Genomic DNA, 132,519 nt, shown 5'->3' on the forward strand with positions numbered 1-132,519 from the left:
CCCCAGGAGAAGAGCAACGGAACGGTTTTTTGTTGTGCTTCGGGTGTTCCTGATACCCCCACCACCTGTATTGTTTCCGAAGAGAGTGGTTGACGAGATCTTATGGCAGAATACGTGCATCCTGTATCTACCAAAAATTGGTGGGTCACTCCCTCCACCTCACACATGATAGTTGGTTCGGTGTGGAGTGGAAAATGTTGACCCCCATTCTCGTTCAGTGGTGGTGGGCAGCTTCAGGGCCATGGGGCATATTCATCTGACATGCCCTGGAAAAGAGGAGGTGGTTGCTGATTTGGGTCTGGGTTTGGGTGATTATATGCAGGTTGAGGGCCCGCACGTGGTTGGTACATCTGTGGCCGGACTCCTCCACGTCCTCTTGGGTTGGTTTGTCGTGCCCGATTGGTCATCCAGTAATGTTGGGTCGGTGTCAATGGGTATGGGCACTGACGTGCCATATGTCCAGTTTGTTTACAATTGTAGCAGTTCATTGGTCGTGCTTGACCTGTCCCCCAGGGTGATGGGTATCGTGGTTGTTGTCCCCATGTTGAAGGATAGTCTTGTTGTGTTGGTTGATAGTATGGTGGGATGTCCATGGGTAATGGCTGATCCAGGAGTTGTGATGGTAGGTTAGGTCCCTGTGGGGTTGACATGGGGGGTTGTTGTTGCTGTATCATTTGTGAAACCGTTTTTTCAATGATTTGTGAGATGTCTGGTTGATCTTCAGCCACCATCTGTTTCTTGGGTTTTTCTCCTTTCTGGGCCTCTTTCAATTGTAGTTTCAAAAGTTGTACCTGTAGGGACTGGACTTGTGTTTCAGCCCCTCCCTTATCCTTATTGTATTGGGTGATGTGGTGATGCACATGGGAATTGAACTGAGCCTGGGGAAGTGCCATTAACCCCACCGTGGCCCTAAGTTTAGTTCGGACCTCAATTGGGGCACCGCTCACCACCATCTCCTTCCACATGCTGACCGTGGTGCCAGTATGGTCATATGGTTCTTCATGAACAGTTCTCCATGTGGTCTTCGCTCTGTCGAGATAGGCTGCCGGTTGTTCCCCTGGATTGATGGTGAATGATGAAAGGGTTGCATGGTTTCGTTCTGTGGGATATGCCCTTCTCAACACTGCCCACAATTCCGCTCGGAAGTCTTCCTGGGCCAGTGCAGCCGGGGCTGTGGCAAGATCTGCCTCTCTTATCAGAACACTCATGGTGGTATGGTCTGTTGCTCTAGCCAGAAGGGCCCTCATGTCACCTAGACAGAGCCGTAGGCCTGATGTCAGTGTTTGCAGTTGAAGGAGCCATGCAGAGGCACCCCCATGCAGACTGGGTAATTGTCCCATCAAAGTGGTAAGGTCTGTTATTTTCCAGGGTTGGTATTCTTCATGCCCTCCGTCCGGAGTGGGCCTCAACGGCATCTGCATCTCCTTTCCACCATATTGGAGATCCCAGTCTGCCCTGGACGAGACACCCCTGCTGTTCTGTTCCCTGAGACGTACGGACTGTCTGATAGGTTCGACCAAATCTGTCACCTTCCCCAACATTACCCCTTTTATATGGTACGAGCCCTCTCCACGTTCAGCATCTTCTATCATAGATCTGGCCAGTGCCAGTGACTCCCTGAGGTCTCGCTCCACCTCCTCTTCATCTTGTCCTGTTTTATTCTCACCTACATCGTCCTTGTTGTGGTTCCTTCTTAATGAGGCCCCAGAGGAACATTGTCCTGGTGACGACCATGACCCTTCAGAGACTATTTGACTATCCCCCTGTGTTCTGTTTCTGAACCAGTCTGGGTTTGGAGTGGAAGAAAACTGAATCAGCTCTCTGTCTTCTCTCTTCAAAGGGCCTGGTTGAGACCCATTACCCCCCTCTTGTGGGTTGTTTAGTAGAGACCCACCATGTCCCTGTAGTGAGGCGGGGTTCGAACCACCCCCACGTCCCTGTGTGTGCGCTCTGTCCCTCTCCTTCCTTTCTCGATGATCAGGCCTCTCTTCACACACAAGTTGCCCTTCTTGGATCCCTAAAGTCATGCTTCCTTTTAGGTGTCCTTCATGCACCACAAACACTGGTGCCTGTACCACAGCAGGGGTCAAAAAAGGGTTTTGAGGGAGGTGGCTGAATGGATTTTGAGAATAGGGAGGTGGTGTTATTTTCTCTCCCTGTGGCAGTTCCGGGTATAGTTGGGTGGGGGCCGATGGGGTTGCTATGGTGGTAGGTGGGGCATCATTATTGTTGGGCCTGCCTTCTTTGGTGTCAGTTGGGGCTTCAGTGGCCACCCCCATCATATCAGGTTTCCTGTACGGGAGTGCTCTTCTAATTTCTTCAATTGCCCAAATTCCTATTTTCAGCTCAGCCTCTGCTCTTTCCCTATGCTTTGTTCCTTCCTTTTTGAATAAGTGGTTCTTATTCCTTTCAACTTCACGTTCTATCCCTTCTTTCACTACTTCCTCTAATTCCTTCTCCATAGTGAGGAGTTGCCCTTTTGATGGGGCCACCCCACTGAGGTATCCTGCTTGGGTCCATTTTAGCCTCACACCTTCCCAAACCTTCTTAACTTCCTTATACTGCATCTTTCCCCCTGATCTATCTTTCATTCTCTGATCTAAGTATTCATTGAATTTGTGTTTGGGGACGGTGGTCGTGGCCATTTTGTCGTTAAGCTATGTCTGGCTCTATGCTATTTTGGTGCACTTAGCCCATCACTGGCCAAAACTAACAATGTATCTCTGGTGCTGACACAGTCTTATCTCTGGTGTCTGTCTCCCCCTTGTGTACAAAGAATGTTATTGCTTTATGTTTGGCGAATTAATTAAATACTTTCCCAAAGTATTTCGGCAATATCCTTTTGGAACACTCTACTAGTATTATCTAGCGCTTCTATTTTAAATATAATAATAATTTTAGGAACTATTTTCAAACAGTTATTATTCGTTTTCACTTTTTCAATTATTTAAATACTTTGCCAAAACATTTCAGAAATGTCCTTTCGTGACATTATATTAGTATATTCAAGCGTTTATAGAATAAATATTTAATTAATTCTAGGACTCATTTTTCTCAAAAACTAATTAAAAAACTGAAAACTCAAAAACTAACTTAATTAAATAAATACTTTCCCAAAGTATTTCAAACGTGTCCTTTTAGGACAATATATGGTGTATCCTAGTGCTTCTAGAATAATTATCAAATTAATTCTAACCCTTAAGGATTTACCAACAGCACCAGAGGGAAAAACCAGGTCAATTTATCAGCAGAAAAATAGCTGCTTCACAGCAGCTCCCACCATCTGACTCGGCGGTCACTTAAACACAGCCTCAACCTAGCATATGGCTAAATAGTAGCAATCGGTCTCGTGGAACGTTCAATCACTCACATTAATTTGGAGAGTTTCAGGTTTAATACCATTACTCCTATTTCAAGCTTAGATTTATCACCGATGCTCCTAGTTGAAGAATATTTCGACTAGTCCCAGATTACTAATGCAACTTGAATCCCAATACGCCAAGCTTAGATTTATCACCGATGCTTCTAGTGGGGTGCCATTTCCACTAACCCCAGATTACTAATACGACTTGAACAGGCTACATTACATTTCAACACTTTGAGTTTCAAGTTTAATACCATTACTCCTATTTCAAGCTTAGGTTTATCACCGATGCTCCTAGTGGGGTGCCATGTCCACTAGCCCCAGATTACTAATTCGACTTGAACGGCGTCAAGCTTAGGTTTATCCCCGATACTCCTAGTTGAAGAATAATTCAACTAGTTCCAGATTACTAATGCAACTTGAATCGCGTCAAGCTTAGATTTATCCCCGATACTCCTAGTTGAAGAATAATTCAACTAGTTCCAGATTACTAATTCGACTTGATTTTATACTTCGCAAATATCTTTACACAATGCCTTAGATTCTAAACAATTCCACATAAATTTAGCAACAATTCACACTCACCTCAGTACTTCTGATCATTGAATTTAGATATTGGCTATAATACAATATGCAGATTTTGATTAAACCGGCTCTGCTTACCTTAATATTTTCGAGCTCTTTGATCAGTTTCCTGGGTGAGTTGAATCGCCGACGTCTCCCTCGAGCGGGTCACCTCTCCTTCTTGAATCTTTCTCCCTCTCGTCTCCTGTCCGATGAATTTTCTATTGGGCCGAATTCAAATATGTTTTGACCATCCTCTGCTTACCAAGTCTGTTGATAATTCGTTTTACTTGAGACAGGAGACCAAGTGGAGACATAGGACGAGGTGGATAATTGTATAATAAGGCCGTTTTATTCAAGTGTAAAGATATTAGGCAAAGCGTGCAGCACGGCTCTTTCTGTCTGATTTGTATGAAATCGTCCGGAAGAGAGAGCGCTCTACACAGTACACACAGATTATATAGACAACTAGTAAAGTAGGTTGATCTGAAGTCTGGCCTTCCGATTGGTCGATCTGGGTCGTGGGTATTCCTGTTCGGCCTGATGTCGACGTTCCATTGGTTCCTGAGATTGTTCGTTGTCTGGAGCTCCAACCCTGAGTTGTGAGTGTCTGAGTGATTGTCATGGGGGAGGGAAGTTGTGGGTGTCGTGCATGTGTCCAATGAGTCCAGCATATGTCCAATAGAAAGAGGGAGTGTGTATATTGTGTCAACCATAGCTATTGTTGAGAAGTTGTTAAAACAAGTTACCAATATCTAATACAATTCCTTACAGCGACCTGACCAAATTCACATAAATGTGTGTTATAGATCTGTAATTCTCATCGAAATCAAGTCTAAGAAGCGATAGATTTCTACGCTTCCCATTCGGAAGTTGCCCTCTTTTACTTTCGGTTTTGGACACGAGCTGAAAAGACATTATTTTTGGTTCTGGAAAATATATTTCACAACCGGTATAGATGGTACAATTGTACACTATCCTTGCTTGTTATGTCACATAAACTGAAATTAGGCGATCTATTAGAATTTTAGCAACCAGGAAAATTGTGGAGCGATATCTGCATTGTGCATCTTAAATACAATATAGCTGACTGCAAATCACCAATGGGGAAGGCCCATAATTGAACAATGACCCCTATTGATAGTATACTATGCTTTTGTTGAAACAAAATATTAAAACACATTTAAAATAAGACTTAAAAAAAAAAAGAAATACTGCTATGCTAACAGTAATACTCAGACTTGTTGTGTATCAGCTACAGTCTGTGGTGGCAATTCCAGGCCACCTGGAGGCGAAATAACAACTGGTTAGAAATCACATTGGGTGGATTCCTGCAATGCCAAACACCACTTCTGCATTATAGATCGAGGAAATCTGAGACACCAGAGTAGTGCCTCTTCTCGTGACGTTTTCTGTCGCCATCTTGGGAGAAGCGTTGCCCACAGACAGAGCATTGGTATTGTTTCTCTCCAGTGTGAACTAGACTGTGTCTCTTCAATGACTCTTTTCGAAAGAATCTTTTCCCACAGTCTCCGCACTGATGATTTCTCTCTCCAGTATGAACCCTCCTCACGTGTCTCACCATGCCATCTATGCGAGTAAATGTCTTTCCACATTCCAAACAAGGATAGGTTGCTCTTTCTCCAGAGGTATGTGTTAATATATGTGTTTTGTACGATTTTGTATATGCAAAACTCTTCCCACACTCAGTGCAGTGATATGGTTTCTCTCCCGTGTGTACTCGCATGTGTATTTTAAAGTTGTGAATTTCCTTCCCACATATTGTGCAGAGAAATTTTTCTCTTTTTCTCAAATGTGTTCTCCTGTGTCTTTCAAAAAGTCCCTTGTATAAGAACTGCTTGTCACAGTCAGGACAGTGGAGGATCTCTCTGTGTACTAAAAAGTGTGCTTTCCAGTTAACCAGGTCTGAAAACCTTTCATCACACTTTGAACAGCGGTAACTTTTCTTGTGTGTTAACTGATGTTTTTCAAGCTGTTCCAATCGGACAAAGCTTTTCACACAGTCAGAGCAGTGGAAATTACGTTCCTCCTTCATGTGTGTTTTTTGGTGTGACTTAACATGATCTAATCGCGCAAAACTTTTGTCACAGTCAGGGCAGTCGTAAGGCTTCTCTCCTGTATGTGTTCGCTGATGTCTTATAAGACGATTCTCTAGTCTGAAGCTCTTACCACAGTCGGAGCAGATGTATGGCTTCTCTACAGTTCTGAAACTCTTGGTCCAGTTATCAGAAGTACCTTCAGGATCCTCTTCATTCTCCTGCGTTGTTTGGGGTTGTTGCAGTTTTTCTGAGTGTTGATTCTTTCGAACTGAACTTCTGTAAGTGGAGTCTTTGCCTGGCTGTGACTGGACCATTTTCCCCCCTGGTGCACTAGCTCGCATTTTACTCTTCTGCCTGCCTCTGCTGGCTGTTCTCTGCTGTGTGTGCAAACAGTCAACATTCATTTTAGTTTGATGGTTCAGCGTGACATGTTCCTCTTTAATATGTATTTTTTGGTGTAATTTAAGATTATCTAATCGAGCAAAACTTCTCTCACAATCAGGGCAGTGGTGAGGCTTCACTCCTGTATGTATTTCTTGGTGTAATTTAAGTTTATCTAATCTAGCGAAAGTTCTGTCACAAACAGGGCAGTGGTGAGGCTTCTCTCCTGTATGTGTTCGCTGGTGTCTTATAAGATCCCTCACTTTTCTAAAGCTCTTACCGCAGTCAAAGCAGTAGTGAGGCTTCTCTCCTCCAGGACCGAAACTCTCAATCCAATCATCAGAGTCATCAGTATCTAGGGGCTCCTCTTCCTTCTCATGCATTGTTTTGCTATGTGATGGTGTTCTCTTTCCGGGAGCTCTAGCTCGTATTTTACTCGGCTGCCTTTTACTCTCTCTGACTTTGCTGAATGTTCTCTGCTGTGTGAGCACACGATCTACATTGGATGCACTGCTGGTAGCTTTGAAGGTATTCTCCAGCTGGTGTTTTTCAAGCTTCTCCAATAGGACAAAGCTTTTCACACAGTCAGAGGAGTGAAAAATATGTTTGTCTTTTGCATGTATTTTTTGGTGTGACTTAAGCTTATCTAAACGAGTAAAACCTCTGTTGCAATCAGGGCAGTGGTGAGACTTCACTCCTATATGCATTTCTTGGTGGATCTTTAGCTTATCTAATCGAGCAAAACTTCTGTCGCAATCAGGGCAGTGGTGAGGCTTCTCTCCAGTATGTGTTCGCTGATGTAATTTAAGCTTATCTAATCGAGCAAAACTTCTGTCGCAATCAGGGCAGTGGTGAGGCTTCTCTCCAGTATGCGTTCGCTTGTGTCTTATAAGATCCCTCACTTTTTGAAAGCTCCTACTGCAGTAAGCGCAGTAGTGACGCTTTTCTCCTCCAGGACTGAAGCCATCAGTGTCATCAGTATCTAGGGGATCTTCTGCATTCTCCTGTGTTGTTTGGGGTTGTTGTGGTCTTTCTGAGTTTTGATTCTTCTTCTCTGATTGGCACTGGACATTGGCTGGGCATTGATGCTTTCTATATGAAAGCACATGGCTTTCATTTTCTCTGCTGCTGGCAGCTTTGAAGTTATTCTCCGGCAGGTCCTGTTGCTTTTTCACAATTTCAGTTTGACGAATGCGTGTGACAGCTTTATCCAGTGTTAGTTTTGGGTCCATTTGTAATAGCTTGGACAGTCTTCTGTCAAGTAAGCCTGCGACTAGTCGGTCTCTTATCATCTCACTGAGCAGAGCTCCATAACCACAATGTTCTGACAAACAATGAAGTGCCGTGATAAAATCATCAGCTGTCTCTCCTGCTTCCTGTTGTCTTTGGTTGAATTTAGTTCGTTCTAATATTACATTCCTCCTAACTGCCAAATGTCCATCTTGCTGTTCATTATTAGAACTGTGGAAGTGTTCCTGCTCAATCAGGTTGTCATCTTGCAGGTCTTCTGAGGTGTCCATCTCCTCTTCCTGGAAATACATTTAAAATAGCATAATTACTAGTAGGCCTATCATCTCTGTTCTCTAAAACATTCATTTTGTGATAGATAATATAGTCTACTTTTCGATACGGTTAAAGTCCAAATTAGGATAGCATTCAATAAATAGCTAAACAAATAACTTAGGTCTATACATTTTTACAGTAGCAGCTAGTTCTAATCATTTGAAATACCTAGCAGTATCAACATGATAATGTATTGTTTTTCATTAGGTCTAGAGATCACCATAGCATAGGCTACCCAGTAGGCAGATGACATGATAAATACGTCTTTTTCCTGGTTGAAATCTGTTCAGGACGCATTTTTTATGACATCTTTTCGACGTCATGAAAAATACTTCCTATTTGGGTTGAAATCTGATTGATCTACTGACCAGTTATCTAAAGCATGAAACACACTGAGAATCTCACTGCCGATAGATATTTATCACTGAGGGAGGCCTTCTCTTGCAAGAACAAAAGCAGTACCTGCTGCGTGCCAACCCGGTAGCGACAAACCTATCGTTTCTACTCGTAGAATCGCAATAATTGTCAGTGGCCAACAACTTGACTTTAACCCAATCAGACAGCATGAACCCCCACTTGGGGGACCAACAGGAGTGACAACAAAAAGGAAAGAAAAATAGGAAATTGTCTCCGTACATCCACAGACGAGCCAGTCACACTTCAAATGCAATGGGATGGTAGCTAGCTAAGTGCACAGACACCATTGAATACTTACTGCTTATTACACATCAAATCTCCTATTCGTGGTCAGTATCTTTCAAGCCCAGAGCAGACTTGTTTAGAAAGAACAGTGTGTTAGAAAGAATAGAGTTGTCCGACTCTCTGATGCAGCGGTCCAGTAGGTGCTGAGTAGAATGAGCTGCTTATCAGCTAGCTAGCCAACTTTACATACTATAGAAAACCAAAGCCTTCGTTGACACGAGAGTTCACAGAGCAGACTGTTAATTACAAACAAAACAGCGAAAGCACGGTCGTCGTGGGAAAGAGCAATCGTTAAAAACATTTGTAAACAACTGGTTGCAGTTTAGAGCCAACCTGGATATTAAGGAGATCCTGAAGGAAATCTACGAGTATCAACAGCTTTATGCTATGGAGGAACAACATACTCCATTGTGGAAAGATCCGGCTACCTCACAAACACTGGACAGAGGAACTCTGGCTAGAAGGTCAGAATCCTGGAGTCGCCTCTTCACTGTTGACGTTGAGACTGGTGTTTTGCGGGTACTACTTAATGAAGCTGCCAGTTGAGAACTTGTGACTAGACACTAATATACTAGACACTAATATACTTGTCCTCTTGCTCAGTTGTGCACAGTGGCCTCCCACTCCTCTTTCTATTCTGGTTAGAGCGCTGTTCTGTGAAGGGAGTAGTACACAGCGTTGTACGAGATCTTCAGTTCCTTGCATCTCATGCTACCACTAGAGTGAGAGCACCGCCAGCATTCAAAAGTGACCAAAACATCAGCCAGGAAGCATAGGAACTGAGAAGTGGTCTGTGGTCATAACCTGCAGAATTACTCCTTTATTGGAGGTGTCTTGCTAATTGCCTATAATTTCCACCTTTTGTCTATTCCATTTGCACAACAGCATGTGAAATTTATTGTCAATCAGTGTTGCTTCCTAAGTGGACAGTTTGATTTCACAGAAGTGTGATTGACTTGGAGATACATTGTGTTGTTTAAGTGTTCCCTTTATTTTTTTGAGCAGTGTATTAATTTTCACAAAGTCTGCTGCCTCAGTGTCAATAGATATTTTTGTCAGATGTTACTATGGAATACTGAAGTATAATTACAAGCATTTCATATGTGTCAAAAGGCCTTTATTGACAATTACATGAAGTTGATGCAAAGAGTCAATATTTGCAGTGTTGACCCTTCTTTTTCAAGACTTCTGCAATCCGCCCTGGCATGCTGTCAATTAACTTCTGGGCCACATCCTGACTGATGGCAGCCCATTCTTCCATAATCATTGCTTGGAGTTTGTCAGAATTTGTGGGGTTTTGTTTGTCCACCTGCCTCTTGAGGATTGACCACAAATTCAATGGGATTAAGGTCTGGGGAGTTTCCCGGCCATGGACCCAAAATATCGATGTTTTGTTCCCCGAGCCACTTAGTTATCACCTTATGGCAAGGTGCTCCATCATGCTGGAAAAGGCATTGTTTGTCACCAAACTGTTCCTGGATGGTTGGGAGAAGTTGCTCTCGGAACATGTTTTGGTACCATTCTTTATTCATGGCTGTGTTCTTAGGCAAAATTGTGAGTCAGCCCACTCCCTTGGCTGAGAAGCAACCCCACACATGAATGGTCTTAGGATGCTTTACTGTTGGCATGACACAGGACTGATGGTAGCGCTCACCTTGTCTTCTCCGGACAAGCTTTTTTCCAGATGCCCCAAACAATTGGAAAGGGGATTCATCAGAGAAAATGACTTTACCCCAGTCCTCAGCAGTCCAATCCCTGTACCTTTTGCAGAATATCAGTCTGTCCCTGATGTTTTTCCTGGAGAGAAGTGGCTTCTTTGCTGCCCTTCTTGACACCAGGCCATCCTCCAAAATGCTTCGCCTCACACCTGCCTGCTGCCATTCTTGAGCAAGCTCTGTACTGGTGGTGCCCCGATCCCGCAGCTGAATCAACTTTAGGAGACGGTCCTGGTGCTTGCTGGACTTCCTTGGGCGCCCTGAAGCCTTCTTCACAACAATTGAACCGCTCTCCTTGAAGTTCTTGATGATCCGATAAATGGTTGATTTAGGTGCAATCTTACTGGCAGCATTATCCTTGCCTGTGAAGCCCTTTTTGTGCAAAGCAATGGTGACGGCATGTGTTTCCTTGCAGGTAACAATGGTTGACAGAGGAAGAACAAAGATTCCAAGCACCACCCTCCTTTTGATGCTTCCAGTCTGTTATTCGAACTGAATCAGCATGACAGAGTGATCTCCAGCCTTGTCCTCGTCAACACTCACACCTGTGTTAACGAGAGAATCACTGACATGATGTCAGCTGGTCCTTTTGTGGCAGGGCTGAAATGCAGTGGAAATGTTTTTGGGGGATTCAGTTCATTTGCATGACAAAGAGGGACTTTGCAATTAATTGCAAGTCCTCTGATCACTCTTCATAACATTCCGGAGTATATACAAATTGCCATCATGCAAACTGAGGCAGCAGACTTTGTGAAAATTAATATGTGTGTCATTCTCAAAACTTTTGGCCACGACTGTAGTTGGTAAGAAAATGTGAGCAGTTGAGACATGACATAGACAACGAGACAGGTTTAGTAGATTCTGCCAGTTAAAGATATGTATTACTGTTCTGTCGTGTCCTGCATGCCCACATTATGCCAATCGTTCATTTATTTGAATCTCTTTTTATGCTTACAGTAAGTGTGGAGGTTGATGTGTTGCAGGCACTCTGGAAAGTCCTAAAATATGCCCCTGACCTCCGTGGTGGAGTATGATGCAAAGTTGCGATTTATTTCTCACTAAGCTATAATAGCCACAAACTTTTTTAACTGAACTCCGCAAAAAAAGAACGTCCCTTTTTCAGGACCCTGTCTTTCAAAGATATTTGGATTTTTACGAATTAACTTCACAGATCTTCATTGTAAAGGGTTTAAACACTGTTTCCCATGCTTGTTTAATGAACCATAAACAATTAATGACCATGCACCTGTGGAACGGTCGTTAAGACACTGACAGCTTACAGACAGTAGGCAATTAAGGTCACAGTTATGAAAACTTAGAACAGTAAAAGAGGCCTTTCTACTGACTCTGAAAAACACCAAAAGAAAGATGCCCAGGGTCCCTGCTCATCTGTGTGAACGTGCCTTAGGCATGCTGCAAGGAGGCATGAGGACTGCAGATGTGGCCAGGGCAATAAATTGCAATGTCCGTACTGTAAGATGCCTAAGACAGCGCTACAGGGAGACAGGACGGACAGCTGATCGTCCTCTCAGTGGCAGACCACTTGTAACAACACCTGCGGGACAGGTACAGGATGGCAACAACTGCCCGAGTTACACCAGGAACGCACAATCCCTCCATCAGTGCTCAGACTGAGGGCTTCTAGGCCTGTTGTAAGGCAGGTCCTCACCAGACATCACCGGCAACAACGGCGCCTATGGGCACAAACCCACTGTCGCTGGACCAGACAGGACTGGCAAAAAGTGCTCTTTACTGCCGAGTCGCGGTTTTGTCTCACCAGGGGTGATGGTCGGATTTGTGTTTATCGTCGAAGGAATGAGCGTTACACCGAGGCCTGTAATCTGGAGCGGGATTGATTTGGAGGTGGAGGGTCCGTCATGGTCTGGGGCAGTGTGTCACAGCATCATCAGACTGAGCTTGTTGTCATTGCAGGCAATCTCAACGCTGTGCGTTACAGGGAAGACATCCTCCTCCCTCACGTGGTACCCTTCCTGCAGGCTCATCCTGACATGACCCTCCAGCATGACAATGTCACCAGCCATACTGCTCGTTCTGTGCATGATTTCCTGCAAGACAGGAATGTCAGTCTTCTGCCATGGCCAGCAAAGAGCCCGGATCTCAATCCCATTAAGCACATCTGGTACCTATTGGATCGGAGAGTGAGGGCTAGGGCCATTCCCCCCAGAAATGTCCGGGAACTTGCAGGTGCCTTGGTGGAAGAGTAGGGTAACATCTCACAGCAAGAACTGGCACATCTGGTGCAGTCCATGAGGTGGAGATGCACTGCAGTACTTAATGCAGCTGGTGGCCACACCAGATACTGACTGTTACTTTTGACCCCCCCATTGTTTAGGGACACATTATTCAATTTCTGTTAGTCACATGTCTGTGGAACTTGTTCACTTTATGTCTCAGTTGTTGAATCTTGTTATGTTCATACAAATATTTACACTAGAGGTCGACCGATTAAATCGGAATGGCCGACTAATTAGGGCTGATTTCAAGTTTTCATAATCGGTAATCTGCATTTTTGGACGCCGATTATATTGCAATCAACGAGGAGACTGCGTGGCAGGCTGACCATCTGTTACGTGAGTGCAGGCAGCGAGGAGCCAAGGTAAGTTGCTAGCTAGCATTAAACTTATCTTATAAAAAACAATAAATCTTAACATAATCACTAGTTAACTACACATGGTTGATGATATTACTAGTTTATCTAGCTTGTCCTGCGTTGCATATAATCAATGTGGTGCCTGAAATTGGGTCACTTCTCTTGCGTTCGTTGTAAGCAGAGTCAGGGTATATGCAGCAGTTTGGGCCGCCTGGATTGTTGCGAACTGTGTGAAGAACATTTCTTCCTAAGAAAGACCGTAATTAATTTGCCGGAATTTTACATAATTATGACATAACATTGACTGTTGTGCAATGTAAGAGCAATATTTAGACTTAGGGTTGCCACCCGTTCGATAAAATACGGAACGGTTCTGTATTTCACTGAAAGAATAAACGTTTTGTTTTCGAAATGATAGTTTCCGGATTTGACCATATTAATGACCTAAGGCTCGTATTTCTGTGTGTTTATTATATTATAATTATGATTTGATAGAGCAGTCTGACTGAGCGGTGGTAGGCAGCAGCCGGCTCGTAAGCATTCATTCATAGAGCACTTTCCTGCGTTTGCCAGCAGCCCTTCGCAATGCTTGAAGCACAGCGCTGTTTATGACTTCAAGCCTATCAACTACCGAGATTAGGCTGGCAATACTAAAGTGCCTATAAGAACATTCAATAGTCAAAGGTATATGAAATACAAATGGTATAGAGAGAAATAGTCCTATAATAACAACAACCTAAAACTTCTTAACTGGGAATATTGAAGACTCATGTTAAAAGGAACCGCCAGCTTTCATATGTTCTCATGTTCTGAGCAAGGAACTTAAACGTTAGCTTTCTTATGTATTATATTAAGTTCAAATATAGTGTTCATTGTTCATTCAGTATTGTTGTAATTGTCATTATTACACATACATATATACACACAAATCAGCCGATTAATCGGTATTGGCTTTTTCTGGTCCTCCAATAAAATCGGTATCGTATTATTTAACCTTTATTTAACCAGGTAGGCTAGTTCAGAACAAGTTCTCATTTACAACTGCGATCTGGCCAAGATAAAGCACAGCAGTTCGACACATACAACAACAGAGTTACACATGAAATAAACAAACATGCAGTAAATAATACAATAGAAAAAATAAAAATAAAAGTCTATATACAGTGAGTGCAAATGAGGTAAGATAAGGGAGGTAAGGCAATAAATAGGCCATGGTGGCAAAGTAATTACAATATAGCAATTAAACACTGGAATGGTAGATGTGCAGAAGATGAATGTGCAAGTAGAGATACTGGGGTGCCAAGGAGCAAGATAAATTAATAAATACAGTATGGGGATGAGGTAGTTGGAAGGGCTATTTACAGATGGGCTATGTACAGGTGCAGTGATCTGTGATCTGCTCTGACAGCTGGTGCTTAAAGCTAGCGAGGGAGATATGAGTCTCCAGCTTCTGTGATTTTTGCAGTGCGTTCCAGTCATTAGCAGCAGAAAACTGGAAGGAAAGGCGGCCGAAGGAGGAATAGGCTTTGGGGGTGACCAGTGAGATATACCTGCTGGAGCACGTGCTACGGGTGGGTGCTGCTATGGTGACCAGTGAGCTGAGATAAGGCAGGGCTTTACCTAGCAGAGACATGTAGATGACCTGGAGCCAGTGGGTTTGGCGACGGGTATGAAGCGAGGGCCAGCCAACGAGAGCGTACAGGTCGCAGTGGTGCGTAGTATATGGGGCTTTGGTGACAAAACGGATGGCACTATGATAGACTGCATCCAATTTGTTGAGTAGAGTGTTGGAGGTTATTTTATAAATGACATCGCTGAAGTCGAGGATCGGTAGGATGGTCAGATTTACGAGGGTATATTTGGCAGCATGAGTGAAGGATGCTTTTTTGCGGAATAGGAAGCCGATTCTAGAGTTAATTTTGGATTGGAGATGCTTAATGTGAGCCTGGAAGGAGAGTTTACAGTCTAACCAGACACCTAGGTATTTGTAGTTGTCCACATATTCTAAGTCAGAACCGTCCAGAGTAGTGATGCTGGACGGGCGGGCAGGTGCGGGCAGTGATCGGTTGAAGAGCATGCATTTAGTTTTACTTGCATTTAAGAGCAGTTGGAGGCCACGGAAGGAGAGTTGTATGGCATTGAAGCTCATCTGGAGGTTAGTTAACACAGTGTCCAAAGAAGGGCCAGAAGTATGCAGAATGGTGTCGTCAACGTAGAGGTGGATCAGAGAATCACCAGCAGCAAGAGCGACATCCTTGATGTATACAGAGAAGAGTCGGCCCGAGAATTGAACACTGTGGCACCCCCATAGAGACTGCCAGAGGTCCGGACAACAGGCCCTCCGATTTTAAACACTGAACTGAGAAGTAGTTGGTGAACCAGGCGAGGCAATCATTTGAGAAACCAAGGCTGTTGAGTCTGCCAATAAGAATGTGGTGATTGACTCGAAAGCCTTGGCCAGGTCGATGAATACGGCTGCACAGTAATGTCTCTTATCGATGGCGTTTATGATATCGTTTAGGACCTTGAGCGTGGCTGAGGTGCACCCATGACCAGCTCTGAAACCAGATTGCATAGTGGAGAAAGTACGGTGGGATTCGAAATGGTTGGTAATCTGTTTGTTAACTTGGCTTTCGAAGACCTTAGAAAGGCAGGGTTGGATAGATATTGGTCTGTAGCAGCATTATGAAACAATTACTGTACGCAGATATGCAAAAAAATAGATTTGTTTTTTCCATTTCTTGATCTATTTGAAATGTAAGAATATGTTGCAGAATTAAAAACTTGAATTGGTGCCTATGGAAACAAATACAAATATAATTTACAATCCAACTTTCACTATCCAACTTTCTCCACTGAAATACTTTTTACAGTATGTAATAAACTGTAGTCAAGTGGTCATTACCAGGTTATGATGGTCTTAAATATGACCAGTACATAATATAGTGGACAGAATTATGACCAAATGGTCCTATGGTGGTCAGTAAAATACGTCATACCCTGGTCAGTAAAAAGGCGTAACAAAAATACACATTCAAACAGTGACATCTTTTCAACCAGGTTTTGCCCACTGGGTAGTGATCTAGGTTAGAGAAGGTTAATTGACAGGAGAAGTATCTTTACCTGTGGATAGTCTGACTTCGTCTCCTTGTGTTTAATGAAGCCAGACAGCCAGGACAGTGTGGTGAGTATTTGTGTTTGTATTCCTGATGCTGCATCCCCACTCTTCCCCTTAATTTTCCTCCTCAGTCTGACATATCTGTCTCTCAATTTCTTCCATTTCGTCCTGCAAATCTGTTCTTCTACTCTCAGAGTTTGGGCTATCTCCTTCCAGCTGTTACTGGTTATTGTGAAGTCTTTATAGTCTTTCAATGAGGTGTTGTACAAATTGTTGTACCTTCTGACCTCTTCAATTAGCTTTTCCTCGAAACTTGCGTCGTCTTGCATCTTGCTTGTCTTAGTGTCATCAGTATAATGGGGCTCATCTTCATCTTGGTTCTCATGCATTGTTTGGTTCAGTCCTTCCTTCTCAAGTTCCGCCATTTTCTCTGATGTGTTATATATCCGAACAGAAAGAGTGCGGATAAAACCAGAGGCTGCAAACCAACGAAGTCTGGTGTGCTATTCTATAAACAACATTTTTGTCTGCTTCTGCAGGTAGCAATTGAAGCTTTGGTTAGATTTGATTCAAAGAAAATAAAAATCCTATCATCATCTCACACGATCCAAGGCTTGTTGTTGCTACTGCATATCTATCCTACTGTCTACGGTATGCTATTCCCCTCTCCACACCAGACGCAGTGTGGTCAGGTTTAGAAAGAACTAGACAAACACAGCAACCTAAACTACCGATTGATAACGAATCTAGCTAACTATTTTCTGCAATCATTGGCACTTGAGAGTTGGCATTTTACATGATCCGATATGCAAATCACATGCACGGCGAAATGTCGTAAAATGCATGCAGACGTTTCACTTTACTTCTCAATGCAGAGTATGGAAAGTCCAAAGGGCCAATAAGTGGGGTCATCACTAGTTACCACAGCCACAAAGTAAAAATGTCTAAACCCCGCCTATTTAAAACATTTATATTTTTAAAATCTGATTTTAAACCTAACCTTAACCGTAACCACACTCTTAACCTTTTGTCTAACCTTAAATTAGCACCAAAAAGTTGTTTTGTTTATCTGATTTTTTACTCTGGACACTTTTGACTTTGTGGCTGTGGTAACTAGTGGCAACCCAAAAAGTGTGCAGAAGAGAAAACTAGGGAGGCCGACCCCAGTTGATAAACCTGGTTGAAAAGACCTCAGTATGATGTATTTTTATGAAGTCTTATTCTGGTCGCAAACTGGTTGAAAAGTATATTATTTTTATTATTATTTTTTTTTTACGACCACCATAATTGTGACCTATCTTACCAGCTGGTCATAATTCTGACCACTATATTATGTGCTATATTATGTAGCCTACTGGTCATAGTTAAGACCTCATCATAACCTGGTAATGACCACCTGACTACAGCTGATTATCAACATTCTTAGAAAAAAGGGTTCTTTGGCTGTCCCCATTAGAGAACCCTTTTTGGTTCCAGGGTGAAGGCTTTTTGGTTCCACATACAACCCTTTTGTGTTCCATGTAGAACCATCTGTGGAAAGGGTTCTACCTGGGACCAAAAAGGGTTCTTCAAAGGTTTCTCCTATGGGGACAGCCGAATAACCCATTTAGGGTCTAGATGACACCTTTTTTTCTACGAGTGTACTGTAAAAAGTATTGCAGAGGATAAAGTTGGATATTGAAAACATTGTTCATTAAATTTATATTTGTTTCCATAACCACCATAATCTGCAACATATTCTTACATTTAAAATAGATCAAGCAATGGCAAAAACAAATCTATGTCACAGTTTTTTGCACATGTGCAGTAATTGTTTCATAATTCACCCACAGACATTACATGCATAGAAATACTGGAACACAGTATATAACGGCCCATTGTTTCAGTTGATTAATAGGAGTGGTGTGATGGGGTAGATCGTCATCAAGGACCTCTGAGCACAGAAAGTGAACTGGAGCGTAGAGTCATGTGACTCTCTTGAAGAGTCATGTGATGGGTCAGATCTGTAGTGAAGATAATCATTTTGTGGAATAGACACTGGCTGGAATGCGGTTTTAACCAATCAGCATTCAGGATTAGAACCACCCGTTGTATAAAAAAGGGCATCTAACACCGGATCCGGAAGTTCGAATTTCGTCGCTAGCTAGAGTAAAATAAATAGTGCTTCGTCCCGTTTTGCTTGGTAAACTAATGTGGCTCCTCAAGCCACCTAATGGATATACACTACACAAGGCGGATTTCCTCTCTGGGCGTAACGCAAGAGTCCGCTGCCCCCCTAAACGACTCCACCCACGAACATGCACGCACGTAAACCGTGTAACCACATATAGAGATGTCTTCAAAAAAGAGCAACTTGCTCATACTTTGCATCCTTTTCCACCACTATGGCAGGGGCATATTTGAGGACTTTCCAGAGGGCCCGCAACACACCAACCTCCTGAGTTTTCATGACAATTACTGTCAGCATAGAAAATAAATTAACTATTGGCATAATGTGGGCATGCCGGACACAACAGAACAGTAACTCACAGTAAAATATTTAAGTCAGAATCTACTAGTGTTGGGCGATTAACCGAAATTTCGTTTTGTTTTATTATTAAACAACTAATTAACCGATGACGCTTCAATTACTTGAATTGCATTTCGTTTGTTTTGTGTATGTGAGCCTAACGCACTGTTTCTCTAATCATTCAAGTCAGAAATCAAGTCAGGATCTGTGGGACGCAGAGTTGTAGTTTTTATTAAGAAAATATTCAACCTTGTTTAACTCAAACGTGGTAAATAACTACAATGACCATAATCAATTTTGATATCTGTTTAGAACATCTTTCCTTGATGTTCTTCTCCAAACATGCCGCTGCTTTACTTACAAATGTAAAACAAGATTGCAAGAGAACAGGGACTACCACAGCAGTCAAATCTTTTCTTAGTTTTTTTGTGTACATTTTGAGAAACAGTCTTTGTTTTCCAGCTGTTTTGTTGTGTAGACTACCTGCGCTCTGTCCCAACTGCTGTATGGAATGTTGACCGATGCACTCCAGCAAGAAGGCTGCCTGCATGCAGATATCTATTACTGCTAGTGAGGCAAAGACTCCAATCTAAATTACTGCACACATTGTTAATTGCTGAAAAGCTTTTTGGGAAAATATATAATAGTACTATTTTCAGGGTCAAATTCAGGTGCAACTAATTATTTGTGGAAATTCTTACACAGGGACTCAAAGTCAATCTTAAATGAATCCTTGTTTATTTGTCAGCACACTGGAGAGGTTCCAACTAACTCAATGCACCATAGTACACATGTTAATCAGGAGCTCTCCCTGGGCAGTCCCAGCAGTTGTCTTATATATGGCTCTACACAGACAAGTTATATTTGCATGATTTAGCATAATTAATTAATCATTGCTGTTTTGTTTCATTCATGTGACCGACCAATAGTGGTTCATAACATGTGACAGACTAACACCTCACGAGGCTTCTCTCTAAACGGAGACATCTTTTGTTTGTTCTCAAAACAAGGTCTGGGTGTACTGCCAAATTGCAGTTACTGATAAGAGGATTTGTTCAGTCAACCACTTGAAATTGGTTGAACACAGAAATTGGTTTCTAGAACAGCACATAAATAGAACACAGAAATTAGTTAAGAAAAGCACAAACATTAAAATTCCCATTACAATAGGGTTTTGTAAATCTTACGCAAGACGACACAAGTTTGGAGGAAAAGGTAATTGAAGAGGTCAGAAGGTACAACAATAGGGTTTTGTAAATCCTAATAATCTGTTAACATTTTAGTTAACAGATTATTAGATTATGTCAGTGTTTAGGTAGGTTCCCACTTCCTGCAATGCCAAACACCACTTCTGCATTATAGATCGAGGAAATCTGAGACACCAGAGTAGTGCCTCTTCTCGTGGTGTTTTCTGTCGCCATCTTGGGAGAAGCGTTGCCCACAGACAGAGCATTGGTATGGTTTCTCTCCAGTGTGAACTAGCATGTGTACCTTAAGTTTCTCTTTTCGAAAGAATCGTTTCCCACAGTATCTACACTGATGATTTCTCTCTCCAGTATGAACCCTCCTCACGTGCATCACCATGCCATCTTTGCGAGTAAATGTCTTTCCGCATTCCAAACAAGGATAGGTTGCTCTTTCTCCAGAGGTATGTGTTAGTATGTGTCTTTGGTACGATTTTATGTATGGAAAACTCTTCCCACACTCAGTGCAGTGATACGGTGTCTCTCCAGTGTGTACTCGCATGTGTATTTTGATGTTGCGATACTCCTTCCCACATATTGTGCAGAGAAATGTTTCTATTTTACTCAAATGTGTTCTCCTGTGTCTTTCAAAAAGTCCCTTGTACAAGAACTGCTTGTCACAGTCAGGACAGTGGAGGATCTCTCTGTGTACTAAAAAGTGTGCTTTCCAGTCAACCAGGTCTGAAAACCTTTCCTCACACTTTGAACAGCTGTAACTTTTCTTGTGTGTTAGCTGATGTTTTTCAAGCTGCTCCAATAGGACAAAGCTTTTCACACAGTCAGAGCAGTGGAAATTACGTTCCTCCTTCATGTGTGTTTTTTGGTGTAATTTAAGATTATCTAATCGAGCAAAACTTTTGTCACAGTCAGGGCAGTCGTAAGGCTTCTCTCCTGTATGTGTTCGCTGATGTCTTATAAGACGATTCTCTTGTTTGAAGCTCTTACCACAGTCGGAGCAAACGTAGGGCTTCTCTACAGTTCTGAAACTCTCAGTCCAGTCATCAGGAGTATCTTCAGGATCCTCTTCATTCTCCTGCGTTGTTTGGGGTTGTTGTCCTTTAACTAAGTGTTGATTCTTCCTAACAGAACTTTTGCAAGGCGAGTCTTCGCCTGCCTGTGACTGGACCATTTTCCCCCCTGGTGCACTAGCTTGAATTTTACTCTTCTGCCTGCCTCTGCTGGCTGTTCTCTGCGGTGTGTGCACACGGTCTACATTCAGTTCAGCCTGTTCGATCCGTGTGACATGTTCCTCTTTCATATGTCTTTTTGTGTGTAATTTAGGCTTATCTAATTGAGCAAAACTTTTGTCACAAACAGGGTAGTGGTGAGGCTTCTCTCCAGTATGTGATCGCTGGTGTCTTATAAGATCCCTCACTTTTCTAAAGCTCTTACTGCAGTCGGGGCAGTAGTGTGGCTTCTCTCCTCCAGGACTGAAACCCTCGATCCAATCATCAGAGTCATCAGTATCTAGGGGCTCCTCTTCCTTTTCCTGCATTGTTTTGCTGTGTGTTGGTGTTCTCTTTCCTGGAGCTCTAGCTCGTATTTTACTCCTAACTAGAAAATGTCCATCTTGCTGCTCATTATTAGAACTGTGGAAGTGTTCCTGCTTGATCAGGTTGTCATCTTGCAGGTCTTCTGGCATGTCCATCTCCTCTGCCTGGAAATAGATTTAAAATAGCATAATTACTAGTGTGCCTTCCGTCTCTGTTCTCTAAAACATTAGTTTTGTAATACATAATATAGTCTACTTTTCAATACATTTAAAGTCCAAATTAGAATAGATAGCATACAATAAATACCTAAACAAATAACTTACATTTGTACAGTAGTAGCTAGGTCTAATCATTTGAAATACCTAGCAGTGTCAACATGATAATGATGATTTGTTTGTCATTAGGCCTAGAGATCACCATAGGCTAGTGATCTAGGCAAGAGAAGGTTAATTGACAGTAGTAGTCTTTACCTTCGTCTCCTTGTGTTTAATGAAGCCAGACAGCCAGGACAGTGTGGTGAGTATTTGTGGTTGTATTTCTGATGCTGCATCACCACTCTTCCCCTTCATTTTCCTCCTCAGTCGAACATATCTGTCTCTCAAGTTCTTCCATTTCGTCCTGCAAATCTGTTCTTCTACTCTGAGAGTTTTGGCTATCTCCTTCCAGCTGTTGTTGGTCATGGTGAAGTCTTTATAGTCTTTCAATGAGGTGTTGTACAAATTGTTGTACCTTCTGACCTCCTCAATTACCTTTTCCTCCAAACTTGCGTCGTCTTGCGTCTTGCTTGGCTTAGCGTCATAAGTATATTGAGGCTCCTCGTCATCTTGGTTCTCCTGCATTGTTTGGGGCAGTCCTTCGTCCTTCTCAAAGTCCGCCATTTTCCTTGATGTGCGTTTTGTATCTGATCAGAGGGGGTGTGGGTAAAACCACAAGCTGCAAACGAAGTCTGCTGTGCTATTTTATACACAACAGCTGTCTACTTTTTCTTGTAACAATTTAAGCTTTTGGTTAGATTTGATTCGTAGTGAAACAAAATAAAAAGCCCATCATCTCACACGATCCTTGTTGTTGCTACTGCATATATATCCCACTGGCTGGTTAGGTAGTCCTCTCTCCACACCAGACGCAGCGTGATGAGGTTTAGAAAGAACAAGACAAACACAGAAAGCTAAACTACCGATTGAAAACGAATCTAGACGACTAGAACGGATATACAAATCACATGCATGTTGAAACGTCAAAATGCCACTTCTTCGGGATTGTGTTAGCAGATCGCATCCAATTTAAGATGCATACACCGCCACCTACTGTACTGGAGTTTGAGGCCATTCACGGCCTACCTACATTAAATAATTTGTGATATGGTCCTATACAATTTGGGGAGAGTAAAAATTACTCTGCCAACTCTTTTTGTTGTTGTTGTATTACCCTACCAACGGCCTGGGAGGACAGAACACTACCACTCAACACCCCCTGCAACTGGTCTGCAGTAAAACCTCGCAATCCCAAGTATTTATCTGCCGCTGCCACCACAACCTCTATTTTCTGGGACTTTCGAGCCATTTCTGCAGTACAATTGACAACCATAGCTACTGTATGAATGACAATAAACCTACCTTACTGAAGCACATATTCTTTCCGTCACTCTCTATTAGTCTATGACCACTCACAGGAATCCTCTCAGGATCCCATTATAGTGAATGGGGAAATGGTCAATATTCGTGTTTTTGTTTTTTTTAAGATAATCATGGTACCAACAATTGCTTCTATTACACAAGATGCAACGTTATGTCCTTGAACCGATTATTTTAATATCGCATATTACAGAATAAGTTATAAAGATCATTTAGTTGCTCCACCAGCTTGCAGTATCCCGTCGGCCATCATCTTGAAATACTGGTTGTGTCCGAATACCGTACTTACCGTACTTGGAAGTGAAATAACATTTTTAAAAAGCCCATGCCTGTGACTTTCCCCACAGTCCGGTTAGGGTGATTTCTCTTGGCTTCCTGGTTTCCACCAATCAGAGTGCCCGAATGCACATTTGGACTCTGACCCCTCCCACTCCAGGACAGAGTGGCCAAAGATTTTTATAACTAAACCAATATGGATCACAGTCCGTCGTTTCAAACAGAACAAATTAGTCATAGCGGGCAGAACAGGCATGGAGAAGGGCAAAGCCAAGCACAATCCTATTTGCGCGTTCTAGCATTCATGTGCATATTTCTGTTAGGGAACGCCTACTCTGAAGTGTGCGTGTGCAATAACTCAATTTGCCTTTGCACTCCTAAACACAGCAATTTTTTTAAACTTTGGCAAAGGGTAAAGTCTACAAAACGTAATACACTCTGTTCGTAACATATTTTATTTTGGGAACATAAAATTGTATTGAGATCAAATGTTTAATCGATTCGAAAATTAACATTATGTCGGCCAAAATCCATCTCGTTCAATCTTCTCCCACTGCTGGCTACTGGGCTTCCTCTCACTACCATATTTGGTAGTGAGTGGAAACCCAAGCAGATGCTTCACATTTATACATCCAGTGAAATATCGGTCTGTGGAGTGGCTATTTTTTTTTTTTTTAACTAGGCAAGTCAGTTAAGAACAAATTCTTATTTACAATGACGGTTTACCAAAAAGGCAAAAGGCCTCCTGTGGGGATGGGGGCTGGGATTAAAAATTTAAATTAATTAAAATATAGGACAAAACACACATCATGAGAAGAGAGTAGAGTCGCAAAGGGTCGGAAACTTTTGCCGTAATTTTCCAATGGGAAATTAAGCCCGGGAATTTGGGGAATTTTGCTTAAATTCATCAAAAAAGTTAGCTTATAACAGTGAACCTTTTTTGTGGGATATACATAAGGTAATTCAAGGGTATTGTGGCATATTTTGGTTAAACTATCCCCAATTCAATGGAATTGCAACCCTCTGCATGCACAGTGCATTCCTCCATCACATGTAGAGCTGATTCTCAAGATCTTGCACACTAATGAGACACAACACACACATTAAAGCACCCAACAGGCTGACCAATACAAGGGTTGAAAAATTGGGGGCCATCCAGGCAAATTTGAAGCTTTTTGAGCCTGACAACGAGCCATCCTCAAAAAGGTTGGAAAGTGACAGTGAAGATGAGGCCTCAGAGTCTGATGTTCAAGAGGTGGACATTGAGGAGGTCCAGGGAGAAGACATGGAAGCCTGAGAGGAAGACAACCAAAGCTTTAGTTTCTAGACTATCATTTTACAGACATATGTTGAAAACGTTTTTGGGAGATGCGATGGATCATTGAGGATCATTCAATATTTTCTTTCTTTTGTTGTTCAGTGAAATCATCCCATGTGAAGAGTCAAATCATTTAATTAAAGTTCATAACTAAATAGTTTCTTAAAAATTTCTATTGGAAGGATTTAATAATTTACAATTGTGTCTACGTGTAAAGGTAAAAGGTTTATGTTTCTGTCTCCATATGATATGGTAAATATATCCAATGCAAAAAAACATTTACATTTTAATGACATTATTTTGCATATATTCCCCTTAATTCCCACAGAAAGTTTCCACCTCTGAATACTCCCCAAAATGTGCAACCCTAGAAGAGACAACACAACACTACATAATGAGAGACCTAAGACGACAACATAGCAATGCAGCAACACATGACAACACAGCATGGTAGCAACACAACATGGTAGCAGCACAAAACAGGGTACAAACATTGTGCTGTTGTCTGTGCCCAACAAAGTGCAAGGTAGACAACAATACATCACTCAAAGCAGCCACAATTATCAGTAAGAGTGTCCATGATTGAGTCTTTGAATGAAGAGATTGAGATGAAAGTGTCCAGTTTGAGTGTTTGTTGCAGCTCGTTCCAGTCGCTAGCTGCAGCAAACTGAAAAGACGAGCAACCCAGGGATGTGTGTGCTTTGGGGACCTTTAACAGAATGTGACTGGCAGAACGGGTGTTGTATGTAGAGGAGCTGCAGTAGATATCTCAGATAAGGTTTTATAAATAAGCAACCACCAGTGGCTCTTGCAACGGGTATACAGAGATGAGCAGTTTACAGAAGAGTATAGAGTGCAGTGATGTGTCCTATAAGTAGCAAATCTGATGGCCGAATGGTAAAGAACATCTAGAGCACCCTTACCTGCCGATCTATAAATTACGTCTCCATAATCTAGCATGGGTAGGATGGTCATCTGAATCGTTGTCGGCAGATGAAGACGCAAGTTTGGATGCCGGTAGGGTTATCAGTGTGTTTGAGGAAGATTGTTTGTGCATCCAATAAGTGAGTTGTGGGGTTTATTGTATAGAGAGGGTTAATGCTATGTTATGGTGATTGACTGAAAGCAATTAATTCAGGCCTAATTCGGTGGAGGCTGCTGAGGGGAGGACGGCTCTTAATGTCTGCAAAGGAGAAAATGGAATGGCATCGAACACATGGAAACCGTAGCTGTGTTCGAATACTCATACTAACTGCACTAACCATACTATTTGTGACGTGAATTGAGTATATAGTATGCTTATTGGTCATAGTTAGTATGCCAAAAGTTCCCGGATGTCGTACTAAATACGCCAAAATACATATTCATTGCTTTATCTAATTATGAAAAATGTTAAGAAAATGTTGAGCAATGTAATAAAGTAATGACTTTTCAAATAAGTTACATTACACATTATGTTGCCTGACAATGTTAGCTACGCTATCCTTACGAACCGCATAGGATTACAGCTGTATGTACCGGTATATTAGCTAGCTACCTAACGTTAGTTGGCTACTAATACATCAAACTTGCCAGGCAGTATATTAACTATCTAACTAACCACCCAACGTTTATTGACTTGATTATTGCCATTATTCTTCGCTAAGTAGTATAGTCGTTATGCGTGTCGATGGACATTGTTCATTCTGGCTATCTACTCTGATTCTTAAAATGTTAGCTCGTCATTTGTTATGCTAACAAGCAAGCAAGAGGTTGCATAGCAACTGCATCAACTTCCGGTATACAGACAAAGTTCTAGTACACTCAACTGAAACGATACCGTTTGTTTACAGTATACTAAAATAAACTAATAGTATATAGTATGTAGTATATATTCATTACGTATGCAGTATGTTAGTATGGGTATTCAAACACAGCTCGTGTGTTTGATTTATTTTATACCATTCCACTGATTCCACTCCAGCCATTACAAAAAGCCTGTCCTCCCCAATTAAGGTGCCACCAACCTCCTGTGTAATTACATTGTTACATTTGTAGCTGTATAGTACTGCTGCAGCTTATGTACATTTCAGATACTCCATGTCGTTTATAAGTGCTTGTATTTCATTGATTGCATGTGTTTTGCATTAGATGTTATTGTTTAGAGTTGGTCAATTCCTATAGCCTGTACGCGCACTTTACCACTGCGTTTTCATAGATCACGCTAGTGTTAAGTCATGACCAGAGACTCTAGAACTTTCAGACTGTCCTCAGCGCTCCCGCTGCACAGTATAATCTATTACTCTGTGGCACCAGACACGGATCAGAGCTCCACCAGAGTGCCATACATCTCGCCTGTCTAAGTAATTAGTTCTCTCGCTCTCTGCGAGATGTTTATGCATGTGTGCTGTTATGTGAATATCCCTGTAAAGATGCTATGCCATTCTTTCCTGTGTAGATATTCCTATTGCATAGCTTACAACATTATTTGTTCTTACCTTTCAGAACCACAAGTCCATCCTATGCACAAAAATACTTATATGGTGTGTGTGCGCAACTGTGTGGTGGTGACCAAGGTAAAATAAACATTGGATATGCAAATCACATGCATGTTGATATGTCATAAAGTGCTGGCAGACGTTTTCACTTTGTCTGAATGCCGACTATAGAAAGTCCAAAAGTGTCCTTGGCTCCCGCCTGCCTTCATTGCCGTTAACAGAATTGCAGGAAAACTGTGCCCAACAGGCTGGGGCGAAGTACAGTGCACCGGTCGCCCATGCATCTCAGCTAGCTTGCTAGCGGCATGCTGTGTACCGGAGTTCTGCTTGCTAGCTAGCGACACCGGTAGACGGTGTCCTTCGCTCCCGCCTGCCCTCACCGTCGTTAACAGAACAGGTGGAGGCGAAGGACACTGTCCAACGGTCGTACCCGCCTCCCGCTAGCACAACAAGTGGGTGGCTGGGGCGACACGTGTACTAACTAGCTTGATAGTTAGCTAGCACACGGCATCGCCCCTGCCTCCCACCTGCTGTGTACTGAAGTCCTCCTTATGACAAGCTGGCTAAGCTAGCACAGTGTCCTTTGCTCCAGCCTGCCGAACATCTGCCCTCGCGGTCGTTAACAGAACTAGAAGAAAAAGGTGCACGACTGGCGAGGGGCGAAGGACACTGTCTACCGGTGTATTGTTAGCTGGCTACCTTTGTCGCCCCCTCCCCTTCTTCTGTGGGGTTTATCGGCGGCTGGCATCCAACGTTATTGTGCATTAATGCCATCTACTGTACTGGAGCGCCCCGGCCTCCCGTAACTTAAAAATGTACCAATAGAAGTATAAAGAGGGGTTCGAACGCCCCGAATTGCAGGCCGCAATTGCACCCTGCTCACGAAGTTCAAGGCCGACGGCATTACTGCAGGCTGTTTCCAGAAAACAGTATCCGCCATTATAGTGAATGGGAAAATGGTAATCATGGTACCAAAATTGCTTATATTATATCAGACATAATGTTATGTCCTTGAACAGATTCTTTTAAAATCACACAAAAGAAATTGAGGATAATTTAGTTGCTACCACCAGCCTGCAGTACCCTGGTCGGCCTTCCAGTGAAAATACTGGAAGTGTCCGAATAACCGTACTTGCGTTCTAAATAGTAAGCATTTTGTGTATGCGAGAAAAAAGCTTTATAGTATGTCAAATTTAGAAAATTCTTTGCATACCCAATACCATAGTTAGTTCGGCTTTTCAAAACAGACACTAGATGCAGTAGATGTTCATTAAAGAGCGACTGCCTTTAAACAGCAATGAATCCTTTGAAAACGGTCTGTGTGGCATCCATAGTCAGAAACAGTTATTCTACTGTCAAAATTGACTACAAAGTGTAACTAAGATAGTTTTGGTCATGAAGTCAGTCTGGTCTAAAACGGAGTTTGGAACATCCGTGCATCACAACGGGTACCTGAAGGTTGGGTTTTGATTTGAGGATGTCTATTTGCCCATTAACATGGTGTGAATAGCTGCAGTGATTGCTCTCTAACCAATAGTATAGACAGGGAGACAGACCTGCCAAGCAGTTTTCATAAGACAACTCATCGCGCATTTAACTTGAGAAATACTGCACCAAACACCTTAGTTAGATGGAAAATTGAGCAAATAAACATCCTCTGCAAAAATGTTCAAATGAATTACAGATTTCTGGAGTTAACTTCGATTCATTCTGGGGATTTTGAGGAAGTGAAATAAGCTTCTGCGTCTACAGTGTCTCATGGGAGACAAACATGATCCAAACGTGGAATCAGTCAGGAAACGCACATCCAAGACTAAAATCAAAATGTTCTAATGCACAACAGAAAAACACGTGCCAATCGGCGTGTTCAGTGGCTCCTTAATAAAAACATACAAAATGTGAACATTATGGTGGAAATTACAAGCTTATGTTATAATACTTTTATTGCATCAAATGGTTGTTTTATGCAACAGAATAGAGGGTTCTTATAACTATTGTGTCTGTGTGAACTGAAAGTGGGCCTCTGGGAGATAACACTGACAGGAGATTTACGATGTCTTTGGGGATAACGCATTACAGAGCATGAGTTAATGTTTCTGTTCTATACGGTACCAGGGAGACATGGCTCCAGTATGGAGTTGTGGCCAGACACTGGTCTCTACACAATGCTGTAAACTCTGAATTATTTTTCATACAAATCTTAACCTTGTGAACCATTCCATACATCTGTTGTGTCATGTAAACTGAAGGAGGATGGACTTTGCTATAAAATGCTGTGGCTCGAACCAACTCATTGAGTTCTCAGTGATCATCTCCAGGGGTAATTACCGACCAGCTCCATTACTGCACTAATTAAATAATAAAGTTTGATTGTTTTGAAGAAATCTAAAAGTCCCTCCTTTTGATTACAATAATTCCACCACAACATCTACCCCATCTAGTGTCCGTTTAAAAGTCTAACGATGGTATTGGGTTGCCTGACGACACCCTGAATTCAGCAAATTTCAGACAAATGTATAAACTCACTGAAGGTTGTAGCTGTGAACCTTTCATTGACTTGTTTTTAAACTAGCTTATGGCCCACTTGATAATCAAAACAATATAAACATTAATACAATATGAACTAACTGAACCACCAATGGGGAATTACCAACGTTCAACAATGACTGCTATTGGTAGTATACTGTAATATGCTTTTGTTGAAACAAAATATTCAAATACCTTTTAAAAAATATATATATATTTTTTTTTAAACAAGGGTCGGAACTGAAATTATTTTCCAATCATTTCGTTCTAAACATGACTTTTTCTTTCTCCACTGTTCCGACCAATTGAATAAGTCAATCCATAATTTTTATTAAACAGCTCTGCCTATTTTCTGAATTACACTTGTTTTGTCATCAGTAGGCTACAGTAACCTATGCTTCAGAGGGGAGGGGCAGGTATCCAAAACACACTTACTGGCAAAGACTTCCAACTGGCAGGCAGACGCTGGAATACGTTTCTGAGTGACAGAGTGAGGGCTTTGCATATGCGCTTTGTCTACGATTTTTGTGGGACTGGAAAACTTTAAATAATGTTATTAACCGGTTCCCATGCTTTTTAAATAATGGTTCTGTTCCGGAACAGTATAGATCACTTTAGATTTCGGTTAGTGTTACTCAAATAATGTAGTTATTTTCCATATTTTAAGTCCGGTTCCCTGAACCGGTTACAACCCTTGATTTAAAATAACCAACTTTTGAAAACAAATACTGCTATGAAGACAGTAATATATCAGCAACAGACTGTCTTGTGAGTCTCTTCAATAATCTGTTGTGACAATTCCAGGCCACCAACATTGTAGTTAACAGATTATTAGATTATCAAGTCACTGACAGTCATTAGGTAGTTTCCCACTTCCTGCAATGCCAAACACATTTTACATGACATTTTAGTCATTTAGCACTCTTATTCAAGGCGATTTACAGGAGCAATAAGTGCCTAACTCAAGGGCACCGACAGATTCTTCACCTAGTAAGTTTGGGGATTTGAAGCAGCAACCTTTCGGTTACTGGCCCAATGCTCTTAACCACTAGGCTACTGTACCTCCACCACTTCTGCATTATAAATCGAGGAAATTAGAGACACCAGAGTAGTGCCTCTTCTCGTGGCGTTTTCTGTCTCCATCTTGGGAGAAGGGTCGACCACAGATAGAGCATTGGTATGGTTTCTCTCCAGTGTGAACTAGCATGTGTCTCTTCAGTGTCTCTTTTCGAAAGAATCTCTTTCCACAGTCTCTGCACTGATGATTTCTCTCTCCAGTATGAATCCTCCTCACGTGTCTCAACATGCCATCTCTGCGAGTAAAACACTTTCCACATTTCAAACAAGGATAGGTTGCTCTTTCTCCAGAGGTATGTGTTAGTATGTGTCTTTGGTATGATTTTGTATATGGAAAACTCTTCCCACACTCAGTGCAGTGATACGGTGTCTCTCCAGTGTGTATTCGCATGTGTATTTTCATGTTGCGACACTCCTTCCCGCAAATTGTGCAGAGAAATTGTTTTCTTTCGCTCAAATGTATTCTGTGTCTTTCAAAACTTTTCTTGTGTGTTAGCTGATGTCTTTCAAGCTGCTTCAGTCGGACAAAGCTTTTCACACAGTCAGAGCAGTGGAAATTACATTCCTCCTTCATATGTGTTTTTTGGTGTAATTTAAGATTATCTAATCGAGCAAAACTTTTGTCACAGTCAGGGCAGTCGTAAGGCTTCTCTCCTGTATGTGTTCGTTGATGTCTTATAAGACGATTCGCTTGTTTGAAGCTCTTACCACAGTCGGAGCAGATGTATGGCTTCTCTACAGTACTGAAACTCTCGGTCCAGTCATCAGAAGTATCTTCAGGATCCTCTTCATTCTCCTGCATTGTTTTGGGTTGTCGCAGTTTTTCTGAGTGTTGAGTCTTTCTAGTTAAACTTTTGCAGGACAATTCTTTTCCTGGCTGTGACTGGACTATTTTTCCTGGTGTTTCTGCACGCATTTTACTCTTCTGCCTGCCTCTGCTGGCAGTTCTTTGCTGTGTGTGCACACGGTCTACCTTCAGTTTAGTTTCTTCTGTCTGTGTGACATGTTTCTCTTTCATATGCATTTTTTTGTGTAATTTAAGCTTATCTAATCGAGCAAAACTTCTGTCGCAAACAGGGCAGTGGTGAGGCTTCTCTCCAGTATGTGATCTCTGGTGTCTTATAAGATCCCTCACTTTTCTAAAGCTCTTACTGCAGTCGGAGCAGTAGTGTGGCTTCTCTCCTCCAGGACTGAAACCCTCGATCCACTCATCAGAGTCATCAGTATCTAGGGGCTCCTCTCCATTCTCCTGCGTTGTTTGAGGTTGTGGTCTTTCTGAGTTTTGCTTCTTCTCTGATTGGCACTGGGTATTGGCTGGGCATTGCTGTTTGCTATGTGAAAGCACAACGTCTACATTTGCTGTACTGCTGGCAACTTTGAAGTTATTCTCCGGCAGGTCCTGTTGCTTTTTCACAAGTTCAGTTTGACGAATGCGTGTGACAGCTTTATCCAGTGTTAGTTTTGGGTCCATTTGTAATTGCTTGGACAATCTTCTGTCACGTAAGCCCATGACTAGTCTGTCTCTTATCATCTCACTGAGCAGAGCTCCATAACCACAATGTTCTGACAAACAATGAAGTGCAGTGATAAAATCATCAGCTGTCTCTCCTGCTTCTTGTTGTCTTTGGTTGAATTTAGTTCGTTCTAATATTACATTCCTCCTAACTAGAAAATGTCCATCTTGCTGTTCATTATTAGAACTGTGGAAGTGTTCCTGCTTGATCAGATTGTCATCTTGCAGGTCTTCTGAGGTGTCCATCTCCTCTGCCTGGAAAAACATTTAAAATTGCATAATTACTAGTAGGCCTATCATCTCTGTTCTCTCAAACAACATTAATTTTGCAATACATAAAATAGCCTACTTTGATACAGTTAAAGTCCAAATTAGAATAGATAGCATATACAATAAATAGCTAAACAAATAACGTAGGTTATTTTACAGTAGTAGCTAGGTCTAATAATTTGAAATACCTAGCAGTATCAACATGATAATGATGATTTCTTTGTCATTAGGCCTAGAGATCACCATAGACTAGTGATCTAGGATAGAGAAGGTTCATTGACAGTATAAGTTGACAAACGTATTTTCACAACAAAAAAAATAGAAATCTATAAATCAAAGCAAGTTGTAGGGCTCATTCAGTAGTTTTTATATCATTAAGTAGAATCATATTGAATTATCATTTATATTCCTAAAACATAAGTTGAAATTGACACGGTTGCCGCTTCCGGTTGTCATCAATTTTAGATTTATAGCCCAGTGTCAAAACACCGGTTATAAACGTCCAAAATCATCATCAATACATGCAGAAATAAGTTGTGATATCTTGAAGACCAAACATAACAATAACTCCCTCCACATACGTGTCACACTTGTGTTCAGATTACTTATATTTTGCTGGCTTCGATGCAACCAAGAGTTTTGACATTGTGCACCCTCTTGGTTGCTAATATTTTGATAAATTAATACCTTATAAAACGGCACACAACATTTACCAAGCGGCCACTCTAAACTGGAATTGATTAGCTTGTTCTACTGTAATCAATAGCATGCGTATTCTAGCCAAGGCTCATCTTCTATAACTACTGCTGTAAACACCTTATCTATTCATATACTTTCCATTATGTCTTTACACCATCGTATACAGACACACTGAGGGTACAAAATATTAGGAACACCTTCCTAATATTGAGTTGCATGCACTTCTGCCCTCAGAACAGCCTCAATTCGTTGGGGCATGGACTCCACAAGTTGTCAAAAGCTTTCTACAGGGATGCTGGCCTGTGTTGACTCCAATGCTTCTCACAGTTGTGTCAAGTTGGCTGGTTGTGGATCTCTACTCCGAATAGCTCGTTCCATCTCATCCCACAGATGCTCAATTGGATTGAGATCTGATGACCGGGCAGGCCATTGCAGTAAGCTTGATTCACTTGTGTTCGTGGAACCATTCCTGGACAATCCTAGCCTTGTGGCATTATCCCGCAAATTTTTTTTTGCCACAGATGGATACAATGCTTCCATGAAGGGATGCACCTGAATGGCAATGATGTTCAGATATCCTGTGGCCCTATTTTCTATCAAGGGTCCCAATGTTCTTTACTGAAAGAAGTGGAACTAAGGTTGTCGGCTACCATACCCCATTCGTGTCAACGTACAACGAGTTGTGCATTCTTTTATGGGTCTTTGGGCAATGTTGTACTGGACTGCCAGTTGACTAACTGTAGCCTGTCGGTTGCTCTGCATAATCCGTGTCAGCCTCCTTTGTCCTCTCATCAATTACCCGTTTTTGACCACTGGCCTGTCATTGGCTGGATGTCCTTTGGAAGGTGAGTCATTCTTGATACACACAGTAAACTGTTAAGTGTGAAAAACCCAGCAGTGTTGCAGTTCTTGACACACTCAAACCGGTGCGCCGTGTTATAGCCCTATTCGGACGGTTATTATTAGAGATGTTGGTTTTGTAATTATTATCCAAGCATGTGTATTATTCCAGAGGACGATTCACACAGGATTAGTTTTTCCAAACTGCCCCTTGTAATTCTTCATTTTTTCAAATTTAATTGACTCATGACGGAAGCCTGGAGGTTTTCATCGTAGGCGTGAAAATATTTCAATGTCATGTCTTGACGATAATAGGCTACACTTTTTATGGATGAGAAGTGTGCATGTCATGATTTTTAAAATGTATTTAACTAGGCAAGTCAGTTAAGAACAAATTATTATTTACAATGACGGCCTAACAAAAGGCAAAAGGCCTCCTGCAGGGACAGGGGCTGGGATTAAAAATAAATATATATATATATATATATATATAAATATAGGACAAAACACACATGACAAAAGAGAACACAACACTACATAAAGAGACATAAGGAAACATAGCAAGGCAGCTACACATGACAACACAGCATGGTAGCAACAACATGGTAACAGCACAAAACATGGTACAAACATTATTGGGCACAGACAACAGCACAAAGGGCAAGAAGGTAGAGACAACAATATATCCCGCAAAACAGCCACAACTGTCAGTAAGTGTCCATGTTTGAGTCTTTGAATGAAGAGATTGAGATAAAACTGTCCAGTTTGAGTGTTTGTTGCAGCTCATTCCAGTGACTACCTCAAGCCCTAAACCCTCAGAGGTAGTAATCACACCTGTGGGGAGAGGGGCATTCTTCTTACAAACCACATGACCTTTGTTTTGGAGGTGTTCAGAACAAGGTTAAGGGTAGAGAAAGCTTGTTGGACACTAAGAAAGCTTTGTTGTAGAGCATTTAACACAAAATCCAGAGAGGGGCCAGCTGAGTATAAGACTATAATCTGCATATAAATGCATGAGAGAGCTTCCTACTGCCTGAGCTATGTTGTTGATGTAAATTGAGAAGATCATGGGGCCTAGGATTGAGCTTTGGGGTACTCCCTTGGTGACTGGCAGTGGTTGAGACAACAGATGTTCTGTCTTTATACACTGTACTCTGAGATAGGTAGTTAACAAAAAGGACCAAAGACCGCTCAGAGACACCAATACTCCTTAGCCGACCGAGAAGAATGGAATGGTCTACCATGTTAAAAGCTTTGGCCAAGTCAATAAAAATAGCACCACAACATTGCTTAGAATCAAGGGCAATGGTGACATCATTGAGGACCTTTAAGGTTGCAGTGACATGTTCATAACCTGAGCGGAAACCAGATTGCATACCAGAGAGAATACTATAGACGTCAAGAAAACCAGTCAGTTGATTATTGACAAGTATTTCCAACACTTTTGATAAACAGAGCAAAACAGAAATAGCCCTATAACAGTTAGGATCAGCTTGATCTCCCCCTTTAAATAAAGTATGAACCGTGGCTGTATTCCAAGCAATGGGAACCTCCCCAGAAAGGAGAGACAGGTTAAAAAGGTCAGAGATAGGCTTGGTGATGATAGGGGCAGCAACCTTAAAGGGTCTGACCCAGATGTTTTTTTGTGGTCAAGTTTAAGGAGCTCTTTTAGCACCTCAGACTCAGTGACTGCCAGCAGGGAGAAACTTTGTAGCACGGGAAAAAGAGGGAGACGCATCGGGGATAGTCACATTAGAAAGGGTGGGAGATGAAGAATGTTGGACGGGCAAGGAGGCATGGCTGAGTCAAACAGGAATCCTGACTTAATGAAGTGGTGATTAAAGAGCTCAGCCATGTGCTTCTTGTCAGTAACAACCACATCGTCAACATTAAGGGACATGGGCAGATGTGAGGAGGAGGGTTTATTCTCCAGGTCTTTAACCGGTTTCCAGAACTTCTTAGGATTAGACCCACAGAGAGAAAATGACTGCAGGAATGTTCACCAAAGCTGTTTAGAGAATTCAATGTTCATTTCTCGACCATAAACCACCTCCAACGTCATTTTAGAAAATGTAGCAGTCCGTCCAACCGGCATCAAATCAAATCACATTTTATTGGTCACATACACATGGTTAGCAGATGTTAACGCGAGTGTAGCAAAATGCTTGTGCTTCTAGTTCCAACTGTGCAGTAATATCTAACAAGTAATCTAACAACTGCAGACCACGTGGAACCACGCCAGCCCAGGACCTCCACATCCGGCTTCTTCACCTTTTATTTTATTTCATCTATATTTAACCAGGTAGGCCAGTTGAGAACAAGTTACACATGGAATAAACAAACGTACAGTCAATAACACAATAGAAAAATGCTATATACAGTGTGCAAATGGCATAAGGAGGTAAGGCAGTAAATAGGCCATAGTAGCGAAGTAATTACAATTTATCAAATTAACACTGGAGTGATAGATGTGCAAGTAGAAATACCGGTGTGCAAAAGAGCAAAAAAGTAAATAAAAACAATATGGGGATGAGGTAGGTAGATTGGATGGGCTATTTACAGATGGGCTGAATACAGCTGCAGCGATCGGTAAGCTGCTCAGATAGCTGATGCTTAAAGTTTGTGAGGTAAATATAAGTCTCCAACTTCAGCAATTTTTGCAATTCGTTCCAGTCATTTGCAGCAGACAACTGGAAGGAAAGGCGGCCAAAGCAGGTGTTTGCTTTGGGGATGACCAGTGAGATATACCTGCTGGAACGCGTGCTACGGGTGGGTGTTGCTATGGTGACCAGTGAGCTGAGATAAGGCGGAGCTTTACCTAGCAAAGACTTATAGATTGTGGGTGGTATATGGGCTTTGGTGACAAAACGGATGTCACTGTGATAAGCTGCATCCAGTTTGCTGAGTAGAGTGTTGGAGGCTATTTTGTAAATGACGTCGCCGAAGTCGAGGATCGGTAGGATAGTCAGTTTTACGTGGGTATGTTTGGCAGCGTGAAGGAGGCTTTGTTGCGAAATAGGAAGCCAATTCTAGATTTCATTTTGGATTGGAAATGTTTAATATGAGTCTGGAAGGAGAGTTTACAGTCTAGCCAGACACCTGCGGGAATGTCTGAGTGTAGTGTTCACCCACTAATTGGGAACGTGAGCTGTGTTTAGACCGTCGTGAGACAGGTTAGTTTTACCCTACTGATGATGTGTTGTTGCAATAGGTGTTGTTGCAGGGTGTTGAGGAGTATTTCTGTCTGTAATAAAGCCCTTTTGTGGAGGAAAACTAATTATCATTTGCTGGCCCTCAAGTGATAAATAAAAATATGCCCTCCCAGGCTCACCCGTGGCTGCGCACTGGTAAAATCCATAGATTAGGGTCTAATTAATTTATTTCAATTGAGTGATTTCCTTATATGAACTAACTCAGCAAAATCTTTGAAATTGTTGCATGTTGCTTTTTGTATTTTTGTTCAGTATAGCTGGTTGATAAACTGAAGTCAGGTTAATTACAACTGGGGTTGAAGCGGTCACTACTCTGGACGGTTCTGACTTAGAATACGTGGACAACTACAAATACCTAGGTGTCTGGCTAGACTGTAAACTCTCCTTCCAGACTCACATTAAGCATCTCCAATCCAAAATTAAATCTAGAATCGGCTTCCTATATCACAACAAAGCATCCTTCACTCATGCTGCCAAACATACCCTCGTAAAACTGACCATCCTACCGATCCTCGATTTCGGCAATGTCATCTATAAAATAGCCTCCAACACTCTACTCAACAAATTGGATGCAGTCTATCACAGTGCCATCCGTTTTGTCACCAAAGCCCCATACACTACCCACTATTGCGACCTGTACGCTCTCATTGGTTGGCCCTCGCTTCATACTCGTCGCCAAACACACTGGCTACAGGTTATCTACAAGTCTCTGCTAGGTAAAGCCCCGTCTTATCTCAGCTCACTGGTCACCATAGCAGCACCCACACCTAGCACGCGCTCCAGCAGGTATATCTCACTGGTCACCCCCAAAGCCAATTCCTCATTCGGTCGCCTTTCCTTCCAGTTCTCTGCTGCCAATGACTGGAACGAACTGCGAAAATCACTGAAGATGGAGACTCATATCTCCCTCACTAGCTTTAAGCACCAGCTGTCAGAGCAGCTCACAGATCACTGCACCTGTACATAGCTCATCTGTAAACAGCCCATCTATCTACCTCATCCCCATACTGTATTTATTTATTTATCTTGCTCCTTTGCACCCCAGTATCTCTACTTGCACATTCATCTTCTGCACATCTACCATTCCAGTGTTTAATTGCTGTATTGTAATTACTTCACCACCATGGCCTATTTATTGCCTTAACTCCCTTACCTTATTTGATTTGCACATGCTGTATATATACTTTTTGTTTTATTTTTTCTACCTTATTATTGACTATGTTTTGTTTATTCCATGTGTAACTCTGTTGTTGTATGTGTCGAATTGCTATGCTTTATCTTGGCCAGGTCACAGTTGCAAATGAGAACTTGTTCTCAACTAGCCTACCTGGTTAAATAAAGGTGAAATAAATACAAATCCTACAGGAAGGTAACTCTCCAGGGTTGGAGAACCCTGACCTAGAGCGTCACCCACCAGCCACCTTCTCTCTGCCTGCCCGGATCCTCTCTCTAGTGTGTGTTTGTGTCTTCGGTCTGTAGCGTGTAGAATAGCTCAGCATACTCAATAATAGCCTCTACGTTGGTTAACTTGCGCGAGACATTGCAAGCGAAGAAATGGTGAAATACAGCATTGCGATAGCCTATAGACTACATCTTTTGATTGCCGATACAAAGTTGACTGGCCAACATGTCGACCTATGCCCCTCCGCCTTGCTCTTTATTTATTTGCTGTGGAAGATGCGAGAGTTTGTTCTCATAGTAGAATAAGTAAAATCGTTTCCTGCGTTGCAAAAATACTGAATCTTAGGAGTGATGCCTAGCGGAATCGATGCTTGTCACGCAGAAATTGGAGCCGAATAATCGATTATTTGAGTCGACTCCCCACTACTACCAGTGTGCATGGGGCAGCCTGAACGTTCGACGCTACTAGTAGTAGTCTTATTTTTGTACCTTCTTACCTCTTCAATGTGCTTTTCCTCGAAACGTGGGTTGTATTGCATCTTGATTGGCTTAGTCATCGGTATCTAGGGGCTCCTCTTCTTCTCGGTTATCCTGCATTGTTTGGGGCAGTGCCTCGTCCTCAAATTCCGCCATTTTCTCTGTGTTCTGTATACCAAACGAAAGGGGTGCGGGTAAAACCAAAAGCTGAAAACCAACGAAGTCTGCTGTGCTATTGTATACACATCCGTTTTGTCTGCTTGTCTTTCACTTAGATTTGATTCAAAGTTAAATAATGTTCTTTAAAGCCCATCTCACACGATCCTTGTTGCTACTGCACATCTATAACACTGTATGAATCGCTATTCGAAACCAGACGCAGTGTGTTGAGGTTTATAAAACAAGCTTAACTGGTTAGCTAGCTAAACTACTGATTGAGAACGAATCTGGCTGACTATTTTCTGCAGTCATAGCCACTCTATAATTACAATTTTACATGACCGGATGCAAATCTCATGCACATCGAAGTATCATAAAACGCTTGCATACTTTTCACTTTACGTCTGAATGCGGAGTATGGACAGAGAGGAAGAGGCAAAGCGAGAGGATTTACTCCTTCCAAAATATGTCCGCGAAATAAGCCTTTTTTGTATGGCGGTCTAAGAGAGTGTTGAATTACGTGAGGCTTATTTGATCATTCGTTAGGCTTTTACAACTGAATTTATGTGGATGCAGGTGGCATTCCGCAAACGACTCAAGCCTTGTTCACATTGGCAGTTTGAAGTGACACAAATCCTATTTTTTCGCATATCCAATTCGAATCGGCTTTTCAAGCCACATACAAAGGTGATTTGAAATCAGATACAAATCATGTGACTTGTGTCTGAAAGGTCAAATCTGATTTATTTAAAGGGAGTCCAAATTGAGCAAGTTCCCCATTATAAGTACATGGGATTTTGATTGAAGATAAGCTCTCTTTTAAAAACACACATTGAAAAAAGCAGAGAATTTATATTGGTTTATTTTGTAGAAATACACCCTTCCTCACTTTGGAAAGAAGAAGGAAGATTGTTCAAGCAACACTTCTCAACGCCATCCCATGTGATGACAGATTTCCACAGTGAGTCAAACTACATTTGAAAAAGTAAATCAACTTAAGGGCATTGTCATTTTTCACCCAACTTTTAACCTAAATCAATGACATGGTGAAATGTCTTGTTGATTTCACATTAGTTGACAACTCAATCAAATGTAAATCAAAACTAGACATTGAACTGAAGTCTGTGCCAGTGGCGGTCGGTCCTATTTAAGATGAGAGGATGATAAAATTATGATCATGGCCTTATTTCTATTACAGCATATTGGATGACAGTCATTCATATTCCATTCACCCAGTTCAATGTAGCATTGATAGGTTGAGGCTACTACATGATACTTGAAAGTTTCCCTGTACCCATCATGAGGTTGCTACAGTAAAGGGAAGAGGTGACTCCGGGATGCTGGCCTTCTAGGCAGAGTTCCTCAGTCTAGTTTCTGTGTTCTTTTGCCCATCTTAAATCGTAGTTTTATTGGCCAGTCTGAGATACGGCTTTTTCTTTGCAACTCCAGCATCCCGGAGTCGCCTCTTCACTGTCCATGTTGAGACTGGTGTTTTGTGGGTAATATTTAATGAAGCTGCCAGTTGAGGACTTGTGAGGCGTCTGTTTCTCAAACTAGACACTAATGTACTTGTCCTCTCGCTCAGTTGTGCACCAGGGCCTCACACTCCTCTTTCTATTCTGGTTAGAGCCAGTTTGCGCTGTTCTGTGAAGGGAGTAGTACACAGCGTTGTACACAGCGTTGTACACAGCGTTGTACACAGCGTTGTACACAGCGTTGTACACAGCGTTGTACACAGCGTTGTACACAGCGTTGTACACAGCGTTGTACACAGCGTTGTACGAGATCTTCAGTTTCTTGGCAATTTCTCGCATGGAATAGCCTTCATTTCTCAGAACAAGAATAGACTGACGAGTTTCAGAAGAAAGTTCTTTGTTTCTAGCCATTTTGAGCCTGTAATCAAACCCACAAATGATGATGCTCCAGATACTCAACTAGTCTAAAGAAGGCCAGTTTTATTGCTTCTTTAAAATCAGCACAACAGTTTTCAGCTGTGCTAACATAATTGCAAAAGGGTTTTATAATGATCAATTAGCCTTTTAAAAATGATCAACTTGGATTATCTAACACAACGTGCCATTGGAACACAGGAGTGATGGCTGCTGATAATGGGCCTCTACGCCTATGTAGATATTCCATTTAAAGAAAAATCTGCCGTTTCCAGCTACAATAGTCATTTACAACATTAACTATGTCTACACTGTATTTCTGATCAAATGTATGTTATTTTAATGGACAGAAAAATTTGCTTTTCTTTCAAAAACAAGGACATTTAAGTGACCCCAAACTTTTGAATGGTAGTGTACATATGAGATGAGTAAAGCTGTATTTTAAACATTATTAAAGTGACTAGTGTTCCATTATTAAAGTGGCCAGTGATTCCAAGTCTATGTATATGGGGCAGCAGCCTCCAAGGTGCAGGGTTGCGTAACCAGGTCGCAGCTGACTAGTGACTGTTAAATAACCGTCTGACGCCCTTGAGATAGGTGTTTTTTAGTCTCAGCTTTGATGCACCTTTACTGACCTCACTTTCTGGATGATAGCCGAGTGAACAGGCCATGGCTCGGGTGGTTGATGTTGATGATCTTTTTGGCCTTCCTGTGAAGTGTCTGTGTGGACCATTTCAGATCGTCTGTGATGTGTATGCAGAGGAACTTGAAGCTTTCCACATTCTCCACTGCAGTCCTATCGATGTGGATAGGGGCGTGCTCCATCTGTTGTTTCCTGAAGTCCACGATCAGCTCCTTTGTTTTGTTGACGTTGAGTGAGAGGCACCACTCCGCCAGGGCCCTCACCTCCTCCCTGTAGGCTGTCTCGTCAATGTTGGTAATCAGGCCTACTACTGTTGTGTTGTCTGCAAACTTGATGATTGAGTTGGAAGCGTGCGTGGCTACGCAGTCATGGGGGAACAGGGAGTACAGGAGGGGGCTGAGCACGCACCCTTGTGTGGCCCCTGTGTTGAGGATCAGCAAAGTTGGTGTTGTTTCCTACCCTTCCTCAGGAAGTACAGGACCCAGTTGCACCGGTGATATGATCCTTAACTAGCCTCTCAAAGCACTTCATGATGACAGAAGTGAGTGCTACGGGGCGATAGTCATTTAGTTCAGTTACCTTTGCTTTCTTGGGTACAGGAACAAATGGGGGACAGCAGACTGGGATATGAAGATTGAATATGTCCGTAAACACTCCAGCCAGCTGGTCTGCGCATGCTCCGAGGACGCGGCTAAGGATGCTGTCTGGGCTGCAGCCTTGAGAGGGTTAACACACTTAAATGTCTTACTCATGTCAGCCATGGAGAAGGAGAGCCCACAGTCCTTGGTAGCGGGCTGCATCGGTGGCACTGTGTTATCCTCAAAGCAGTCGAAGGTGGTGTTTAGCTAGTCCGGAAGCAAGATTGTGTCCGCAACGTGGCTGGTTTTTCCTTTGTCATCCATGATGGTAAATAATGTAATGACAATTAAATTCTACTGGAAACAAAATAATCTGAAACAATTAAAACGTTGCTGTTGCCTTGCTATGTTGTTGTCTTAGGTATCTATTTATGTAGTGTTATCTCTTGTCATGTGTGTTTTGTCCTATATTTATTTTATCCCAGCCCCCATCCCCGCAGGAGGCCTTTTGGTAGGCCGTCATTGTAAATAAGAATGTGTTAACTGACTTGCCTAGTTAAATAAAGGTTAAATAAAAATAAAAAAGAACTGCAAATCTATCCTACAAGTTTGTAGAGTCACAAGCTTTGATGTAGTCATTGCGTGCTAGGAATATGGGGCCAAATACAAAACTTTTCAATACTTTATTTATAAGTATGTTTAGGGGTGTAAAAAATGTTGACAGCTACCTTTGAGAAAAAGTATTACTTGTTAAACAAAATCTTTCTCTGAGCAATTGTATTAGTATAAAATAATTTTACCCATTTTTTTTGCATTAAATATTTGTATTTATTTTACCTTTATTTAACTAGGCAAGTCAGTTAAGAACAAATTCTTATTTTCAATGACAGCCTAGGAACAGTGGGTTAACTGCCTTGTTCAGGGGCAGAGCGACAGATTTTAACCTTGTCAACTCGGGGATTCGATCTTGCAACCTTTCAGTTACTAGTCGAATGCTCTAACCACTAGGCTACCTGCCGCCCCTGAAATATAGCTCAGTATTTGAGTTATTTATTTTATATAGTTATTATTAGACTCCACTGTATGTGTAAAGAATGTTACAATTATCAACTGAGAATACACAAGCTATCACACACGGGTAATGGTTAAAACACTCAAGGAGCAAAAAACTGACCAACCAAACCCCTCTCAGCAGTGAGATATGTTTGAAGGGCTTCAGCTCCATCAGTTCTCTGTAAATATATGGAAAACATCACAGGAGCAAACATACACATTTGTTTCACATGCAGAAAAACTTCTCCATAAAGCTACTTTTGAATATAACCAGAAATTTCACACTGGAGCGAAGACCAACGCTTAAGGCTGTTGTGGAAAGAGATTTATTACAAAACAATCTCTTAAAATACATGTGCTGATCAATACAGGTGAGAAAACCACACAAGTGCAGTGATTGTGAGAGACTTTCTACTAATCAGTTATATCAAAAGGCGAGTCCATGAGAGAAGCCTTTCAGCTGTGACGTCTGCGGGAGAAGATTCAGCCAAGTCATTCATGTCGCAGCCAACATGCAAGTGCACACAGGAGTCAGACCATACTCATGCAAGAGATGTGGAAAAGGCTTTTAGAATTCAAGACACTTCAAAAAAGAATATCTAAAAAATAAACTGTCAGTAGCTACGGTTATCTTCTGACCGCTCTTTCAAAGGTGAGAAGAGTACATGCCAACCTAAATAACATGGACATCTAATAACTGTTCACCAGTTTGAAAACTGAGAAATTTTTATTTTCAATTGGATTTCCCAAATGATTCCATACATCCATACATGATTTATACTCTGATGATCACATCACTGATATTCACACCTTGGTTCTAATAGCCCATGTTTACTACAGTTGCTGTAATCTTTGAAAATTGTATTTTGGGTAGTTTAACTGGGCAAATAATTACCCATTTGGTTGTTTGGCCTTACGGAATGCTTTAGGTGCAGGCGAGAATTGATGAATCCCATTTATGCAGGGTGGAAACTAAGAGAGTGATAAGATATTTAAAAAATGTGGTTTATAAAATAATGTTTACTATTAGTAAAAACTTAAATCCTGCAATAAGACAGTGATACTGTTACTATATTGCATTTTTGTGTCTCTGTTGTAGTCCTTTCTTATTGAGTGTCTCTGTGATTTTGCCTTTCAGACTGCAGAATAGAGGTCGTCTCCTCTCCAGAGTGTTGCCTCTTCTGGTGGCGTTTTCTGTCGTTAATTTGAGAGAAGCTTTGTCCACAGTCTGAACAGTGGTACGGTTTCTCTCCAGTGTGAATTCTCATGTGTATTGTGAGTGAGTTCTTTTGGAAAAATCTTTTTCCACAGCAGGAGCACTGGAAAGGTCTCTCTTTATTATGCACCCTTCTCACATGAGTCATCACGTCACATGAACGAGAAAAAGTATTTCCACATTCCGAGCAAGGATAGGCTGCTCTTTCTCCAGAAAGTTTGAACTTGTGTGCTTGCTTGTGACACTTAAATGTTTTTTCAAGTGCAAAACTCTTCCCACAATCAGTGCAGTGGTATGGTTTCTCTCCAGTGTGCATTCGCTGGTGCCTTTCCAACCGTTGCATATTTGTAAAACCCTCCCCACAGTCAGTGCAGAGGTATAGTACACTTTCAGTGTGTGTTCTTTGATGTCTTTCAAACTTTGCCTTGTTTAAGAAACACTTTCCACAGTCAGAACAGTGGAGTGCCAGGTCTCCAGTATGTACTGGAAGGTGTGATCTTAGTTTTGCCATGTCAGGAAATCTTTTATCACACCTTGAACAGTGGTAAGGTTTCTTTCCTGTATGAGTTTCTTGTGGAAGGTATGCATTTTCTCCAGTATGTACATGCATGTGTGTTTTTAGATCTTCTGGTTTGGAGAAAAGTTCCTCACAATGATTGCAGCGGAAGTATTTCCCTTTCATATGCTTTCGTTGGTGGTGTCTTTTCAAATGATACGATTGAGAATAACTTTTGTCACAATCAGGGCATTGGTGAGCCTTCACTCCTGTATGTGTTAGTTGGTGTGACTTAAGACGATCTAATCGACCGAAACCTCTGTCGCATTCGGGGCAGTGGTAAGGCTTCTCTCCAGTATGTGTTCGTTGGTGTCTTTTAAGATCCCCCACTTGTCGAAAGCTCTTCCCACAGTCGGAGCACTGATTCATTTCAGAGCAGTGGTAAGGCTTCGTACCTGTATGAGTTTCTTGCTGAAGGTATGCCTTTTCTCCAGCATGTACATGCATGTGTGTTTTTAGATCTTTAGGTCTGGAGAAAAGTTCCTCACAATGATTGCAGTGGAAGCATTTCCCTTTCATATGCTTTCGCTGGTGGTGTCTTTTCAAATGATACGATTGAGAATAACTTTTGTCACAATCAGGGCATTGGTGAGCCTTCACTCCTGTATGTGTTAGTTGGTGTGACTTAAGACGATCTAATCGAGCAAAACTTTGTTCACAATCGGGGCAGTGGTGAGGCTTCTCTCCAGTATGTGTTCGCTGGTGTCTTATAAGATCCCTCACTTTTCTGAAGCTCTTACTGCAGTCAAAGCAGTAGTGAGGCTTCTCTCCTCCAGGACTGAAGCCCTCAATCCACTCATCAGTGCCACCTGTATGTTGGGGCTCCTCTCCATTCTCCTGTGTTGTTTGGGGTTGTTGTGGTCTGTCTGAGTTTTGATTATTTTTCTCGGATTGGCACTGGGTATTGGCTGGGCATTGCGGTTTGCTATGTGAAAGCACACTCTCTACATTTGCTGCACTGTTGGCAGCTTTGAAGTTATTCTCCGGCAGGTCCTGTTGCTTTTTCACAAGTTCAGTTTGACGAATGCGTGTGACAGCTTTATCCAGTGTTATTTCTGGGTCCATTTGTAATTGCTCGGACAGTCTTCTGTCACGTAAGCCCATGACTAGTCTGTCTCTTATCATCTCACTGAGCAGAGCTCCATAACCACAATGTTCCGACAAACAATGAAGTGCCGTGATAAAATCATCAGCTGTCTCTCCTGCTTCCTGTTGTCTTTGGTTGAATTTAGTTCGTTCTAATATTACGTTCCTCCTAACTAGAAAATGTCCATCTTGCTGCTCATTATTAGAACTGTGGAAGTGTTCCTGCTTGATCAGGTTGTCATCTTGCAGGTCTTCTGAGGTGTCCATCTCCTCTGCCTGGAAATACATTTAAAGTTGCATAATTACTAGTAGGCCTATTGTCCCTGTTCTTTAAAACAACATTTTGTAATACATAAAATATAGTCTACTTTCATTATGGTTCAAGTCCAAATTAGAATAGATAGCATATGCAATAAATAGCTAAACAAATAACTTAGGTCGATACATTTTTACAGTAGAAGCTAGGTCTAATCATTTGTATTACCTAGCAGTATCAACATGATAATGAGTTGTTTGTCATTAGGTCTAGAGATCACCATGATATAGCATATTGATTGCATTGGCTTGTGATCTAGGCTAGAAAAGGTTCATTGACAGTAGTACTAGTAGTGGGCATTTCCAAGTAAAAAAGCCCCATGAGCACTAGCATGTGAAGTGCCAAATGAAAGTTAAGAGCCTATATTTCTGAGAAATTAAGGCATATCAAATGTTCAACCATTTTCCATCCAAAAAATTAGGAATAAGGAAAGGCTTTGATTTTTGGTGTTGGATTCTAGCTTGAAATATACTTATTACCGTACTATAATGTATTTATTACTTTACATGTATAAGAAATGTAAATGTTTGGGGTCAATGAAGGGTGAATAGGAACATTGTGTATGGAAAGTTAGTGTTACAAGGGGAAGTGTAGTAAGTTCATATTCTGTTCAAACATGTTGTTGCTGAATATTAAAATTTGTGAGCAAGGAGGTAAAGAGCAACAGTCTAGTTTGGGTTCCTGATAAGGCAGGCCAGTTGCTTTGGAACTAGGACCATGAGGAATGTGGAACACAACTCGAGATAAGGTCAACAGTTGAAGAGAGAAGACACTGCTGGGAGGGGGGCCACAGGGGCCCACCCCGAAGACCACCTGATTACAGTCCACACACCCCACTTCCATGAGGATCATAGACTTAGGCAAGCCATGCCAATACCAGTAAGAGGAATCTACTGTGTTTCTGCCTAACAGAGAAGGATTGTTTATCTTAGACATGCAAGATGACACCACCATGTCAAAAGGTATAAATATATGCTTGTATGTTGTGTCTGCAACCCAGTGGGTTGAATAAACTTGGTTTGAGCTTAATCTAGTCGTCCGTTTGAGTTTCTACTCTGTTAAGAACCTAACAGTTGGTGTTGCTAGTGATTCACCACGATTTACAGCCGAACTGGAGAGTCCGAATCAGTTGCGCTGGAGCCGGCACCAAAAACAAGGTAGGCACAGTTCCTAGACCTGTTACCACTCATTCTGACATCTCTGGGAGATGAGTCATAGGCTGAACACAAATTATAGGATACGGACCTAGGAAACCTGAGTTTCTTCAGTAGTCCCATTGTGTTACGAACAGTCATAGATATATGGTGTAGGGTAGGATCTGCAAGGATAGGTCCAGAGTGGAGTTGGGTCCCTGCGAGATCCGTGGGCGACCCCACGGTGAAGGGTAGATTCCGTGTAGGATAGGTCCCAGGTGGGGTTGGTTCGAAGGTCCCAGGGGGGTGAAAGCCCCAGCCGTGGTGGCCATAAAGTGTGTGTATGGATAAATTGTCATTCTTGTATACTAGTACAGTAAGTTGCAGAGAAGTAGTCCATGTAGAAGGAGAAAGGCACGAAGTGCACTCGGTGGAGAATAGAGGATATCTGTGCTTAGAGATGAAACATTGTCATTGTCAGTGAGTGGGAATGTGGATGGTGATAGGTTGCCTGTAAGTTCTGGAGGGCGGCCCCCTCCATGGTGAGTCATCCACAATAGTCTGTGGTGAATTGGCATACAACACAACACAGTGTCATCCAGCACCAAAACTGTTAGGACGAGTGACAAAATAATTAAGCGCCTATACTGTTACTACTCTCCGGGGGAGTGGGTATCACACCGTCATTAATAGAAGGTGAGTGTTAGAACCGTGGGTACAGAAACCTAAACACCTTTGGGGGTGGCGCGGAGCCAATAATACCTGATATGGCGTCCGGGAGGGGTGGAAAGGGAGAATGTTACCAAAGCATTAGAAGCGCTGAAAAAAAGGCATACGAACAGCACCAAGAATCAAATAAGTGGTGAGGAAAGTTAGCCAAAATTGGTACACATCCCGTCGATGGACAGTTTAAATCCAGCCAAGAGTGTATGGATGCCATCGTATTGTGGAACACTGCAATCAAAGAACGGCCCAGACCACAATACACCGGTATCCTAACCACGGCACTTTATCAGCAAAGGATAAAAATGGAAAAAAGGTTAAAAAAATAAAAACCTGCCAGGTAAAATGGAGCAATAAAATGACTAAGAAAACTAATAAAAAACTAGGCATATCCGAAGGGCGTGTGCACAGATGAGATTAACAGAAGCAGGAATTGGCTAATGCGTTAGAAAAGAGTAAAAAGGAAATCAGGAATTAGAGGGAGCCCTTGAGGATAGACAAAAGCAAATAAAACAAGTCATGGTTTCGCTTCAACAGTATCAACATACTTGTATATGCCATTGCCACTCCTCCGCCGTTCGCCCCCAGGCTACAAAGTGAAACAGGTACATCTAGTGTACCACCGTTATACCCTTCTCTTAAGAGGAAAAATAGCGATATGGGTTGCGAGATGCGGAGGACGGGCACATTACGAGCCCGGACATAGTAGTCCTGGATAGTGGATCAGCATGATCCAGGTAATCATAGAGATGTGTGTCCAGTACGAACGCATGCAACCTCGGTTATGTATCATACGAGACAAATAGTCCCAGTGGAGGATAATCCTATCCCAGCTGACGTGCAGCCCCAAGTTCAGCATCACCATCAGCCACTGAGAGTGAGTGAAATGTGTACTATTATGAAAGAAGCACCAGACCCAGTAAAGGAAGGACAAGAATCTATCAGTTTCTTGAGGAAACAGGGTAGAATGAGTGACCCAGCAACCACGAATGACAAAACTGAGGGATTCATGACAGCAGTTGGGAATATTTTGTTATATAAAGTACCAGTCAAAAGTTCACACCACTATTATTCTACAATAATAGGGTGTAGAAAATACTGTAGAAAACAGTAAAAAAGAAAGAACCTGGAATGAGTAGGTGTGTCCTAACTTTTGACTGGTACTGTATATCTGGCCTCTGTGCAGTCGATTGTGGTTCAGCAAGATACCGGTTTCTATGTGGCAGGAGATGTAGGAGGCTACGTCAAACACAGCTTCCTGGTAGATACAGGCGCTCAAATATCACTAATTGCTTACGATGAGAAATTAGCTAAATTTGCGACAGGAAAAAAAGTACCACATTCAGCGGGGTAACGGGCGGAATCGAAAGCGATACAACTATTATCCATGTCCTATATCATAGGACCAGTAACAATACCATGCTAATTTTACATGGCGACGGGAACCAATGTTGGGGTTGGATAATCTCTGCGAAAAGCCAGGGGAGTGGATTCTCAAAAGGTAACAAATTAACATTGGAAGTACAGACGGTGAAAGCCGAGCAATTGTTGTTTCAGGGTCATCCCTTATGGGCAAAAGACGCATTAGATTGCGGTCTGATTGAAGGCTGCAACCCTGTTGTGGTGGAGGTACATCCACTGCCAACGGTAAAACAATATCCTATTAAACCGGAGGCTGAGAAATCGGTGGCAATATTACTAGAGCAAGGCATAGCCGTTATTAAGAATTTCTTCTTAACTGACTTGCCTAGTTAGATTTTTTTAAATTGCATTACGAGGACCAGTCCGATGCAACAGCCCTTTATTTCCAGTAAAGAAAGGACTAAAATGGCGTTTTAAAGTGAATTTTCACGGCATAAACAAACATGCAGTGAAAATCACACCAGTAGTAGCGGATTTGGCAGACCTATTGGCATCTATTCCCTCAGACTGTTACAGCATAGTGCTGGGCGATATGGCCAAAATATCATATCATGGTATTTTTCACATTTTGGACGGTATGACGGTATTTTATGTTTTTGATTAATAAAAGTTCTACATTTGCTTTATGCGTAGTGCGTGATCCTAGGATGGCAACACATATATTCTAAATGATTTCAAGGGGTCTTTCTCCATTCTGATTGGCTTATACTGTTCAATTCAACTTCAACCCAAAATCATGTCCATCAATTTCTGCATTTCCATCAATTTCTGCATTTCCTGCACTCATTTGAGATCATTTCCACACTGCCACGATATGGACAAAAATACTAGGCCTTATTTTTAACCAAATGTTGCAATTGCGATTAGATTAAAACACTTGGGTGAACTTTTGGAATCCTGGAAATGTTTATTATGTTTATTATAATTCTATAGTTAGAATATAAATAATAGTGGGCACTTTGAATATAGTGTTGTTTGACATGACAACGAATGAAAATGCCATGGACAAGTTATTGTGACAGTGTAGGAACCAAAGTGATGTTCCATGTTTCCTAGGGTAGCCTATAATCTTTGGCTACATTACATCTTTATTCATATAGCCAACATATTCATGCTTCGCCTATTCCTCTTTGATTTATAAGATACTGTTGCACAAACAACATGCTGATTTAGGCCTCCACTAGCACTGGTATCAGGCTGTATTAGCTAGCTACGGTTGCTCTGACTCAGTACTAGCTAGTTAGCCAGCTAACTAGAGATTAGCATTAGTGGCTAACACGATGTAGCTTAACTTGCTAAGAAAATACTAACTAGCTGTTTGCAGATGTAAGAAACACAAACTAATATTGTAATTATAGAACACTTGTGGATTTATATTGAGATCAAATTGTGTCAAATGGCGCCGGAACAGAAGGCAGACGTTTTACGTGTCCCCAACCGATTGTTTTTTTGTTTGTTTATCTGCGTTGTTTGTAACTTATTTAACTATTTTTGTACATAATGTTGCCGCTACCATCTCTTATGACCGAAAATAACTTCTAGACATCAGAACTCTGATTACTCACCACGGACTAGCAGAATCCTTTTTCTTCTTTCAAGACTCTGACGAGGCCGAGACGGAGGATAAACGGCTCCCTTGGGAACAGACCCCGACCCCAGTGATCTGGGTGAAGAGGAGGCGGAGAAAGAGGCCGGAAGTCGGGCTGCCTTCTGAGGAGGAGGCGATCGAATAAACCCTCACTCCCCTCAATTCTGCTCGCAAATATGCAATCTTTGGACAATAAAATGGACGAGGTATTGGGAAGATTAAACTACCAACGGGACATTAAAAACTGTAACATCTTGTGCTTCACGGAGTCGTGGCTGAACGACAACAATATCAACATACAGCTGGCTGGTTATATGCTGTACCGGCAGGATAGAACAGCGCCGTCTGGTAAAGACAAGGGGCGGTGGTCTACATATTTTTGTAAACAACAGCTGGTGCACGATATCTAAGGAAGTCTCGAGCCATTGCTCGCCTGAGGTAGAGTTTCTCATGATAAGCTGCAGACCACATTACCTACCGAGAGAGTTTGTCTATATTCTTTGTAGCTGTTTACATACCACCACAGTCAGAGGCTGGCACCAAGATAGCATTGAATGAACTCTATTCCGCCATAAGCAAACAAGAAAACGCTCACCCAGCTCCTAGTAGCCGGGGACTTTAATGCCGGGAAACTTAAATCCGTTTTACCACATTTCTATCAATATGTTAAATGTGCAACCAGAGGGAAAATAACTCTGGACCACCTATACTCCACACACAGAGATGCATACAAAGCTCACCCTCGCCCTCCAATTGGCAAATCTGACCATAATTCTATCCTCCTGATTCCTGCTTACAAGCAAAAATTAAAGCAGGAAGCACCAGTGACTAGATCAATAAAAAAGTGCTCAGATAAAGCAGATGCTAAGCTACAGGACTGTTTTGCTAGCACAGACTGGAATATGTTCTGGGATTCCTCCAATGGCATTGAGGAGTACACCACATCTGTCATTGGCTTCATCAATAAGTGCATCGATGATGTCGTCCCCACAGTGACCGTACGTACATACCCCAACCAGAAAACATGGATTATAGGCAGCATCTGCACTGAGCTAAAGGCTAGAGCTGACGCTTTCAAGGAGCGGGACTCTAACCCGGAAGCTTATAAGAAATCCCGCTATGCCTCCGACGAACCATCAGAGGCAAAGCATCAATACAGGACTAAGATCGAGTTGTACTACACCGGCTCTGACGCTCGTCGGATGTGGCAGGGCTTGCAAACCATTACAGACTACAAAGGGAAGCACAGCCGAGAGCTGCCCAATGACACAAGCCTACCGGACGAGTTAAACTACTTCTATGCTCGCTTCGAGGCAAATAACACAAACATGCATGAGAGCACCAGCTGTGCCGGAAGACTGTGTGATCACGCTCTTCGCAGCCGATGTGAGTAAGACCTTTAGACAGGTCAACATTCACAAGGCCGCAGGGCCAGACTGATTACCAGGACGTGTACTGCGAGCACGCGCTGACCAACTAGCAAGTATCTTCACTGACATTTTCAACCTCTCCCTGTCCGAGTCTGTAATACCAACATGTTTCAAGCAGACCACCATAGTGCCTGTGCCCAAGAACACTAAGGTAACCCTGCCTAACTGACTATCGACCCGTAGCACTCACGTCTGTAGCCATGAAGTGCTTTGAAAGGCTGGTCATGGCTCACAACACCATCATCCCAGAAACCCTAGACCCACTCCAATTTTCATACCGCTCCAACAGATCCACAGATGACGCACTCTACACTGCCCTTTCCCACCTGGACAAAAGGAACACCTACGTGAGAATGCTGTTCATTGACTACAGCTCAGCGTTCAACACCATAGTGCTCTCAAACCTCATCAATAAGCTAAGGACCCTGGGACTAAACACCTCCCTTTGCAACTGGATCCTGGACTTCCTGACGGGCCGCCCCCAGGTGATAAGGCTAGGTACCAACATTGCCACGCTGATCCTCAACACAGGGGCCCCTCAGGGGTGCGTGCAAAGCCTCCTCCTGTAGTCCCCGTTCACTCATGACTGCACGGCCAGGCACGACTCCAACATTAAATTAGCCGATGACACAGTGGTAGGCCTGATCACCGACAACAACGAGACAGCCTATAGGGAGGAGGTCAGGTCACAACTGGCCGTGTGGTGCCAGGACAACAACCTCTCCCTCAACGTGATCAAGACAAAGGAGATGATTGTGGACTACAGGAAAAAGAGGACCGAGCACGCCCCCATTCTCATTGACGGGGCTGCAGTGGAGCAGGTTGAGAGCTTTAAGTTCCTTGGTGTCCACATCACCAACAAACTATCATGGTCCAAACACACGACAGTCGTGAAGCGGGCACGACAAAACCTATTCCCCATCAGGAGACTGAAAAGATTTTGCATGGGTTCTCAGATCTTCAAAAGGTTCTACAGCTGCACCATCGAGAGCATCCTGACTGGTTGCATCATCGCCTGGTATGGCAACTGCTCGGCCTCCAACCGCAACGCACTACAGAGGGCATTGTGAACGGCCCAGTACATCACTGGGGCCAAGCTTCCTGCCATCCAGGACCTCTATACAAGGCGGTGTCAGAGGAAGGCCCTAAAAATTGTCAAAGACTCCAGCCACCCTAGTCATAGACTGTTCTCTCTGCTACCACATGGTAAGCGGTACCAGAGCACCAAGTCTAGGTCCAAGAGGCTTCTAAACAGCTTCTACCCCCAAGCCATAAGACTCCTGAACATCTAGTCAAATGGCTACCCAGACTATGCGCATTGCTGCCCCCTCCCCTCTCACCACTGCCACTCTCTGTTGTCATCTATGCATAGTCACTTTAACAACTCTACCTACATGTACATACTACCCCAACTAAACCAGTGCCCCCGCATATTGACTCTGTACCGGTACCCCCCTGTATATATTGTTATTTTTTACTGCTCCTCTTTAATTACTTATATCTCTTATTCATATTTTTTTTAACTGCACTGTCGGTTAGGGGCTCGTAAGTAAGCATTTCACTGTTGTATTCGGTGCATGTGACTAATACAATTTGATTTGAAACATTGTGGTCATCAACATTGTTGCATGTGCTGCATTGACCCTGCAGACTGAAGGAAAGTGGCTCGTGGTCAAGCAACAACAAATGCTCTCCTTGAGTGACAAGGGGTGGGACTAAGTCTGTGTGGAAAGTGGCGTGGAGAGTGAGAGCAGAGAGGGATGACTCAAGTAGCGGAGTAAACTATAAAAATGGACGTTACATTTGTGTACATTTGAGGGTTCCATCTGGTACAGTACATAGATGATTTGTTGTTGGTGTCAAAAGACAGAAACTCATATGCGAGACCTTACAACAATAGTAAAGTATTTGGCAGAGCAGGGTCACAAAGCATCACATAAGAAAGCCCAATTGGCAAAATAGGAGTTAACATATCTGGGGGTTTCGATTTCAAAAGGCACAAAGCACATTACACGCGATCCAGTAGAGACAATGAGTTCTCTGGCACGACCAAACACTCAGGAAAACCATAGGGCTTTTCAATTTTGTTAGACATTTTATTCCGTCATATTCTAAATTCAAAAAGGCACTCGCACATCTGAGCTCTCCTTTTTGCAGGTGCATGATAACAGTAGAATAAAATTAGAAAAAATAAGAAACCCACACACTGCTCTTGATAGGATCATTGCTCTTTAATAAGCTTTACATATCGACCTCACAGCCTTCACTCTGATCGAATACAACAGGTGTAGCATTGACAGGACAGAAATATCTAACTATTAATATAAAACAAATCAGGTAAATATGTAATTTCTCTCTCGCAGTTTGAGTTAACTTCTCTACGATAGGGGGCAGCATTTTCACTTTTGGATAAATAGCGTGCCCAATTTCAACTTCCTTCTAGTCATCCCCAGAATATAAGATATGCATATTATTAGTAGATTTGGATAGAAAACACTCTGAAGTTTCTAAAACTGTTTGAATCATGTCTGTGAGTATAACAGAACTTATGTAGCAGGCAAAACCCAGAGGACTAACCATTCAACATTTTTTTTTTGTTGAGGTCACTGTCTGTTCAATGAGTTTATTGGGATACTAGATTTCTAAGGGACTTGTTTGCAGTTCCTACCGCTTCCACTGGATGTCACCAGTCTTTGAAAATTGGTTGAGGTTATTCCTTTGTGCAATGAAGAAGTACGGCCATCTCGAATCAGTGTAATGTTATGTGTACTGTTTGAGAGTTGCGCAAGACTAGAAAAGTAGCGTTAGTTTGTTGTCCTCCTGTATTGAAAACAGATAGACCCGTCTTCAATTTGATCGATTATTAACGTTTAAAAATACCTAAAGTTGTATTACAAAAGTAGTTTGAAATGTTTTGGCAAAGTTTACACGTAACTTTTGAGATATTTTGTAGTGCGCAAATTGGAAGCTGTTTTTTTCTGGATCAAACGCGCCAAATAAATGGACATTTTGGATATATATGGACAGAATTAATTGAACAAAAGGACCATTTGTGATGTTTATGGGACATATTGGAGTGCCAACAAAAGAAGCTCGTCAAAGGTAAGGCATGATTTATATTTTATTTCTGCGTTTTGTGTTGCGCCTGCAGGGTTAAAATATGCTACACTCTTTGTTTACTGTTGTGCTATCATCAGATAATAGCATCTTATGCTTTCGCCGAAAAGCCTTTTTGAAATCTGACATGTTGGCTGGAATCACAACGAGTGTAGCTTTAATTTGGTATCTTTCATGTGTGATTTAATGAAAGTTTGATTTTTATAGTAATTAATTTGAATTTGGCGCTCTGCATTTTCTCTGGCTTTTTGCCAAGTGAGACAGTAGCGTCCCGCCTAAACTCAGATTTTTGGATATAAATATTAACTTTACCGAACAAAACATACATGTATTGTGTAACATGAAGTCCTATGAGTGTCATCTGATGAAGATCAAAGGTTAGTGATTCATTTTCTCTTTCTGCTTTTTGTTACTCCTCTCTTTGGCTGGAAAAATTGCTGTCTTTTTCTGTACCTTGGCTCTGACCTAACATAATCGTTTGGTGTGCTTTCGTCGTAAAACCTTTTTGAAATCGGACACTGTGGCTGGATTTACAACAAGTGTATCTTTAAAATGGTGTAAAATACTTGTATGTTTGAGGAATTTAAATTGTTGTTTTGAATTTGGCGCCCTGCAGTTTCACTGGCTGTTGACGAGGTGAGACGCTACCGTCCCACATACCCTAGAGAAGTTGATTAATATTATGGTGTTTCTATTCCAAGAAAAACAAAAAACCCTCGGTTTCTGTTAGGATGGAACGGAAACTATGGCGCTGTACAACATGACGGTCGGGAGTAGGCTACAGTACTGGGCTATTTAGCTAAAGAATCCCCATGTTGTGCGGGCACGCGGGAGACCGGGGTTCAATTCCCAGACGGGGAGGAAGGAGTAGGCTGTCCTTGTAAATAAGAATTTGTTCTTAAAACTTTAGGGATAGGGGGCAGCATTTTCACTTTGGATGAATAGCGTGCCCATAGTGAACTGCCTCCTACTCTGTCCCAGATGCTAATATATGAATGTGTATATTATATTATTAATATGCATATTATTATTACTATTGGATAGAAAACACTTTGAAGTTTCTAAAACTGTTTGAATTATATCTGTGAGTAAAACAGAACTCATTTGGCAGCAAACTTCCAAACAGGAAGTGAAAATTCTGAAAATGGGGCTCTGTGTCAGGGCCTGCCTATTCAACTGGCTTATATTTATGGATCTGTATGCACTTCATACGCCTTCCACTAGATGTCAACAGGCAGTAGAATGTTGAATGGGGTGTCTAGCTTGATGTGAGACCGAATGAGAGCTTTTGGAGTGACAGGTCCGCTCTTTTGTCAGTATTCAACTGCGCACCAAGGAACCTCACATTGTCTTCTGAAATGCGTTAGGTATACACGACGAAATGCTCCGGCTCTGATTTTATTGGATACATATGAGAAAAACATCATAAAGTAGGATTTTCAACCGAGTTTGACCAGTTTATTCGACGTTTATTGGGACTTTTGGAATTTTTCGTTCCATGCGCTAAGATTTCTTGGACATGTGCCCTCCACATGGCTAGCCAAAGTTGCTAATTCGACAGAAGAAATGGACATTCTAAAACAAAACAACGATTTATTCTGGAACTAGGACTCCTTGCACAACATTCTGATGGAAGATCATCAAAAGTAAGAGAATATTTATGATGTTATTTCGTATTTTTGTGGTTTGTGTTGGCTCCAACAAGGTGGAGAATTGTTGGGCGCTGTCTCACAATATTGCATGCTGTACATTGTACTAAAGTTATTTTTTTAAATCTAACACAGCGGTTGCATTAAGAACCAGTGTATCTTCCATTTGCTGTACAACATGTATTTTTTAGTAAAGTTTATGATGAGTTTTTTGGTTAGATTACGTGACTGTCCAAAATTTCTCTGGACAATTTGGTGCATCATGGCTACGTATTCACAATGTAAAACCACGATTTGTACCTCTAAATATGCACATTTTCAAACAAAACATAAATGTATTGTATAACATGATGTTATAAGACTGTCATCTGATGAAGTTGTTCAAAGGTTAGTGATTAATTTTATCTCTATTTGTGGGTTTTGTGAAAGCTATGTTGGCGGTGAATAAATGGCGTTGTGTGTTTGGCTATTGTGGTGAGCTAATATAAATATATATTGTGTTTTCGCTGTAAAACATTTAAAAAATCGGAAATGATGGCTGGATTCACAAGTTGTTTATCTTTCATTTGCTGTATTGGACTTGTGATTTCATGAAATTATATGATATCCCTGTCGCGTTAGGCTAGGCTATGCTAGTCAGCTTTTTTGATGAGGAGGATCCCGGATCTGGGAGAGAGAAGCGGTAGAGGTTTTAACTGACTTGCCTAGTTAAATAAAGGTGTAAAAAAAAAAAAGCCACAATCGGTGTTCAAAAATACCGATTGTTATGAAAACTTGAAATCGGCCCTAATTAAATCGGCCATTACGATTAATCGGTCGACCTCTAGTGTGAACATATAAAACGTTGTTGGGGCGTTGTTTGGGCTGTGTTTCTGGACCTAAGAAAGGCTTTTGATACTGTTAACCATGAGATTGTCATCGCAAAATTGTCCAAGTTCAACTTTTCTACCGATGCCTTGAGATGGATGAAATCATACTTTGAAGGCAGAACTCAGTGTGTCAGAGTGAGCAATGAGCTGTCGCCCACTCTCAGCTATGATGTGGGCGTGCCCCAAGGGTCAATACTGGGGCCCCTCCTGTACAGCCTGTACATTAATGATCTGCCTTCTGTCTGTACAGGGCATGAAGTTCAAATGTATGCAGATGATACAGTGATATATGTGCATGCAAAGAGCAAACAACAAGCTGCACAAGAACTCACTACTGTAATGGACCAGGTTACAAGGTGTCTCAGTGACTCGTGTTTACATCTCAATGTGAAAAAAACTGTCTGCATGTTCTTCACAGAAAGGGCAACAGATGTTACTGAGCCAGATGTCTGTGTATCAGGGGAGAAGCTCCCGGTGGTATCTGATTTTAACTACTTTGGCATCATATTTGATTCCAACCTCTCTTTTAAAAAGCAGGTCAAAAAAGGTCATTCAAATAACCAAATTCAACCTAGCTAATTTCCGATCTATACGAAATTGTTTGACTACAGAGGTAGCAAAACTGTACTTCAAATCTATGATACTCCCTCACATCAAATACTGCTTGACTAGTTGGGCCCAAGCTTGCTGTACAACATAAAAACCCATTCAGTCTGTCTACAAACAGGCTCTCAACGTGCTTGATAGGAAGCCCAATAGCCATCATCACTGTTACATCCTCAGAAAGCATGAGCTCCTGAGTTGGGAAAATCTTGTGCAATACACCGACGCATGTCTTGTATTCAAGATCCTAAATGGCCTGGCTCCTCCTCCACTCAGTATTTTTGTTAAACAGAAAACCCAAACATATGGCAGCAGATCCACAAGGTCTGCCATGAGAGGTGACTATAGTTCCCTTAAGGAAAATCACCTTTAGTCAATCTGCTTTCTCTGTGAGAGCTTCACGTCTGGAATACACTGCCATCATACACACATAACGGCACCACCTATCACACTTTCACAAAAAACATGGCTAAAGGTCAATCAGATTTGTGAACATAATCCCTAGCTGTGTATTGCCGCTTTCCATGTTGTCTGTAGCTTGTGAGGTGTGGAAACACAGTTGCTTTTATGGATTTTGTCTTGTTGCTTTTTGTGCTATGTTGCTCTGTCTGCATGCTATGTCTTGCTTGTCCTATGTTGCTCTGCGTGTGCTCACTGCTTATTGATTGTCTGTATTGTAATTATTAAAAACAACCTGCCCAGGGACTGAGGTTGAAAATTAGCAGGCTGGCTAAAACCGGCACTTTTACTGAAACGTTGATTAATGTGCACTGTCCCTGTAAAAATTTAATATAAAATTAAAACAATGTGGGAATAAGAATAATGTTTTAGTTTCTGTTCATTTATAAGTAATGTCAATGTTTATATTAAATGTTAAACAGTATGGATATACTACTCAAAAAGGAGACTGTTGGATTCGAGCTTGAAATATACTTATGTTACCATACTAGAAGTTATTACTTTACATTACAACGAAGGGTGAATAGGAACGCTGTGTATAGAAAGTTACAAGGGGTGACAAAGGGAAGTGCAGAAAGTTCATATTCTGTTCAAACATGTTGTTGCTGAATATTAATATTTGTGAGCAAGGAGGTAAAGAGCAACAGTCTAGTTTGGGTTCCTGATAAGGCAGGCCAGTTGCTTTGGAACTAGGACCATGAGGAATGTGGAACACAACTCGAGATAAGGTCAACAGTTGAAGAGAGAAGACACTGCTGGGAGGGGGGCCACAGGGGCCCACCCAGAATACCATTTGATTACAGTCCTATCTCACATACACACACTTCCACACCCATGAGGATCATAGACTGAGGCAAGCCATGACAATACCAGTAAGAGGAATATACTTAGTTTCTTCCTAACAGAGAAGGATTGTTTATCTTAGACATGCAAGGAGATGACTTGCCTAGTCGGAAGGTATAAATATATGCTTGTGTGACTTGTATGTTGTGTGCGCAGCTAAAGCACACAGTGGGTTGAATAAACTTAGTTTGAGCTTTTTCTAGTCGTCCGTTTGAGTTCTACTCTGTTTGTTCAGAACCTAACACTGGTCAAACAGATGGAAAAGGGGTCTAAGAAAACATCTAGCAGAAATAGTCTTAAAATATATTAGAAATACATAAAAACACAATCATGTGTAAAGACAACTGACAACTAATATGAACATTTAAATGTAGTTTTGCAGAAATGATTTGCCTTCTGTAAATGTAAGTAATTCTGTTACCAAAAACCCACATATCTTTAAGATATTTTCTTAGTTCACAGAAGTAACAAGTAAAGCTAGACCTACTTTCTCTTTCTGTCAGGTGGTGGTCAAACCCCTCCCTCTCCAGTTAATGTTAACTACCCCTGCGCTTACTGACACCTACACATTAGCCCCCTTTCTTTACATTTACTGTAATCAGCATCCTCCCCCACTGAGTGCCAGCCGACACTGAATGTTGAACAGTGGTTGAAATTTGGGAGGTCCAAATCTGAACTAATCAGATGTCTTTCACAAGTTTGGACAATACAGTAAAATAAAAGTAGGGCAGAGTATAGTCCGGTACAATAGAGTACTGTACAGTAGAATTTAGTACACTAAAGTTCAGTATAATTTGTGTACTCTACTGAACTATACTCTACCATGCTGTACTTTAATGTCCAAACTTGTTTAACATAGATATTTATGATCAGTACAGATTTGTTCTGGTCCAGACAAACCAAACTTGGTCTTGTTTGGGGACAGACCTCAGAATAATAGCCAGTGTGTAGAATACCCAAACATGCAAAGGAGGTTATTACATTTCTCTACCTTTGTGTACTCAGAATACATCACCATGAAGAGAATAACAGTCATAGTTATGGATTTCTGTACAGATCAGGGACCCATAATGTAATTATATTACCATCATTCTGTTACTGGGTGTTAATCCAATTCACTTACTGTAGCTCAATATGCAATATATATATTTTTTTTTTTACTTGAGTCTTCATAGCTAACGCCGCATTCTTTCTGCCGACATCTTTGAATCTTAATTCGGAGTAGAGTTTTTGGAAAACGTGGTCACAAACTGATGGAGATTATACTGTCATTCTGTTAACAAACTATATCTGTACTGTTCGAGTACATGTGTTTTTGTAAAATCTTCAGTGGAAATTGTTAAAAGTAGTTATTGTGCAAAGAGTTGTATGGTTTGTTTAACTTTGCAATCAATGGTTTTTGTTTGGCATACTTTTGAAGTGAAAAATCGGTGTCTCAGCGTCATTATGTTACCTTTGAATTGCCTGGCTCCTCTTCATCTCGGGTCTCCTGCATTGTTTGGGGCAGTCCTGCGTCCTCAAGTTCCGCCATTTTCAATGGTGTGTTTTGTATCCAAACAGAAGTGTTGCGGGTAAAACCAGTGGCTGCAAACCAACCAAGTCTGCTGTTCTATTCTATACACAATATTTTTTGTCTGCTTTTGCAGGTTGCAAATTGAAGCTTATGGTTAGATTTGATTCAAAGTGAAAATAAAAATAAAACAATCTCACAGGACCGTTGTTGTGCTGCTGCACGTCTATCCACTGCTGGTATTCCTCTCTCCACACCAGAACGTGATGCGGTTAAAAAAGAAGAAAAACGCAGCAAGCTAATCTACCCTCTGAGAACAAAGTGTCGTAAAATGCTTGCAGACGTTTCACTTTACGTATGAATGCAGAGTATTAATGTTCTAAAACCAGAAAAATCGCGAGACTTCCGGGAAAGCATGCGAAGCAAACTGACATGACAACTCCGGTGTTTGTCGGGTTTAAGGAAGGCAATGAGAGACAGTGTTGATTTTAACTTGTAAATCTTGGTGGGGCAAACCAACAAAAAACATTTTTGATGCATGCCAGCAAAGTCACTACACAACACTAAGCAATATATTCATTGCATTATAACGGTGACAAACGGTGCCCACAAACTTAAGGCCTACATAAAGCTGTCCCAACAGCAGACCTTTCCTTCCAGCACCATGGAGTGAATCCTTTCCACCGCTACACCTGGCTATCAGCGGAGCCTTTTCTGGCAGCGAAACAGTTCATTCAGCCCCATTTACTGACTTTAAAAAAAAACATTGCTGATAGAATTTGTTCTTAACTGACTTACCTAGTTAAATAATTGTAAAAAAATATGGCTGCCTTGCTTAAAAGGATCCGACCCTTTTTTTCAATGTTTCACCTAAAATTACATACCCAATTCTAACTGCCTGTAGCTCAGGAACAAGTGTTTTTTTTTGTACCATCTTTGAAACTCAAGAGAAAGGCCATAATATATTATTACACCCTAGGTGCCATTTAGATTTTGGCCAGTAGATGGCAGCAGTGTATGTGCAAAGTTTTAGACTAATCCAATGAACCATTGTATTTCTGTTCAAAATGTCGTATCAAGACTGCCCAAATGTGCCTAATTGGTTTATTAATACATTTTCAAGTTCATAATTGTGCACTCTCCTCAAACAATAGCATGGTATTTTTTCACTGTAATATCTACTGTAAATTGGACAGTGCAGTTAGATTAACAACAATTTAAGCTTTCTGCCCATCTATGCCTTGGGAAATGTACATGTTACTTACAACCTCATTAGCTTAACTGTCCCGTGGGGGGGGGGGGGGGGGGACACTCACACCAATCCTGTAGAGGTTAAACAAATGTGGTTTCAAATGAAAATTGAGACGTAGAACCTATAGCATAATCCGTAATTTCGAATAAGAAATTAATGAGCAAGCTAGGAAGGACGTAGTCAATATAACTATTTGTTCAGTATTTTTGAAAATGTACAGCGCTAGAATTCAGAACATATTCTCCATGTACACCAAGTAAAAACCATAGGATAACTAAAAGGGGCATATAAGCAGACAATGAAATATCTTACAATATTCAATGATTACATTTCTCTAAAACAGGCTACATGTGCCCCATCAAGTCAGAACAGTAGGCTAAGTTATGAGGGAGGAAAGGGACCAAATTATTAGGGTGAGGCACATGGGCTACTAACAGCTTAGTACACAACATACACTTAGTATTACTTTCTTGGCTAGAGTATACATATCTCCCTGGCATAATAAATAATTTATGCAGCAGCATTCAAAACATTTTTGGACTCACCTTGTTGTGCTGTGCTCATTTGAACAGGAAGTTGGCACAGCGGTCCTTCTTGTGGGCACTAGAAAGAGGCCCAAATCCCGACTTGGAATTCCGAGTTGGATGACCGTTCAAAATTATTTTATGTATTTTCCCAGTCGGAGCCAATTTCATCCGGGTTCCCAGTTGTCTTGAACTCATTGAAGTCTGAGATTTCCCAGTTTCCAGTTGTTTTGAATGCGGCAGAAGAATTCTGAATTGACAGCATTGCCAATGTATTCAAACTTTTCTGGGCCATAACGTTACCCCCTTTTTCGTGACATCCAATTGGTAGTTACGATCTTGTCTCATCGCTGCAACTCCCCTATGGACTCGGCGAAGGTCGCACTGGTTCTTGACACACTGCTCGCTTAACCCGGAAGCCAGCCGCACCAATGTGTCAGAGGAAACACTGTCAAACTGACGACCAAAGTTAACTTGCAGGCGCCCAGCCCGCCACAAGCAGTCGATAGAGCACAATGAGACAAGGACATCCCGGCTGGCCAAACCCTCCCCTAACCCGGACGATGCTGGGCCAATTGTGCGCAACCTCACGGGTCTCCCGGTCACAGCCGGCTGTGACACAGCCTGGTATCGAACCCGGGGCTGCAGTGGCACCTTAGCACTCATTGTTGAATTTGCGATTTCCAACTTATGTAATGTTTATGTCTAATGGCCAATGAGCACCGATACGTTTTATCTATAATTTCTCTTCATCACAAGGTTTGAAAAGGATTTGCCAAAAGATTTTGAAAATGACTGCCTTCTAGCTTGCTAGCTAAGATTTTGAAAGTATGATGTTGACATGATCAGTCCAATCAAAGCTACGCTAGATATAACGTGGTTTGACCAATGACCTTGAACCTTCTTGGACGGGCACTTCTAACGTAAGTCTATGGCAGCACCCAACGAGCTTGAGTTTTCGAGCTCTTCCCGTAGATTTTGCGCTGATGTATTGTCCCCATGAGTGACAGAACGCTGAGCCAATCACAGTGCAACTAGAGAACATTACCAACCCCTACGCTCCATGTTTTCCGCTGGCTGCCCCACCACCACAGAAAGCACTGTGCTAGGATGAAACACTTGCATTTTGGAGCTGCCTTACTCAAGAAAGCAAAAAAGAGAACATGTTTGTATGCAGCTTTATTAACTCAAGTATTATTTTTTTTTTTACATTGTTTGCAAACTGATATGTGGTATGTATTAATGCCAAAATAACATGCAAAACAGGCAACAAAAAAAAAATCCTAAACAGGTGGGTCTCAAAACCTGCCCTGAATGAAGCGTCACCACTGATGAGAGAAGTGAAACATTCTTCCTTAGTAGTTAATGCGAGTGGCTGTAGGACTGTACTATACTCCTTGAGAAAAGCAATCTCACAAGGATGTAGTTTGCTGCTCACACCCAGGTCTTAACAGATTTGCCCCAGCTGGTCATCTGTTAGGGCTACGAGTTAGGAGATGGCACGGTACTCTGAGCTCCATCTTGTCACACATGGTACAATTACTTTCATGCTTGCAATGTTCTCTATTGCCTCTGAAGCATACGTGGACCTGTGTGCTTTGTTCCAAATGCTGTAACATTTTGACTTTGCACTTCTGTACAATTTCCGTGATGGACCTTGGGATGCAGCTTTGTCCACCTCATTGGTGGCAAGGAGGTTGAGGGTGTGTGCCACACAAAGTTGATGTGAAGGGATAAAACAATTAAGTTCTTGAGGAGGTTGAGCAAGAATCGCACCCACATCATCAAACCTCACTCCATCATCCGAATTTTAAAGTCTGCATGTATTTCACTTATCTTGGCAGCAATCACGTTGTAGGTATGACGTCCTCTCAGTCTCGCACAAGCCAAAGCAGCCGACTTCCTCTCCAAGGTGTCCTTTTTTCATGCTGAAAAAGCTTCTGTTATGGGCAGACCAGATGTCTGCTGTGGTGCAGACTGACTTTACACTCTGGAGTTTGGCGGAGAGAGCTTCTTTCACAGACTCAAATTCCCTTTCAATTTGTTGAATCAAAAGTCTTTCTACACATGACCTTTCTCCCACCACTGATTCCTTCTAATAGCTTGCGGAATGAAGGCACCTCTACTAGTGAAAAGGGTTGCACATCCTCTATGATGAAGTCAAATACCAGGTGATTAGTCCGGCTTTGTGATGTTTGTTGCGGTCCTCCTGGTTCTAGTTTTGCTTGTTTCAATGGTGTACAAGATGTCCCTTTTTTGGCCATCTGTAGATGGCTGTGCATCGCTGTTATGAGAATTTTGTTATCAATGTTCATAAACTTCAATTAATCTGCTCAATCTGCACCCAGAGTTTGTAAGATTCTGGTTGAATGAAGCAGACAAGAGTCTCATCTTACAATAGTCCAAATGTTTATTCACTAGAACGTTCTGACGTCCAAATACAAAAACATCCATTTTATACTGGCTTCTTACGCACATACCTTCACACAAACAGTAGATATCCTACGCACATACATACACACAAACAGTAGGTCAGTTTTATCCGTCTCCATAGTTTTCACCACTGCGTATCACTACCAAACCGACAGTTCCATTCCCCCGAGATTAGAGAAACCTTGAGAAGTACTCCCTGTCCTATCATAAGTCTCTCAGAGTTCTAGCCAGGTCGGTTCAAACACAGTTTAATTGTTCTTCGGTATTTTCTTAGGCACACACATACAAGTTCAAATCTTAAGCTATGCCTTGCTCAGACAGTCTGTGTTTTTCCACTATACAGATACATTGTTTAATCTGCAACAAGTTTCATAATTGTATGCAAGCCTAGCAGTTTCTCCCCTCCACGGGTGGAGACAGAATGTCCTGTAAGGAACACAGTGGTCCAGCTTGTCTGTCGATAGCTCCTCTTATCATTTGTTTCCCACTTGCACCCTGCTTACGTACTAAAAAGGAACAAAAGGTCCTTGTTCTAATTCTGACTAAAACTACACACATCATCAGATTATAGTTTTATGATTCTAATCAATTTCATACAATTATATGGTTTCAGAGTGGAATTATTTTAATCATTATATTTAAACATATACATTATTTTATCAATCTCTGCACTCCATGTTGTCTGGCTGACTTTTTCTGCTCAGGGTCTTCCATTAATTGTTATGCATCCTCTGAAAAAACTACATGTAAATGACTTAACTATAACATAACAGTATAAGTAAAATAACAGTGGAGTGAGCACCTTGTTATTGTTTGAATTAAGGATTGAAGCTACATATTTTTCACTTTCTATAGCCTGCCCCTGTCTGATAAACACAGAGCTGGGGTTGGAACATGTACCCACTCACACATGGGCAAAGCTGTGGATACAAGGATGTCTATGGTGGTTTATATTGTTTGTCTAGAAATACTCAAATATAAAAATAAAAACAATGGACTGATACAGTATTATACATTTATTTGAGTCAAAAATCTATTGAACAGCAGAAAAACCGCAGTGTGGCTTTATTGATTCGTGGCGATTTTAGCATGTAAATCTTGATGGGGCTAAAAAAATAAAAATAAGTAAGATGCATGCCAGCTAAACCACTACACAACACTAAACAATACATGAATTGCACTACAACAGTGCTACACCTGGCTATCAGCAGAGCCTTGTCTGGCAGCGAAACAGTTCATTCAGTCTCATTTACTGCCTTCTAAAAAAACATAGCTGATATGGCTGACTTGGTTCGATTCCAGGCTGTATCACAACTGGCCGTGATTAGAAATCCCATAGGGCGGCTCACAATTGGCCCAGCGTCTTCCGGGTTTGGCCAGGGTAGGCAGTCATCGTAAATAAGAATTTGTTCTTAACGAACTTGCCTAGTTAAATATATAATACATTTGTTTTATTTGTTTATACATTATAATCTCTTCATTATTTCTCTACATATGACAAGGATTAAAAAGGGTTTGCCAGTAGAATGTCGACTTGATTCATGATGATGACTGCTAGCTAATATTTTGAAAGTATGATATTGCCATCATACTTTCACGATGATGTTGTCAGTCCAATCAAAGCTCTTGTAGATATGTGATTTGACATCATTTTATATTTAACCTTCATTTAACTAGGCAAGTCAATTAAGAACAAATTTACAATGACCGCTACACCGGCCAACCCTAACGACGCTGGGCCAATTGTGCGCCGCCCTATGGGACTAACAATCACAGCAGGTTGTGATACAGCCTGTAATCGAACGAGGGTCTGTAGTGTCGCCTCTAGCACTGAGATGCAGTGCTTTAGACCGCTGCTCCATTTTATCTGAGGTCAATGACCTTGAGCCTTCTTCGATGGGCACTTCCTATATAACTTTATGGCAGCACCCAAGGGGCTTGAATTTTCAAAGTCTATCCTTAGACTTGGCGGTGACATAGTGTCCCCCATGAGTGACAGGACACTGAACCAATCACGGTGCAATGCTCCGTATTTTCAGCTGACTTGCCCCAAAACCACAGAAAGCACCAAGCTAGGCTGAAACATTGCAAACAAACTGATATATGACACATATTAATGTCAAAACAACATGCAAAACAGGCAAACCCCCCCCCACATTTTTATTTATTTATATATATATATTTTTTTTAAACAGGACCTGCTCTGAATGATGGGTCGCCACTGGGAACACCTATGTGAGAATACTGTTCATTGAACGCTGAGCTGTAGTCAACACCATAGTGCCCTCAAAGCTCATCACTAAGGTAAGGACCCTGGGACTAAACACCTCCCTCTGTAACTGGATGCTGGACATCTGACAGGCCACCCCCAGGGGGTAAGGGTAGGCAACGACACATCTGCCACGCTGATCCTCAACACGGGGGATCCTCAAGGGTGCGTGCTTAGTCCCCTCCTGTACTCCCTTGTTCACCCACAACTGCACGACTCCAATACCATCATTAGGTTTGCCGATGACAACAGTGGTAGGCCTGATCACCAACAATGATGAGACAGCCTATAGGGAGGAGGCCAGAGACCTGGCAGTGTGGTGCCAGGCAACAACCTCTCCCTCAACGTGAGCAAGACAAAGGAGCTGATCGAGTACTACAGAAGGGCTGAACACACCCCCATTCACATCGACAGGGCTGTAGTGGAGTGGGTCAAGAGCTTCATGTTCCTTGGTGTCCACATCACCAACAAACTATCATGGTCCAAACACACCAAGACAGTCGTGAAGAGGGAGCAACAACGCCTATTCCACCTCAGGAGACTGAAAAGACTTGGCATTGGTCCCCAGATCCTCCAAAACTTCTACAGCTGCACCATGGAGAGGATCCTGACTGGTTGCATCTCCGACCTGGTATGGCAACTGCTCGGCATCTGACCAGTACATCACTGGGGCCATGTTTCATGCCATCCAGGACCTTTATACTAGGCGGTGTCAGAGGAAGGCCCAAAGAATTGTCAAAGACTCCAGCCATCCAAAAGGCTCCTTGACAGCTTCTATCTCCAAGCAATAAGACTGCTGAACAATGAATCTAATGGCTACCCAGACTATTTGCAAAGAACCCCCCCCCCCTCTCTATTTACACTGCTGTTAAATCGCTGTTTATTATCTATGCATAGTCACTTTACCCCATATTTCCTCAACCTACCTGTACCCCCGCACATTGACTCGGTACCGGTACCCTCTGTATATAGCCTCGTTATTGTTATTTTGGGTACATTTTTAACTTCAGTTTATTTAGGAAATATTTTCATAACTCTTATTTTCTTAGAACTGCATTGTTGGTTAAGGGCTTGTAAGTAAGCATTTCACAGTAAGGTCTACCTACACCTGTTGTACTTGGCGCATGTGACAAATAAAATTGGATTTGGTTTGAAATCAGATACAAATCCGATTGCTGGCTATGCAACTTGTGTCTAAACTGTCAAATCTGATTTATTTTAAAGGGAGCCCAAATTGATTAAGTTCCCCATTATAAGTACTTGGGTATTTTGATTGACAATAAGCTCTTTATTTAAAACACACATTGAAAAACTGACAAAAAAGCTGAGAATTAAGATTGGTTTCTTTTATAGAAGTAAATACTGCCTCACTTTGGAAAGCAGAAGGAAGATTGTTTAAGCAACGCTTCTCCCAGTACTTGATTATGGTGACATGCGGCAGCCTGTTTTAAAATCTTTTGACTCAGCACTGTGTTTTATCACTGGGGACAATTTTCATACACATCACTGCATTTTGTATAGTTCTGTTGGCTGGAAGTCTGACTACCAGAAGGGGCCAGCATTGGTTACATTTTTTGTACATAAAGCTGTTCTTCAGAGACTCCCCCACCACCTCAGCTCACATATTAATTGGAGATCCAGAAATGTTCAGACCCGTTCTCTGGACTGGCTGGTTCTGGAGGTCTCGCGGGTCTCCACTGAGCTGGGGAAAATACTTTTAGTTTTATGCCCCCAGCTCGTGGTATAGCCTCCAGGCCACCTTGAAGTTGGACTCACTTGTCACCATTGGAGAGTTTAGATCAGTTGTGGGAGATGTGAACATTGCGTTTGTTTGGATTAATCTTATTGTATTTATTGTATTGTGTTGTGTTGATGTTGTTATTTTGCTTTATGTTGTACTGAGTTGTGTGTTCAGGTTCACATGGCTCCCTTGAGAATAAGACCCTGGTCTCAATGGTGACCCCCCCCTGTCTTATTGGAATGGTCCCACCTGATCTTGCCTGCCTTCAATCATTGTTAGAACAGTCAACTCAATTTTCTTGTCAACATCATAGATCATCTTTGATATGGATTGCCTTGTTACCCAAACACCTCAATAATGTACAGTTGAAGTCGGAAGTTTACATGCACTTAGGTTGGAGTCATTACAACTCGTTTTTCAACCACTCCACAAATTTCTTGTTAACAAACTATAGTTTTGGCAAGTCGGTTAGGACATCTACTTTGTGCATGACAAGTAATTTTTCCAACAAATGTTTACAGACAGATTATTTCACTTATAATTCACTGTATCACAATTCCAGTACGTCAGAAGTTCACATACACTAAGTTGACTGTGCCTTTAAAAAGCTTGGAAAATTACAAAAAATGATGTCATGGCTTTAGAAGCTTCTGATAGGCTAATTGACATAATTTGAGTTAATTGGAGGTCTACCTGTGGATGTATTTCAATGCCTACCTTCAAACTCAGTGCCTCTTTGCTTGACATCATGGGAAAATCAAAAGAAATTAGCCAAAACATTGTAGACCTCCACAAGTCTGGTTCATCCTTGGGAGCAATTTCCAAACACCTGAAGGTACCGCGTTCATCTGTACAAACAATAATTTGCAAGTATAAAAACCATGGGACCACGCAACCGTCATACCCCTCAGGAAGGAGACGCATTCTGTCTCCTAGAGATGAACGTACTTTGGTGCGAAAAGTGAAAATCAATCCCAGAACAACAGAAAAGGACCTTGTGAAGATTCTGGAGGAAACAGATACAAAAGTATCTATATCCACAGTAAAATGAGTCCTATATCGAGTCCTATATCAACATAACCTGAAAAGCCACTCAGCAGGGAGGCTTGCAACCCGAAGAACACCATCCCAACCGTGAAGCACGGGGGTGGCGGCATCATGTTGTGGGGGTGCTTTGCTGCAGGGAGGACTGGTGCACTTCCCAAAATAGATAGCATCATGAGGGAGGACACTTATGTGGATATATTGAAGCAACATCAAGACATCAGTCAGGAAGTTAAAGCTTGGTCGCAAATGGGTCTTCCAAATGGACAATGACCCCAAGCATACTTCCAAAGTTGTGTCAAAATGGCTTACGGACAACAAAGTCAAGGTATTGGAGTGGCCATCACAAAGCCCTGACCTCCCATAGAAAATTTGTGGGCCGAACTGAAAAACTGACTCAGTTACACCATCTCTGTCAGGAGGAATGGGCCCAAATTCACCCAAATTATTGTGGGAAGCTTGTGGAAAGCAACCCGAAACGTTTGACCCAAGTTAAACAATTTAAAGGCAATGCTACCAAATACTAATTGAGTGTATGTAAACTTCTGACCCACTGGGAATGTGATGAAAGAAATAAAAGCTGAAATAAATCACTCTACTATTATTCTGACATTTCACATTCTTAAAATAAAGTGGTGATCCTAACTGACCTAAGACAGGGAATTTTTACTAGGATAAAAATGTCAGGAATTGTGAAAAACTGAGTTTAAATGTATTTGGCTAAGGTGTATGTAAACTTGCGACTTCAATTGTATATCTCCAGACTGCGGTTATTACACGCCGCACCCACTACGAGTCACTTACAACAAGCCGCGCCCATTGCCATTGCGGCTTGTTGTGTCTTTGGCCCACACTCCAGCACAGTAGGTGGTGGTAATCCACCAACGAGAGCATCCTGACTGGTTGCATCACCACCTGTATGGCAACTGCTCGGCCTCCGATGGCAAGGCACTCTAGAGGGTAGTGCTTACGGCCCAGTACATCTCTTTATTTATTTATTTTATTTAACCAGGAAGGGCTCATTGAGATTTAAAATCAATTTTTCAAGAGCGTCCTGGCCAAGATGGGCAGCACCAAGTCATTACAAAAATTACAGACAAACAACATGAAAAACTACAAGTAATCTAGTGAAAACCATAGAATTCATAAGAGTATAACAAAAATCAAAAACAGCAAATTAAAAACATTGACAGGTCAGTGAATCAGTCAAGATCATTCATCAGTGATTTAAAAATACCAAATCGAGACAAGTTCTTCCAGTTTAAAAGTATTTTGTAAGGCGTTTCAAGACGATCGCGCAGAGTACATAAAAGCCCTTTTACCAAATTCAGTTCGGACATTTGGAACAGTTAGCAGGAAAAGTCCAGCGAACGAAGAGAGTACCCACCACATTTCTGAACAATAAAATGCCCAAATAAAAAGGTAGTAAACCCAAAATGGCTTTATAAATAAAAGTATACCAGTGACTGAGCCTACGAGTGACTAGAGAAGGCCAGCCAACCCTGGTATACAAAGTGCAGTGGTGCGTAAGGGTTTTGGGGCCAAACTTCCTGCCATCCAGGACCTCTATACCAGCTGGTGTCAGAGGAAGGCCCTAAAAATTGCCCAGGACTCCAGCCACCCTAGTCATAGACTGTTCTCTCTGGTGTGATGTCTGCGGGGCACAATTCAGACAAGCCAATCATGTCAAAACCCACATGCAAGTACACACAGCAGTCAGGCCATAGGGAAAGGGGGATACCTAGTCAGTTGTACAACTGAATGCATTCAACTGAAATGTATTCAACTGAAATGTGTCTTCCGCATTTAACCCTACCCCTCTGAATCAGAGCGGTGCGGAGGGCTGCTTTAATCGACATCCATGTCTTCGTCGTTCCTGGGAACAGTGGGTTAACTGCTTTGCTCAGGGGCAGAACAACAGATTTTTACCTTGTCAGTTCAGGGATTCAATCCAGCAACCTTTCGGTTACTGGCCCAATGCTCCTACCCGCTAGGCCTTACGGGGTGCTTTATGTGCAGGGGAGGATTAACAAATACAAATTTGCAGGGTGATAAAAGAGAAGGGGAAAAAAGTAATTTATAAAGAGTTTACTTTTGATACAAAATATTCAAAATTGTTTGACAAAGTTGACAACAAAAAAACTACAATAAAGACTGATACAATATTGTAATAGTATGTTTGTTTTACAGTTGTAGTCCTTTCTTATTGAGCGTCTCTGTGGGAGATCCTCAACTGGTTTCACAAACTCTCCGCCTTTTGAAAAAGTTCAAAAGTAATCAGTGAGAGGAAACGTGAAAACAAACCGTAGCATGTATGAAATTACTCTCCTACTCCACTCGCGTGACATCAGGTGTAACAGTTTTGCTTCCGTCCCTCTCCTCGCCCTACCTGGGCTCGATCCAGTGACCCTCTGCACCCATAGACAACAGCCACCCTCGAAGCATCGTTACCCATCGCTCCACAAAAGCCGCGGCCCTTGCAGAGCAAAGGGAACAACTACTTCAAGGTCTCAGAGCGAGTGACGTCACCGATTGAAATGCTATTAGCGCGCACCCCGCTAACTAGCTAGCCATTTCACATTGGTTACACAGGCAAATTACATTTACAGAGGAGGAATCCCAAAATATGTGTAAAGTGGTAAAAACAAATTTAGCTGGTTGTACCAGACATTTTATAGATAAAATATTAGTTGTGTGATCGGGAACCAGTAGGATACACAGGGGAAGAATCTAAATTGCGTACTCCTCGCGTTCCCTCTCCTCAACTCCTTCTCAAAACCCATTGGATGAGAAAGCCATAGGTCACTCCCCAATGACCTTCTCCTCCAATGGGTTTTGAGGCGGCGGCAAGGGGAGAGGATGCGAGGAGTATGCAATTGAGATTCTTCCCTGATGTTCCTCTGACAAAGGAGGCAATCTCTTACATATGGCGACCACTCATCGGTTTCCGGGTCACGGAGGAGGATGGAGTCATCGACTTTGTCCCAAATTAGGGGGCCTTCCACACTGTTGTATAGAGGTCAAGACTCCTCTTTAGACACTTCCGATCCCCAGCAACATGGGCACCCCTACAGTTGACACACACAACTTTTTCCAACGAAACAACACAATCCTCTGTCCCATGCCCTTGAGCACATTTCCCACATCTTCGAATCTACCTCCTACACAATGCTGTGACATGGCCATAAACGTGGCACCTGAAACACTGCAGTGGATTTGGCACAAAAGCTCTAAGAGGATAACTGATATATCCTCGCTAAGAAGTTTACTTCAAAACAGTATGGCGACACATGTATGACCACAGATAGAACAATGAGCTAGATGTTTCACCGGATGTATAAATCTGAACCATCCGGTTGGCATTTCCACTCATCACCAAATATGGTGATGAGAGGAAGCACAGTGGCTGGCATTGGGAGAAGCTGGAGAGAGATGTATTTTGGCCAACATTTAGCACATTTTCTCATCAATTAAATATTTTATCCCAATATAGTTCTGTTCCCAAAACAAAAAATCTGTTATGAACAGAGTGGACAAAATGTTGTACACTTAACCCTTTGCCAAAGCTTCAAAAAATGGCATTGTTTAGAAGGCGTGGAAGGGCAAATTTAGGCATTGCACACTTCACAGAGTAGGCGTCCCCTAACGGAAATATGCAAATACATGCTTGATCGAGCAAATGATTCACTATGATTAATTTGCTCTCATTGGAAACGACAGTCTGTGATCTCTCTTGGGTTAGTTATAAAACATCTTTGGTATCCCTTTATCAGAAGCACGTGATCAATGACATCCGAAGCCTCGTTTCATTGAACAGCCACCTGACTGGTTTGGTAATGGGTGCGTTTGAGGCGAAGGCGAAAGTAGCCAACTGTAGACGGAAGTTGACGAGTAAAGTCGGGGAGGTACATGTGCACCGACAGGAAGTCAAAACACGACAATGGCAGACATGGCATTCACCTTTGTTATTGCTGATGAAGTGGATGCTATTGAAATTCCACTTCTCCTACACAAAGCTGAACATGATTAACATGTTCCAAGGAATGAATATCCTGATGATAAGGACATTAGATACCAGCCCAAGGTCTTTCTAACATTCACAAGACTTGTTTTGTATTTTTGTGATGATTTTCTCAGAATGTAACCAGGTAGTGAGTGCATGGGCTACTAGAATGAGAACATATAGGTGTTTTTGCAGCATATGGGATATATTCTGTTTGTCATTAGTTTATGTCCTTGTACCTTCCTCATTATTATTTGTGATTGTGCAACATGGAATTGTAACAGATGTGATTAAATATTTCATCTCAATATAGTTTTCTGTTCCCAAAACAAAAAATCTGTTACGAACAGAGTGATTAAATGGAGTCCACAAAGATTCTTACTGTATGACAATTGATTGCATGTCTGCAGTGTATTTATTTACATCTCAACCTTTTGTCAATAAGCATGTAACAAACTTTCATTTGATTCAATTATATGAAAGCAGTGCTTGACTTGGACTGAAATAGGTTCCAGTACTCATTTTGGGTGCCAGTACTGTTTATATTTAGTTGCAGGAGCTCCACAATACTTTTGAGCTAATATTCTATAAGAGGAACAGGAGCTCAAGCAGTAGAACATTTGAGGTGCTGGTACTCAGCGCCGGTGAGCTCCTACCCAAGTCAAGCGCTGCAGGAAGGACAAAACACCTAACTTTTAAACTGACTACACATGTACATCAGTACACATAAGTTATTGGGTAAACAATATGCCAAGCAATATGCCAAACAGTCAAATGCACTTGGTATTAACCCCACAACTGGTGTCTGGGGTACTTACTTATTAAGGGACTGTTTCCCAGACACAGATTAAGCCTTTCAAATTGCCAGTGTAGAAATCCCCTACAATAACCCATGTGTAGCCTGCAATATGTATTCAGTTTTCTTCACACTTAATAGACAATCAACACATTTGAATTTGTTTGGTAACAACAATATTACAGACAAGACAAATTGTAGGCTATAACATGGGACACAACATTATAGTAACATCTAGATAAATACATTAGCTATATTGTCGCAAGTAGGATATTTATTTATTTCTGTTAGAAATTTGGATCACATGTAGGCCTATGTAATTAGATTGTAAGGATATAAGGATAAATATGTATTTAAGCTCTAATTAGTAGACATGCATTGATAATAACCAATGATAGGTGGGACATCAGCCATTTATGAGCATGTAGTGCCTTTTGCTTCCAAAAGAACAGAAGAAGGTTGTCTCCCACAATGCTTTGGTTCCGACCATAGAGAATAATAGAGGCCTCTAGTGGCCATATTGGCGTGTTGCATCGCCATTGAGGGCTTCCATCATTTTAATGCAATCAACTGGGAGGAACTTCCAACTGTTGGAGTCATGTCCAACCGGGTCATCAGGAGGGATTAGCCAATCGTTAAGAATAAAATAACATGACTGGAGATGGCCTCAATGGGTCTGCCCATGCTATCATGGATGCCATAATGGCACGGATACAATGATGAGGCCTCTTTCCATCTCTATGGTCACGACTTCAAGTTGCAGTTGATGAGGGGCAACTGCAGAAATGTCCCATCAACTGCAGTCGAAAGTTCATGACCTTTGATCACATGGTTGTTGTAAAGGTCATGCAGTCAACATGTAGTCGCAAGTCGTACAATTTGTATACCCATAATGCAACACAATTTCAAAGGCTGTGACCAACGTGGGTCAACGTCTTGACAAAAAAAGTGATCTGATCGAATGCGCCCAATGGTTTTGGTAGAAGACCAACCGGCTACGCTCGTGCTACGGCGTCTATAATAATTTGGCTGCTCTAAATTCACTCTTCTAGGAATGTCTGAAAGTTGGCGTTGCAAAAGAAGTTGGTGGATCAACAGTGATGGGTGTAACATCAGCACTCTGTTTGGTTATACCATAGATTATCTATTATATTGACAAGATAGCAGAGTGACCGCTCTAACAATGGAAATACATGTCCTCAATGGCTGTGTTCGACAGCATCAAATCCATGATGCATTGTGGGTAAATGGTGACTGACTGATCTACAAATACCTGCAATGTCGGCTGCAATGTCGAACAAGCCCAATAATTGAAGGCAGGTGAGATCAGGTGGGACCAAATTTGGTTGTGCGTCAGCAGTTTTTCTGTTCATTCATCAGTCTCTCAATTATCTGACAATTAGCCATGGCAATTTCTTGATTGGTAGTTAGTCTAGCCAGCTATCTAAACTTGTGGTGATCATGCGCAAATACCGACCAGGCTCTTGCCCAGGGGCCCTGACCTCCAGTGGTTTCCAATTGATTTTGTTACTCATTCTCACTCAGATGTTATATGAACATGGCATAAGTCATGGCAAAATGTGTAGAATTGTAGGAAATGTACTTTAAAACTGCAAAAAGTTATCTCCACCCCATGGATGAATGAGTAGAATTGCAGGAAATTAGGTGTAAAACAAAAAACAAAAAAATCTCTGCCCCATGGCAAAATTAGTATAATTTAATAAAACATTTTTATAAAATTGCAAAATTTGAATTGTAGAATTGCAGGAAATTAACTTAAAAAATGTATCTCCGCCATCAAGAGGGGGTCCACTAAAATGTTTTGCCACGAGGTGGGGGGCCCTCCAACCAAATCTCGCTTAGGGCCGATTGGTTAGGCCACTTTATGTGAAATGCTTGCTTACGAGCACTTCCCAACGAAGCAAAGTAAAAAATAAATACGAATAATACAAATAGCAATACAAGAGGAATTAAATAAAATACATAAGAATGGAGCTATATACAGGAATATATATATATATACCCGTACCAGATCAATGTGGTGCTATATACAGGAAGTACCCGTACCAGATCAATGTGGAGCTATATACAGGAAGTACCAGTACCACATCAATGTGGAGCTATATACAGGGAGTACCAGTACCAGATCAATGTGGAGCTATATACAGGGAGTACCAGTGCCAGATCAATGTGGAGCTATATACAGGAAGTACCAGAACTTGGGCAGTTGTTGTTGCCATCCTGTACCTGTCCCGCAGGTGTGATGTTCGGATGTACCGATCCTGTGCAGGTGTTGTTACACGTGGTCTGCCACTGCGAGGACGATCAGCTATCCGTCCTGTCTCACTGTAGCGCTGTCTTAGGCATTTCACAGTGCGGACATTGCAATTTATTTCCCTGGCCACATCTGCAGTCCTCATGTCTCTTTGCAGCATGCCTAAGGCACATTCACGCATATGAGCAGGAACCCTGGGCATCTTTCTTTTGGTGTTTTTCAGAGTCAGTAGAAAGGCCTCTTTAGTGTCCTAAGTTTTCATAACTGTGACCTTAATTGCCTACCGTCTGTAAGCTGTTAGTGTCTTAACGACTGTTCCATGGGTGCATGTTCATTAATTGTTTATGGTTCATTGAACAAGCATGGGAAACAGTGTTTAAACCCTTTACAATGAAGATCTGTGAAGTTATTTGGATTTTTACCAATTATCTTTGAAAGACAGGGTCCTGAAAAAGGAACGTTTCTTTTTTTGCTGAGTTTATATGATGTGTTCAAGACAACTCGGAAGTTGTGCCGTGTTCAAGACAACTCGGAACTCGGAAACAGACATTTTCGACATGGAAACTCGTAGAAAGATGAGCTCCAGTTTCCGAATTAGAAAGTGTCAGAATCAACCAGTAGGAAGCTCTATGCAAAAAACATATGCAATTTTTAATTCGGAGGTTCTGAGTTCTCTTGAAAGCCCCATCAGAACTCGGAAATCTCCGATGTCTGACTTCAGGGCTTTCAAGTCAACTGGGAACTCAGCGAAAAAACGAGCTCCAATGTGGCACTGATGATGCAATCCTCATTATAGTGCATCTCATCCCGCAACATCTGGAGAACCCCAAGGCCTATGCTCAACTGCTATTTGTGGATTTTAGTTCAGTAAGTTCAGACAGATGTTAGTAAACCCCTACACCATCAGTTAGTATCATATTTACCTTCTGCAGGATTGTTGAAAGTGATTGTTGGTGACTTACTGAAAGACAACCAGAAACACAAATCCTATGATAACCTGAGTAGACTTAGAATCAGATTTAGAATCAGATTGCCTGATTATCATGAAAAAAATGTGACAAAGGAGGAAGAATTGCATTTTTGTGGACCACCACATTAAACCGATGGTTGAGAATCTCCCATCTTATGACAAAGACCTGGTGTCACATGATCTCATTGATAGATGGCCTACCAGAAGGCCCCCTGCTGGCCACTTTTGATGTGGAGAGTTTGTACAAGAACATCCCACACACAGAAGGCTTGCAACACCTCTCCAGCAGAGAGACCCTACACTTGCTCCATCCAATGAATGCATCCTGCAACTGACTGAACTGATATTATCCAACAACTACTTTGTTTTTGAGTCAGACTTTTTCCTCCATATTCAGGGTGTGGCCATGGGCTCCCCCTTTGCTCCTAACTATGTGAATCTGTATGTGGACAATTTGAGGAAGCACTCATTTACAAAACAGAGACACACCCCCTCCTGTCTAAAATCCTCCTATGGAAGAGGTACAAAGATGATGTCTTTGTGCTCTGGGAAGGAAGTTTTTTATTTATTTTTAGTTGGATCCCCATTAGCTGTTGCGAAAGCAGCAGCTACTCTTCCAGGGGTTCACACAGAACATGAAACATGACATAATACAGAACATTAATAGACTAGAACAGCTCAAGGACAGAACTACATACATTTTTTAAAAGGCACACGTAGCCTACATATCAATGCAGAAATTATCTCGGTCAAATAAGGGAGAGGCGTTGTGTCGTGAGGTGTTGCTTTATCTTTTTTTTTTAAACCAGGTTTGTTGTTCATTTGAGCAATATGAGATGGAACGGAGTTCCATGAAATAATGGCTCTATATAAAACTGTACACTTTTCTTGAATTTGTTCTGGATTTGGGGACTGTGAAAAGACCCCTGGTGGCATGTCTGGTGGGGTAAGTGTGTGTGTCAGAGCTGTGTGTAAGTTGACTATGCAAACAATTTGGGATTTTCAACACATTAATATTTCTTGTAAAAATAAGAAGTAATGCAGTCAGTCTCTCCTCAAGTCTTAGCCAAGAGAGTTGGATCATTAAAAATAATTACGTATTACACACAGACTTATACACAAAGCCCAGAGACTGCGGAGAGTATGCATCCCATTTCCCTCAAGAATGGTTTATCATATGGCCAGTTGTGGAGGACTAAATGCATCTGTGGCCAATGGTCATATTTTGACACCAATGCTAAGAAAATTACACACAAATTCAAAATGAACTCTTGATGATGCAATGATTAAAATATCCCAAACACTAAAAGAGGAACTGCTCAAACTAAACCAAAGAAGAAACCCAACGCAACAGTCTTCTGCACAAAGTATACCAAGTGTTCAGAGAAAATGAGAGCAATCCTGAAAAAGCACTGGCATCAGGGGAGGCTGCTGAGGGGAGGAACGCTCATAATAATGGCTGGAATGGAGCGAATGGAATGGCATCAAACACATGGAAACCATGTTGGATGTATTTGATACCATTACACTTATTCTGCACACACAAAAATTGCACACCTCTTTAAGGAACCTTCACTAGTGGTCTACAAGCGTGGCCACAATATTGGGGACAGCCTAGTGAGATCTGACCTGCCCCCTGAGCCCACTCAGACAATCTTGGCACCCATTCAAAATGGGAATTGCAAATGTGGCTCATGTGTACAGTGCAACAGCACTACGAAAAACATCCTTCTTCAGACACCCACACACAGGTCGAAAAATCCCTGTTAGCGATGTCATTTCATGTAAGACAAAAGGAGTAATCTATCTCATCACCTGTGGAATAGCCTACGTAGGATAATTGAAAAGACAATTAAAACAACGCATAGCTGAACACCGCAACGCAATCAGGTGTAAGAACACTGACTACTTGGTAGCAGCTCACTTTGTTGAAGCTAACCATTCTATCTCCTCCCTCAAATACACAGGTATCGAGCATTTTACTCTACCAAGGAGGTATCGAGCATATTACTCTACCAAGGAGGTATCGAGCATATTACTCTACCAAGGAGAGGAGACCCTACTATTGAGGGAGACCTACTGAATGTCCTATCTAGAAACACTGACCCCTAGTGGTCTGAATATTGACTTTGTTCTCAGGCCCTTTTCATGAACAAGTCCCCTTTTATATGAACAAGTCCCCTTTTTTATGAACAAGTCCCCTTTTTTATGAACAAGTCCCCTTTTTTATGAACAAGTCCACTTTTATATGAACAAGTCCCCTTTTATATGAACAAGTCCCCTTTTTTATGAACAAGTCCCCTTTTTTATGAACAAGTCCCCTTTTATATGAACAAGTCCCCTTTTATATGAACAAGTCCCCTTTTATATGAACAAGTCTGTCAAATGAACACATTCTTTCCAGAGCTTATCAGCGTGCCCCAAGATGTTACGTTTGAACCAAAAAATGACATGTGACAAAGATCAAATGGAAACAATGAAATAAGTATATGAAATGAAACAATGAATGTTGATGTTAATACTATGTAAAATATCTAATCATGTTGCAATATGATAATGAAAACAATACCCTCATATATTCAACATGCTGTAAACTTTTTGCTTTAACAGTTTCACTTTTCATCTTCATCACTGTAATTACTATGACACAACCCCTCACTATTGTCATTGGTTGCACTAATTACACAGTTTGTCTACATAACCTGGTTCATGCATTCATGACATCACCCTGAAGAAGGCACAGGGATGCTGAGACGTTGGTGGTTTACCCAATAAACAACTGGGAACCTTCATAAAGTGTTCACTCCCCTTGACTTTGTCCACATAGTGTTGTGTTACAGACTGATTTTAAAATGGATTACATTGAGATTTTTTTGTCACTGGTCTACACATAATACCCCATAATGTCAAAGTGGAATTATATTTTTTCAAAATGTTTACAAATTAATTAAAAATTAAAAGCTGAAATGTCTTGAGTCAATAAGTATTAAGCCTGTGTTATGGCAAGCCTAAATAAGTTCAAGAGTATAAATGTGCTTAATAAGTTGCATGGATAAGTGCAATAATAGTGTTTAACATAATTCTTGAATGACTACATCATGTCTGTACCCCACACATACAATTGTCTGTAAGGCCCTTTAGTCGAGCAGTGAATGTCAAACACAGATTCAACCACAAAGACCAGGAAGGTTTTCCAATGCCTCGTAAAGAAGGGCACCTATTGGTAGATGGGTAAAAATAAAAAAGCAGACATTGCTTATCCCTTTGAGCATGGTGAAGTTATGAATTATGCTATGGATGGTGTATCAATACACCAGGTCACTACAAAGATACAGGCGTCCTTCCTAACTCAGTTGCAGGAGAGGAAGGAAACCGCTCAGGGATGAGGCCAATGGTGACTTTGAAACAGTTACAGAGTTTAATGGCTGTGATAGAAGAAAACTGAGGATGGATCAACAACATTGTAGTTACTCCACAATACTAACCTAATTGGCAGAGGGAAAAGAAGGAAGCCTGTACAGAATACAAAGCATAGTAACCAGGTTTTTATGAACAACCAATTTGACAGATCTTGAAGAATTTTGAAAAGAATAACAGGTAGATGTGTGGAAAGCTCTTAGAGATTTACCCAGAAAGACTCACAGCTTTAATCGCTGCCAAATGTGCTTCTACAAAGTATTGACTCAGGGGTGTGAATACTTGTGTAAATGGTATGGAACCGGTGCATGCTATGGCCATATGAAATGTAAATAGAGCTCTTTGGCCTTCAAAAGAACAATGCATATGCAGAAAGTATCTCATCCCTACTGTAAATAAGGTGGTGGATCTTTGATGTTATGGGGCTATTTTTGCTTCCACTGGTCCTGGGGCCCTTGTTAAGGTCAATGGCATCATGAACTTTACCAAGTACCAGGACATTTTAGCCAAAAACCTGGTTACCTCTGCCAGGAGGCTGAAACCTGCCCGAAAGTGTATCTTCCTTCCAGCAAGACAAAAAAAACTAGGCAAGTCAGTTAAGAACACATTTTATTTACAATGACGGCCTACCCCAGACGACGCTGGGCCAATTGTGCACCACCCTATGGGACTCCCAATCACGGCCGGATGTGATACAGCCTAGATTCGAACCAAGGACTGTAGTGATGCTACGCCACTTGGGAGCCAAAATACAAATACCCCAAGCACACATCAAATTCCACAAAGAAATGGTTAATTGACCACAAAATCAGTCTCCGGAGATGAACACCATTGAAAATCTTTGGTTTGAATTTGAGAGGGCAGTCCATAAGCGCAGACAAAGGATATCAAGGATCTGGAAAGATTCTGTATGGAGGAATGGTCTAAACTCCCTCCCTATATGTTCTCCAATCTCATGAAACATTTTTTCTATTTTTTATCTGTAGGACAGATTTTTTTTTAAATACAGATTAAAAATTAAAAATAAATAAATAAATAAAAACACTGCTCAGACATCAGACCAAACTTTTTAAAAACCAGGTTTGTCCACCGATTCTTGCCTTCAAATTCACTGGTAGGCTAGATTTCATAACTTGAAATGTATTTTCTACTGCTTTCCTGTGCCTACCGCTCTTCTGTGAGCTGCTCCACAACCAGTTGTTTGAAGGCTGCACGCTCTCGCTGCCCGGTGATATTCCGCTCAAAGTAGGCAGTGTGTGGCACAGTGTGCTAAATAATCTACATAACGAGCTAACAGCTTCAGGAGTTTTTTTCAAGCGGGCCACTGACATGGATAATTGACTGGCCCGGAGGGTTTCCAAAACCTCCCGGGACCAGTGGGAAGCCCTGTAAGTCGAGCCCTTCACCCTATTCACTATATAGGGGTGCCATTTGGGACACAGCCATACAGTTGTTGCTGGTACAATTTTGTGTTGTGTTGAAAGATGGCTGTCAAACCAGTCATTTACTGTAGCATAATGCCTGTATATTCCTCTTATCTGTAGTGCTGCAGAGGCTTACAGTAAACCGACAGAGACTTCTTCTCTTCTTCTCTCTGTGGGAGACTCACGTGGACTGAATACAAAGCCCTCATTTAGAGACACTGAATCCAAGGGTGAACCAATGAGAGCTGTTGTTCCAGAGGAAACAGACAGCGGGAGAGGCAGTCATGCAAAAGAAACAAGCAGCCGTACTGCTAATGGCACAGAATCCACAGAAAACAGCCACGGAATACAGTGGACATTTCCAAGCTGAGGAAACCCTTCAAGTGTGACATATGTGAGAAGACCTTCCACGCGAACTGTCTGTTGAAACGCCATATAGCAGTTCACAATAAACCGAAGGGGCCCTATAAGTGTGACATTTGTGCGAAAACCTTCCGCCTGAACTGTATGCTGACTCAACACATGCAAACTCACTCAAAAGAGAAACCTTTCAGTTGCAAAGTTTGCGGAAAGAAATTCCGTAGTAAGACAAATCTGAAATCACATGAGTTTGTTCATGCAGAGGTGAAACCGTTCACCTGCCCCACTTGTGGACGAGGTTTCGCCTCAAAGTACATGCTTGACGTACACCAGCGAGTTCACACAGGTGAAAAACCATACAGCTGTACTACGTGTGGAAAGAATTTCAGTATGTCTAAAAACGCATATTAGATCTGTACATACAGAACGTACAGAACGCCCACACCCATGCTCCCACTGTGACAAGACCTTCTGGCGTCCTGTCGAATTGCAGGAGCACCAGGTAGTTCACACAGGGGAGAAGCCATTTAGATGTGAAATATGTGAAGCTACTTTCATCTTTAAGGAGAACCTTACGAGACACCATCGAATTCACACGAAGAAGAGGCCGCACACGTGAGGCGTGTGGAAAGATATTCATTCAGTCCACCAACCTAAAAGCTCACATGCTAGTTCATGGGGCATTAAAACCATTTATGTGTGACGTTTGTGGAAAGACTTATCTTTACAATTATCAACAGAGAATTCACAAGCTATCACACGTGGCTGATGGAGAGGGGCACTCAAGAACCAGAAAGAACAAGGCCAACCAACAAAAACAAACCGATCAACCAAAACCCTTCAGCTGTGAGATATGTTTGAAGGGCTTCAGCTCCATCGGTTCTCTGAAAACACATGGAAGAATTCACACAGGAGAAAACATATACACTTGTTCCACATGCGGAAAGACTTTTCTCCATAAAGTTACTTTTGACTATCACCAGAAATTACACACTGGAGAGAAGCCCAATGCTTGTGGTTGTTGTGGAAAGAGATTTATTACAAAACAATCTCTTAAGATACATGAGTTGATCCATACAGGTGAGAAACCACACAAGTGCAGTGATTGTGGGAAGACTTTTGGATTTATCGGTAATCTCAAAAGACATGAGCGAGTCCACACGGGAGAGAAGCCTTTCAGCTGTGATGTCTGTGGGACACGATTCAGACAAGCCAATCATGTCAAAACCCACATGCAAGTGCACACAGGAGTCAGGCCATACTCCTGCAAGAGATGTGGAAAAGGCTTTTCTGATTCAAGACACTTCAAAAAGCACAACTGTGTCAGTAGCTAACGCAAATCTTCTGATCGCACTTTCAGAAGTAAGAAATGAGGATTACATGCCATGATGTTACAATCTCAATAACGTGGATATCTAATAACTTGAGTCAGATGTGTATGAGTCTGAATGCTGAAAGACAGTTTTTTGTTGTTGTGGATTTCCAAAATTATACCATAATCTTGGCATGTAAATTATTTCTATACTGTGATGATTACATCCCTAATATTCATTGTCCAGTTAGACTTTTATTCTAATAGACAAGTCCATATATTAACTACACTTTTTGTTATTTGAAATAGCCTTAACTATTAGGTTGTCTGGCCTTATGGGATGCTTTAGGTGCAGGGGAGGATTAACAAATACCATTTATGTAGGGTAGAAACTAGGAGAGTGACAAGATAACCAAACAAAAAAACAGCAGTCATTTGTGAAATAAACTTGACTGTTGATATAAGATTATTTCAAGGATATGACAAATATAAACCTGGAATAAAGATGGTGATACTGTTACAATATTGTATTTGTGCGTTTCTGTTGTAGTCCTTCCACACTGTAGTATAGAGATCAAGTCTCCTCTCCAGAGTGTTGCCTCTTCTGGTGGCGTTTTCTGTCGTTCATTTGGGAGAAGCTTTGTCCACATTCTGAGCAGTGGTACGGTTTCTCTCCAGTGTGCATTCTCATGTGTATTGTGAGTGAGTTCTTTTGGAAAAATCTTTTTCCACAGCAGGAGCACTGGAAAGGTCTCTCTTTATTATGCACTCTTCTCAAATGACTCATCACATCACATGAACGAGAAAAAGTATTTCCACATTCCGAGCAAGGATAGGCTGCTCTTTCTCCAGAGAGTTTGAACTTGTGTGCTTGCTTGTGAAACTTAAATGTTTTTTCATGTGCAAAACTCTTCCCGCAATCAATGCAGTAGTACGGTTTCTCTCCAGTGTGTGTTCGCTGGTGGTCTTCCAACTGTCGCAAATTTGTAAAACCCTCCCCGCAGTCAGTGCAGAGGAATGGTATTTTTCCACTTCCAGTGTGTATTTTTTGGTGTCTTTCAAACTTTGCCTTGTTTAAGAAACACTTTCCACAGTCAGAACAGTGGAGTGCCAGTTCTACGGAATGTACTGGAAGGTGAGATCGTAGTTTTGCCATGTCAGGAAATCTTTTATCACACCTTGAACAGCGGTAACGTTTCTTTTCCTTGTGTGTTAGTTGATGTTGTTTAAGCCTCTCCTTTCCTGCAAAGCTTTTGTCACAATTAGAGCAGTGGTAAGGCTTTTCTCCTGTGTGTGTTTCCCGATGTCTTTTAAGATGATATCCGCGAGTAAAACTCTTATCGCAGTCGGAACAGTGGTGACGCTTTTCCCTTGGTGAGATCTTCTCTGTGTGTTTTCGCTGGTGCTTTTTCAACGACCATAACAGTTTGAATCTCTTCCCACAGTCGGGGCAAAGGTGAGGCCTTTCTTGACTATGTACTTCCATGTGTACTTTTAGTTCTCCCGGTTCAGAAAAGCTTTTATCACAGTAAGGACAATCACCCTCTTTCTTATGTGTCCTCTGGTGACTTTTCAGAAGATCTGAGCGGGTAAAACTTTTCCCACAGTCAGGGCAGTGAAAATGTTTCTCTCCCGTATGTGTTCGCTGGTGTAGTTTAAGTTTATCCACTTTAGAAAAACTTTTACCACAATAAGAGCACTCAAGAAGCCCCAAAGTATGTTTTTGTTGGTGCATTTCAAATGCATTTAACAACTGGAATCTCTTCCCACAGTCTGGGCAAAGGTATGGCTTTTCTCCAGCATGTACATGCATGTGTCTGTTCAGATCTTCTGGTTTGGAGAAATGTTCTTCACAATGATTGCAGTGGAAGTATTTCCCTTTCATATGCTTTCGCTGGTGGTGTATTTTCAGATCATACGACTGGGAATAACTTTTGCCACAATCAGAGCAGCGATGAGGCTTCTCTCCCGTATGTGTTCGTTGGTGTCTTTTAAGATGATAAACTCGTGTAAAGCTCTTCCCACAGTCGGAGCAGTGGTGACGCCTCTCACCTCCATTAGAACTCACAATAGGGTCATCGGAAGTATCATGAGGCTTCTCTCTGTTCTCCTGAGTTGTTTGGGGCAGTTGTCTTTCTGGGTGCTGATTTTTCCCAAGTTCAGGCACACTGTCTACATTTGCTGCACTGCTGGTAGCTTTGAAGGTATTCTCCAGCTGGTGTTTTTTAAGCTTCTCCAATAGGACAAAGCTTTCCACACATTTAGTGGAGTGAAAATGGTGTTTGTCTTTCGCGTGTATTTTTTGGTGTGACTTGAGATTATCTAATCGAGCAAAACTTCTGTTGCAATCAGAGCAGTTGTGAGGCTTCTCTCCAGTATGTGTTCGCTGGTGTCTTATAAGATCCCTCACTTTTTGAAAGCTCCTACCGCAGCAGGCACAGTAGTGAGGCTTTTCTCCTCCAGGACTGAAGTCATCAGTATCTAGGGGCTCCTCTTCATTATCCTGCGTTGTTTGGGGTTGTTGTGGTCTTTCTGAGTTTTGATTCTTCTTCTCTAATTGGCACTGGGAATTGGCTGGGCATTGCTGTTTGCTATGTGACAGGACACTGTTTATATTTGCAGTGTTGCTTGAAACTTTGAAGGTATACTCTGGCAGGTCCTGTTGCTTTTTCACAAGTTCAGTTTGACGAATGCGTGTGACAGCTTTATCCAGTGTTAGTTCTGGGTCCATTTGTAATTGCTTGGACAGTCTTCTGTCAAGTAAGCCTGCGACTAGTCGGTCTCTTATCATCTCACTGAGGAGAGCTCCATAACCACAATGTTCTGACAAACAATGAAGTGCCGTGATAAAATCATCAGCTGTCTCTCCTGCTTCTTGTTTTCTTTGGTTGAATTTAGTTCGTTCTAATATTACATTCCTCCTAACTGCCAAATGTCCATCTTGCTGTTCATTATTAGAACTGTGGAAGTGTTCCTGCTTGATCAGGTTGTCATCTTGCAGGTCTTCTGAGGTGTCCATCTCCTCTGCCTGGAAATAGATTTAAAATTGCATAATTACTAGTAGGCCTATCATCTGTGTTCTCTAAAACATTCATTTTGTGATAATATAGCCTACTTTTCATTATGGTTAAATTCCAAATTAGAATAGATAGCATATACAATAAATAGCTAAACAAATAACTTAGGGTCTTCACATCTTTACAGTAGAAGCTAGGTCTAATAATTTGAAATACCTAGCAGTATCAACATGATAATGATGATTTGTCATTAGGTCTACAGATCCCCATGATATAGCATATTGATAGCATAGGCTATTGATCTAGGCTAGAGAAGGTTCATTGACAGTAGTATTAGTAGTGGACATTTCCATGTAAAAAGCCCCATGATCACTGGCATGTGAAGTTCATGGGAGCACATCAAATTTGGTGCTTTTTCAAACAGTTTTGTTTTTTACATTTTTCAACCATTTGTTCCATCCTAACATTTTGAATAAGCCAAGGCTTATGATTTCTGGTCCCAAAAAAAGAGTAAAGTCGTGGAGGTAAATATGCACCGACACCAATTAAATTTGACAATTTATGCTATTTCTAGGAAATGTGACAGTAGCTAGGTTTCCATTCCAATTGGCGACAGATTTTAATGTGAATATTCTAGAATCCGCATAAAGAAACTATGCGCATTTCCTCATCAGTGGTATGTTTCCACCAAATGGACTTGTTGCAGATACAAATCAGTGCGTGATGACATACTGCACAGAAAACATCTAGCCGAACAAGTCTTAAAAGGTATTAGAAATACAGCACCAGTCAAAAGTTTGGACACACCTACTCATTCAAGGGTTTTTCTTTATTTTTACTATTTTCTACATCGTAGAATAATAGTGAAGACATCAAAACCTTGAAATAACACATATGGAATCATGTAGTAACCAAAATAATGTTAAACAAATCAAAATATATTTTAGATTCTTCAAAGTAGCCACCCTTTGCCTTGACAGCTTTGCACACAGCTTTGCACACTCTTGGTATTCTCTCAACCAGCTTCATGCGGTAGTCACCTGGAATGCATTTCAATTAACAGGTGTGCCTTGTTCAAAGTTAATTTGTGGAATTTCCTTCCTTCTTAACGCGTTTGAGTAAATCAGTTGTGTTGTGACAAGGTAGGGTTGGTATACAGAAGACAGCCCTATTTGTTAAAAGACCATGTCCATATTATGGCAAGAACAGCTCAAATAAGCAAAGATTAACGACAGTCCATCATTACTTTAAGACATGATGGTCAGTCAATCCAGAAAATGTTAAGAACTTTGAAAGTTTCTTCTAGTGCAGTCGCAAAAACCATCAAGCGCTATGATGAAACTGGCTCTCATGAGGACCGCCACAGGAAAGGAAGACCCAGTTACCTCTACTGCAAAGGATAAGTTCATTAGAATTACCAGCCTCAGAAATTGCAGCCCAAATAAATGCTTCAGAGTTCAAGTAAAGACATCTCAACATCAACTGTTCAGAGGAGACTGCGGGAAATCAGGCTTTCATGGTCGAATTGCTGCAAAGAAACCACTACTAACGGACACCAATAAGAAGAGACTTGCTTGGGCCAAGAAACATGAGCAATGGACATTAGACCGGTGGAAATCTGTCCTTTGGTCTGATGAGTCTAAATTTGAGATTTTTGTTTCCAACTGCTGTGTCTTTGTGAGACACAGAGTAGGTGAACGGATGATCTCCGCATGTGTGGTTCCAACCGTGAAGCATTGAGGAGGTGGTGTGATGGTACTTTGCTAGCGACACTGTGATTTATTTGGAATTCAAGGCACACTTAATCAGCATGGCTACAACAGCATTCTGCAGCGATACGCCATCCCATCTGGTTTGCGCTTAGTGGGACTATCATTTGTTTTTCAACATTTCAACAATGTTGAAGTAAAGACCCCTGCCAACTAATATTAACATTTAGACTTGCAGAAACTATTTCCCTTCTGTAAGTTTAAGAAATATTGCTTAGTGTCTTGGCATTTTGTTACCAAAAACCCACATCTACAATTTATTAAGTGTTAAAGTGCATCAATATGTTGCCAAATCAGTGAAAGAATGACAAACAAAAAAAATCTGTAACAGAATGACTGCAACTGAATTAGCTACAATGGGAATTCATAGTAGTCACAAACTGTCCTCCCTTCCGCTGGCATACTGTTATGTTCAGCTCATAACTGTTTACTTTCTCTTTCTGTCACCTGGTGGTCAAAGCAAGTGTGAGAGAATCTGGACAACCCCTCCCTCTCTCTTCTCTCTCCAGTTAATGTCACTGCTCCCGGCTCTTAATGACACCTACCCATGAACCCCCTTTCTTTCAAATGACTGTAACCAGCCCTCTCACCCACTGAGCACCTTCCAACACCGGACATCCATGTACATTTGAAAAGTAGTTAAATTTGGTCAGTCCAAATCTGAACCAATCATAGACTTCTGTTTCACAAGTTTGGACAGCACAGTACAGTAAAGAAAAGTAGAGTATAGGACAGTACAGTATGGTACTCTACAATAATGAAGTACAGTAGCGTACACTAGAGTAGAGTACATTTAAAATGTACTGTATTTTACTCTTCTGTGCTATACTGTGATGTCCAAACTTGTGAAACATAGATGTCTATGATTGGTACAGATTTTTTTTTAAAGCACTTTATAAAATACAATTGATTGATTTGGTCCAGACCAACCAAATGTCCTTTTGTTTGCGAGCTCATTAGAATAATAGCCCGTCTGTAAAATAATACCCAAACATGCAAAGGATGATATTACATTTGTCTACCTTTGTGTCTATTCAGCAGCCATGATATCATTATGTTACTGGGTGTTAATCCACTTCACTTACTGTAGTTCAAAAACACGCAGTATTTCTGCAGACCTCTTTGAATCTTACTTTGGAGTAGATATTTCAGTTTTTAGAAAATGCTGTCACAAAAAAACGCAGGGAGATTTTACCATCATTCTGTTACTAACCTTTACATCTGCACTGTTCGAGTAAATGTGTTTTTGTACAATTTTCTGGGTATTAATAAAAGTAGGCCTTGTGCATAGAGCTGTATGGTTTGTTTACCTTTGCAATCAATGGTTATTGTTTGGCATACTTTTAAAGTGAACAATAGGAGTCTCCGCGTCATTCTGTTACCATGGAATTGCCCGGCTCCTCTTCATCTCGGTTATCCTGCATTGGTTGGGGCAGTCCTGCATCTTTTTCAAGTTCCGCCATTTTCTCTGACGTGTTTTGAATGACAACAGAAGGGGTTCGGGTAAAACCAGAGGCTGCAAACCACCGAAGTCTGCTATGCTAATCTATACAAAATAGTTTTGCTTGTAGTAATTTAAGCTTTTGGTTAGATTTATATTCAAAGTGAAATAAAAATAAAAAGCTTATCTCACAAGATCCTTGCTGCTGCACGTCTATCCGCTGTCTGGTTAGCTATTCCTCTCTCCACGTGTGTGTCGTGAGCAACATTAGCGCGAGCAACAATAGTGTCATCCGCGGTTCGTTTTCAAAATATCAGTCCCTCATTGAAACTGATGCAAACTGATAAACATTTTGAAAACATGCCACAATTGGACAACATAATGCTAAGCAAGGTTGAAATGTTATATAAATTCTCAAAACACATTTAATTGGTTCATTTGAATGAGGTGAAATTGCTGTATTTCAATGTATTTGAATTCAGAATTGCTTTGGGGGCATACACATAATATATGCACTGTGCACCCTAAGGTATGTAATGTGCACCTATGAAATGGGGTATCAGCCTACTCAGTGACACCCACAGAACACAACTATGTAGAGTTTCCACATATTAGCGTCCTACCTCTTATTACAGGACATTGACTGTGGGAAATCATCATCCCAGTCAGTCTATTGTGTATTGGGCATTCATATCGCACTGTACAGCCTGAGCTACGAATTGTGTACCCATGAAATGGGGTATCAGCCGACTCAGTGATACCCACAAAACAAGGTTTGAATGTTATATAAATTAAACAAAAGAAAATTATTAGGTAATTTTGACAAAAACAACTCAAAATCTGTTGAAATCACACTGTGGATGTATTTGAATTCAGACTTGTATTGGGGGCACCATCCCACTTCAATATACACAATAGACTGACTGGAAAGGTGATTTCCCACAGTCAAAGTCCTGAAATAAAAGCTAAGATGCTAATATTTGTGTAAACTCATAGTTATGGCCGTAACGGGAGTACATTTTAAGAGTTTTTCTGAGCAACTCCATATTTGGTCAGTAACAAATGTATTTTGATAACGCTTTCAGAGCTGTCTACGGGAGTGAACGTTATTTATAATAAGAATTACATGGAAAATGGCTGGCCCTCCCTTCGGCAAAATATATTTTACCTAAACCCTCCCTGACCCTCCCCTATACCCCAAATAATAATTAAAACAAAGTGGATAGCAGAGAACATGTCTACCGTTTACCCTCACTTCTTGGACAGACCAGAGCCTTGAATATGCAGTTTTAGAAACTGTTCTTTGTCTTGCAAGCATTATATGGCAACACAGGAATATTGATAGTGCAAAGGGCTGCAGGCCAGAAGGTTGTGAGTTCGCAGACTACCGTGGACAAGAGTAGGGGTGGAATTAATCTGTTATTGTATTTTCTGGGCTGAGGAAAAAATAGCCTTTTAAACTCAGCTAAAAAAGAAATGTCCCTTTTTCAGGACCCTGTCTTTCAAAGAGAATTCGTAAAAATCCAAATAACTTCACAGATCTTCATTGTAAAGGGTTTTAACACTGATTCCCATGCTTGTTCAATGAACCATAAACAATGAATGAACATGCACCTGTGGAACGGTCGTTAAGATACGAACAGCTTACAGACAGTAGGCAATTAAGGTCACAGTTATGAAAACTTAGGACACTAAAGAGGCCTTTCTACTGACTCTGAAAAACATCCAAAGAAAGATGCCCAGGGTCCCCGCTCATCTGTGTGAACGTGCCTTAGGCATGCTGCAAGGAGGCCTGAGGACTGCAGATGTGGCCAGGGCAATAAATTACAATGTCCCTACTGAGATGCCTAAGACAGTGCTACAGGGAGACAGGACAGACAGCTGATCGTCCTTGCAGTGGCAGACCACGTGTAACAACACCTGCACAGGATTGGTACATCGGAACATCACACATGCGGGACAGGTACAGGATGGCAACAACAACTGCCCGAGTTACACCAGGAACGCACAATCCCTCCATCAGTGCTCAGACTGTCCGCAATAGGCTGAGAGAGGCTGGACTGAGGGCTTGTAGGTCTGTTGTAAGGCAGGTCCTCACCAGACATCACCGGCAACAACGTCGCCTATGGGCACAAACCCACCGTCGCTGGACCAGACGGGACTGGCAAAAGTGCTGTTCTCTGACGATTTTGTCTCACCAGGGGTGATGGTCGGATTCTCATTTATCGTCGAAGGAATGAACGTTACACAGAGGTCTGTATTCTGAAGCGGGGTCGATTTGGAGGTGGAGGTTCCGTCATGGTCTGGGGCGGTGTGTCACAGCATCAACGGACTGAACTTGTTGTCACTGCAGGCAATCTCAATGCTGTGCCTTACAGGGAAGACATCCTCCTCCCTCATGTGGTACCCTTCCTCCAGGCTCATCCTGACATGACCCTCCAGCATGACAATGTCACCAGCCATACTGCTCGTTCTGTGCATGATTTCCTGCAAGACAGGAATGTCAGTGTTCTGCCATGGCCAGCGAATAGCCCGGATCTCAATCCTATTGAGCATGTCTGTGACCTGTTGGATCGGAGGGTGAGGGCTAGGGCCATTCCCCCCAGAAATGTCTGGGAACTTGCAGGTGCCTTGGTGGAAGAGTGGGGTAACATCTCACAGCAAGAACTGGCAAATCTGGTGCAGTCCATGAGGAGGAGATGCACTGCAGTACTTAATGCAGCTGGTGGCCACACCAGATACTGACTGTTACTTTTGATTTTGACCCCCCCCTTTGTTCAGGGACATTATTCAATTTCTGTTAGTCACATGTCTGTGGAACTTGTTCAGTTTATGTCTCAGTTGTTGAATCTTGTTATGTTCACACAAATATTTACGCATGTTAAGTTTTCTGAAAATAAACGCAGTTGACAATTGGAAGACGTTTCTTTTTTTTGCTGAGTTTATAAACATTTCATGCAATTGTACTTCATTTTTACATATTAGCAGAATATTTTTTTTAATACCACACAAATTACAGAAATAACAAGGTAAGAATGGACAGAGAGATGGGCATATGTATTCATCGTATTTTTCCAATGACAAATCAGTATTTGCAACAAAACTGTCCCTGTTTGAATTATTTGCAATCTGAGACGTCATTGGGCATCTGAGCATGGTACTTTCAAAAGTTAGGTCTACTCTGTCCGGGGTGGAACGGTAGTCCTATCTACGCAGAAAGATGTAAACTTTAACTGCTGGCTACTTTTCTTCCGTGGCTTAACCCAACGAGATAAGGTCACAGGTGTTTCCTTAAAGCTGTCTGGGTTTAAACATCTGCTATTGTACAGAAAGTAAATAGCTTAATCAATTGATCACTTCCCAATCAAAGTATTTTTTGTGACTATAGAAGGCTATAACTCAGCCTTTGAATGTCTCTGGTACACAACAATTATATTTCCATATGCATCGGAGTCACGTCTTTCCTGTGTATTTTACATAAAGCATTGAGGACCAAAGTGCTGTCACAGATCACTGTAAATAATCGGATCCATTGTATTTTCTTCAATCTTAAGCTAACAAAGGGTAGGTCTGTGCTTTGACGTTTTCATTAATATAAGGTAGGCCTATGGCATACCCTTTCATACCCCCACAATTCGAGTCTTTGTTTTAATTTAGCCTACCTCTGTGTCAGTGGGCTGTTATTTAAAGGAAGCATGGTGGGTGGAGGAATTGACCTACAAATCTATGGATATAGCAGCCTATAGCCTAATTTCGTCTGTTAAACAGGTAAACCTACCTCTTATTTCTTAAATAGGAAGAAATAAGCTTCAACACAAAGCCCACTTGTTATTAGTAAAGTTTAATTAAAATGAAGACTGTTAAGGACCTCCCCTTTTTTTCAATTTTCGCCTAAAAAGATTGCCTGTAGCTCAGGACCTGAAGCAAGGATATGCATATTCTTGATACCATTTGAAAGGAAGCACTTAGAAGTTTGTGGAAATGTGAAAAAAAATTACGATAATATAACACATTAGATCTGGTAAAAGATAATACAAAGAAAAAAACATGCGTTTGTTTTGTACCATCATCTTTGAAATGCAAGAAACAGGCCAAAATATATTACTCCAGCCCAGGTGCAATTTAGATTCTGGCCAGTAGATGGCAGCAGTGTATATATGCAATGTTTTAGACTGATCGAATTAACCATTGCATTTCTGTTCAAAATGTTGTATCAAGACTGCCCAAATGTGCCAAATTTGGTTTATTAATACATTTTCAAGTTCATAACTGTGCACTCTCCTCAAACAATAGCATGGTATTATTTCACTGTAATAGCTACTGTAAATTGGACAGTGCAGTTAGATTAACAAGAATTTAAGCCAATATCAGATATGTCTATGTCCTGGAAAATGTTCTTGTTACTTACAATCTCATGCTAATCGCATTAGCCTTCCCGCGGGGGACCCACCGATCCTGTAGAGGTGAAGATGAATTAGATGAAGTAGATGAATTATGCCCACTCGAATTTGCCTACTTTCAGCACCATCAGCTGTCCATTTCCAATTGATTGTGCTGCAGCTGCTGCTTCAAATTTCAGCACCACAATGAAAGTTACTCTAATCTGGCTTATTGTGAGGTCAATAACTCTGATAAATACATCATGAGCAAGAAACACATGTTTTTAATCAAATAAATTAGAATCATATCATGCTATCAACCTCCGGTCCTCCTGATCTTCAACACTCTCCTTCTCAAACTGGACAGAACATAGGCGTATGTTTGGGAAGAAGCCTTTGACTCTCCTCCTAAACTGCCACCGCAGGCCTACACAACACAGCTATTGTCTAGGCAGCACACAAAAAAAGTTTTTGATCAGCAAGAGCTGAGCAGGCCGGGGCTCAGTGTTGGAACATCCATTGCAGTGTGTAATGCAGCCTAGTTTTATTTACACCATCAATACATAGCCTAATAAGCAACTCATTCCAAAACACAGAAATATAAAAATGTCATCCATTACAAATTACATGACCATCCCCTGGTCTAGATTTGAAAAAATGATATATACTAAACCCTCCCCTTGACTGAAATTGAAAAAGCATGACCCTTCCCATTTTCCTCCAGGTACCAATTATGTACATTTAGATCCATCCGTAATGGGAGTTTGAATCTGAGCTTCCTGGGCCTTGGCTAGGAGACAAGTCATACTCGGTCGACATCTCAGATACTGATTCAGCTGTACTGGTTAATTTAGCCATTTAAAGTTTAAAACAAGCTACCTTATATTCGTTTATTTTTATTTAAACAGTGCATGGATGTTAACTTCTATCTCATCTGAGGTTAAGATAAAATACTGAGAAGGTTTAAATACAAGACATTGTATTAACTAGTATGAATATTTTAAATACAGAGGATGTATTTACAGTACTTTCTAGTATTTTACAGCATCTGACTGTATTTTTCATGTTTTGAAGAGGCTCAAATGTTATGGTCCCAAAGAACGTCTAGAAGGCGGCCGGCCATGCAACCAGGTCAGCAGTTTCACTGTGATAGCAAGAGCGGGTGCTTTTGATGTTGACAATTTGCTGAAAAGCACCCTGAAAAGTATGCACAGATATTGCATAGACCATTGAATTACAATTACTAGAAGGGGCATAGGCCCTTAACCATGGCTATAAAAGGTGCACAGCTTTGGGGGTGAGGGGGGAGATTTCTCAGGCTCAATATAATTTTGTCTCCAAGTTCGAAAAAAATCATTGGGCCATTTTTGTGGGGTCTCCATCTCAAAATGCACATACAAGGATAACAGGTGTTGTGAAAAGAGAATACTTGCTGTTCACCCAAACCAACACTGTTTCGAATGGGAATGTCTGTTTTACTCATTTTAATTATACTGAACAAAAATATAAACGCAACATGTAAAGTGTTGGTCCCATGCTTCATGAGCTGAAATAAAAGATCCCAGAAATGTTCCATATGAAAAAAGTGTTTCTCTCATTTTGTTCACAAATTTGTTTTACATCCCTGTTAGTGAACATTTCTCCTTTGCCAAGATAATCCATCCACCTGACATGTGTGGCACATCAAGAATCTGATTAAACAGCATGATCATTACACAGGTGCACCTTGTGCTGGGGACAATAAAAGGCCACTATAAAATGTGCAGTTTTGTCACACAACACAATGCCACAGATGTCTCAAGTTTTGAGGGAGCCTGCAATTGGCATGCTGACTGCAGGAATGTCCACCAGCGCTGTTGCCAGATAATTGAATGTTAATTTCTCTACCATAAGCCGCCTCCAACGTCATTTTAGAGAATTTGTCAGAACCTCCAACAGGCCTCACAACCGCAGACCATGTGTATAGTGTCATGTGGGCAAGCGGTTTGCTGACGTCAACGTTCAATGTTGTGAATAGAGTGCCCCATGGTGGCGGTGGGGTTATGGTATGAGCAGGCATAAACTATGGACAACAAACACAATTGCATTTTATTGATGGCAATTTGAATGCACAGAGATATCCTGACGGGATTCTGAGCTCCATTGTCGTGCCATTCATCACCATCACCTCATGTTTCAGCATGATGATGCCCGGCCCCATGTCCCAAGGATCTATCTGTACAGAATTCCTGGAAGCTGAAAATGTCCCATTTCTTCCATGGCCTGCATACTCAGCAGACATGTCACCCATTGAGCATATTTAGGATGCGCTGGATCTACGTGTACAACAGCGTGTTCAAGTTCCCGCCAATATCCAGCAACTTCACACAGAAATTGAAGACGAGTGGGACAACATTCCACAGGCCACAATCAACAGCCTGATCACATCTATGTAAAGGAAATGTATCGCACTGCATCAAATCAAAATCAAATCAAACTTTATTTGTCACATGCGCCGAAAAAAACAAGTGTAGACTTTACCGTGAAATGCTTACTTACAAGCCCTTAAGCAACAGTGTAGTTCAAGAGGAAGAAACATTTTACCAAGTAGACCAAAATAAAAGTAACACAATAAGAATTACAATAACGAGGCTATATACAGTGGGCACTGGTACCGAGTCAGTGTGCGGGGGTACAGGCTAGTTGAGGTAATCTGTACATGTAGGTGGGGGCGAAGTGACTATACATAGGTAACCAACAAACAGCGAGTAGCAGAAGTGTACAAAATGGGGGGGGGGGGGCGTCAATGTAAATTGTCCGGTGGCGATTTTATGAATTGTTCAGCAGTCTTATGGTTTGGGGGTAGAAGCTGTTGAGGAGCCTTTTGGTACTAGACTTGGCGCTCCGGTACTGCTTGCCGTGCGATAGCAGAGAAAACAGTCTATAACTTGGGTGACTGGAGTCTCTGACAATTTTATGTGCTTTCCTCTGACACCGCCTATTATATAGGACCTGGATGGCAGGAAGCTTGGCCCCAATAATGTACTGGGCCGTTCGCACTACCCTCTGTAGCACCTTACAGTCAGATGCCGAGCAGTTGCCATACCAGGCGGTGATGCAACCGGTTAGGATGCTCTCGATGGTGCAGCTGTAGAACCTTTTGAGGATCTGGGGACCCATGACAAATCTTTTCAGTCTCCTGAGGGGGAAAAGGTTTTGTGGTGCCCTCTTCACGACTGTCTTGGTATGTTTGGACCATGATAGTTCGTTGGTGATGTGGACACCAAGGAACTTAACAATCAACCCGCTCCACTAGAGCCCCGCTGATGTTAATGGGGGCCCACCTTTTCCTGTAGTCCACGATCAGCTCCTTTGTCTTGCTCACGTTTAGGGAGAGTTTGTTGTCCTGGCACCACACTGCCAGTTCTCTGACCTCCTCCCTATAGGCCATTGTCGGTGATCAGGCCTACCACTGTTGTGTCGTCAGCAAACTTAATGATGGTGTTGGAGTCGTGTTTGGCCACGCAGTCGTGGGTGAACAGGGAATACAGGAGGGGACTAAGTACACACCCCTTTGGGGCCCCAGTGTTAAGGATCAGCGTGGCAGACATGTTGTTGCCTTCCCCTACTACCTGGGGGCGGCCCATCAGGAAGTCCAGGATCCAGTTGCAGAGGGAGGTGTCCAGAGTCCTTAGCTTAGTGATGAGCTTCGTGGGCACTATGGTGTTGAACGCTGAGCTGTAGTCAATGAACAGCATTCTCACATGTTTATTTCACTTTTGTTTGTCCTTTTGTCCAGGTAAGAAAGGGCAGTGTGGAGTGCGATTGCATCATCTATGGATCTGTTGGGGTGGTATGCAAATTGGAGTGGGTCTAGGGTGTCCGGGAGGATGCTGTTCATGTGAGCCATGAACAGCCTTTCAAAGCACCTCATGGCTACCGACGTGAGTGCCACGGGTCGGTAATCATTTAGGCAGGTTACCTTCGCTTCCTTGGGCACAGGGACTATGGTGATCTGCTTGAAACAGGTAGGTATTACAGACTCAGTCAGGGAGAGGTTGAAAATGTCAGTGATGACACTTGCTAGTTGGTCAGCGCATGCTCGCAGTACACATTCTGGTAATCCGTCTGGCCCAGCAGCTTTGTGAATGTTGACCTGATTAAAGGTTTTGTTCTCAACAGCTACCGAGAGCGTTATCACACAGTCATCCAGAACAGCTAGTGCTCTCATGCATGCTTCAGTGTTGCGTGCCTCGAAGCGAGCATAAAAGGCATTTAGCTTGTCTGGTAGGCTCGCGTCACTGGGCAGCTCGTCTCTGGGTTTCCCTTTGTAGTCTGTAATAGTTTTCAAGCCCTGCCACGTCCGACGAGTGTCAGAGCTGGTGTAGTAGGATTGAATCTTAATCCTGTATTGACGCTTTGCTTGTTTGATGGTTTGTCTGAGGGCATAGCGGGATTTCTTATAAGTGTCCGGATTAGTCTCCCGCTCCTTGAAAGCGGCAGTACTACATTTACATTTAAGTAATTTAGCAGACGCTCTTATCCAGAGCGACTTACAAATTGGAAAGTTCATACATATTCATCCTGGTCCCCCCGTGGGAATTGAACCCTGGTCCCCCCGTGGGAATTGAACCCACAACCCTGGCGTTGCAAGCACCATGCTCTACCAACTGAGCCACACGGGACCACACTAGCCTTTAGCTCGATGCGGATGTTGCCTGTATTCCATGGCTTCTGGTTGGGATATGTACGTACAGTCACTGTGGGGACATCGTCATCGATGCACTTATTGATGAAGCCGATGACTGAGGTGGTGTATTCCTTAATACCATTGGATGAATCCCGGAACATATTCCAGTCTGTGCCTGCAAAACCGTCCTGTAGTGTAGCATCCGTGTCATCTGACCACATAAGGTCACACCAGATACTGACTGTTTTTCTGATACCCACCTCAGCCTTTTTTAAAGGTATCTGTGACCAACAGATGCATTTTGGTATCTCAGTCGTGAAATCCATAGATTAGGGTACAATTCATTTATTTTAATTGACTGATTTCCTCATATGACCTGTAACTCAGTAAAATATTTGAAATTGTTGCATGTTGCGTTTAAATTTTTGTTCAGTGTAGTAAACTTGAAGACAAAAAGGGAAGCATGATGTAAAATGCGAACTGATTTTAGACTACTAAAGCCAATAATTTACCTCTGCGCAACGGAGTTCTGATTAACAGTGGAGATAGAAAATGTCAATCTGATAATCACACGCTGCTATTTATCGTTGACCAGTAGATGTCCCTAATGTTCATTGTGAACAGATAATGACTCTCCGATGAATGAACCGTTTTTAGGCGCCGAAACCTTCAGAAAGCCTTGTCAGATATATGTTTATTTATTTTCCCTTTTGTAATGTAACTATTTGCACATCGTTAAAACAGTGTACATAGCCATAATATGACATTTGAAATGTCTCTATTCCTTTTAAACTTTTGTGACTGTTTACTGTTCATGTTTTGTTTATTTCACTTTTGTTTGTCTATTTCACTTGCTTTGGCAATGTAAACATTTGTTTCCTATGCCAATAAAGCCTTTAGAATTTAATTTAATATTAGAGAAAGGAAAAGATAGGAATGCCATTGGTCAATTAATGGGGGAACGTTTAACGCCCCACCCAGCAGACTGTTGACCAATCGCGTTCACGTTGTCATGCTACGTCAAGCGGTTGCTAAGCGAATGTTGGGTTTCTGAGCTAGCGCCATTCACTCCATTTCCCCATCTCCTCAAAAGGATCAATTCAATTCAAAGGGCTTTATTGGCATGGGAAACATGTTTACGTTGCCAAAGCAAGTGAAATAGATTAGGTATATCTGGCCTCGTTTAGGTGTCAATGGTGGAAACCGCTCGGGCTGATCTTCTTCTTCGTTGGGGTTTAACGGAGATTGGCATCCAATATTACATTGCATTACCGCCACCGCGCGGGCTGATCGATGTTGAATCAATTACCTCATACTGCAAACGTGCAGACGTTTCTCTCCATTTTTCGTTTTACGTGTTAGGGTTTCGTCCAATGAGAATGCTGAGACACAAAACACTTCCGATATGCTGTCTCTTTTCTAGGGTTTCACTATATAGCACAGCCACAAAGTCAAAATTGGCCATATTGTAAAAAAAATAATGAAAACAAAAAATGTATTTTTGGTCTTAATTTAAGTTTAGGCATAAGGTTAACCACACTGATAAGGTTAGTGCTAAGGTTAGGTTGAAAATCACATTTTAAGTAAATTAATTGAAGAATTAGGAGGGGTTATGACTTCCTGGCTGTGGTAACTAGTGACGACCCTTTTCTAGTTTCGCTGGATGTGGAGCAGTGTGAACAAATTCCAACCAAATCTAGTTTCGTAGATAGCCGACCAAAAATAGACCGAAATCAAGGTGATATGAACATATAGCTCGCTAAAGACATATTTATTTGGTTATATTTCGTACTTGCGATATGTTTCGTTTTATTTTAATAAACAATAACGTTACTTGACATAGCTAGCTAGTTGGCTAGGTAGCATGCTGACAAGCAGAATGAATGGGACCGTTCCTTACTAGCTAGCTACCTAGCTAGCTAGCTTCTCCACATGTGTTTTAGCCTGTTTGCTAGTTAGCTGTCTTCTAGCTATGCAGTTGGTTAGCTGTGCCAACTGGCACGTCTGTCTTTTCAAATTAGGTTGTCGTTTGTGTCAACTTGAGTAGCTAGTAGGCGTTGAGCCAGCGATATGAAACCGGGAAGTTATCCGAGATAAATGACTGTTAGCTAGGTAGCTATGTGACAAGTCATCGCAGGGTATAGATTGCTGTCTGTATTCTTTGCCAGAAGTATTCCAGACGCAACTACACACGACGGGGTCTAATTCAAGGCAACTGTGTGGCATTGCAAACCCAGCCTTGGTAGTGTAGTAAACCATTGTAATCCGTACAAAAACTAGTGACATGTCGTTGTCGGAGTAAAAGGGAACAATATGCACACGGTTTCCGAAATTGACCCCTGGGGTGTGAGAGCTGAGTCTGATAGAGTTGTCAGCCATGTAAAAATGTAATGTTGATATTAAGCATGTCCCATAATTTAGTTGTTTGGTTCAAGAGCATGAAGTGTTTAATTCTATTTCTAAATGTTTTGTTGCAGATGCCTCCAAAGAAGGGAGAAGGACCAAAACAACCACCGCTGATTGGACGTTTCGGGACTTCTTTGAAGATTGGGATTGTGGGATTGCCGAATGTTGGGTATGGACATGACTACAATTTAGTTTCCCATAGTTGTAAAGGTAGGGCGTTGGAGAATCATTATCATGATTCACACTATAGGGCCAACTAGGATTGCACATTTTGGGGAATATTCAGAGATGGAGACTTTCTGTGGGAATATCAAATCAAACTATATTTGCCACATGTGCCGAATACAACAAGTGTAGACTTTACCGTGAACTACTTACTTACAAGCCCTTAACCAACAGTGCAGTTAAAGAAGAAAATATTTACAAAGTAGACAAAAAAAAAAGTTATAATAAAAGTAACACAATAAGAATTACAATAACGAGGCTACATACAGGGGACACCGGCTATATACAGGGGGCACCGAGTCAGTGTGCGGGGGTACAGGCTAGTTGAGGTAATCTGTACATGTCGGTTGGGGCAAAGTGACTATGCATAGGTAACAAACAAACAGCGAGTAGCTGTTGAGGAGCCTTTTGGTCCTTGACTTGGCATTCCGGTACCGCTTGCCGTGCAGTAGCAAAGAAAACAGTCTATAACTTGGGTGACTGGAGTCTCTGCCAATTTTCTGTGCTTTCCCCTGACCCCGCCTATTATATAGGTCCTGGATGGCAGGAAGCTTGGCCCCAGAGATGTACTGGGCCATTCATACTACCCTCTGTAGCAACTTACTGTCAGATGCCGAGCAGTTGCCATACCAGGCGGTGATGCAACCGGTCAGGATGCTCTCGATGGTGCAGCTGTAGAACCTTGTGAGGATCTGGGGACCCATGACAAATCTTTTCAGTCTCCTGAGGGGGAAAAGGTTTTGTGGTGCCCTCTTCACGACTGTCTTGGTATGTTTGGACCATGGTAGTTCGTTGGTGATGTGGCCACCAAGGAACTTAACTCTCAACCCGCCCACCTTTTCCTGTAGTCCATGATCAGCTCCTTTGTCTTGCTCACATTTAGGGAGAGTTTGTTGTCCTGGCACCACACTGCCAGTTCTCTGACCTCCTCCCTATAGGCCGTTGTCGGTGATCAGGCCTACCACTGTTGTGTCGTCAGCAAACTTAATGATGGTGTTGGAGTCGTGTTTGGCCACGCAGTCGTGGGTGAACAGGGAATACATGAGGGGACTAAGTAGGGGAATTAATGGAAATGTATGCAAATTAATATTAATACCATTTAAATGTAGATGTTTTTTGCATTGGATATATTTACCATATCATATGGAGACAGAAACATAAACGTTTTACCTTATCATAAGTAGACATAATTGCAAATGATAAAATCCTTCCAATAGAAATAAAATAAACTATTTAGTTATGAATTGAACTTTAATTAATTGAGTTGACTCTTCACATGGGATGATTTCAATGAACAACAAAAGAAAGGAAATATTGAATTATCCCCAATGATCCATCGCATCTCCCAAAAACATTTTCAACATGCATCTGTAAAATGATAGTCTAGAAACTAAAGCTTTGGTCATCTTCCTCTCAGGCTTCCATGTCTTCTCCCTGGACCTCCTCAATGTCCACCTCTTGAACATCAGACTCTGAGGCCTCATCTTCACTGTCACTTTCCAACCTTGTTGAGGTTGGCTCGTTGTCAGGCTCAAAAAGCCTCACATTTGCCTGGATGGCCACCAATTTTTCAACCCTTGTATTGGTCTGTTGGCCTGTTGCGTGCTTTTAATTTTTTCCCTTTTATTTAACCAGGTAGGCCAGTTGAGAACAAGTTCTCATTTACAACTGCGAACTGGCCAAGATAAAGCAAAGCAGTGCGACACAAACAACAACACAGAGTTACACATGGAATAAACAAACGTACAGTCAATAACACAATAGAAAAGTCTATATACAGTGTGTGCAAATTAAGTAAGGAGGTAAGGCAATAAATAGGCCATAGTGGCAAAATAATTACTATTTAGCAATTAAACACTGGAGTGATAGATGTGCTGAAGATGAATGTGCAAGTAGAGATACTGGGGTGCAAAGGAGCAAAATAAATAACAGTATGGGGATGAGGTAGTTGGATGGGCTATATACAGGTGCAGTGATCTGAGAGTTGCTCTGACAGCTGGTGCTTAAAGCTAGTGAGGGAGATATGAGTCTCCAGCTTCAGTGATTTTTGCAGTTCGTTCCAGTCATTGGCAGCAGAGAACTGGAAGGAAAGGCGGCCGAAGGAGGAATTGGCTTTAGGGGTAACCAGTGAAATATACCTGCTGGAGCGCAAGCTACAGGTGGGTGATGCTATGGTGACCAATGAGCTGAGATAAGGCGTGGCTTTACCCAGCAAAGACTTACAGATGATACTGGAGCCAGTGGGTTTGGCGACTAACCTGAAGCGAGGGCCAGCCAACGAGAGCATACAGGTCGCAGTGGTGGGTAGTATATGGGGTGGTGACAAAACGGATGGCACTGTGATAGACTGCATCCAATTTGCTGAGTTGAGTGTTGGAGACTATTTTGTAAATGACATCGCCGAAGTCGAGGATCGGTAGGATAGTCAGTTTTACGAGGGTATGTTTGGCAGCATGAGTGAAAGATGCTTTGTTGCGAAATAGGAAGCCGATTTCTAGATTTCATTTTGGATCGGAGATGCTTAATGTGAGTCTGGAAGGAGAATTTACAGTCTAACCAGACACCTAGAATATGTGGACAACTACAAATACTTAAGTCAGAACCGTCCAGAATAGTGATGCTGGACGTGCGGGCAGGTGTGGGCAGCGATCGGTTGAAGAGCATGCATTTAGTTTTACTTGCATTTAGGAGCAGTTGGAGGCCACGGAAGGAGAGTTGTATGGCATTGAAGCTCGTCTGGAGGTTAGTTAACAGTGTCCAAAGAAGGGCCAGAAGTATACAAAATGGTGTCGTCTGCGTAGAGGTGGATCAGAGAATCACCAGCAGCAAGAGCGACATCATTGATGTATACAGAGAAGAGTCGGCCCAAGATTTGAACCCTGTGGCACCCTCATAGACTGCCAGAGGTCCGGACAACAGGCCCTCCGATTTGACACACTGAACTCTGTCTGAGAAGTAGTTGGTGAACCAGGCGAGGCAGTCATTTGAGAAACCAAGGCTGTTGAGTCTGCTGATAAGAATGTGGTGATTGACCGAGTCGAAAGCCTTGGCCAGGTTGATGAATACGGCTGCACAGTATTGTCTTTTATCGATGGTGGTTATGATATCGTTTAGGACCTTGAGCATGGCTGAGGTGCACCCATGACCAGCTCGGAAACCAGATTGCGTAGCGGAGAAGGTACGATGGGATTCGAAATGGTCGGTGATCTGTTTGTTAACTTGGCTTTCGAAGACCTTAGAAAGGCAGGGTAGGATAGATATAGGTCTGTAACAGTTTGGGTCTAGGGTGTCTCCCCCTTTGAAGAGGGGGATGACCGCGGCAGCTTTCCAATCTTTGGGGATCTCAGACGATACGAAAGAGAAGTTGAACAGGCTAGTAATAGGGTTTGCAACAATTGTGGCGGATAATTTGAGAAAGAGAGGGTCCAGATTATCTAGCCCAGCTGATTTGGTGTGTGTGTTCCCAAACAAGGACCATTTGCACTCTGAGGTGGCTGATGTTGGTGGGATTTGGAGGATGATGGCGGCAACAGGGGAAAGAGCCTCAGATCCACAAAGTCCCTTCCACCAGGTGGCTGATGAGAAATGTTGACACGACTGCCATATAGTATCTCCATCCCAAAGCCCTTGCTTGAAAGTGTACTTCGCCAGACTGCCAATAACCTTGCTCTCATCCATGCCAAGGTGGCGAGAAACGGTAGTGATGACACCATAGGCCTTGTTCATCTCTGCACCAGACAGGATGCTCTTGCCAGCATACTTGGCAGAAGTCTTCATGCTTTTTGATGTATTTCAGATCTGTAGTTTCCTCTGCTTGGAGCAACAGTGAAGTGGCCAGGGCAGTATGGATTTCTTCTCTTACATCTGCAAGCAGAGTCTGAACATCAGACAGGATGGCATCGTCTCCCTCAATCCGTGGAATGGCTACTGCAATAGGTTTCAGGAGTTTCAGGCTGCTTACCACTCTCTCCCAAAATACATCATCCAGGAGTATCCTCTTGATGGGGCTGTCCATATAGGCAGACTGTGATGTGGCCATTTCTTGGAGAGACTCCTTCCCCTCTAGGAGACTGTCAAACACGATGACAACACCACCCCCAACGGGTGTTGCTGGGCAGCTTCAATGTGGTGCTCTTATTCTTCTCACTTTTCTTGGTGAGGTAGATTGCTGCTTTAACCTGATGACCCTTCACATACCTAATAATTTCCTTGGCTCTCTTGTAGAGTGTATCCATTGTTTTCAGTGCCATGATGTCCTTGAGGAGCAGATTCAATGCATGAGCAGCACAGCTAATGGGTGTGATGTGAGGGTAGGACTCCTCCACTTTAGACCAAGCAGCCTTCATGTTCGCAGCATTGTCTGTCACCAGTGCAAATACCTTCTGTGGTCCAAGGTCATTGACTGCCTTTAGCTCATCTGCAATGTAGAGACCGGTGGGTCTGTTGTCCCTTGTGTCTGTGCTCTTGTAGAATACTGGTTGAGGGGTGGAGATGATGTAGTTAAAATTCTCAAAATTCCCAGGCTTAACTTCCCATGGACAATTTCCGGGAAAATTCCGGAAATTTACAGGAAAGTTTCCGTCCCTTTGCAACCCTAGGGCCAACCCAACCTGTACTGTTCTGGCTTTCCAGCAACTGTGGTGGCTGCATGTCACTACAGTGCAAATTAGACAAATGTATCTGCTTTTGTTGTTCAGTAGACCTTACCATGCAGATGTCTTGGGCTGTAGATTAGTGACAAACTTTGTCTCGTAATTTTTGTCTACAGGAAGTCAACATTCTTCAATGTGCTGACCAAGAGCCAGGCCGCAGCAGAGAATTTTCCCTTCTGCACCATCGACCCCAACGAGAGCAGAGTACCCATCCCTGACGAACGCTATGACTACCTCTGCACCTTCCACAAGCCCCTCAGGTAGGGTTGTGTTTGTGAGCAGAGTGCCCATTCATGTAGAACGTTACAACTACTTCTGCACCTTCCATAAGCCTTGGCAATGTGTGTATGAGTAAACGCTCTGTACATCAAGTTTGTGTGTGTGTAACTTCTCCGTCTCATTGGACAGTAAAGTCCCAGCGTTTCTGAATGTGGTGGACATAGCTGGGCTGGTGAAAGGAGCTCACGCTGGACAAGGACTGGGCAACGCCTTCCTGTCTCACATTAGTGCCTGCGACGGCATCTTCCACATGACACGTGAGTTTAACACACACTCGCAGAAACGCACACACATACACCCAAACACACACTGTAATCCTGGTGTACATTTCGCATTAAATCCGCAAGCAAGGGATGCTTCCATTCTAATCAATGGGGCACTCAAACCTACTCGGTGCTAGCACAGTTCAGATGTGCATGAACAACAACAGTATACTCCATTCCTATTTTAGCAGCTTTGTGAAGTCTAGCACCATTGCGTAACCTGGACATAAATGTGTGTTTCTGTTTGTGTAGGTGCGTTTGAGGATGAGGACATCATCCATGTGGAGGGTAATGTGGACCCAGTGAGGGACATTGAGATAATCCATGAGGAGCTACGGCTGAAGGATGAGGAGTCTCTTGGACCAATCATAGATAAGTTGGAGAAGACCGCTGTCAGAGGAGGAGACAAGAAACTCAAACCTGAATACGTGAGTAGAGTGTGTGTGGGGTGGTTGATGAGTGCCCTATTGGGTCTGAGACTGAGGTCTGAAGTTGTGTATGTGGGCTTGATTCAAGCGCTTGAAACACTTTTCCATGCCCTCTCATAGATTGTTTGAGACCCACAGGCGTGCCTAGGGAGAAGGGGCCACAGATAAAATCAGAATTCAGCATTTGTTTACTCATGTTCTCTCCTTTCATTCCCTTCTTCCCTCATCCCTCACTCAGGACATCATGTTGAAGGTAAAGAACTGGATTTCGGAGGAGAAGAAACATGTCCGCTTCTACAATGACTGGAACGAGAAGGAGGTACGACTATGTGTGTGTGCTCACAAAAGAGAGGGAGCAGAGTACCATTAGTTGCATGGGCCTGTATACCAGCACACACATCTAACCCAGTGTGTGTGTGTGTTTATGCAGATCGATGTGCTGAACAAATACCTGTTCCTCACATCCAAGCCCATGATCTACCTGGTCAACCTCTCAGAGAAGGACTACATCAGGAAAAAGAACAAGTGGTCAGTGGGTTCTCTTTCTTAATTCCTTATTTCCTGCTTTCTAAATCTTACGTTATTTGGGTTGTGATGCCTGGCAACCATTATCTGAGGAGCTGAACTGCTACTTTTTGAGGGTCTGAACTTTGCTTGCAGCAGGGGTTTATTTTGTGATTGTGGCATTTTGTGCAGAATAAACACTGACAGTTTTGTATGCGCAAAAAACCCTGATAATGTTTGGTTTATTAAAGAGCAACTTCAATCAAAAATCAACTTTGTTTTTCTAATGTAGAGGATCTTATCTCTATGTAAATACATAGGATTGTTTTCTCTTAAATATACATTCTCTCCCAGGCTGATTAAGATTAAGGAGTGGGTCGATGCCCATGACCCAGGAGCTATGGTCATACCAGTGAGTGGAGGTCTTGAGGCCAAACTACAGGACATGACCGACGAGGAGAAGGACAAATACTGTGAGGAGGCGAAGACTCAGAGGTACACACACGGACAGATCAAACACACAATGAACACATTTTATGATATTGAAAGCGGTTAACTTAATAACTGTACATGTGTGTGTATTGCAGTGTACTGACTAAGATCATTAAGACGGGCTATGCAGCTCTGCAGTTGGAATATTTCTTCACAGCAGGACCAGACGAGGTTAGAGCGTGGACTGTCAGGGTAAGAGACACACAGTTTGGTTATCTCTCTCCCACAATGAGGTGTGGGTGTGACTATCAAAGCGTTATGTATTACTCCTCTCTGTCTTACAGAAAGGCAGCAAGGCGCCCCAGGCGGCAGGGAAGATCCACACTGACTTTGAGAAAGGTTTCATCATGGCAGAAGTCATGAAGTTCCAGGACTTCAAAGAAGAGGGCACCGAGAATGCTGTCAAGGTGTGTGTGTGTACTTGTCTGAGGCTGATACTGTCATGGGTGTGTGCCATAAGTACTTGTCAAAAGTTTTTTGGGGCGTTTATTTTTCCTTTATTTTCACGAAGTGTATCCGTTGTCATTTCTTATAACCGACAATAACTTTTGAACATCATATCAGCAGTTACTTAGCCCAATTCTGGCTTCAACTTCGACTCATCTGCTGTGGGCTCTTAATGTAATTCCGCCTCAATTTTCCGGGTATCCAAGAGGAAATGTCGGCTTTACAGAGGGGGAATCCTGGTGAGATTAAGGCGAAGGGAAAAGCGGCCACCTCTTCCCTCTATTCTGCTGGCCAATGTACAGTCACTTGATAATAAAATGAATGACATTAGACCATGGATTTGCTACCAACGAGACTCTTGTAACGGCAATATTCTCTACTTTTCTGAAACATTGCTTTTTGGACAAGATACCCCCCATGGCTATCCAACTCGATGAATTCTCCATTCACAGAGTGGACAGGACAGTAGATTCAGGAAAATTGATTGGGGGAGAGGTGTGCCTCTTCATCAACAACAAATGTTATTCTGACTCGAGCGCAAGCACGCCACCATCCACATCGACAGGGCTGCAGTGGAGCGGGTCGAGAGCTTCAAGTTCCTCAGGGTCCAAGTCACTAAGCACTTAATGGTCCACACACATGCGTAGTCGTGAAGTAGGCGCCCTTGTATTTATTCCTATGCACACTCACAGGAAACTCCAGCACACAACATTCACACACATTTTTATACTGACTCTATACACACTCAAATATAATATTAATTTACGCTGCTGCTACTCTATCATACATCCTGATGCCTAGTCACCTTACCCATATACATATTTACCTGTATCGCTCCAATTTCCCTGCACATTGTAAGTATGGTATTGGAACTGACCCTGTATATAGCTTCTTACTTTCTTGTGTTCTTATTTTTATTTGTGTGTTCTACCTTATTTTTTAGTACTACATTGATATTGATCACTGCATTGTTGGGTTTAGAGTTAGCAAGAAAGGCATTTCACTGTACTTGTGACATTAACTTAACTTGCTAAATTACTTTGTATAAAGTTTTTCTGGTTTGATTTGTCCCATAGGCTGCTGGGAAGTACAGGCAGCTGGGCAGGACCTACATCGTGGAGGACGGAGACATTATATTTTTCAAATTCAACACACCCAATGCACCCAAGGCGGCGAAGAAGTGATGGGACCAATGCGACCAGTACAATAACACAGGGTTCTTGTGTCCCGTCTCAATTTGTCCTCGAGGGCCACAGTGTCTGCTGATTTTTCTCCCCTCTCCCTGGTATTATGAATGGGAAGATAGAATTAGAATGATTGATTAATTCTATGCATGGTAGGATGAAAATCCAGTGCACACTGTAACCGTTGAGGTCCTGACCAGGTCCTAAAGTGTTTTCTGGTCAGGATATTTTGTCAGGAAAAACTCTGGGCCCTAGTCAGGACTGATCAGAAACATGGAGGGACCATTAGTATTATTTTAAGTAAAGTAGGCATCTCTGACCGTGCCTGACCAGAAACCACCTACGTGACTTTTAGCTTGGGACCCTGATTATCGCACCTAACCATACACTATTATATTAAATCAATATCTTTGCCCACCAGACATCGCAGCCACATTGTGAATAAGAGGAAGATATAAATCAGTCTTCTGACACCCCTGGCCACATTCATATTTGTGGAGGTGAATATTGCTTTCGTTACAAAAGGAAAACATAAACTAGCTAGCTTGCTACTTAGCTTAACAATGGAAGGTGCACAATCCATGGCTACACAGCTAGCTGGCAAATAAGCTACCTATTCTTAAGTTAGCTTGACGTGCTAGAAATTAATAGAAGTTGAGAAAAAGGTTACTAAAATAAATGTTTTATCTTCTGAATCCATTTCTTTATCCTGTATTGAATGTAGAAGTTCTAGTTTAATCTTCCTCCCAAAAAACGCAAACTCTGAGACTGTCAGTGAATCAGGTTGTCTCCATGGTACCCAGACAATATCTGCCATACAGTACATGCCTTCAAACTACCATAAAACCCATTTAAGTATGCCCTTACCTAAGGAAATTGTTCGAGGGACTCTATGTAACACTCCAATTCCCTTAGGCAAGGGGAAATTATACGTTTTATGCAACTGGGCCCAGGCCTGACAACCATTTTCATGGAAACGCATGTACTGCAACCACAAAATGGGTCAACAATACACTCAATAAAACAAGACAACAGATTCCGTTTGTGTTCAAATGTGTCTTAATTGATGGGTGTTCATGTGCGTGTGTATTTTGATGGGGATGCTTGTAACAGGCTGGGGGAACATGCTGATACTGCAAAATAAATGACATGCACAGTGACATACTAGTCTGCGTCTTGGTTCATGCAAAAAATATTCCATGTTGCAATGACTATTTCCCAGCACGTACACTTGAACATTTTCAGCATAACTGAAGCAGTTCCTTACAAAAAGCAGAGGCAATGAGCAACGTCTTGCTGGCAGCCTCACAGAACAATGTAGCCAAGATGTTCACGATCACCGCACTTAAATATAACAGCGCTTGGTTGCAATGTTAGCCAGCTAGTAGTGTAACAAGGTGAATATGCTGATACATTAATATGAAAATAAATATTGCTGCAATTACATATGCCATTTTCCCAACACTTCCTGCTCTTCAATTTCAACCATAGATTCCCAGATATGAGGTTCTTGTCTAAAAACAAACAGGAAACAGATATCCCATAAAAATGACGGACATATCGCTTGGCCATAGAAGTCTCACCAAACCCCAGAGTTAACCAATCAATTTTGAGAAGAACGGCGGGACTTCCTGTTACGTTGCTAGCGCCCCCCTTTTTGTGTTTCCCTCACTGTCAATCAAAATAGAAAAAAATCGACCCGAATTCACCGATCAACACAAGCCCGCCTTTGATAAAAGATAATCATGTTCGGAGTTTAGTTGATCAGATAATCTTTCGATTATTACCATTCACGATATGACTGGTACATAACATTTAACCCATCAACCAACCGGTGAGTTTGTACGTTACAACCGATAGCAAGGCAGGCGTCTTTTAATCTTTTGCAGGAGACCTATGCTAGGTAGTTAGCTAGTTAACAAAAGTAAACATTCAATCTGTGTCGAAATCAGCCTTGAAACCTTGTCGCAAAGTTAAGGTTTGCCGTTTATTCTTCATCGACTGAAGTTTGTTGTCTCTTTGCAGCCTTTTAGGAGCAGACACATGTGAGAAATGTAGTGTTTTGCTAAATTTTCCTTTCTCTCCATGCTAGCGCCAGAGCAACATTTGAAACAAGAGGAAATGGCTACCGCGGACGTGGAAGGCAGTCAAAGCGAATTCCTACAGCACGGCGGAGCCTCGGAAAACCAGGTACCCCAACATATTCTATCTCGTATTTCGACTCCTCCGAGCTACTACTGTGTGATGTTTTTAGCTAGCTAGAAGTTCACACGTTTTAAATGTTGCAGGGGGTGTAAAGCTAGTATACTTCCGCTGCTGTGTTCCCCGCTATAACGGCCACCCACTTTACCCCTCTAGAACCCGCCCATAGTGGGTAGGACACAGCCCGTCACTTGGTCAGGTCGCCGATATTTAGCTCGTCTACCTGGGGCTAGAGGGGTACAGTGGGGGAAAGGAGGGGTAAGTGGGGAAACCGAACAGAGAATGTGGGAGTCTGCACCGGACTACAAAATATCTCCCCCCACGCCCATGTTGTAGCGATTACGTATTTTGTCTAGCCATACTAGCTGTATTCGTTGGATGATAGAATGGAGTCTTCGATGATTTTTGTCTAGTTGTGGTGACTAACTCTCGAAAACCTTTCTCCCTATGTAGGCTGTTCAGCTGTTACTTTCGCCCACATTTGGCTCCACAATTCCGAAGCTGTGTTTTAACATTTAGAAACGCCAAACATTGCTTTCAAAGTGGTTTTCAAAACATATGCTGATATCCGCCTTAATTTCCCGCTGATGTGAAAGATATCTTTCAAATAAAAAAATATATACTAACTGTAGCAGTTTTGCACAGATCGACAAACTGTGTGCCTCCAGTTGATGAACTACACTTCATCCCCAGTTATTCATACACACGTGTTCGGAACTCGCTAATTAGCGTTCGGAACTCGCTAATTCTGTCTTTGTAAACAAGCGATGTAACATGGAGAAATGGCCGTGTGGGAACACTAATCCTATAAAATGTGTGTAGTAATTTAACCTTTTTGTTCAAAACCATAAATAAAAAGTCTTCCTGATATGAAAGATACTGTACGGAACGTTATGTTTCCAAAAACGTACCGCAAGCGATGCATGTTAATGTTTAGGGCTCTTGACAAAACTCTCCTGTCAGAATATACTGTGCTGAATTGGGTAGGTGCGTTACATGCTTGAGGAAGTGTAGATCCTTTTTTATCAAACCACCTAGCTAAGCCAAAGTCTGTATAGTGGATTCAGAAATATTTAGATTCATGGTTGATTTCTCATGTTGTGACATTTTTGCCTTAGTAAGTGAAATGTCTTGATACTACTGTATTATTACTAGTCCAATGTTGCAGATACCTATAATATAGGATATCTATTTTAACAAGATCCACAATAATTGTCTTGTCTACTGACACTGTATTGTGATATCAAACCATACTGCATGTCATTTTGCCCTATTCACAGTGTGGAGCCTACACCCTGGTATCTGTCTCTGTACCTCCAGCTCTCGTCTCAGATAGTACAGAAATGTAATTTCCAAATCAATATTTTGCTTCATATTCTTTGTGAACTACAATGCAACAGCATAAGACTTATGACCAATGCCTTCTACATATCTCTAACTAGATCAACTTTTTTCATTCCTCAACAGTGAATCTGAATAATAATTTATGAATGTGTGTGTGTGTGTCTTCTCTCTGTCAGACCACAGACATGACCGCCATCCAGCTAACAGGTTCAGACCGTTGGGAGTTGTTAACCCCGGTCTCTACAGGGAAGGATGCGCAGCAGGGAGTCGTCCACATTCCTAACTCCGGCATGATGACCTCTAACGGCCAGTATGTTCTCCCTATCGGGAACATGGACAGTCAGCCCATCTACGTCACAGCATCTGGAAACGACGGCTCAGCCAACGGAGTGTCCAGCATACAATACCAGGTAGTGTACTGTACACACACACACACACACACATGGAGATACTTTTGGCCATGTAGTGTATGTGGACATCCCTTCAAATGAGTGAATTCGGCTATTTCAGCCACACCCATTGCTGACAGGTGTATAAAATCGAGCACACGGCCATGCAATCTCCATAGACAAACATTGTCAGTAAAATGGTCTGTAGTGAAGAGCTCAGTGACTTTCAACGTGGCACCGTCATAGGATGCCATCTTTCCAACAAGTCAGTTTGTCAAATTTCTGCCCTGCTAGAGTTGCCCCAGTCAACTGTAAAAATTGTCTGTCCTCGGTTGCAACACTCACTACCGAGTTCCAAACTAACTTTGGAACCAACGTCAGCACAAGATCTGTTCGTCGGGAGCTTCATGAAATGGGTTTCCATGGCCGAGCAGCTGCACACAAGCCTAAGATCACCATGCGCAATGCAAAGCGTCAGCTGGAGTGGTGTAAAGCTCGTTGCCATTGGACCTTGGAGCAGTAGAAACACGTTCTCTGGAGTGATGAATCACGCTTCACCATCTGGCAGTCCGACGGACGAATCTGGGTTTGACTGATGCCAGGAGAGCGCTACCTGCCCAAAAGCATAGTGCCAACTGTTACGTTTGGAGGAGGAATAATAATCTGGGGCTGTTTTTCATAGTTCGGGCTAGGCCCCTTAGTTCCAGTGAAGGGAAATCAACGCTGCAGCATATGATGACATTCTAGGCGATTCTGTGCTTCCAGCTTTGTGGCAACAGTTTGTGGACGGCCCTTTCCTGTTTCAGCATGACAATGCCCCCGTGCCCAAAGTGAGGTCCATGCAGAAATAGTTTGTCGAGATTTGTGTGGAAGAACTTGTCTGGCCTGCACAGAGCCCTGACCTCAACCCCATCGAACACCTTTGGGATGAATTGGAACGCCGACTGAGAGCCTGGCCTAATCGCCTAACATCAGTGCCCGGACTCACTAATGCTCTTATGGCTAAAACTGCAGCAAAGTTCCAACATCTAGTATAAATCCTTCCCAGAAGAGTGGAGGCTGTTGTAGCAGCAAAGGGGGGGACCCACTCCATATTAATGCCCATGATTTTGGACTGAGATGTTCGACAAGCAGGTGTCCACATACCTTTGGCCATGTAATGTGTGTGTATATACATGCACATATCTGCAAGTACACTCACACACATGCACACCTCTGTTAGCGGAATGTCCATTACCAGGTCGATTATCATGTTAGCCCTTACACATAATATTTTCTACACACAAATGCTGAACTCTCTCTTCTATGTCATCCCTCAGATCCACAACTCAGATGGAACTCTGGCAGGCTTCTCTGCGCAGGGATTGGACGATGGCTCGGGCCAAATCCAGCTCATCCACGACGGTAGCCACGGCAATATTGGAATCAGCGTTGCCACAACGACAACCTCTGACCTCCTAACGCAGGCTGGGCATATGCAGCAGATTCAGGGCGTGTCATTGGCCGGAGGCACGACCTATAGCGGCGCGGTTCCCATGGGGCTGTCGGGGGGTAACATAACTTTCCTCCCTATCAACAGCATAGACCTCGAATCACTAGGGCTTGCCGGCGCTCAGACGGTTCCCATAGCAACGACGACCGATGGTCAGCTGATCATGGGCAGCCAGGCGCTGGAGGGGCAGGAAGGTGGAGCCAAACAGCTAGCGACCCTAGTTAGTGAAGCTAACGGTAACCCAGACCTCTACGTGCCAACAACCTCATCATCCCAGCTGCCTGAGACCATCGACGGGACGGGGGTTCTGACCCAAGCTACTGCCGTGTCTGCCGGGGTTTCAGACCCATCCTCAGAGAACTACAACTCCCACAACCACCTGCAGCAAATACAGGTCAGTCATATGACATAATTCCCTAGGCTTCATTCCCAGCGCCCTACACCACATATAACAGTCATATTACGGTGAGCCATGATACAGGAAAAAAGTTACTAGTCTTGTTTAACTTGTCTTCAGCAGGTCATATCATATTACTATGTACGTTGCTGTAGGTCCTCCTCGGGACACTGTTCTAAGAGCATGGCTGAAAAAAATACCATGACTGAATTAAGTCTGTTTCATCCAGGTGTCCACCTCTAATGCCTCGTCCTTCTCCCAGCCCATCCTACAGCTGTCGGGGGACAACCAGGGGGCCCAGGGACAGGATCTATCCCAGTCTGGGCAGACGCTCCAGAGTGTCCAACTAGTCAACCCTGGAACGTTCCTCATCCAGGCCCAGACGGTCACTGCTTCAGGACAGATACAGTGGCAGACCTTCCAGGTAGGTTGTGTGGGTGTGTGTTTATCTGTTTGACTACCGTACGTAGGTGTGTGGGATCATACATGTGTGTAACTCTTTCTAACGCTCTCTCGCTCAGGTCCAAGGGGTCCAGTCTCTGCAGGGCCTCCAGCTCCCCCAGGCCCAGGGGGGCCAGCAGCTGACTCTAGCCCCAGTCCAGGGCCTCTCTATGGGTCAGGGAGGATCCATCACCCTGCCTAACCTCCAGACTGTTACAGTCAACTCTATAGGACAGCCAGGGATTCAATACACACAGGGAGAGGAGGCCGGCAGTCCTGCAGGTAGGAACATGCATACGTATACACACACAAACGCCATCTTTCTATTTCTTTCTCTCTCTCACTCACTCACACACAAATTCTAACTCTCTCTCCCCACAGACATCCAGATAAAGGAGGAGCCGGACTCTGAAGAGTGGCAGCTGAGTGGTGACTCCACCCTCAACCCCAGTGACCTCAACAACCTGCGTGTCCAGATGGATGACGAAGACATGGACATGTCCACCGGGGAGGGCAAGAGGCTGAGGAGAGTCGCCTGCACCTGTCCCAACTGTAAAGAGGCTGGAGGGAGGTGGGTTGGAAAGACACACACACACACAATATATTAACACAAATGTATATAAAAAGGGTGGATCCTAGGCTTTAGCTCAGTGGGTTAATGTGGTTGAACCGGGTTCTATACACAGTAGGGTCAGTTTCAACCACGACAATTGAAATTCCAATGACTGCATGAAGTTGACTTTGTGTGTGACCCCAACCCTCTCTCTCGTCACCCCTTCCTCCCAGAGGGTCGAGTCTAGGTAAGAAGAAGCAGCATATCTGTCACATCGTGGGCTGTGGGAAGGTGTACGGTAAGACTTCTCACCTCCGGGCTCACCTCAGATGGCACAGCGGAGAACGGCCCTTCGTCTGCAACTGGATGTTCTGTGGCAAGCGGTTTACCAGGAGTGACGAGCTACAGAGACACAGACGGACACACACGGGTAGGAATACACACTAACACCATCTTCAGTACATAACACAACCTTTAACCCTCATCACACTTATTCTTTCATCACTCTCTACCTCTTTTTCTCAATTTCTCCTCTTTCTCTGTCCAGGAGAGAAGAAGTTTGTGTGTGCACAGTGTTCAAAGAGGTTCATGCGTAGCGACCATCTGGCCAAACATATTAAGACTCACCAGAACAAAAAAGGTGTGGCTTCCTCCTCATCGTCTCCGCCCCCCAGCGACACCATCATCACAGCAGACGGAACCACCCTCATCCTTCAATCAGCTGCTGGCGGCCACGACCTCCTAGGCAATCAGGAGATCCCTCTGCAGCTGGTCACCGTGGCGCCCGGTGAGGTTATGGAATGAGGGCGTGGCTTATAGACTGGCCAATAAACAGGGACCGTGTGGGCTTTTTTCTCCCCCCCTTTGTTTTTTGTTTTTTTATTGTTTTTTTTATATATGAATATATATATACGTAAATATATATGACAAATATATATATATATTTTAAGTAAGAGTTATCATGACTTTATGTTTGTTATTTGCAGTCTTTTTATAGGCAGGCAAACAAATTACATTCAATGTTGTCACTATGTACACACACAGACACACACACTCTCGCAAACATGAATACTCACTACGAAATGCCTTATTTTGTATTATACTGTTGTATAAAATGCTGGAGATGCATGTGTTTTTTAAGCTTTTGCAGATCATGTAATTGTGTTAGGATGCAGGGAATAGGAAAAGTGTAGTAGCCCTCTCTCTAGAGCGATTGATTGAAATAATTGATTATATTGAATCATCAGTCGCTTTCTCTAGAGTGTGGGTGTCTGTGTATTAACTCTTCACCTGAAGCGACAAGCGTAACACCCTTTTAAGACCTTGTGAACACTGTCATAGCCATGATATAACACTTTTTTTAAAACATTTTTATTATAGAACACTATGACAGAGTTTATAACAACCAATATCTGCATAATGTCAGACCTTTGTAGTATTAGAGTTGGGCTTGCACACTGATTCTCCAACACATACCTTTTATTGGTTAACAACGTTCTGATCAATTCATGTTTGGGTTGATTGAAACGTTGCTAACCAATAAAGGTATGTCTGTGTGGACACTTATTTCCATGTAGATTTTTTTCCAGCCCTGTACCTCATGAAAGTGATGTGACCTCATGCTATTAAAGCTTGTGTCATGTGACATGCCCTGTGGTTTCAGGTGAAGCATTATTAGCGGTTGGATTGATTTGGTGATAAAAGTTGGCCATACATGCTGATCTAGGGTCAGTTTAGCGTTTACCCCCTTAATGTTTGAGGTTAGGATTTAGAGAGGGTAAGCTGATCCTAGATCTGTGCCTGAAGGAAACTTTGACCCACAGCAGAATGTTTTGGTCATCACTCTAGCCAACACGAGCACACTTGCAGTGCTTACTCAAGTCAAATGTGTCTTCAGTTAACTCGTTTTTTAATTTGTTTTTATTTAAAAAAAACTTTTTGTTGTATAGTCACATTTTATATTCTGTTTCTATGACTAGCTTAGTTTGGGACTTGTCAGAAGGAAGCATCTCAGATCGGTTTCTACCCATGGAATTAAAATGAGTTAAAGGACACAGGTCTGAAAATCGACTTGATTTCTCAATTGCCCACCCAAAATGGTGACAACATTTTGAACTTGCCATTTTTGCATTTCTGGAACAATTGAGGTTCACTGACCAGTACATTGAACATTTCAAATGGTACATCAAATATGGCCGCCAGGGCACGCAAAACATTTAGTGCAGTCCAATTTTCTACCCTTCTCCTGAAGTGTGTACTCGTTCACTCACCCGCATGGATTTAAATGGAGTGGATTATGGTGGAAACTTCCTCCAGACATTTTTCTACCAATCCAATGCACACATCTGGGTGAAGGGTAGAATCTGAATCGCAATATTCAGTTCTACTCATTCTAATTCTATAATGTTCCCACTCTCTTGCTAGTTTGCTACTCATTGTAAAGGAAACAATCATGCCATTATTATTTCTAAATGTTATTGTAATCTTTCCTGTCAGTATGTGCATGTCTTAGCGTCCACTTACCTGTATATTATCTTCTATTCACATTGTTTATAGAAGCCATTTTCTTTAGATAAATAATTTTGTTGTATCAAAAGCTTATTTTAATTGTTTTTTTAAAAGAAAGTGTAAAATTTAAATGTTACTTTTTGTAAAACCTTTTTTCAAATGGATCATAATTAAAGTCTGATTCCTTCCAATGACAGACTGTGTGCCTGTGTGTGTCATACTAGTTATTGTATGATAACAGCAAAGATTATTCTTCTCTGGTTACAGCAGTCTTTGGTTGCAGTTCTTCTGAAAACAGTCTAACCAGACACTTGCATTTAAGAGCAGTTGGAGGCCACGGAAGGAAAGTTGTATGGCATTGAAGCTCGTCTGGAGGTTAGTTAACACAGTGTCCAAAGAAGGGCCAGAAGTATACAGAATGGTGTCGTCTGTGTAAAGGTGGATCAGAGAATCACCAGCAGCAAGAGCGAACTCATTGATATACAGAGAACAGAGTCGGCCCGAGGGTTGAACCCCGTGGCACCTCCATAGAGACTGCCAGAGGTCCGGACAACAGTCCCTGCGATTTGACACACTGAACTCTGTCTGAGAAGTAGTTGGTGAACCAGGCGAGGCAGTCATTTGAGAAACCAAGGCTGTTGAGTCTGCTGATAAGAATGTGGTGATTGACAGAGTCGAAAGCCTTGGCCAGGTCTATGAATACAGCTGCACAGTATTGTCTCTTATCGTTGGAGGTTATGATATCGTTTAGGACCTTGAGCGTGGCTAAGGTGCACCCATGACCAGCTCGGAAACCAGATTGCATGGCGGAGAAGGTACGGTGGGATTCGAAATGGTCGGTGATCTGTTTGTTAACTTGGCTTTCGAAGACCTTAGAAAGGCAGGGTAGGATAGATATAGCAGTTTGGGTCTAGAGTGTCTCCCGCTTGGAAGAGGGGGATGACCGCGGCAGCTTTCCAATCTTTGGGGATCTCAGACGATACGAAAGAGAGGTTGAACAGGCTAGTAATAGGGGTTGCAACAATTGAGGCGGATAATTTTAGAAAGAGAGGGTCCAGATTGTCTAGCCCGGCTGATTTGTAGGGGTCCAGATTTTGCAGCTCTTTCAGAACATCAGCATCTGGATTTGGGTGAAGGAGAAATGGGGGAGGCTTGGGCAAGTTGCTGTGGGGGGTGCAGGGCTGTGGTAGGGGTAGCCAGGTGGAAAGCATGGCCAGCCGTAGAAAAATGCTTATTGAAATTCTCAATTATCGCGGATTTATCGGTGGTGATAGTGTTTCCTAGCCTCAGTGCAGTGGGCAGCTGGGAGGAGGTGCTCTTATTCTCCATGGACTTTACAGTGTCCCAGAACTTTTTGGAGTTTGTGCTACAGGATGCAAATTTCTGTTTGAAAAAGCTAGCCTTTGCTTTCCTAACTGCCTGTGTATATTGGGTCCTAACTTCCCTGCAAAGTTGCATATCACGGGGGCTATTCGATGCTAATGCAGTACGCCACAGGATGTTTTTGTGCTGGTCAAGGGCAGTAAGGTCTGGAGTGAACCAACGGCTATATCTGTTCCTGGTTCTACATTTTTTGAATGGGGCATGCTTATTTAAGATGGTAAGGAAAGCACTTTTAAAGAATATCCAGGCATCCTCTACTGACGGAATGAGGTCAATATCCTTCCAGGATACCCGGGCCAGGTTGATTAGAAAGGCCTGCTCGCTGAAGTGTTTTAGGGAGCGTTTGAAAGTGATGAGGGGTGGTCGTTTGACCGCAGACCCATTGCGGACGCAGGCAATGAGGCAGTGATCGCTGAGATCCTGGTTGAAGACAGCAGAGGTGTATTTGGAGGGCAGGTTGGTTAGGATGATACCTATGAAGGTGCCCGTGTTTACGGATATGGGGTTGTACCTGGTAGGTTCATTGATAATTTGTGTGAGATTGAGTGCATCAAGCTTAGATTGTAGGATGGCCTGGGTGTTAAGCATGTCCCAGTTTAGGTCACCTAACAGCACGAGCTCTGAAGATACAGTTGAAGTCGGAAGTTTACATACACTTAGGTTGGAGTCATTAAAACAAATTTTTCTACCACTCCACAATTTTTTTTTAACAAACTATAGTTTTGGCAAGTCGGTTAGGACATCTACTTTGTGCATGACACAAGTCATTTTTCCAACAATTGTTTACAGACAAATTATTTCACTGTATCACAATTCCAGTGGGTCAGAAGTTTACATACACTAAATTGACTGTGCCTTTAAACAGCTTGGAAAATTCCAGAAAATTATGTCATGGCTTTAGAAGCTTCTGATAGGATTAATTGACATAATTTGAGTCAATTGGAGGTGTACATGTGGATGTATTTCAAGGCCTACCTTCAAACTCAGTGCCTCTTTGCTTGACATCATGGGAAAATCAAATGAAATCAGCCAAGACTGCAGAAAAATAATTGTAGACCTCGACAAGTCTGGTTTATCCTTGGGAGAAATTTCCAAACGCCTGAAGGTACCACGTTCATCTGTACAAACAATAGTACGCAAGTATAAACACCATGGGACCACGCAGCCATCATACCGCTCAGGAAGGAGGCGCGTTCTGTCTCCTAGAGATGAACGTTCTTTGGTGCGAAAAGTGCAAATCAATCCCAGAACAACAGCAAAGGACCTTGTGATGATGCTGTTGGAAACAGGTACAAAAGTATCTATATCCACAGTAAAAACGAGTCCTATATCGACATAACCTGAAAGGCCGCTCAGCAAGGAAGAAGCCACTGCTCCAAAACCACCATAAAAAAGCCAGACTACATTTTGGAACTGCACATGGGGACAAAGATTGTACTTTTTGGAGAAAAGTCCTCTGGTCTGATGAAACAAAAATACAACTGTTTGGCCATAATGACCATCATTATGTTAGGAGGAGAAAGGGGGAGGCTTGCAATCTGAAGAACACCATACCAACTGTGAAGCACGGGGGTGGCAGCATCATGTTGTCGGGCTGCTTTGCTGCAGGAGTGACTGGTGCTCTTCACAAAACAGATGGCTTCTTGAGGAAGGAAAATTATGTGGATAAATATTGAAGCAACATCTCAAGACATCAGTCAGGAAGTTTAAGCTTGGTCGCAAATGGGTCTTCCAAATGGACAATGACCCCAATCATACTTCCAAAGTTCTGGCAAAATGGCTTAAGGACAACAAAGTCAAGGTATTGGAGTGGCCATCACAAAGCCCTGACCTCAATCCTATAGGAAATATGTGGGCAGAACTGAAAAAGCGTGTGCGAGTAAGGAGGCCTACAAACCTGACTCAGTTACACCAGCTCTGTCAGGAGGAATGGGCCGACTTCAACTGTAGATGAGGGGCAATCAATTCACATATGGTGTCCATGGCACACCTGGGGGCAGAAGGTGGTTTATAGCAAGCGGCAACGGTGAGAGGCTTGTTTCTGGAAAGGTGGATTTTTAGAAGTAGAAGCTCAAATTGTTTGGTCACAGACCTGGATAGTAAGACAGAACTCTGCAGGCTATCTCTGAAGTAGATTGCAACTCCGCCCCCTTTGGCAGTTCTATCTTGTCAGAAAATGTTATAGTTAGGGATGAGAATTTCAGGGTTTTTGGTGGTCTTCCTAAGCCAGGATTCAGACATGGCTAGGACATCCGGGTTGGCAGAGTGTGCTAAAGCAGTGAATAAAACAAACTTAGGGAGGAGGCTTCTAATGTTAACATGCATGAAACCAAGGCTTTTACGGTTACAGAAGTCAACAAATGAGAGCGCCTGGGGAATGGGAGTGGAGCTAGGCACTGCAGGGCCTGGATTAACCTCTACATCAGCAGAGGAACAGAGGAGTAGGATAAGGGTACGCCTAAAGGCTATAAGAACTGGTCATCTAGTACGTTCGGAACAGACAGTTAAAGGAGCAGGTTTCTGTGCACGGTAGAATAGATTCAAGGCATAATGTACAGACAAAGGTATGGTAGGATGTGAATACAGTGGAGGTAAGACTATGCATTGAGTGACAATGAAAGAGATATTGTCTCTAGAAACATAATTTAAACCAGGTGAGGTCACCTGGAGGTGTGGGAGGTGGAACTAAAGGGTTAACTAAGGCGAATTGAGCAGGGCTAGAGGCTCTACAGTGAAATAAGGCAATAATTACTAACCAAAACAGCGATGGACAAGGCATATTGACATTAGGGAGAGGCATGCGTAGCCGAGTGATCATAGGGGTCCAGTGAGTGGCTCGGTGGGCTGGAGACATGGCGATTCAGGCAGCTAGCGGGCCGAGGATAGCAAGCTAGCAGAAGGGCCTTAGAGGGACGTCGCGACGGAAGAAGTCTGTTGAATCCCCCTCGTACCGTGAAATGCTTACAAGCCCTTAACCAACAATGCAGTTCAAGAAACAGAGTTATTTAGAAAATAAACTAATGTGAGAAAAAAACATCTAAAATTAACACAAGAAAATGACATAACATTAACAAGGCTATCTACTGAGTCAATATGGTTAGTCGAGGTAATTTGTAAAGTGACTAGCAGCGAGTAGCAGCAGTGTAAAAACGGGGGGTGAGGTCAATGTAAATAATGGCCATTTGATGAATTGTTCAGCAGTCTTATGGCTTGGGGGTAAAAGCTGATAAGGAGCCTTTTGGTCCGAGTCTTGGCGCTCCGGTATCGCTTGCCGTGAAAAAACAAACAAGTGACCCTCCCCTATACCCAAAATAATAATTAAAACATCAAGTGGATAGCAGAGAACATGCCTACCGTTTACCCTCACTTATTGGACAGACCAGAGCCTTGAATATGCAGTTTTAGAAACTGTTATTCGTCCTGTAAGCATTATATGACAATGCAGGAATTTTGATAGTGCACAGGGGCTGCGGGACATAAAGTTGTGGGTTCGCAGACCACCGTTGACAAGAGTAGGGGTGGAACAAAAATTTAAATGCAACATGCAACAATTTCAAAGATTTTACAGAGTTACAGTTCATATAAAGAAATCAATAAATTAGGCCCTAATCTATGTATTTCACATGACTGGGAATACAGATATGCATCTGTTGGTCACAGATACCTTAAAAAAGGGGTAGGGATCAGAAAACCAGTCAGTATCTAGCAGTGTTGCCAAATTAGCGACTTGGTCGCTATTTTTTCGCTGGTGTACATTCCTGCAGTCAGCATACCAATTGCACTCTCCCTCAAAACTTGAGACATCTGTGGGATTGTCTTGTGTGCACATTTTAGAATGGCCTTTTATTGTCCCCAGCACAAGCTGCACCTGTGTAATGATCATGCTGTTTAATCAACTTTTTGACATGCCACATAGCAGAAATGCAGGGATGTAAACACATTTGTGCACAACATTTTAGAGAAATAAGCTTTTTGTGCGTATTGAACATTTCTGGGATATTTTATTTCAGTTCATGAAACATGGGACCAACGCTGTTGCGTTTATATTTTTGTTCAGTGTAGATCAGAATCGGTTTACACTGGCTTTGCAAATGCCAGCACTCTGTTCAGAGGTGCTAAGTAGGTCTACCAGACAATCCTACTGGTCTGTCCGTGCCTTAAGGGATACTTCAGGATTTTGTCAGAAACCCTTTATCTACTTCCCCAGAGTCAGATTAACTCATGGATACCATTTTATGTCTCTGCGTGCAGTTTGAAAGATGTTGCTATGTCACGCCCTGACCTTAGTTATATATGTTTTCTGTATTATTTTGGTCAGGTCAGGGTGTGACGTGGGTGGGTATGCGTGTTTTGTGTCTAGGGTTTTTTGTAGATCTATGGGGTTTTTGTAAGTCTAGGTTATTGTAGGTCTATGGTGGCCTGAATTGGTTCCCAATCAGAGGCAGCTGTTTATCGTTGTCTCTGATTGGGGATCCTATTTAGGTTGCCATTTTCCATTTAGGTTTTGTGGGTTATATTCTATGTTTAGTTGCCTGTTCTGCACTAGCCATATAGCTTCACGGTCGTTTTGTTAGTTTGTTTAGTGTTTATTTTGTTTATTAAAGAAGAATGTATTCTAATCACGCTGCGCCTTGGTCTCATCGTTATGACGAACGTGACAGAATAACCCACCAAAAAAGGACCAAGCAGCGTGTTAAGGAGGAATGGACATGGGAGGAAATTTTGGATGGAGCAGGATCCTGGACGCAGCCTGAAGAGTCGCCTAGGAGTAAGAGAGGACAGCAACGACGTCGGGGAGGTAGGCCACAGAAACCCCAAGAATATTTTTTGGGGGGGGAACATGGAGCAGTTGGCGGAGCTGAGGAGTGGACCAGAGCCAGTCTGGGAGAAGAAGGAGAATTCGGAGGAGAGAGAAATGGGGGAGTTGTTGAGTTGGTGGAGGATGCACGGATTTGGAATAAAGGAACGTGTTGTCAGTTCGGTGCCACCTGAGTCAGCTCCCCGTACTCATCCTGAAACGTGTGTTAAAGTTCCGGAACAAATGATGCCGGATGTACACACCAGGTCTCCAGTATACCTTCACAACCCTGTGCGTCCTGTGCCAACTCCTCGCACTCTCTCTCAAGTGCGCTTTCCCAGTTAGGTGTGTCCTGTTCTTGCTCCTCGCACTCTTCCTCAAGTGCGTGTCCCCAGTCAGGTCCGTCCTGTTCCTCCTCGCCCTGAGGTGCGTGTCCTCAGCCCGGTACCACCAGTTCCGGCACCACGCACCAGGCCTTCAGTGCGCCGCCAGAGTCCAGTACGTCCTGTTCCTCCTCCCCGCACTCGCCCTGAGGTGCGTGTCCTCAGCCCGGTACCACCAGTTCCGGCACCACGCACCAGGCCTACAGTGCACCTCGGCAGTCCAGAGCTTCCGGCGACAGTTCCCCGGTCCAGAGCTTCCGGCGACAGTTCCCCGGTCCAGAGCTTCCGGCGACAGTTCCCCGGTCCAGAGCTTCCGGCGACAGTTCCCCGGTCCAGAGCTTCCGGCGACAGTTCCCCGGTCCAGAGCTTCCGGCGACAGTTCCCCGGTCCAGAGCTTCCGGCGACAGTTCCCCGGTCCAGAGCTTCCGGCGACAGTTCCCCGGTCCAGAGCTTCCGGCGACAGTTCCCCGGTCCAGAGCTTCCGGCGACAGTTCCCCGGTCCCCGTGATGTTTCACGGTCCGGAACCTCCTGAGACGCTCTACGGTCCGGAACCTCCTGAGACGCTCTACGGTCCGGAACCTCCTGAGACGCTCCACGGTCTGGAACCTCCTGAGACGGTCTACGGTCCGGAACCTCCAGCTCCATGGTCGGAGCCTTGCCCTGCGCCGATGCCCAGTCTAAGCACGGCGTCCAGTCCAGCTCCAAGGCCAGAGTCTTCTTCTATATTGGTGCCCAGTCCAGGCACAGTGTCCAATCCCGCTCCATGGCGGGAGCCTTCCCCTGCGCCGATGCCCAGTCCAGACAAAGTGTTCAGCCTGGGTCCATGGCTGGATCTGCAGGATGAGCGGGTACTTCGTCCCGCACCAGAGCCGCCCCCGATGCTGGCGGATGAGCGGGTACTTCGCCCCGCACCAGAGACGACACTAGACACCCCCCCCTAATGCTCCCTTTTTGTTTCAGGTTTTGCGGTCAGAGTCCGCACCTTTTGGGGGGGGGGGGGGTACTGTCACGTCCTGACCATAGAAAGCCTGTATTTTCTATGGTAGAGTAGGTCAGGGCGTGATTAGGGGTGTTTCGTGTAGTTTATTATTTCTATGTGGGGTTCTAGGTTTATTTTTCTATGTTGGTGTTTGTGTATGATTCCCAATTAGAGGCAGCTGGTAATCGTTGTCTCTAATTGGGGATCATACTTAAGTTGCATTTTTTTCCACCTGTGGGTTATGGGATATTGTCTAGGTATAGTTGCATGTGAGCACTACTCTGAGCTTCACGTTTCGTTTGTTCGCTTTATTGTTTTGTTCTTTTAGTTTCTCTTCCAAATAAAAGGATGGAAACATACCACGCTGCATCTTGGTCCACTCCTTATAACGATCGTGACAGTAAGATTGGTTACCAAAGTGATTCACTATCCAGAGGATCAGAATCTAATTTAAAATGTATTAAAATCTGATTGCTGAAATCTGATCAGAAAATATTTTTTAAACTGGACCCAGGAGATTGACGTGACATGACCAGAAAAAACTCTTGACCATAGTTCGGGAATAAGTCAGTTGTCATGTTCCAACTACTGGCTTTTGAACCCAACAAATATCTCACTATTAAAAGTTGTCTGTTATTGTGTCTTAACCTTTTACACTTGTGGGGAATTGGCCTATATGGTTAGGGCTAAATTTAAATGTTTCATACAGAAGAAATATGCAAAGCATGGTAGAAATTGGACTGGAACAGTTTGGAGGTTATGGGAAAGTTATTAGACCAAAGTTGAGGACACAACAGTTCACCTGACACAAGACTGAATCCAAACACTACACTGTTGATTTTGTGCATTTGACTGTACTTTTCGCCGCATTTGTTGATAACAAAATCTGAAAATATTCTGGAGACATTCAGTAGTATGATAAGAATATTCCTGGAAAATGTGTGGTAGGTGCAACATAAGACAAAAAATTACAAGGATTTGAGTAAGAGGACCAAGTGGCCACACACCTCTCCAAAGTGTGCACAGTTCCCAAGTCATTTCAATGCACTTTTATGACTGGAAGAGTCTTTTTTGAGCAAGCACAAAAAGATCACAACCCTGCATCCCCGCCGTCACACAATTGTGTTGTTGGTTACCCAAAACAGTCCATTATAAATCGAATCTGGGTCAGGTGGAAAGCTTGTTCTATTGCCTACATGTCTGTCTAAGTTATAAAATATGATCTTAGTGTTAGGCTTTCACAGGGCAATTCAGATAAACGTTGGTGCAGATAGAAAGGAGTCATGAGTACGTTCAGGTGCGTGTTCTGAAGCCAATTTTCTTCACAATAGACAAACAGTCTAATTCTGTTCAGAACAACCATGACGCCGTGTCATTCTTGTAACTGTACATCAAGCATAGTGATCATAAACGTTGACACTGTATATGACATGAGTTTTGTGATATGGAAATGCGAAGTGCACATTTGGACGTTTGGATGTTTGGTTTGCTTGTATGACATCAAAGCGGTATTTGTTATAATCCTGAACATCTCATCTTTCAAAATATAGACTCCTTAATTTACAGCATTTCCCTCACTACGATAACAAGAAATGTGCAAAAGTTGCCCAACTAGCGGGAGGGTTGGTGGCAACTTTGTCGTGTGCGGTGCTGAAGTTCAGAGCGGCTTTCAGTCAAAACCCATACAGCGCTGTGAAGCACAGAGCCTGAGCTCTGATGTCATTTATAGCATGTTACTGTACAGCCACTGCGTTACATTTTCAAGCCGTATACAGGTACGAGTGTAAATGGTTAATAAATCACAGTGGGAGCACATCAAAGTTATGAACAGGTATTCATCATTTCTTTGTATTTGATCTTCTGTCATGTTCTATCCAAAACAGGACTTCATCAGAGGGCAAGGATATCATCAACCAGAGGATAGGGCTGCTCCTGGCTATTATCCTCAAGACTAATGCGTCTACCTGTAACTTTGTCCAGTCCTTCCTGGGATGGGAGTTTTGGAGACAGGGCTGTCCTGAAAGCACGTTTAAAACCCACTACGCCCTGGGGGTGACTAGTTCCATGTTGCCAGAACTGCAGCAGAGAGACTCCTGTCTGGGAGGACTATGGAGGAGAGTGGAGAGGATGAAGATGAGGTAAGGTCAAACCAGGGCCCCTTTCCATTCTAAATGAAAGGGAAAATTCACTCAAGTTTTCATGTCACCAGGCAGTAGATTCCTGCCGGTTATGGTTCTAATAAGTCTGTGGTCTGTCCCTGCAGGACTCCTCTTGTGGATCTGAGGAGAGTCTGAGTGCTTCTGAAGAGTCTCCCAGTTCTTCCCCAACCCACTCTCTGGCCTGGCCCTATGACCAATCCCACTCCCAAGCTCACTCCAGAGAGAGGTGAGAACCACTTCCTGGAGTTGTGGTAACAGGGGTTTCTGCGAAGTGAAAACACCTGCTTCTATTTCATCACTGCTGAACGTGCTACCCTAGAGGCTCACTGCTGAATGATTCCATGTACAATCAATGAATGTAGATAAGTGATTGGTGTGTTCTCTCTCTCTCTCTCTTTCTGCCCTCAGGTCCCGATCCCACTCAAAGTAAGAACAGTTCTCTGGTGCACTGATCTCTGTGTTATGTTAGATCAGATTAGCGTGTGTGATAGTTTTCTATCCCCTCAGGTCTGCACTATTCCCATTCCCATCGCCAGAGTTCTCAACCCACTCCAGGTGAGAAGTGCTCTCTGGAGTTTTGAGTCACCTTTGTTTCCAACATTGATTGATATCAAAACTGGATATTTTCTATTAACCCACCAGAGCAAACGCAACACATTAGAATTTTTGTTCTCCATCTCCAGGGGTCTCATTTATCAACATTACAAATGATTGGGATTTATCAAACTGTTGATCGCAACATATACGCATGTTTTCATTGATAAATCAGAGACATACTATATTTGTGCGGTCATGGACTAGCATTACAACCCCACCTGGAAAACACCCTCCATTCACCTTTTATGGTAACAAAAATACCCTAATATGCTGTATGATTTGGAAATGTTGGAACTGGGCCATGACAGTTCCTAAAAGAAAGAGCAATGGCAAATTTGATCACACTTCTGTCAATCTTTTGCAATTACTTTTTCATACTCAACATGCATGCGAGTTCCAAACACTGGCTGCACATTCTGCAAGATTGATTGTCTATTCAAGTAAATGCTACAGCCCACAAGTGTATGCAAAAGAAAAACTGCTGTTCAATGTTTTTTTATCGATAGATGATTGTGTTTTTATCTCCTGGCATGATTTAGGCTCTGAGATTAAATAGGCTATGACGTTGTATACCTATTGCACAGATATTTATCATTATGTTTTTATTCACATTATTATGAATGATTCTATTTCCCCCAAATAACAATATTTGCTGGCAATGCCATTCTTCAAACACTAGAAGTTGTGCGTACGCATGGTCTGAGCTGTGCGTGGAGATACGCACCCTTTCCGTCAAGTTCAAATTTCATGAATACCAACCTTTTGCAGGAAAACTGGCACACACAAGGGTTAGTGGTTTTTGTGCTTACGCACATTTGGTAAATGAGGCCCCAGAACTCGTTCCCACAGAAGCTCCCGCAGGCACTATTCTCGCTCCCGTTCCCACGACCGGCATTTCCGGAGCTGCTCCCACAGCCCGGAATACCGTTTGCGTCGGAGCCACAGCCATTCCCACATGTCCAACCGCCACATCGGCAACAGGGTACATGTACAAACACACACGCACTAAATGTTATGAGTGTAGTTGATGTG

At 42.4% G+C, this 132,519-nt stretch overlaps 5 protein-coding genes, 1 long non-coding RNA gene and 1 pseudogene across 10 annotated transcripts; 3 read left to right on the forward strand and 4 right to left on the reverse strand.

Moving 5' to 3' along the window:
- Nucleotides 1-19,796: 19,796 nt before the first annotated feature.
- LOC139566342 (zinc finger protein ZFP2-like) lies at nucleotides 19,797-22,563 on the reverse strand. Its single transcript, XM_071387457.1, has 2 exons — nucleotides 21,795-22,563; nucleotides 19,797-21,488 (listed from the first exon to the last, which is right to left on the reverse strand). The coding sequence occupies exons 1-2, from the start codon at nucleotides 22,200-22,202 to the stop codon at nucleotides 19,944-19,946; spliced, it is 1,953 nt and encodes a 650-aa protein (XP_071243558.1). The 5' UTR covers nucleotides 22,203-22,563; the 3' UTR covers nucleotides 19,797-19,943.
- Nucleotides 22,564-28,954: 6,391 nt separating this feature from the next.
- LOC139566339 (uncharacterized) lies at nucleotides 28,955-39,708 on the reverse strand. Its single transcript, XR_011673087.1, has 2 exons — nucleotides 39,065-39,708; nucleotides 28,955-32,400 (listed from the first exon to the last, which is right to left on the reverse strand). It is a non-coding gene; the product is annotated as an uncharacterized lncRNA (long non-coding RNA).
- A 3,968-nt stretch (nucleotides 39,709-43,676) lies between these two features.
- Nucleotides 43,677-62,156, reverse strand: LOC139566359 (zinc finger protein 271-like). The gene is made up of 2 exons (XM_071387485.1): nucleotides 61,830-62,156; nucleotides 43,677-46,500 (listed from the first exon to the last, which is right to left on the reverse strand). The coding sequence occupies exons 1-2, from the start codon at nucleotides 61,905-61,907 to the stop codon at nucleotides 44,473-44,475; spliced, it is 2,106 nt and encodes a 701-aa protein (XP_071243586.1). The 5' UTR covers nucleotides 61,908-62,156; the 3' UTR covers nucleotides 43,677-44,472.
- Nucleotides 62,157-84,272: 22,116 nt separating this feature from the next.
- Nucleotides 84,273-85,728, forward strand: LOC139566221 (zinc finger protein 665-like; annotated as a pseudogene).
- On the reverse strand, nucleotides 85,413-92,229 carry LOC139566326 (zinc finger protein 271-like). 2 transcript variants are annotated; one of them, XM_071387442.1, is made up of 3 exons: nucleotides 92,126-92,229; nucleotides 91,875-91,960; nucleotides 85,413-88,734 (listed from the first exon to the last, which is right to left on the reverse strand). In XM_071387442.1, the coding sequence occupies exons 2-3, from the start codon at nucleotides 91,953-91,955 to the stop codon at nucleotides 86,281-86,283; spliced, it is 2,535 nt and encodes an 844-aa protein (XP_071243543.1). In that variant the 5' UTR covers nucleotides 91,956-91,960; nucleotides 92,126-92,229; the 3' UTR covers nucleotides 85,413-86,280. The 2 variants fall into 2 exon arrangements, with proteins under 2 accessions (XP_071243543.1, XP_071243544.1); XM_071387443.1 differs by having other exon boundaries at nucleotides 91,803-92,190.
- A 10,349-nt stretch (nucleotides 92,230-102,578) lies between these two features.
- On the forward strand, nucleotides 102,579-113,021 carry LOC139566460 (obg-like ATPase 1). The gene is made up of 11 exons (XM_071387649.1): nucleotides 102,579-102,719; nucleotides 103,459-103,556; nucleotides 108,381-108,524; nucleotides 108,673-108,800; nucleotides 109,059-109,234; nucleotides 109,473-109,553; nucleotides 109,665-109,762; nucleotides 110,093-110,233; nucleotides 110,326-110,422; nucleotides 110,515-110,637; nucleotides 111,754-113,021. Exons 2-11 carry the CDS (start codon nucleotides 103,459-103,461, stop codon nucleotides 111,859-111,861), a joined length of 1,194 nt encoding a protein of 397 aa, XP_071243750.1. The 5' UTR covers nucleotides 102,579-102,719; the 3' UTR covers nucleotides 111,862-113,021.
- A 500-nt stretch (nucleotides 113,022-113,521) lies between these two features.
- Nucleotides 113,522-121,383, forward strand: LOC139566459 (transcription factor Sp3-like). 4 transcript variants are annotated; one of them, XM_071387647.1, is made up of 9 exons: nucleotides 113,522-113,695; nucleotides 113,954-114,051; nucleotides 115,584-115,817; nucleotides 117,116-117,682; nucleotides 117,915-118,109; nucleotides 118,207-118,408; nucleotides 118,508-118,697; nucleotides 118,913-119,109; nucleotides 119,227-121,383. In XM_071387647.1, exons 2-9 carry the CDS (start codon nucleotides 113,983-113,985, stop codon nucleotides 119,481-119,483), a joined length of 1,911 nt encoding a protein of 636 aa, XP_071243748.1. In that variant the 5' UTR covers nucleotides 113,522-113,695; nucleotides 113,954-113,982; the 3' UTR covers nucleotides 119,484-121,383. The 4 variants fall into 4 exon arrangements, with proteins under 4 accessions (XP_071243748.1, XP_071243745.1, XP_071243747.1 ...); XM_071387648.1 differs by lacking the exon at nucleotides 113,522-113,695 and adding an exon at nucleotides 115,344-115,408; XM_071387644.1 differs by lacking the exon at nucleotides 113,522-113,695 and having other exon boundaries at nucleotides 113,947-114,051.
- Nucleotides 121,384-132,519: the final 11,136 nt, after the last annotated feature.

The sequence above is a fragment of the Salvelinus alpinus genome, chromosome 38 (genome assembly GCF_045679555.1).
Source record: "Salvelinus alpinus chromosome 38, SLU_Salpinus.1, whole genome shotgun sequence".
Taxonomy (NCBI): domain Eukaryota; kingdom Metazoa; phylum Chordata; class Actinopteri; order Salmoniformes; family Salmonidae; genus Salvelinus; species Salvelinus alpinus.

Bases quoted from the DNA above. Each gene is read 5' to 3' on its own strand.
- LOC139566460 (XM_071387649.1), top strand. From the start codon at position 103,459: ATGCCTCCAAAGAAGGGAGAAGGACCAAAACAACCACCGCTGATTGGA. The intron at 108,801-109,058 runs GTGAGTTTAACA...CTGTTTGTGTAG, and splicing joins CGGCATCTTCCACATGACAC to GTGCGTTTGAGGATGAGGAC. The intron at 109,554-109,664 runs GTACGACTATGT...GTGTTTATGCAG, and splicing joins ATGACTGGAACGAGAAGGAG to ATCGATGTGCTGAACAAATA.
- LOC139566342 (XM_071387457.1), bottom strand. From the start codon at position 22,202: ATGGCGGACTTTGAGAAGGACGAAGGACTGCCCCAAACAATGCAGGAG. The intron at 21,489-21,794 runs GTAAAGACTACT...ATCTATTTCCAG, and splicing joins TTAAACACAAGGAGACGAAG to GCAGAGGAGATGGACATGCC.
- LOC139566326 (XM_071387442.1), bottom strand. From the start codon at position 91,955: ATGGCGGAACTTGAAAAAGATGCAGGACTGCCCCAACCAATGCAGGAT. The intron at 88,735-91,874 runs GTAACAGAATGA...ATCTATTTCCAG, and splicing joins AGGAGCCGGGCAATTCCATG to GCAGAGGAGATGGACACCTC.
- LOC139566459 (XM_071387644.1), top strand. From the start codon at position 113,947: ATGCTAGCGCCAGAGCAACATTTGAAACAAGAGGAAATGGCTACCGCG. The intron at 117,683-117,914 runs GTCAGTCATATG...TGTTTCATCCAG, and splicing joins ACCACCTGCAGCAAATACAG to GTGTCCACCTCTAATGCCTC. The intron at 118,409-118,507 runs GTAGGAACATGC...CTCTCCCCACAG, and splicing joins GGAGGCCGGCAGTCCTGCAG to ACATCCAGATAAAGGAGGAG.
- LOC139566359 (XM_071387485.1), bottom strand. From the start codon at position 61,907: ATGGCGGAACTTGAGGACGCAGGACTGCCCCAAACAATGCAGGAGACC. The intron at 46,501-61,829 runs GTAACATAATGA...ATGTATTTCCAG, and splicing joins AGGAGCCAGGCAATTCAAAG to GCAGAGGAGATGGACACCTC.